Source organism: Mixophyes fleayi, chromosome 7, assembly GCF_038048845.1.
Source record: "Mixophyes fleayi isolate aMixFle1 chromosome 7, aMixFle1.hap1, whole genome shotgun sequence".
NCBI classification, from domain to species: domain Eukaryota; kingdom Metazoa; phylum Chordata; class Amphibia; order Anura; family Limnodynastidae; genus Mixophyes; species Mixophyes fleayi.
The window spans coordinates 131,919,881-132,064,059 of NC_134408.1; the positions used below are offsets into that span (position 1 = coordinate 131,919,881).

At 40.0% G+C, this 144,179-nt stretch overlaps 1 protein-coding gene across 4 annotated transcripts; it reads right to left on the bottom strand.

Moving 5' to 3' along the window:
* Positions 1-37,628: 37,628 nt before the first annotated feature.
* On the bottom strand, positions 37,629-103,617 carry TANK (TRAF family member associated NFKB activator). 4 transcript variants are annotated; one of them, XM_075180768.1, is made up of 11 exons: positions 76,660-76,739; positions 62,989-63,399; positions 61,244-61,344; positions 60,999-61,149; positions 57,790-57,898; positions 55,601-55,737; positions 53,619-53,771; positions 52,757-52,821; positions 48,875-48,996; positions 45,985-46,559; positions 37,629-39,975 (listed from the first exon to the last, which is right to left on the bottom strand). In XM_075180768.1, exons 4-11 carry the CDS (start codon positions 61,095-61,097, stop codon positions 39,799-39,801), a joined length of 1,437 nt encoding a protein of 478 aa, XP_075036869.1. In that variant the 5' UTR covers positions 61,098-61,149; positions 61,244-61,344; positions 62,989-63,399; positions 76,660-76,739; the 3' UTR covers positions 37,629-39,798. The 4 variants fall into 4 exon arrangements, with proteins under 4 accessions (XP_075036869.1, XP_075036868.1, XP_075036870.1 ...); XM_075180767.1 differs by lacking the exons at positions 62,989-63,399; positions 76,660-76,739 and adding an exon at positions 103,504-103,617; XM_075180769.1 differs by lacking the exon at positions 62,989-63,399 and having other exon boundaries at positions 45,985-46,556; positions 76,660-76,778.
* Positions 103,618-144,179: the final 40,562 nt, after the last annotated feature.

The following is a 144,179-nucleotide window of genomic DNA, read 5'->3' on the forward strand; positions in this document are numbered from 1 at the left end:
GTTGAATATTTTGCATCTCTTAGGCAACTCTTTCTGTGCCATCCGTACACCCAGTTTATCATGCCAATAAAATAAATTAAAGTCATTCAGAAGTAACTATGCTTATTTAAAAATGTAGTAATAGGCTAATGATATTTTTTTAATGTACAAAAAAATAAATAATTAGCAGTGCTCCGTGGCCAGTGAAAGCAAATCAAATCACAAAAACAGTTTCAAATTGTCTTTTATTTATTTTTCACATTTAATTAAGTAAAAATGTAAATTAATAACAACTAAGTGAACAAATAACAAATAACTTTTTATACCTGTAAATATTATTTCTAATGGCTCGTATATACAGACACTTTCACGTCATTGTGATTTGTTTGGTCTGAGCTGCTTTCACCGTTTGGTTTAAGCTTAATGGGACATTCGTCTACAGTATAAATGAGCATTTACTCTGGACAGAACATAGATGCAAAGCAATAGGACATGCTGAATGCACATCCATCCAGCACTGTGAATGCTTTGGAACACTGTCAACACTATTCTCATAGGGCTCAATGAAACCTATATGCATTGCCCATTGAGCTGCTCAGACCAAACTCACCACATCGGTAGGTAAAGTACCTAAGTGCTTGAGCTCTAAGTAACTTTTTCATTTGAACCATTAATAAAATTGCCTAATATTACATATAGTACTGTGCGATTCACTCTTCTCAAGTCCTGGCAACAGAGAACCCAGAGGCTTATCTGAAAATGGAGCGTTAAAGGTGCAGTACCAAGGAGGACCCTGCACATGTTGTAATTACATGTATAGAATCTAGGGTGATTCCAGTAGAATCCCATAGGCCATCTAACATGAACCCATTGAAGTACCATACAGTCTATGGTGAATCTAATTAAGTACTATATATTGTCTATGGTGAACCCAACAAAGTGTAGTAAAGTATCCAAAATTAACCCAAATATATATATATATATATATATATATATATATATATATATAAAAATTAATTAATGCAGAACCACCTCATAGTTCAATACATAAAATCAGATTTAATCAAGCATTTTTTTTTTTAATTAATGATATGGCTTATCTGGTGTAATCCACTGTGAGTGCTGCTAGTCCTCATCTGCGTTCATCACAAGGGCTTGCGTTAAAGTCTTTGGGTATGCTGGTGCTTGTAATACTACAAGTGCCAGCATACCCATGGCTGCCAGGGCATGCTGGCACTAGAAGAACCACAAGTGCCAGCATGCCCTGGCATTCTACATTGTGTAACAATTTAGTTCGATAGCGGCTGAATCCCTTGTTCGTAGCAGAGTGGCTTTGCTCTGACCAATCTAAGCAAAAAAATTATGTTTGGTCGACCGCTCTGTTTGCCTTCATGAAAATAATACTGTACAGTCTAGATATATTTTCACAAGACATTGAAGTAATAGATCTCAGTGATGCTAGCACTTTGTATCTAGGCGATGATTATGATTATCATTTTGTATTACGCCACTATATTGCAGCGTTTTCCAGAGAATAGTAAATCAGTCACATCAGTCCACTCCCCACTGGAGCTTGCAATCTAAATTTCCCAAAACACAAACACACACATTAGGGTCCATTTCCACACAAACACTGGGAGAACATGCAAGCTCCACACAGATAGTGTCCTAGTTAGAATTGAACCAATGGCCCTGGTTAAGCACCATACATGCTGCCATACCGCCCAAATAAATCAGTTTAGCGGAAAGTAGCAGGATTTCAAACAAGATGGATTTGGAGAACGAAAATATTTTAAAATTAATTTTAAAAGATTTTTAAATCAACATAAAAAAATTGATGAATATATTCCATTAAAATAGTGTATTGTTAAGAGGATTAATATTATTACACATAAATACAGATTGTTCTCTGATTTGCAATCAACTTAGGAAGTAACAAACAAGTAATAAAGGTATCACAGAATGTGTTAAATAGATGGAAACAAATAACACATTTACTGCTCATGTACACTTTCATAGCCACAGTAGTCAGATCACATCTCTTGGTGAGCCCTATTTACACTGTAAAAATTAATTAATCTAAAATGTAAAAATGTAAAGAAAAAATAATCTGCACATTTCATCAAAGGCAACAGACTGAAAGATCAGTTTACATTATTACCATCCCCAGAAAAATGACATTTGTTAAACCATTAACAACTGAAAGTAGAGAACACATGACTGATACACACATAGCCTGACATTGATATTAATGGAAGGAGATGATTTATGACAACAGTAGATAGCGCGATATGGCGAGTTTCTTTGCAGTACATCAAGGCCAATGTTTTTCCTATGAACACTATAAAGCAAAGGTAGGTTTCTAGTTCAAAATGTAATACACTTGTCTCTATTTTGTCTGCATTTTTAGTGATATTAGGACATTTTAATCTTCAACTTATCAATACACACATATTACGGGTCTGATTCATGTCCGAACACAACTTGCATGCAACTTGCGTTTTAAAAAAAAGCACGGAACTTGTGCGTAGTTCCGACCGTATCCCAAGGTACATTTGAATCTGGATATACCTAAATGTTACTTGCCATATGTAGATACACACAACAGACTGCAGTATATGCACAAGTGTCAATATAAGGTGACGTCAGAATGCATTAAAAAAAATATTAGATTATAAAATAAATTAACAACTCTTAACAATATAATTAATAATACAGAAGTGGATGTTGCTCAATCAATTTAAAGGTTTACAGCAAGTGCTTGAAAGGTGCAGTTACACAGAAAGGAACAAACACAGAGAAAAATCTTATCTGTGTGGAGTTTGTATGTTCTCCCCGTGTTTGCGTGGGTTTCCACTGGGTGCTCCGGTGGCTGCTGTTAAATTGACCCTAGTCTTTGTGTGTGTCTGTGTGTGTTAGGGAATTTAGAGTGTAAGCTCCAATGGGGCAGGGACTGATGTGAGTGAGTTCTCTGTACAGAGCTGCAGAATTAGTGGCGCTATATAAATAACTGATGATGATGATGATGTGCTTTCCCATATAAAGTGCATTGGGAAGGTAAAAATTTGCCCCATGGAAAGTTTCCACCAGCTCTGAAAAAGCAAAAAAACAAGTCCTTTTATGGGAGGTATAAAGGGGCTAATTTAAAATTGGACATATACAATTTGTTTTACATGTAATTAATACATAATTAGATGTGATGCCTTGATCACTTGCAGGTGCTGGGGAGCTAGTGCAACGATCCGCAGGGATGACACAATGCAGCCACTTCTAATTGGCTGCTGGCATATAGACCCCTCCAGCTTACAGTACTTATGTCATTAGCTTATCAGCTAGATTACTATTGTCTTGGCCATCTATTCAAATTACTTAATAGACTACTAGAACTCTGGTCACAGTCAGTCAGCAGTGTGCGTTTGAAGCGAACAGTGGCGTAATCTTTTATATATCTTTTTTCACTCCTATTGTATTACAGAGCCTGAAGAATTTCCCATTGGATTATGATGGATCTAGAACAAAAAAAGGAAATGTTATTTTATAATAAAGTGGTGTGCATTGCAGTCTTTTTCTCCGGTTGTACTTGTAAATATCAAAACTGCACTTTAAGGGGTATATTTACTAAACTGCGGGTTTGAAAAAGTGGAGATGTTGCCTATAGCAACCAATCAGATCCTAGTTATCATTTATTCAGTACATTGTACAAAATGACAGCTAGAATCTGATTGGTTGCTATAGGCAACATCTCCACTTTAGCAAACCTGCAGTTTAGTAAATATACCCCTAAATATCTAAAATATAAAATTTGTATTCAAGAAACATATTTTTAGAAAAGGCTCTAAACCAAAACTAGAGTGCTGAGACTATGCCTAGGCCCTCTCTACAGCGCAGAAAGTATAAAAGATGACTGGGAATTGTGCTTCATAATGCCATACCTTTTTCTCTGGGACAAACACTTATAGACTAATTGAGCAGATATGTGTTTGTGAAATGAATACCTAATTCTGTCAATGTTATGTTTGTTTGTATATATGGCACTAACTGTAATCAACAATTTTTAATATCATATTAATTTATATTTCTATGGCGCCACAAAAGTCTGTAGCACCGGCCAGTCAGTACTGATCAGGTTGTTGAAGAAGGTGTAGACCTGAGACGAAGGGTAGAGGGGACCCTGCTCATGAGAGTCTAGATGGAGACACAATAGGAGCTAGTGTCAGGTTTGACATAGGAATGTAGCTAGTAAAATGTGGAGAGGGAGTAGTATCAGGTGAGGGTAGTAAAGGATATAGTGTTGAAGTAGGTTTTGAGAGAGTGCTCGAAAGAGTGAAGGTTGGGGGAGGGTAGGGGTCTTTTCCTTCTCCTTCTTCTTCTTCTTCTCATTAGAGCAAAATATTTAATTAGGTGGACCAAGATAATTACAATGAGACAAATGGGTGCAGAGAGTGCAATTTTAGGGACGTTCCTTGTTTTTACGAAGCCCGCTCTGAAAAACTTTGGGGTAGATTTACTAAAGCTTCTAAAAAGGAAAAGTAGAGTTGTTGCCCATAGCAACCAATTAGATTGTGACTATCGTGTTCCAGAATGCACTAGATAAATGATAGATAGAATCTGATTGGTTGCTATGGGCAACACCTCCATGATTCCTTTTAGAAGCTTTAGTAAATCTACCCCTAGAACTTATCACTTGTTCTGAGCTGGTGGAGGTTGGGTCTAGCGCTACACTATTAATGGGACAAATTTTGCACCTTCCAGCTGCCACATTTCTAGGTGCACTTTTCTAAATGTAAACCAAACTTTAAAACACACAAAAGTACCATATGTAGAACTAATGGCAGTCAAAACATTCCCTGTTGTATAAGGTTTTTTTTTTATATAACTTTATTTATAAAGTACAAACACACAGTGTATACATACAATGTAAAAAGCCAAAGTAGACCAAAATAGGTGACAGTATATACATCTGGAGGGGGCCTTTTGCACATACTTGCCCACTCTCCTGGAACATCTGGGAAACTTCAGAATTTTAGGAAGTCTTCCCATACTTCCCAGTGAGAAGGCCACACTTCTGTATCCCACGACCTTCCCTAATGAAGAATCGTAACTGTGCGATGATGTGAGTGCCACTTGCCACTTGGATGTCTCGGCGGGGTAGTCAAAAAAGTCAGCAAGTATGCTTTTGCACAGTCAGAGTTTTCAGTTTCCCTGCGAGTCTACGTCCACTTCTAGTGTGCGAGGCTTGACCTGAGACTAGAGTATAGGCATGCACCTTGTACTGTGCTTAGCAGTCCATCCACACGTACTGGTGCAAAACCAATCAAACACTGCTTGTCCTCCATCCTTGTCGCAAATAAGGACCACTGATTTTTTTCTTCCCTCCTTTTATTTATTTATTTTGATATGTCTGTATTTATTTATTTTTATACAATCAGCTTGTGTTGGAAATATTTTTTATTTTATTAAATACTTCAGAACAATGTTTCTTTGTTGGAGTTTTGCAAAAAAAACAGATTGCAAGCTCCTGTTGCAAGATAATGTTTACTATTGAGGTTTTTAAGATGGCACATCCCCTTTAATTATAAACATGTATACTGTCAGGACAGACAGACATTTTGATGAAGCAAGCTGTGAATTCAGCCCCCAGCCACCACACTAACGCAATGCATGGTCTCTTGGCTACCCAAACTTGTGCCCATCTGTCACAATGAGTCTGAGATTGTTCACAAGTTGGTTGGACTTTCAGAAATACCAAGCAGTGATACAATATGTCAACGGCATAATACTCTTCTGTATAATGTCTCTCATTTGTGACAGTTATGAACATCGTGACCACATGCTTCTGTACACTTGCTCACACTTGTTAGCACCTGAGCGTTTCAGAGAGAGAGAGAAAAAAAAGGGAATAGAAATGATAAGGAAATAGAATAGACGTTTCCGTTAATTCTGGCAGCAACAAAGGCAAATCACATTCAGGGAAAGCTGTGGCAATCTCATAGTGAGTAAAAAATGTAATGGCAATCGGCACAAAGTTATAACGTGTGATGATGTGAAATAGATTGAAATATCTCTGCAAGAGCTCAGACTCCATTCCACAGAAACGCTATTTATTTTCTTACAAACAATATTTAAATAGAGAAGAAATATAAGCTACATTGGCTCATCTTTGTTCATAGTTTATATATTTAACCATCTCCTTATCCAATCTACAAGTCTTGGAGGAGATAAATGTATGCATGTATGTATAAAATAATGTTTAAAAGGAAACCGCACACATTTTATAATTCAAATCCCCTATTGATAATATCATAATTTGCCAACTACTTTTATCAAATCTTTCTGGCGATAAATAATCCCATATTAAAGTTGTTTGTAACCAATTTACTTGTGAGCTAGAGATTTCAACTGATGTATCAATGCAATTTGAAATTACAGTATTCTAAGCTCTCACAACCCCATTGCTTCTATACTGCAAAAGTCAAACAAAATGACTGTTCATATTTACAATGAGGCAACAATGTTTCAGCTTTGTGGAGTTGGCCATTATGTCTAGAGATGGATAAGCCCACAAAACAATAGACCAGATCTTGGACAAGAAAGTGTTTCAATTTCAAATGTCAGTCATTCTGGCCAATGGTGAAATTTATTCTGCCAATATTCCAGCAGATCATTAAATTGCTATTCATTTTTCCAATGATGCAACAATGTTTCAGCTTCTGGAAACCACTTAAATGTTAATTATAATTGCTAGAAAGCAGTTGTAAAAGTAAGCTATTCACCCAATCCCCCTTCTCAGTGTCAAATTTCGATCTGGTCACTGTTGATTAGGGTGTCTCATTATAAAAAAAAAAAAACCTTCTGCATCATTCCCATCTAAATAGATTTTTTTTAAATTGTTGATTGATTTTCTCTTTCCCTGAATTTCACTATTATATTCATTACCGCAGATATAAAATTGTGGGCACATTTCCCCACATTTATTTTTAATGCTGTATGAATAACTGGAGAGTTTGTGCTAGCCACTTTTGGCAATTCACAATTGACTCCCTTTCAGATGTGGTAAAAATATATGCCTATTTTTTGCTTGTAGCGTTTTAACAATTACACCAGTCGATGGTATATTGAATTCCTATTACACCTAGGAAGATAATAGCACTAATGACAAGCACAGAAAGCAGTTGCATTTTGCACCAATAACTGCATTTTAACAAATATACTGGCTCAGATCACAGTGAATTGCCCGTGTATTTATGCGTGTAGATTGCTAATGGCGATAATGACAAATACTGAAAAGAAGTGTGATTTGTGAGCATTAGTGCATTTACACAAAGTTGTTGGTTGGCTCAGATCACAAAGTATATTTGTATTTATGGCCATAGATTAATAAGTACACCAGATTTCGCCACCAAACCCTTAAATATGCTCAGGCTTTCTTGTGGAATGCCAATAGGTTGTGATAGCCAGAGAATGCACACTAGGCATCTACTCTGGGGACAGAGGACAAGTTTTGCCAGACAGGCTGGTATCAGGGCTACAAGAAATCAAGCAAACTCAAAGGTTAACTTTTATCAATTTTAGTTACATAGATTATGAACATACTAATGGTGTTTTTATTAAATACTTACTTTTAATTTACTTATCAAAATATACAGTTTATTAAGTAATACAGAAGTTAAAATATGAAATAATAGGTTATCTTTTTCTCCAAATCAGAGTCATTGTGATTTGTTCTTAGATATAAGTTTATTAGAACTTTGATTCTTATAGGTATATTTTTTAAAACAATCATCATCAACATTTATTTATAAAGCACCAGCAAATTCCGTAGTGCTTTACAATTTGTAACAAACATTAATAAGACAATACTGGGTAACACATACAGAAAGAGAGGTAAGAGAACCCTGCTCGCAAGTATACAATCTATAAGAAATAAATCAGATGTCTCTTTAAATAACCAGCAAATGATTTGGCAAAATCATTGCAAGGTTTGGCCTTTAAATGCAGATCAACATTTTATCCTACTGAATCTAGGGGCAACCATAGTGAGACATTTTCAAAACTAATAACAAATTATTTATAAATAATGTCCAAAAATATCTGTAAATATAAAAACAACTTATGTTATCAGGAAAGATATGTCCTGAGAAAGCTGGTGAAAAACAATAATAAGTTAGGAATCCACTTCCTAACGTTCCTCTTGTATTTTCTTTCAAAAATACAAAACAGCTAACGGAACCCCCCACCCCAGGATGTCCAATAATCTTCAAGATAGACTTGTTGAGATACTGCAACAGATTCAGACTTAAAGTTGCATGAGTGATTACACCAGAGGGACTGCAGGTGGCGCTGTTCCTAAATGTGCTATTGTGTTGTTATACAGTATTATTGTAATGTACTCTACTGTACATGGAATCTTCTAACTTGATTTTACATGCAAAATATGTTCTGTCTATATGCTGATATAACTGCACCGTTTAATATAAAGTTATTATTCTCAGTGTGTGCCTATGGACAATGTATCAAAGAAGCACAATTTGAAATAAGGCTCAGCGGCTTTCTACAAATATTTTAAAATATTTTGAAAGTCTTTAGTGGTGTAAAGATTTTAAATGGTTCACAGTTGGTCATTTCATACAAGCATTCTGCATGATATGGTTGTAGAAACAGTAGAGCACTATTTATTAAAGGATAATACTATGATTGCTCTCGGGAAAGATATTATAGACATTGACATTGAAAAGTATGCTGAAATTGATAAAACAACCATCAAACAATTGGTTAGGGAAAAGTGTTTTTTTTTCATGCAAACATTGGAAAATATGTAGGATCTGTCATAAGGATGATACTCCATCATTTTTATAATAAAAAAGAAAAAGGGACTCATGAATTTGTACATCCTTTGTAATATAGCTAATTCAATGTGGCTGTGGAAAGAGATATTTTGGTAAACTAGAAAGCAAATAATGCAGAAACATACTAGGTTTTCATGTTTAATACTTTTTCACCTTTTGGTCTATATAAAGGATGTAAGATTGTTCCCAGTTTGAATTAAAATATATACTGTATGCAGATCTTTTGAGGAAATATAGGAATTTATTTTAGCAATTTTAGTATTTTCTTCATTATTTTCAAGAATCTTTCAGTATTTGTTAAAATTTACTTTATATTGGCTTGCAGATCTTAGAATTGTTATGACGAATTAGATTAGAATTAAAATCTAAAAAAAACCTTAAGTATTTATTGATCCATTTATTATCAATTTCCATTATTATATTTAATGGCTTGGTACAGATGATTGATAAGTCTTTTATTTTTAATATCATTTGAACTATACTTTAGGAATGTATATTCCCTTTTATATATCTGTAATGGCTTAATACATTGTTTATTATAGACTCTCTGCCAATAGATTTTATTAAATGAATATATATACTGCATTTATGTGTTCAAAATGGCTGTTAAATACTTTACTGTGGGATGCTCACACTTTCTGTGATTTAATTATTCATTTACATATTCAGGTTTATTGATTATTAACTTGGTTGTATTTTTTTTTCTTGATTTTTTTTAATTCAAACTGAGTAACTTTATTAGTACATTTTGCTTCGTCCGGTCAATGCACATTCCACTGGATGAAACATGTGGGATGAGGTATCAAGGGCAGGCCGGGTTGGGGGGCAGGGGACCTTGGGCTGGGTCACTGGGCCACCTGCATTTTTTTTCCTTTAAAATGTTCCTTATAGGCTGCTCAGTCGAGTCTTGCCCAGCCCCCCCCCCCCCCCCCTGGCTAGTATTTGGTGATTTGTGGTATCCAGTTTGCATATGCGCAGACAGCTATAGACAACATCCAGGCTTGTTCTTTGCACTTCTTGGTCTGGTCGGAGATGTCTCATCATGGAGCTTTAGCAGATAATTCATACTAATGAAGTTTATGTGTATTCCTTATGTTATTGCAGGATGTCTGATAAAGACTGATGCTTTTATTTTGCTGATAGTCTAGCTATAAGATATCTGCTGTTGACTGAATATAATAATTGTAATATTATCATATTATTCTTTGCCAAAAAAGCGCAGTGCTATCAACTTATTATAATAAAATATGAACATACTTTGCGACTTAGATGCACAATATATTGTTGGTCAGTAGTTGCAGTGAGCCTGAAAATCATTGGACCGGTATGTTACAATAAGAAAAGAAAGCACAGATACAGACACAGAAGAAACATATGGCAGAGGTTCTTGACCCAAGAAGCTCACAGTCTGTTTAGGTTTATTGAAAAACAAACAGAAATAGTAGGTGACAATTAATAGCCTCATTTCCAGTTACGGGCAAGTTGAGCTAAATCTGTCCTTGGTTGGGTTAACCTCATCTGTTTAGTGGTGGCAGTAATATTTATAAAGTGTAATCACAAGTTTGTTGTTGTTTGTGTTTTATTTCTTTGTGATGTTTTATTTATTTTTTTAGGGGGCATATACAATGCCCACTGCTAAAGACACAGGATCACCAATTCCTGCCCCAATTTAAAATGGGAGAATAAACTAGCTACATTCTGATTCCTAAACATGTTTTTGTTTACTTTCAAAATTGTCCACCAAATTTACACCTGGACAATGCTGCAGTGCATGGGGCGCAAATGCAATTTTTGTTTTGGCATGTAAGGAAAATACTCCCTTCGCTTGCATAAGTCACAAATACTCCCAATTGTAAATCTATCCACACATTTTAAATTTGCCCCCTCTGCAGCGCAACAGGATTTTTCCAAGGTACAAAATTGCGCCTTTAAGTTTTACTTACTCTAAGAGGTTCTATTGCCCTTGCTAGGATGCTTTTTATGTCATCTTAAAGTGAGGCACCGTCATCTTGATTTGCAATTAAATGTACAGGAAATAACGTATTTGTTACTGTAATTTAAAAGAATATTTCAATATTTCATCATGGAATTCTGTGATCAGTATGTGACAAGAAGATCACAGATGAGGTTTAGTGATTTGTATACTAACAAGTAGAAAGAAAACAGAGTTCCTTGCAATTATCCAGAGAAATGTTAATTCAATACGTCCTCATATCACTTAATAATCATTTAGATATCATAGTGTATGCTGTTTCTCCATCTGTTACAATCAGCGGGTATTGAGGCACACTTCAACCTTGTATGTGGTGAGGTGCTACATGTCATTAGGACCACTGAACAGAGCCTCAATTTAGATCCTCCTCAAAATATAGGTTTCCCTTGTAACATGGATCAGATAATTTGCCAATATCCAAATTCATTGTCATTATCACAGCCATTATTAGCGACATTGTTTATCACATTTTATAGTAAATTTGCCTCCATACCAAAACATATATAATAACCAGAGCAACACCCCTCCCAAAAACAATAAGGGGCATAGGCAAACTGAGGGGGGGTGGGTTTCCTAGTGCCTGGAAACCCATCCCCAAGCCTGGGGCACTGTATAATTGAGGTGGCTGGACCCTGCTCCCGCTTCACACAGATCTGCTTGAAAAGGGAGAGCTGCGTGCACCTAACAGTAGTGCATGCAGCATTTCCCATGTATATTATGGAAGAGTTGGAGAGCAGCCAAGCACTGTCTAAAATTATAGCCACGCCACCATGCAAGCTGGTCACGCCCACTGGCGGCGTGGTGTGGAAACCCCCTTCTACAAATCGTGCGTTTGTACCTGATGGGGTAGTCCAGAAGGATATAGAAGACAAGACTCAGTAATCCACCATGTGCATCCCTAAAGAGGGCCACAGTACCATAAAAAACTACCAGAGCATTTGCCAGGATCATTGTCCAAAGAGGAAAGAGGGTTTGCAGGTTGTTATTGGTACAACAGACAGGTGCATTAGTGCAACATAACACACTGTGCATCTGTGAATAACAATCAATGTCTTCATTGGCAATATGTTGTCACACTTACATAGCACATGGAAAAAATTACTTTATTTAAACATAAAACCTAAACCGTTACACAAGTGCCTCTACATTCATTTTGAAATGTTTTTAGCCCATTTAATTGCATATGATTGAAACATTTTGCCACATTTAGGAATTCTCCAGATTCTGGCATGTTCAGATATCCTGAAACTTTTTGGGGAAAATAAGTCTCCTAAAGTTCTCTGACTGGAGATAAGCCATACTTGCCTACTTTCTCATAGCTCATTCCGGGAGAGGGGCGTGACTGGAGGGCGGTAGGGGGCTGGGCGCAGCCAAAAGCGTCATTTTGGCCCCGCCTCCCGCAACGGAAATGGCGGTTTCTCGAGGGGGGCGGGGCCAAAATGACGCAATTCACCGCTAATCGCGTCATTTTGGGGTGCCAGTAGGGGGATGCAGGAGATTTGCCAGCTCTCCCAGGAGTCTGTGAGACCGATCCGAATTTCGGGAGTCTCCTGGACATTTCGGGAGAGTTGGCAAGTATGAGATAATCCAATGTGACAAGTGAAGTCCAAAAAATTGTAATTTACATATTATTCTCATAAATTGTCCAAATAGCAAATTCAAAGTACATTAATACGTTTTTTTAACTTCCAAAACATTTTTATAGGACCCTCTTTCTGCAGGAACCAAAAATAAAACATTTTACGAATTTATTCACTGAAAACGTAGCTAATTTATTTGACAAAAACATCCCGGGACATGCCGCTTGTAATAATTTATAGGTTTATTTTATCTTTCACCCTCAGGGACGAACATGGCAACTAAAACAAATGCTTCATCTGAAAGGTGCATGCTTACGTACGTCTGCACAGCCTTTCTGTACAGCACTTGCATGTCAAAGCCTCTCATCCGCCTTTCCAAGTGCTGGGGGCTGCAAGCAGGGCCGCCATCAGGGGGGTACGGCCAGTACAGCTGTAAGGGGCCCGGACAGACACCTCTGTTTGTTCAGACCCCCTGGACTGTCCGGCCCCTTAGTCTGACTGACCACTTTCCTTTCCTTTGCGATGTGTGCAGCTGCCAGGTCATTACTGCACGCCACGCTCCCAATCTATAAGTAACCGGGAGCCGCAGCATCACTTCAAGAACAAGAAAAGGTAATTGGGCATTTATGATGATAGGGGAGGGGTGGAGCAGAGCATTTACTGTGATACTGAGGTGGGGGGGAGTGGAGCATTTACTGAGATAGGGAGGGGAGAGCGAAAAATGTACTGTGATGGGGAGGTGGGGGGGAGTGGAGCATTTACTGTGATGGTGAGGGGGGAAGCGGAGCATTTACTGTGATGGGGAGGTGGGGGGAAGCGGAGCATTTACTGTGATGGTGAGGGGGGAAGCGGAGTATTTGCTGTGATGGTGAGGGGGGAAGTGGAGCATTTACTGTGATGGGATGGTGAGGTGCGGAGCATTTATTAGGATGGTGAAGAGGGGAAGCGGAGAATTTACTGTGATTGGCGGGAGCGGAATATTTGCTGTGATGGGATGATAAGGGGGAGGAAGTGGAGCATTTATTGTGTTGGGGAGGGGGGGGGGCATTTACTGTGATGATGGAGCGGGGGGGAGACATGTACTGTGATGGGATAATAAGGGGGGGAAGCAGAGCATTTACTGTGATGAGGGAGTGGGTGAATGTACTGTGCATGGGGGGTGCAAGTACAGCGAAGAGGGACGGGGAGGGGGGGACTGCCAGATTAACTTGTACTGGTCCCCACAGATTCTGCAGGCAGCCCTGGCAGCAAGTGCCAGATACATGAAACTAAATACAGATGCAGGATGTGCCCATGAACAGTTTGTCGATTTTGCACCAATGCAGATGTTTTCATTGCTAATGTGCAAGTCTTATCCAGGTCCAGAGTATGTCTATTAACCTGCTCTCTCCACTGACTTCCTACAGATTTTGGGACGCCTGTGCACTCTCTCCAGCTCCCACCACTAATACCTCCGTTATGTTTCCCTATGTGATTGCCGACACATGAGAGACGTTGCCTTTAATTGCTGTATTTTGTGTTTTCTCCACCATCTACTGTAAACAAATGCTGTGTACAATATCAGCATATTATTATTGTTATAAATGCATTTGGCTCCCCCACATTCTCAGCAATCCTTTAGGCTCATCCATATGATGCATTTGTTGTGTGATCCATTATACAATGTGGCTATTTTCTCTGATTACAGTTATGTGCTGTGACAGGCGGTAATTATAACAGATGGCTTTATTACAATAGGGCACTTTTGACATCAAATTCCTCGCATGATTCTCCTTCATCGTGTTCATCCACGTAAGCCAGCTCGCAAGGGCTGTATGAAAATCACACCTACTGTTTTAATTACCAAAATGATTGTATTTTTCACAGAAGAGCTGTTTTTCCAAGTTACATATTTATTCTTCTTCAAACAATTGGAGACTTTACATTAGTATTACTTTACAATATAACCATCATGGGCTATTAAACATATTGCAAGTGGAATTTAAAAAAAAAAGGAAGCCTGCTTGTGTATATCAGTTCAGAACAATAAAAAGGCAACTCCTTTGGCATCAACTTTGTTCATTCCTTAAAGTGAACCCTACACAGGAGGCAGCCATTTTGTAAGCTGAAGCAAAATTCATGAAAATGAAGCCTATCCATTCACTAGGCCCTCATGCTGCCACTGTTGAAGTACAAAATGGACATATCCGATGAGGAAAGTCATTAAATAACAGACCCCAGATGACTGACACTTTTGAGTCAGGTTCCATGGTTGTTTTATGTCTTCACTCATAATAATAAGTACATTCATGACAATGTACAATATATAGTATAACATACAGTAGGCACTTGGAAATTGGTGTTCACGCCTTTCATTTCATGTAGCTACATGTGGACTTATAGTTTGATATGTGTTTTATTTTATATGAATTTTAGGTATAGGCATTGAAGTGTGTTACCATATTTATAATTAATGTCATGATCATGGATGTTAGTTTCTTCTATGGTTGTAACGCCCTCATGTGGTATGAGGGTGGGACTAGTTGTCGAGCCCTGGGTGCAGCTTCGGTGGATCCCAGGGGTTAAATGGGCCCCCCTAGCCTTGCGGCGAATGGGATCTGAAGACCCTTGCCCCCTAAGGGACTTTTTGGCCCTTTCTTTTTAAAGGAAGAGCCAAGTTTCGCATCCCTTAGTGCACTTTTTTATTGGTTTTGCACCTTTTTTGGGCACTTTTGGATTTTTTGATAGCACGTTCCCAGGCTTTCAATACAAAAAAAAAAAAGTGGTGTAGGAGTAGAAGAAATGAAGTACAATAGATAGTTACTGATGGAGCACATCAAACATGACGCCATCTACATGGACCTGAGCCCATTACAACGCTTATCAGTATATGTTCACAATACATAATTATAATGTAATGCTGTATTTTTAGTTTAATACATATTAACTTAAAAGGCACAGAAAATAGGGGTAATGAAAATTGAATTTTATATGCAAAATAAGACAAATGATATTGTGCAGTTGGTCAATATTAAGGGAAAACCATTCCTAGGAACAAAACTTTTAGACCTTTCCTTGCACTTTTTAATTCTAGAATGTGATTGCTTATGTATGAAAGAGGCCTAATGAGCCCACTAATTGTCAGTGGCTTCATTAGGCTAATGACTTTCTCTTACGTTACAAAATGATTTATTCCAGCTGTGGTTGTCCTTAGAAATATGATATTATTTGGGTAGGTGGATAACATTCGTTTGTAGAAATGCTTCTGTAAACTGATTTAATAGTTATCTATATTTTTGTGGTGTGTGTCTAAAATCTGCATAAACTATATATTTTACATTTTGTTTGCCACATTTAAGTCTTATATTAAATGTAAGACTAAGCTGACTGTCTTTATTACATCCCTTAACCCTAAAATGCTTATTATAGCCTAACATCTTATTTATAAAGGGGACAAAATGCCAGTCTGGATAAAATAAAATAAAATAAAATATAAAATAAATCATAAAATACCATAAACAAGTAGTTCCCAAACTTTTTAGTTTGCGGCACCCTTAGAATCTCCATATTTTTTTCAAGGCACCCCTCCAAAATAATTACCGAACAGTCCCGTTTTAAAAGTAGTTGGGTCAAAATAATGTAATAAGTTTTTAGGTCAGGACAGAAATACTTAGTAAGTTGTTTGCAAAAATAATACATAAAGACAAAGGGAAAAGCATATTTTTATATATTTTTTTCAATTATATTTCTGTCAAAGAATATTTAACAGCTAATATTAAGAGGAACAAGATCAAACAAAATAAAACAATGTAAATAAATCATCACACTGTGCCCCTTGACCTTTACACTGTGCCCCTTCATCCACACACTCTGTGTCCCTTCATCCACACACTCTGTGCCCTCCTTCATCCACACACTCTGTGTCCCTTCATCCACACACTCTGTGCCCCTTCATCCACACACTCTGTGCCCTTTCATCCACACTCTCTGTGCCCCTTTCATCCACACACTCTGTGCCCCTTTCATCCACACACTCTGTGCCCCTTTCATCCACACACTCTGTGCCCCTTTCATCCACACACTCTGTGCCCCTTTCATCCACACACTCTGTGCCCCTTTCATCCACACACTCTGTGCCCCTTCATCCACACACTGTGTGCCTCTTCATCCTCACATTGTGCCCCTTCATCTACACACTGTGTGCCTCTTCATCCTTACTCTGTGCTTCTTCATGCTTACTCTGTCCCCTCCTTCATTCTTTTGCCCCTCCATTGCTGTTTCCTAGCACCATTCCCCCTCTGTTTCTTTACTTGCCATGCTTGGCCTTCTTTCTTCTATTTAACCTGTCTACTCTTCTGTCTTCTTACCAATCCGGCGGCTCCTGTTGTTTGCAAAAATAATACATAAAGACAAAGGGAAAAGCATATTTTTATATATTTTTTTCAATTATATTTCTGTCAAAGAATAATTTACAGCTAATATTAAGAGGAACAAGATCAAACAAAATAAAACAATGTAAATAAATCATCACACTGTGCCCCTTGACCTTTACACTGTGCCCCTTCATCCACACACTCTGTGTCCCTTCATCCACACACTCTGTGCCCTCCTTCATCCACACACTCTGTGCCCCTTCATCCACACACTCTGTGCCCCTTCATCCACACACTCTGTGCCCTTTCATCCACACTCTCTGTGCCCCTTCATCCACACACTCTGTGCCCCTTTCATCCACACACTCTGTGCCCCTTCATCCACACACTCTGTGCCCCTTTCATCCACACACTCTGTGCCCCTTTCATCCACACACTCTGTGCCCCTTTCATCCACACACTCTGTGCCCCTTTCATCCACACACTGTGCCCCTTCATCTACACACTGTGTGCCCCTTCATCCACACTCTCTGTGCCCCTTTCATCCACACTCTCTGTGCCCCTTCACCCACACTCTCTGTGCTCTCCTTCATCCACACACTTTGTGCCCCTTCATCCACACACTCTGTGCCCCTTTATCCACACTCTCTGTGCCCCTTCATCCACACACTCTGTGCCCCTTTCATCCACACACTCTGTGTCCCTTTCATCCACACACTCTGTGCCCCTTTCATCCACACACTCTGTGACTCTTCATCCTCACACTGTGCCCCTTCATCTAAACACTGTGCGCCCCTTCATCCACACACTCTGTGCCCCTTTCATCCACACTCTCTGTGCCCCTTTCATCCACACTCTCTGTGCCCCTTCATCCACACACTCTGTGCCCCTTTCATCCACACACTCTGTGTCCCTTTCATCCTCACACTCTGTGCCCCTTCATCCACACACTGTGTGCCTCTTCATCCTCACACTGTGCCCCTTCATCTACACACTGTGTGCCCCTTCATCCACACACTCTGTGCCCCTTTCATCCACACTCTCTGTGCCCCTTCACCCACACTCTCTGTGCTCTCCTTCATCCACACACTTTGTGCCCCTTCATCCACACACTCTGTGCCCCTTTATCCACACTCTCTGTGCCCCTTCATCCACACACTCTGTGCCCCTTTCATCCACACACTCTGTGTCCCTTTCATCCACACACTCTGTGCCCCTTTCATCCACACACTGTGTGCCCCTTCATCCACACACTGTGTGCCCCTTTCATCCACACACTCTGTGTCCCTTTCATCCTCACACTCTGTGCCCCTTCATCCACACACTGTGTGCCTCTTCATCCTCACACTGTGCCCCTTCATCTACACACTGTGTGCCCCTTCATCCACACACTCTGTGCCCCTTTCATCCACACTCTCTGTGCCCCTTCACCCACACTCTCTGTGCTCTCCTTCATCCACACACTTTGTGCCCCTTCATCCACACACTCTGTGCCCCTTTATCCACACTCTCTGTGCCCCTTCATCCACACACTCTGTGCCCCTTTCATCCACACACTCTGTGTCCCTTTCATCCACACACTCTGTGCCCCTTTCATCCACACACTCTGTGACTCTTCATCCTCACACTGTGCCCCTTCATCTACACACTGTGCGCCCCTTCATCCACACACTCTGTGCCCCTTTCATCCACACTCTCTGTGCCCCTTTCATCCACACTCTCTGTGCCCCTTCATCCACACACTCTGTGCCCCTTTCATCCACACACTCTGTGCCCCTTTCATCCTCACACTCTGTGCCCCTTCATCCACACACTGTGTGCCTCTTCATCCTCACTTTGTGCCCCTTCATCCACACACTCTGTGCCCCTTTATCCACACTCTCTGTGCCCCTTCATCCACACTCTCTGTGCCCCTTCACCCACACTCTCTGTGCTCTCCTTCATCCACACACTTTGTGCCCCTTCATCCACACACTCTGTGCCCCTTTATCCACACTCTCTGTGCCCCTTCATCCACACACTCTGTGCCCCTTTCATCCACACACTCTGTGTCCCTTTCATCCACACACTCTGTGCCCCTTTCATCCACACACTCTGTGCCCCTTTCATCCACACACTCTGTGTCCCTTTCATCCACACACTCTGTGCCCCTTTCATCCACACACTCTGTGACTCTTCATCCTCACACTGTGCCCCTTCATCTAAACACTGTGCGCCCCTTCATCCACACACTCTGTGCCCCTTTCATCCACACACTCTGTGTCCCTTTCATCCTCACACTCTGTGCCCCTTCATCCACACACTGTGTGCCTCTTCATCCTCACACTGTGCCCCTTCATCTACACACTGTGTGCCCCTTCATCCACACACTCTGTGCCCCTTTCATCCACACTCTCTGTGCCCCTTCACCCACACTCTCTGTGCTCTCCTTCATCCACACACTTTGTGCCCCTTCATCCACACACTCTGTGCCCCTTTATCCACACTCTCTGTGCCCCTTCATCCACACACTCTGTGCCCCTTTCATCCACACACTCTGTGTCCCTTTCATCCACACACTCTGTGCCCCTTTCATCCACATACTCTGTGTCCCTTTCATCCACACACTCTGTGCCCCTTTCATCCACACACTCTGTGACTCTTCATCCTCACACTGTGCCCCTTCATCTAAACACTGTGCGCCCCTTCATCCACACACTCTGTGCCCCTTTCATCCACACTCTCTGTGCCCCTTTCATCCACACTCTCTGTGCCCCTTCATCCACACACTCTGTGCCCCTTTCATCCACACACTCTGTGTCCCTTTCATCCTCACACTCTGTGCCCCTTCATCCACACACTGTGTGCCTCTTCATCCTCACACTGTGCCCCTTCATCTACACACTGTGTGCCCCTTCATCCACACACTCTGTGCCCCTTTCATCCACACTCTCTGTGCCCCTTCACCCACACTCTCTGTGCTCTCCTTCATCCACACACTTTGTGCCCCTTCATCCACACACTCTGTGCCCCTTTATCCACACTCTCTGTGCCCCTTCATCCACACACTCTGTGCCCCTTTCATCCACACACTCTGTGTCCCTTTCATCCACACACTCTGTGCCCCTTTCATCCACACACTGTGTGCCCCTTCATCCACACACTGTGTGCCCCTTTCATCCACACACTCTGTGTCCCTTTCATCCTCACACTCTGTGCCCCTTCATCCACACACTGTGTGCCTCTTCATCCTCACACTGTGCCCCTTCATCTACACACTGTGTGCCCCTTCATCCACACACTCTGTGCCCCTTTCATCCACACTCTCTGTGCCCCTTCACCCACACTCTCTGTGCTCTCCTTCATCCACACACTTTGTGCCCCTTCATCCACACACTCTGTGCCCCTTTATCCACACTCTCTGTGCCCCTTCATCCACACACTCTGTGCCCCTTTCATCCACACACTCTGTGTCCCTTTCATCCACACACTCTGTGCCCCTTTCATCCACACACTCTGTGACTCTTCATCCTCACACTGTGCCCCTTCATCTACACACTGTGCGCCCCTTCATCCACACACTCTGTGCCCCTTTCATCCACACTCTCTGTGCCCCTTTCATCCACACTCTCTGTGCCCCTTCATCCACACACTCTGTGCCCTTTTCATCCACACACTCTGTGCCCCTTTCATCCTCACACTCTGTGCCCCTTCATCCACACACTGTGTGCCTCTTCATCCTCACTTTGTGCCCCTTCATCCACACACTCTGTGCCCCTTTATCCACACTCTCTGTGCCCCTTCATCCACACTCTCTGTGCCCCTTCACCCACACTCTCTGTGCTCTCCTTCATCCACACACTTTGTGCCCCTTCATCCACACACTCTGTGCCCCTTTATCCACACTCTCTGTGCCCCTTCATCCACACACTCTGTGCCCCTTTCATCCACACACTCTGTGTCCCTTTCATCCACACACTCTGTGCCCCTTTCATCCACACACTCTGTGACTCTTCATCCTCACACTGTGCCCCTTCATCTAAACACTGTGCGCCCCTTCATCCACACACTCTGTGCCCCTTTCATCCACACTCTCTGTGCCCCTTTCATCCACACTCTCTGTGCCCCTTTCATCCTCACACTCTGTGCCCCTTCATCCACACACTGTGTGCCTCTTCATCCTCACACTGTGCCCCTTCATCTACACACTGTGTGCCCCTTCATCCACACACTCTGTGCCCCTTTCATCCACACTCTCTGTGCCCCTTCACCCACACTCTCTGTGCTCTCCTTCATCCACACACTTTGTGCCCCTTCATCCACACACTCTGTGCCCCTTTATCCACACTCTCTGTGCCCCTTCATCCACACACTCTGTGCCCCTTTCATCCACACACTCTGTGTCCCTTTCATCCACACACTCTGTGCCCCTTTCATCCACACACTCTGTGACTCTTCATCCTCACACTGTGCCCCTTCATCTACACACTGTGCGCCCCTTCATCCACACACTCTGTGCCCCTTTCATCCACACTCTCTGTGCCCCTTTCATCCACACTCTCTGTGCCCCTTCATCCACACACTCTGTGCCCCTTTCATCCACACACTCTGTGCCCCTTTCATCCTCACACTCTGTGCCCCTTCATCCACACACTGTGTGCCTCTTCATCCTCACATTGTGCCCCTTCATCTACACACTGTGTGCCTCTTCATCCTTACTCTGTGCTTCTTCATGCTTACTCTGTCCCCTCCTTCATTCTTTTGCCCCTCCATTGCTGTTTCCTAGCACCATTCCCCCTCTGTTTCTTTACTTGCCATGCTTGGCCTTTTTTCTTCTATTTAACCTGTCTACTCTTCTGTCTTCTTACCAATCCGGCGGCTCCTGGGACCCAGTATTCTCCTCTCTCCTGCTGCTCCTCACTGAATATGTCGGACGTGATGACGTCACGCCCGACATTCAGTGAGAAGCGAGGAGGGAGAAGGATGCTGGGTCCCGGGCGCTGCCGGATTGCTATGTTGTTTGTTTTTTTTTCCCCTGGCCACGGCACCCGTGACAGCACCGCGGCATCCCTGGAAACCGCGGCACACATTTTGGGAACCGCTGCCATAAACTATATCATAAAATATACAAATATCCATGTTCCAAATTCTGACAAATGTAACCACATTTTTAAGGAGACTAAACATTTGTATGTTTGATGTGCATACCTCTGTGCTCATTCTGTTGTCAGGTTAAGTCAGGCGCGGGCTGGGAGAGGGAAGCCCGGGGGGCACGCAGGCGGCCGCATCACATGACAGGGGCCGCCTGTGCGCTGACGCGGCCGCATCTGATGTCATCAGATGCGGCCGCCGGGGAAAGTGTTAGATATTGCATCCGGGGGGGTGGCCTACCCCCCGGCCCTAATAGCAGTCTGTCTGAGCGGCCTGGGGGGGGCGCTGCCCCCTTCCCCCCCGGGCCAGCCCGCCCCTGGGTTAAGTTATGGCTGGTAACACACTACTTTACTTTTATTGGTAGAGTTTGTGACATTTTATCCTTTTCATGACAATATACTTTGTCAGTTTCACCTAGCGTATGTAAGGCTCATCAAAATTAGATTGCAATCTCTGTTGACAAAACAAGCCTTCAAAGTTTTGGTCATATTCTAGATTGCTCAGAATTCTGATATAAATTAAAATCCAATTTTCTTGTGCAATTCAACGGAGCCCAATTTAATAGGAAGTTTACAGATGCAAATAAGACAAAGCTTCCCATGTGTCAAATAATAAATATTTTGTGACAACATATTGAATCACAGACCGGAATGTTCAGAGCATGTTAGGGTTGAACACCGTATTACTGAGCACTTTACAGAACATCACTGGGTACCAGATATCACAGAGCAGTGCAAAGTGTTATTTGCAACACAATATTTTAAACGTTCTGCCATTGTAATGAACTATTTAAAAAACAAAAAAGAATCTCTGTTATCTTTCTTAACCCAGTTTCAAAGTGTAATAACTAAAGCTGTGAGAAGGACTGGACACACAACAGTTTGTTGCATCATAAAAATGCTACGTGTCATTAAAGCATAAAAAAAGCAGTAACTTTGCACCTGGGCAAAACCATGTTGCATTGGGGGGGGGGGGGAGGTAAATTTAAAATGTGAGGACAGATTTATACTTGGGATAGGGCATGTCCTAGATCAACTTTAAATTTCAGTGTAAAAATTAAGCTAACAAGTATTTGTGTGGTACATAAAAAGTCAGCCAGTATTTAACTTGCAAAAATAATAACCTAATTTGCACCCCTTGCAATGTAACATGGTTTTGTCCGGGAACTTAATTCTTTTTTTTGCCTTGCTCTCCTTAATGAATCAGACCCTACCTGTCAAGAACGATTTTTTTCCCATCAATTTATTTACTGCTCCTAAAAAGGAAAATGGAAAAACAAAACAAGACTAAAGATGAGAAATAAAAGAAGGGAAAAAAAAATAAATCTAAATGATTCTGGTCCAGAGCAGTATATAATATCACAACCCAACTTATATTAATGGGGTGATTATTGCTCTGTAAATTGCAGGGCTCCCTTGTTGTCAGCACTGGGCATATTTGTTCAATATTCAGACTTCTTGTGCAGCTAGATGTATTAGTGGTAACGCTGCAGCTGCATTGCTCCCTGTATGAGTAGGGCAGTGCTTATTAGCATGCAGCTCACTGCACGGTGTGTACCTCCCTCTCACCGCTACAATCTGTCACAGCTCAGCCAGAGGACGCCGCTGCCTCAAATCAGACGGATAATTAGCTGCCCCGTACGGATGCCGCACTCTTCTCACCCCTGATTGCTATCACCTCCTTGCTCCTGGCAGTTTTGACACCTCATAATCAGCCTGCTGCTTTTCTCTTTTCTTTCCCTGTTTCTTTCTATTTTTTTTCCCCCCTTCTCATATTCTAGTCGTATTTTGCTTCTTCTAAGTATTTTTTTAAAATCTCTTCTTGCCTTTCAGTAAATATAATTACACGTGGAGAGATTCTATTTCTTGAATGTAGTTATAAAAAGTACATTCTGGAGCACGTAGCCTGTCCCATCGAGCACATCTTTAACCCTCTGTTTTCCAAGGAAATATACCTTTGCCTTAAATATACGTGTTTGTATATATATGGAGAGAGAGAGAGAGAGAGAGAGAGAGAGAGAGAGAGAGAGAGAGAGAGAGAGAGAGAGAGAGAGAGAGAGAGAGAGAGAGAGAGAGAGAACGAGTGTACGAGTGTACGAGTGTACTGTGCGGCTGCTCATTACAATACAGAAGAACATATAATTCATCTTGTATAAATCAGCTACCAATAACATTCCATTCATAAGTATACAGTATATGCTAAAGTGTTTTAGAACTGTAACCATTTGACATAAAGTTGTGGGGGAAGATTTTTTTCCTATGTAATATCCTTTCTCTACATTTACTGAAGCATACCTACAGTCACACCAGTATATAGTATAGTGGTATTTATTTTTAGGGTTAATATCATATAGTAGGGGCACTCCTAAGGGGTATTATTTAATATATCATTCAAAATATTTCAGTATTTCTCAAGATTAGGAACAGATGGTAAATATGTTTGTATTGGACCCAAATAAAAGGAACAAAAATTAATTTTATTTTTTTTTTTCAACAAAACTGTCTTATTAGGTTTTGGAAAGGCAGAGGAATATCCTACGGAGACACCATAGATAAATAGGTACATATTTGTGGAACAGTAAAATATTTGCGAGAGGCGAGTTGACACAAAGTATACCTCTGTTCCCGTCTATGGGGAAACATACGACAAGATTAAAATTTTAAACTTTAATTAATTCATTAAAATCATACTGATTTAAAAAGTGATTTTTTTTAAAAAAAATGTGACATTGTCATCTATTTTAAAACATTTCACAGGGCGTCAGGTAGTGATCCAGGTCTTATTTCTGTTTAGGCCAATCAGGGGGATAGTGCACACAGAAACACAATTCATCTTATAGTGTGTTTATGGTCTCTTTCAATCGTTTTCTCAGATTTATGTACTAATATCTTCACCAAATTGTACTGTCAAAATTAGACTAAATATGGATCAGTTGTAATAAGTCTGCGGCACGTATCATCCTTTATATTAGCTCAAAGAGCGTAACATTTATTGCAGATAAATATCTTAGAGCAGTGGTCAGGGAACAGGGGTAAATTACCCTAAATGGGGTAAAAATTAAATCCCTGGGGGTAATGCTGCCAATTCAAATGCTGTCAGTTGGATTGTAGGCCCCTTTAAATGTGAATTTGCTGTTGTACCAGAAGAGCCTCAAGGGTTGGCAGAGGCACTTCTTGAGCTTCGATGCAATAATGAAGCACGTATTGCATTTGAAAACAAAGCAGATCTGTCATATTTATAGATGTCAACAGCTGCAAAGGCATTCAAAATTGCACAAGGAGGCAGTCAAAAAGTTGCCTCCTTTTGCAACAACCTACCTTTGCAAACAAGGATTTTCCACTCTAACGAACATAAAAACAAAGCAGAGAAATCGATTGGACGCTGAAGACTGTATCCAAATTGCTCTGACATCAAAATGCCCCAATATTGATGCTCTCTTATCAAAAATAAAGCAACATCATTTCTCCAAAACCTGAAGTTTTGAAGTTGAAGCTTTCAAAGAAATTTTGAATAGATTCAATAACATTTTGAATCCCAATAATTAATAATATATGATTTCCTTCCTTTCAAATCAAGGGGGTAACTTTGGCGTATCTAAATATATTTGAGGGTTAAAGGTAAAAAAGTTCCCTTTCCCCTGTCTTAGAGCAACAGCGTTCTGATGACATATGAAACAACATCTGTTTATAAAAGATAATTATTTAAGAGGTCTCTAAATGTAGCAGTTTCCAATAAAATTCATTGAGGGTAAGAATGGATTAATAGGTAGTTTGCAAACATTCTGTGTTACCTATACCTTGTTGCACTTCAGTATTTGGTGTTTGGTTAAAATTAGAACATACATAATCTTTTATGTCAGAACATTATTTTGTGGGCTTTTAAACATTGAAATTAGGATGAAAAAACTCCTTCCGCAGTCCACCTAAAATATGTACCCCAGCCTACAAAACCCACTAAATGCACCTAACTGAGAATTGGGCATCCTTGGTAAATTTCTATACCACCGATCAAGGGAAACAAGAGTTACCCATTACTAACAGAGCTTAGTTCCCTTCCTGCTCTAAACTTATTGGTGCTCACAGAAGGAAAGACGCTAAACACTATGCGCCTACCATTGACAAACAGTGGTCAGTGTCTAACCTGTCTGCAGCAATTGGTTCAGAGCAGGACGAAATGTGGCTCTAGCAATTTGCAGAGCATTCGGTGTACAGAGCAGGAATAGAGCACTGGAGCAATGGGAGCTGATGGGAGAGAGAAGAGTCCGCACATGGAGCTGGGGTTGGTAAGTACTGGGGCTTGACTTACTAAAATGCAGTTTAATAAAACCGCTGATATTCTGCGATTCTTCCAGGCGGTTTCAAAACTGCCAGATTTACTAGAGGTCTCCATACTAAAATAATAAGTGTTGTCTTCATCATAAATAATTATTTCCCTCAGTAGCAAAACATTATTTTCCCCTTAATATAATTATATATTCATAATGTCCCCATAATATTATGATACATCAATCTTGCTCCCTTAATATAGCGAAAAAAAATAATATTTGCCCCCTTAAGTTAATTATAAATTAATTTTGTCCCCATAATAAAAAATCAATCATTGCTCCCATAATTCAGTCAATGGTGCCTCCACTTATGCTGTGAATGACAAGTTAGCTCAATCAGAAGCAGGTCTAAAAAAATCTGCATTTTCTGACTTTTCTGGTTGTTTAGGTGTTTTGAAGCCGCCCCATAAAGCTGGCGGTTTAACTTTCGAGCCTCAACCGACCCGATAATAAATGCTGCGGTTTGAAACACTAAACCCGCCGGAAATTTGTGCAAATCTACCCACTTGTCTTTTTTATACTTGGCCACAGATGTGGCTCAATTGTTTCCAGTTGGCACCAAAAATGGCTCAGTATATTATTGATGAATGCAGGCATGGCTCAGTATATTATTGTTGGCACCAGATATAGCTTCAATGTTTCTAGTTGGCTCTATATATGTCTCAGCATATTGTTATTGACGCAAGTTATGTCTTCTTTTTTTGGCACCTAAAACTCAAAGCATAAAAAGAATCTTCTGGTTAATGTATAGTAATCTATACTCCGCATCCTCTGCTTCTTGCATCGTCTGCTTCTATATCCTGGTCACCATGATTGTCTTGCACGGTTTCAAAATCAGACAGGTTTTGTCACATTGATATAATAAATAAAACCTGCTTTTAAATTTATGTTTTTACATAGCAGGACATAGTTAGCAATCATTTCATCCTCACCAAGTCCTCAAATTTGATAGATCTAACGTGACAAATAACCCACACCAGACTTTTGACTGTCATTTTATATTCAATTAAAAAGTAAGCCCAAATGAAGAAGCCATGTCTGAAGAATTAGACACAATTCCACAATTCATCAAATACTATGTAAGAATCTGATAACCTCGCACAGAAAAAGAATTTAATGCTCCTCAAGGTTGTTCCACAAGCTACTGATTGATAGGGCGTCTTACTTGTTCATCTATTGCTTCATGTTGGCATATTTTTTTGTTGAAAAAATAATGACAAGTAAAATCTGTTAAAAGTACAGATTTGAGAGTGAGTGCACTTTATTTTTTACATGACTATAGGTCACCAGATTCTGAAAACATAGATTGCTTTGTGCACCACTCACAAATGTTTGTTACTCATTACATTTTTTTTATTTCCTAAATAAGTTGGATGAGGATGCGTCAGCATTACTTCTCTTTGCTTCGTTGCCACTGGCACAAGCATTGCTTCTTTCTAGTGATGTGGGAGTTGTCTCAGTGCATTTTCATTTCTTGTACCTGCCAGATGTAGGCTTATCGCTTTGGTGGTAAATTTGTATCCTCATTTGGCTAATTTTGAGCATGGGACGAGAATAAATGTACATCCTCATCATCCCTCTGAGAATGAGTATCACGTGTACTAGTGTCTCATCGTGCTTATCCTTCCACTGCTGTGAGTAGTCACTGGAAGTGTAATGTTAAATGTACTTTGTTTTCACCACTGTCAGGACCTGACATATCGTCCTCATAGCTGTAACTAAATAAAGAAAGCCCTCTATCACAATTTGGTAGAGGATTATACAGATTCACAGGTTTCCTACATAGGCCAGTCCATAATTTTATGTGCTTGACTCATACCTACAAAACCACCGCTTTGATGTGAGGGAAGTCTGTCACTTGTTTTGCATCACTCTCTGTAAAACATCTAAATTATTGGATCAATTTAGGCAAATCTGGACTGATTCATGAATTAGTTGGTGAATCACTGGAATTTGGACACATTTCAGAACCAGACAAATGTATTATTTCCACGTTTCTCTAAAGAACCCCTTTAAAAAGCACTGAAGGTACCCACACCATAAATGGCATTGCAACAAAAATTCACACACAGGCTAGAAGATAGCCATTTTCCTGTACAGTGAGGCTTATGTTCTTTCACCAACAAAGCACTATCAACTGATGTAAGTTTAACGGAGTTGAGGATACATTGTGTGGGTTAGTAGTGTTATATTCTGCTCTATAACAAAGCTACGGAATGTTCAGGGTAAAAGTGTAACTAGTAGTTAGGAGAGGGCTTAGTGTACCAATGTCCTTATAGGCCATACTTGCCAACTCTCCCTGAATGTCAGGGAGACTCCCTGAAATAGGGGTGATCTCCCTCACTCCCTGAAGAGTCTGGCATTCTCCCTGATGCTGAGCCAGCACAAGACGTGGTTGGCTTCGCCATCTGTGGCATGATGACACAGTTCAGAAATTGTGTCCTATGTCCATGTATTGATGCCTATGGAGGTGGCCTTTTTCATGGAGACCAAGATTTAATCAAAGACTGACAGGTAAGACAGCATAACTTCAGTAATGGAGACAGAAATGTAAAAGACACTTCAGTGTCTAGAGATTCATTAGCTCCTTTTCTTTAATGCATAGTTGCCTACTCTCCCGGAATGTCCGGGAGACTCCCACATTTCTGGGAGACCTCCCAGGAGAGCAGGGCAACCTCCCGGGTCTCGCCCCCGCAATAGATAAGTGGTAGGGGCGGGGCTTAATTACACAAATATTGTCATCTTAGCCCCACCCCCTGTTGCAATTGGCCAAAATGATGTCAATCGTTTAGGGAGCGGTGCCAAAATTATGTGATTCTTCAAGCCCCGCCCCCGCACGCTCACCTCCCCCGGAATCTCCCTGAAGCCAACAAGGAAAAGTTGGCAAGTATGTTATAGGCTCCAAATGTGTAAATCTAGGATCAACATGCAAGAGGTATGTTTTGCAACTTGGGCAATAAGCAGATGTATTTAGTAATAATGGTACAGATAGCAAACGTGTTGTAGCACATAGCAACTTAACATTTACTTTTAACTAGCAGGGGCACTCAGGGGCACGTTCCTATAACCACCACATTTGTAGTATTCAGTAGGGTTCCAGTACTTATTTCTAGTGGGGACCTCTGCTGGTCAGCTGAGGTAATAATTATGTGCTGGAGTTCAATGCCACTAAGTAAGATAAGATATAAATAAAATAAGATTCCTGACTGTACAAGCGTGCGGCTAGCTATCCTGCTGAACAGTGGTCATCACCGGGTTGGAACCCCAACCAAAGCACTGCTAAGGGGAAGGTTGGTTTCAATAAAACTAAATTCATATGAAAAACCCCTTTCCATATGTTTGTTTACGCCTCTCTGCTAATGGAGTGGATTATATCTAATATATATAAGCCTAGCGGCGTGTGTTAGTGTGTGTGTGTGTGTGTGTGTGTGTGTGGAAAAAACTATTTTCTCAGAAAGGGCTCATCCAATTGACCTGAAATTTGGTATTCTGACACTAGTTGACAAGAAAATTATAATAGTGAAGTCAGTTAACTTCCATCATCCCCCCTTCCCCCCGTGGGAGGGGTAGTAAAGGCTAAATTTACCAGTTGAGGGCTCAAACTCTTGATCGTGTGGGTATTTATTTACCAGAGCCTGTGTTTGGTCATGGACAATTGTATGTCGCATTTTCACGAGTACGGAGAAGCAGTGATGTGAAAGTGCAGGTTATGAATACTGCTCTTCAAGGAAGACTGATTGAGCACAGCGATAAGGTGTTTAGCAGAAACGTTGTGTATCGAGAGGTTTTAGAACAGTAAGATGATGGAGATTAAGGATGTGGCGATGAAGATGAAGGATGAGGTGATGGAGAAGAATGATGAGGTGGTGACATGTGGACAAAACCACGTTAAAAAAGGGCGCTTACGTCGGGAAGTAACGCTCTTCCCCTGAGGAGGCCTGGCCTAGCCCCAAATGCATGACAGGAACCTTTTTAACACCTTGAGTAGCTTGATTTGACTAGAATGCATGAGTATCATGCACGGGTTAACTTGTATTAAATATAAAGCTATTTACAAACTGGGTATTTTTTTACAATAAAGTTACACTATGCAGTGATAAGTAGCATATAAAATAAATTATAAATAAGGTTAGCCATTACTTCCAGAAATACTTTTTTTTTTACTAGTGCTGTAAATCTACAAGTCCCAGCATTACCTCCCAATATGTGATGTGTCAGCAAACAGCCACGCCTCCTCTGAAAGCAGGCGTGATCATGTCACCTTAGGGGCAGTCCCCTAAAATAGGGACTGTCCTGCCAAAGTTGGGACAGTTGGGAGCTATGCCTGAGAGCTTCTGAATAACTGAGCATGCTGGGTGCAACCAGACTTCCTGCTTCAGAGTATCACATGGAGAACTGTATCTTCAATGTGAAGTCTGTAACTAACCACCATTAGCAAGACTTCCCAGCTTTTCCTTGGCTTGGAAAATCCACTGAAATCCACAGTAATGGATAAAATTGAAGATCAGAAACATACCTGTCAACATGCAAGTCCCTGGTAGCAGGACGGGGGGGTGTGCATGGCAATGTCACAATGGGGTGTGGTCATGTCACAATGGGGTGTGGTCATGTCACGATGGGGGCATAGCCATGTCACAATGGGGTGTGGTCATGTCACAATGGGGTGTGGTCATGTCACAATGGGGGCATGGACATGTCACGATGGGGGCATGGCCATGTCACAATGGGGTATGGTCATGTCACAATGGGGTGTGGTCATGTCACGATGGGGCATTGCCATGTCTCAATGGGGTGTGGTCATGTCACGATGGAGGCATCGCCATGTCACAATGAGGTGTGGTCACATGACGATGGGGGCATGGCCATGTCACAATGGGTTGTGGTCATGTCACGATGGGACATGGCCATGTCACAGTGGGGTGTGGTCACGTCACGATGGGGGCATGGCCATGTCACAATGGGGTGTGGTCACATGACGATGGGGGCATGGCCATGTCACAATGGGGTGTGTTCACATCACAATGGGGTGTGGTCATGTCACGATGGGACATGGCCATGTCACAATGGGGTGTGGTCACATCACGATGTGGCAATGGCCATGTCACAATGGGGTGTGGTCATGTCATGATGGGACATGGCCATGTCACGATGGGGTGTGGTCATGTCACGATGGGGGCATGGCCATGTCACAATGGGGCATGGTCATATCATGTTGGGGGCCTGGCTACGGCCCAAGAGGGCTGCCCAGTAGATATCTCTCTTTCCTCCAACATTCTCATTCGTGAGACAAACATGTCCCTGGGTGGGACAGTGGAACGGAGCCCTAAATTCGGGGCTGTCTCGCTGAAATCACTGAAAAAGGAAGATATGCAGAAGCATAGTCATGTACTAATCCGATGTGTATGAGTAGAGGCAAAGGCGCAGTTTGGCACCTCAGCAAAAAACACTGGTCTGCTAAACAAATCCTTATTTCAAATATGCAATTGTATAAAGGAGATTGACACTACTCTACATATATATCAAATTAATATTCTCTTTCTTATACACAGTTTGAATATATAAGTACTTCTTATCTCCCTAAAAGAACTGTAGAAAACAATATATGTTCTGCACTATAAATCTGTAATTGTTACATAATTACAACAGTTATAAGAGATATAGATGCACAAAATACAGTAATAATAATAATAGACTAATACACTAAAATGCAGAACAAAATGGAGAGTCTTGGAATCTGTCACGGCGCTGTTTTCCTCTCTAATATAACAAGCAGTGACAGTATAATTATCTACAAGCAGCTGTCTGTGATTCCAGAGAGAGAATGGGGGTGCCACAGGCTGTGCGTGGCATTACATCTAGACACTGACAAAATAATAAGCAGCGCAAGGTGTGGGATTGCTGTCACTTCCAGCATTTTATATCTTGCGTTCCTTGTCTGAAGATCCAGAACAGGAGGGAAGAAGGTTCTGCAAAACATGTAAGAAACCACCTTCATTAACTTTGTGGGGACCAGAGAGAGTCCGTAGTATGTTAAAGGTACAAATTCAACTAAAAAATTGCTCTTTTTAAAAAACAAGATATAATTTGAGTTCTACACGTTGTTATTCGAGCATGATTACTCCTGTCTCATAGGTCATGAGTCCAACTGCAGCCTGCACAGATCTGCTGTTTTACAGGGCGTTCACAGTAAAATAAATTGGTATTGCGCCAACATCCCCATGGCTGCCAGAGAAGGCTGGAACTCGTTTTTGTTAATCCAATTGGACTACTTTAGGACTGAAGAAAGAAGATTCCCTAAATAGGTATGAGTACATTGGAATATTTATTTTAATTAAAATACTATAACTGTTTACTATTACGCTCTCTTGTAGAAGTAGATGGTTGCCTGGGAATGATTGTGCTTGTAGCTCTACTAGCTCGAGCAATCCCAGCAGAGATGGTAGACAGGGCTGTAGTTCCACAAAAGTACTTAATACTTTCTTGAATGTCAGGAACAGACTCAGTGCTATTCAGCACTTTATAGATTTGCCCTGGAGTACTCACCATGCTGGGGCTGATTTCAAGATACAGCTGCATCAAGTTACACCTAGGGGTAAATGTATCAAGCTGCGAATTTCTGCGGGGTCAAAAAGTGGAGATGTTTCCTATAGCAACCAATCAGATTCTAATTATTTATTTATAACATTCTACAAAATGACAGCTAGAATCTGATTGGTTGCTAAAGGCAACATCTCTGCTTTTCAAACCCACAGCTTGATACATTTACTCCCTAGTGTGTGTTTTGAGTTATATCTTAAGCTAATGCAGCCCTAGGTTTAAGTTTGGGCTGCAAAATTGTGGACTACTCTGAAACAAGCATTCTAATATTTATATTATTAGCCACTTGAGGCGCCGTTCCTTTGGAATGTATGGCTGACTACTCAGGTGACCCCATCTGATTAACCCATATGGGAAAAAACACTCGTATAATAACAACAAAATATGCAAGTAATTAAAATTCTCTATCCAGAATGCCAATATATTTTGATAGATATCTAAAGAAAAATAAATGGAAATTATTGTACATGTTTAATAAACAGTGAGGAACCTCTAGAACAGAAATTGCAAACCAGTGTCTGAGATGAGATTCTGGGATGTTTAGTTCCATACCTGGTGAGCCGCAGGTTGCCTAAGCTTGCTCTAGACTGAGGACAAATAATGGAGGTATTGTTTGTACAAGTCTCTGTTTTACAAGACTGTGGTAGGATGCTCTTGGGGCATAGAGTGTTAATAGCATTTGCCAATTGTAAAGCTCTATGGAATCTGCTGGCACTATATAAATAAATGATGATGATGAAGTCTGGGCTTGAGTCGGGACTCCAAAACTTTTGTTGAAATTGGCTTCACATCCTCCACCAACAACCATGTTGTGATTCTAATAAGATACAGAGTCGCAGGACTTTGCACTTGGCCCTGATTACTGTACATAGTGTTGGTGCCAATACATAGACAAAAATATGAGTCGTCCAGGGAAGGATGGGGTCCTCTGTGGACAAATAGACTAAGAAAACATTTTTTTGCCCATGTACTTCATGAAGGTGGGCCGGTGAGCTTCATATGCCAGCTCCGACTTCTAGTGCCAGTTCAGCCCTGGTAACCTGTCACCCTGCTACAAACAAATAGCTGCATTATAACTCATTGGATGATAGAGTTGCCTATAAACTAGGTAGCCCAATCCAGAATACTTGAGTGAACAGAGAAAGATATATCACCAAGACCTGACTGCTGTATACGGTTTGTGTAGGGCCACAGTGGTTCTATATACATAGATTTTATATTTGAACCATTCATTACAGGTCACTATTCTACATTATAAAGCTTAAATATTTTCTTCCAAGACTTGATAGTGGTGGGATGCCCATTGACAGAGTACCACTCAGGACCCAAAACAGTCTTAGCCTATCATAACTCACAGAAATGCTCAAAACATCAGGTTAGGAAACCTGAGATATTGGAACCTCCAGTTATTGTTCGATTTCCAGTATCAACATATGACGTTGAAATCAATCTGCAGGTTCAGCGACAACTTGAGGGCTCAAGTTATCACACCTATTATATGTAATCAGGTTCTAAGACACAGTAGCCTATCAGTAATACCAGGTAGAAAGACCCGGTATTGCATCCACCGGTAATAGCTTTTAGTTATGAGGAATACATTTTCTTAGGCAATATAATGCTTATCTTACGGAGCCGTTGAGATTGACCAAGCAGAAGCAGTTTCCTAATGTGGGAATGGGGGGCAAGCAGAAAGTCACAGTTAGGTATGAGCAGGGTCTCCCAACAGCACAGTGGTTATGTAGCGCTCCTATCACATTGGTTTGGAGAAACTAGAGTACAGCACTCTTATATATCAAACAAGGATTATACATCCAACTTGTTTTCCTCTGGATCATGGGCTCTTGCTGACATCACTGCACACATATGTTCTGAACATTAGAAGAATTATCATAAGTTCCTGAGAGTTATTCCCCAAAATAATAATGTGTGTATAAGGTTAGGAATCATCCGCCCCTCGCAAATCTGCAGCGTCGCTTTGTAGGCAAGTCTCTGTATATTGATGTCGGTTTTTTGGGCTAATTGGTGTTTCTTTGTAGGTATCGCTGTTGTCAGGGTTGTGGTAATCGACCGAAGGTTATTCTATGTGCATTGACAAGGCTACTTTCATGCCCTTTGCTAAAATATTTAACAAAATATGGATCACACAATTTTCGTTATCAGTTTGTGTAAAACAATTATTAACTTTTAGAAGAGGACAAGAAAAAGACATTCAATTATTCTTGTAATCAAAATGATAAATATAAAAAAAAAAATATCGCTACTTGTATATATTTTATCTTCAATAGTATTTGTTGTTGTTTTTTTTTGTATCTATCATTTCCTTTGTATATTTTAATTATTTGTTAGAAACGTCAATAGGTCAGTCCATGGTATGTGTTCACCAGGTAAACTTATTATTAATACCTAGATTAAGATTTATCTTAATAAAGATTAAATATACACAAACCAGCCAAGGTATTTTTTTAAAAAGAATCTTTAAAGACATAAGGGGCTTGGAATACCAGGAAAGGGGTGGGTCATAATATGGGCGTGGCTAGGGCAGATAAGGGTGGCTTTTGGTCAAATCAGGACATGGTCTTTTTTTTTTTGCAATTTTCCAATCCAGTATGTACAAGGGATATTTACACAATAGAGATCACCTGGTAAGCACTTAGTATGATTAAGAGTGCACTATATAAAGGTTGAGAACCCCTGCTTTTGACCACAAATACTGTACACACATCACTGTCACACGGATTCCAGATTTTTAACAGAGTTGCGACCTCTGTATTTTGTGACATCAGCTAGGGACTTATTAGTATTAATTATGCTTTATTTACATATAAAGCTTTTTGTTGAGAACATTTTAATTATTCTCATCAGTCTCTGCCCCAGTGGTGCAGCCTAAATTCACACACACCAGGGTCAATTAACCAATGAGCGCCCGGAGGAAACCCACATGAATGCGGGGAGAACATACAAACTACACATACAGAGCGGCAGCGCGTTAATGACTGCGCCACCCAATCACGATTCTGACAAAGGACTAATGTGAGTAAAGGTCATGATAACAAGGCTGACACAACATGTTGGCTGGTTGAGTTGCCATTATCATCTGTCTCCAAAAATAGGTTCACTAAACCTGTCCAAAACAATACAATTATTTTTTTTTTTGTCCTGAGGCAGACACATAGGTATATTTATCTTTAGCAGTGCTAGAGATTAATTAGCAAGTCTACAAAATTAGCACTGGAATGAAATACATGTCTAGTTGATATCATTGTCAATAGAAAACCCGAGCAAGTATATGAACTTGGGCTTTAGAAAACATCACACACATACAATGCAGTCAAATTAGCTTGTCAAGTCACAAACAGACATTATATCTTGGTTTTTGTTTTTAACAGGTCTTAGGTACCTAAGCTTGTGTTCAATTAGTATCACATAAAGATACATTACTCTGTGTTGTACAATGGCAGTTACCACAACTATGCAATTGGTGCATCAATAAACATAGTTTTTGTGTTATTACTATGTAGATCAGTGATGCACAACAGGCGGCCCTCCGAGCTGTTACCTGTGGCCCCTGGCCCCTTCCTGCTTTATTCAGATTTTTTTGTTATAGCTTGTAACACTTGTTTAAACTGCTTGTTAATATGTTATTACAGTTAGATGTCTCTTGTCTGGTTTCCGCTTATTACCGAAATTAAGGATAACATGCGGCCCTTTTGAAGGTTAGAGGGCCACACCACGAGGGCCCCTGAAGGTTCCCCGTCAAGTTGCCAGTCACTGGTGCAGATACTTGGTTTACACACAGTCCTCAGAGAACACTCCTTTCAAATTAGTGTTACATTAAGGTTTATTTTGCCCACTTTTCATTCATGCTCTATACTTACTATTTATGTTTAGTTAGGTAATTGAGCAACAACTTCTCACATTAATACACCTTAGTATGGAACAAGGCTAAGAAATCCAGGGGGAAAAATATTGTAAAGGCCATAATACATATTTGGGTTAGGAAATTATTATTTGATGTATATTAGGTGGAGTTCATCTATTATTCATTTTAAGGAAGATGTAGAGATAAATGAAACCGATCAAGTCAGCCTCACATCCATCCCAAATTTTAGTTCCATAAGGAACCCGAGGGTTTCAGAATTTGGAAAAGTGACAGTGTATACGGATTGTCCATTTCCTAAATTGTGGAAGCAGCATTAAGTAATGGACACACATAGTTAAACACTAGTAGGTAAAATTCAAATTATTCACCCTCATCTACAAAACCCTCAACACTATCCCATTATAGATCTAGGGCTAGATTTACTAAACTGTGGATTTGATAAAGTGGAGATGTTGCCTATAGCAACCAATCAGATTCTAGCTGTCATTTTGTAGAATGTACTAAATAAATGATAACTAGAATCTGATTGGTTGCTATAGACAACATCTCCACTTTTTCAAACCTGCAGTTTAGTAAATATACCCCCTAATCTCTCCTAAACCTGCCTCCAACCAGTGTCTCACCTCCTGTGCCACTACCCAGCTATGGAATTCCCTACTATACTTGATCAGACTTTCCCCCAGCATTCAACTCAAACCAATTTCTGAACACTCACCTCTTTACTAGAGCCTAGTCTACTCCCACCGATACACCATCACTGCTGTCCCAACCTCCATTCTGAGCAACACTCACTCCTTGTCTCAGCTCTGCCTTTTGTCCATTAGACTGTAAGCTCTTCTGTGCAAACCCTCCCTACCCTGTGTTATCATGTCCGCATTTATTTTGTCTACCTTGCGTATCCCTGTTTTATGTATGCTATTTCCCCCACTGATCAGCACTCTACAGGATAAAGTAAAATAAGTTGCTTTTATTTGGATAGACACACATTTACAACATTTAAAATATGTTAAAAGCCTCAGTTGTTTAACACAAACTCAGATATTGCAATCCTATGTACGGACACAGTATTCCTTTACCGTTCTGTCTTACAAAGTCTAAGGCTGTGCACAGAATTTATTAAAATTTCATTGCTTCCACAACCCATGTCTACATGTTACATGTCCTACACGTATGTTTGTTTTGTTTGCTTGTTTGATGGGATATATTAATGACATATACATAGGATAGGGTTTACGCAGCAAAATCAGCATAGATACACTTTATACTCGACAGACAGGCTCCATTACAGTTGTAAACTTGAGATTGCTTCTGTGTACTTGCATTTCCATCGCGTTCCTCGTTATACATGCAGTGTAATTAGTGGTGTTAGCTCTTAAGCAGGGGCAGTAAAAGGTGGTTCGGGCGGCATCACTCTTCTCACTAGAACATCTCACAATAAACAAAGTCTCTAGGTAGAAGGAGGAAGACATAAGCTGTAATAGAACAAATGTGATCTAAGGGTTTGGAATGTAGCACCAGGTTGTTAGGGAGACGTTGAAGATCCCTAGGGATCTGCTGCTATAGGTACATCCACCAGAGACCAGACGCTCCGGCCTCTGCCAACAATGCAGCTTTTTCATCTAGAAATCTTATTGCGATCATCTCCAGTGGACGCTGCAGCTTATTCTCCAATTTCCTTTGTTGCACATCATCCAAAATACAAAAACATCCTGACAGTTTTCTGTTGCAGGCAAAGAAATGGATATTGCAGAAACAATTGCAGCTCTTTCCGATTGTACACAGACTCTTAGAAATAGTATTCGATTTCAACACATTCCTATTTATCTTTGATAGCGTAATCATTTAATTACTCAAGTGCGACTGTACCATTTTCTTCAAACGGCATAAATATATAGAATTTGTTTTTACTCCAACAGACGTGCTTATCACCATACACAACATTTCCAAAGTCATAATTATGTATATATAAGAGAAAATAAAAACATAAATAATTTTATTAACAATGTCTACAATAGTACTGGTGGGAAAAAAAAAAGATATGTAGTTTAAAGTAAAATAATTCGATATTTTCTTTTACGAGACCTAGAATCCCATTTTAATGCATCCTTTAACATAACTTGCATAATTGCAGAAATTATAAATATGAAAACTTCGACGTTTTGAGGTGTATTATTATAAAGGTAAACAAACATACAGCTTTATACAACTATAGAATAACATACATATATAAACTGTGTAAATACATATCACTGTTGTATGAATAGAGTAAAAAAACAAAACAACACATTTTTGTTTAGACGATATTTTGCAGTATAATTTTCATTTCATCCCCTCTTAATTACCACATTTTATTAATGTTCTAGCACGTATTCAAAATAAAAGACACACACCTGCAAGCATGGATGCTCCTAACGTTCAGTGGATTCAAGTGCTAAAAAAATTAGGATTGTTGTTAGCTCGATGCTTAAGAGGTTTATGTTTAGGAAAATTTTAATAACTGTTTTTTGTTTTTTTTTTCTCTTAGGAGGGGAGAGAGAGCATTTTGTATTTGTAAATGTGCTTTAGGGGAAATATTACATGTAAAAACACATAAATTCTTAGTTGCTAGAGATTAACCTAAGCTACAAAAATTAAATCTTTATAATAGACATACAGGCATTTTCTGTATAATGGAAGAACGTTACAACATTTAAAGACATAACTCAATACATCTATATCACTATATTTTTTTTAATAAAAATAATCTTGAAAGACACATAAGTGTTAATAATGCCAGCACAGTGACCGTTCTTTGCTAGCTTTTATATTCAAGCTATATCATAACAATTAGAAATTAAAATATTACAATGTACAGTATATGCAGATAAAACACTTCAACTGTAACACAAATTATGCATAATGCGGTAAATTCAGGGGGTGATTTTCACGGAGGTCGTGCCGGGTGGACAATCCAGTACCAGTTTATAAAAATGTTCAACAGACCACTTAAAAAAAAAAAAAAAGGGGTCTTATATGTCATTATTTACAATTTCCTAAGAAGTTATACAGAATGATTATTATATGATGCTGTATGGCTGTAAAAGCATGAACATAATGATTTTTCTGGAAAATAATGATTTAAAGTTTTTCATAAAAGTGCGTGTTAAGATGTCTAAGAAATTCTTCTCCGGATCGAGTCGATGGCGGGAAAATAGCCTGGCAGAATTCACATACGTCCGAAGAGTTCTGATCCCACTTGTCTCCACTTGGAACGGATAGGTCGTCGCCCTGATGGGGCAATGGTTGCCAAACAGGCTACGAGAGAAGAAAGATCATTTATGTTGTGGGAAAGAATGTTCAGGACTAACCATTCATTCCTCTACAATTTCTAGCCAGAAGAATATTTTAAAAAAAATAAAAAGTATACATACATAAATATATATGTATATATATATATATATATATATATATATATATATATATATATATATATATATATATATATATATATTTATTATATATATATATATCTATCCATCCCATGGGTTATAAAAATGCCCACACAATCTCGATAGCCAATAGATCCTTTTCTACCTATTCTAGAAAACCAGAATCCACTTGGCAATTAAAGTGTAACTATCCTCACAAAAAAAACACAACTGAAATTCCTAAAAAACCAACAACAAAAAAACACGTTAAGTCAGGAAGTGGATTGACAGTGTATAAAGACAGAACGTTTTTGGCTATTTTTTAAACATTTTTTGTAAGCTTTCCCTAAAGTACAGAGTCAGGTTCATCTATTGTTGAACACAACTAGAAAAATGCTGAATGTGTTGTCTCTCTCGTTTGCACAGCAAAGCCACGGGCATTAGGCAGGACATGAAAGCAGAACAGGTAGGGGATAGATTGAAAAAGAAAAAATTGAGAAAATGAATATTTTAGTATTTAGTAGATGGGCATTTTGTTCAATCAGAAGATATTTATTTCTGCACTTTAAATTTGCTAAAGTGAGGTTGGCCCGGAAGAGAATATTCCTAAATTACGAGTGATTTGTTTGAAAATTAGCACGGGCTATTTTTGGTTTATTTCACATGGATTATTTTATAGACTGGGGAAAATATATGTAATCTCCCATGCAACGGTGGTGTAATTATATTGGTTCTACATTGTTGTTTCTGTAGGTTTAGTATGTAGGATACCGGTCAATATTGTTTTCATTATTAAGATTAAAAGAAAAACCCAGCTTGTTAAAGGAACAATCCAACTAAAGGGTTAAATGTGCACAATGCATCCCAATAGGTCATATTTGGCACAATACAACCCCTATCCTTTGTTTAATCGTTAGATACATTCTGCTAGAGAGTAGCAAACATCTATCTTTCCTAGTCCATCACAAGTGGGCCGGATGTGTACCCACGGCCCCCCACTGCCGTGTAACAAACGTCTGTGAAGAGAGACTATGGTGGGGCTGGGCTTAGTGGATCTGGTTCATTAAGGAAAGTAAAGCAGGAAAAATGAGTAACTTTGCACCTGGGCAAAACCATGTTGAAGGGGGAGGTAAATATAAAATGTGATGGAAGATTTATAGTTGGGGTAGGGCATGTCCTAGATCAACTTTAAATTTCAATGTACAAATAAAGTTATCAAGCATTTGTGTGATACATGAAAGAACAACCACTATTTAACTTATGTGCAAAATAATAAACTAATTTGCACCCCTTGCATTGTAACATGACTTAGTCCAGGAGAAAACGTACTCATTTTTTTGCCTTACTTTCTTTAATGAATAAGGCCCAGTACGTCTAGACCACAAAGATGGAAAAGCTGCAGGAAAGGTAAGAGTGGCTGGGTGCACTCTGATAAACATTGTATCGAGCAAAACATTATTTGTTGGATAGAGCCAAAATAGACCAAAAAAGACCACAAGGGTGGATTATCCTAATTTTATGAATGAAATGGTGATTTAAAAAAAACAAAAAACAAAACAATAATATGACAGATCTTGTCTTGATTGGGTATTAACTGAGAACTGGAACTGGTTCAAATCATTTAGAACAGGTTCTATAAAAAAAAAAAAAAAAGTTTAACAAACAAATATATTCCAAACTACCTTTTTGGTCTAGAACAGTGATGCGCAAACTACGGCCGGCGGGCCAGATCCGGCCCACTTAGAGGTTCTATCCGGCCCGCCAATATTTAAAAAAATGTCATTAAAATATGCATAAAATTATTAAAATATAATTATTTGTTTTTATATTTAAATAAAAAAAATAGATACGAGGAACTCCTAGAAATTCAGTCACAGCTTCATTCATCACATTAGTTTTATAAAAATTTGTATTATATATTTCGATATTTGAGTTTTTTTAATAAATTATATTGGCCCGCCTAAAGTTTTTCTTTTTTATTTGGCCTGCTCCTGAAAAAGTTTGAACATTACCATTTAAGTAATTTGAAAGGGAATGAAATTACTATAACTCGGCATCTGGGAACACTCCAAGCCCAAGGTATGCCTAAAATCAGCAGTATCCTGACCCTATCTTTGTAACAGATAGTAGTGGAACCATAAAACCACAGTTCACTGCTGTATGTGACTCTCTAGTAGGTAAAGTGACACAGGACCACTGTTGTACTGATCACTATGGGAGTAACAAAAGGAGGCTTGGGGGAGGTCATCTGGTTTTTAATAAAAGGGGTATCAGAATGTTGGGCAACAGCCCCTCTCTCGCTTCTAATAGTTGGCTTTCGGAACGTTCAGGATACGGTGATACCAGACAATAGGTCACATATCGGTGACGTTTGTGATGAGACAGAAGCTCCCCATCTGTGTTATGGAGTGATGTACTGGCAGGTGAGAAGGAAGGGGGGAGACTGTAACCCTTAAAACACGCATGGTTGCACCACAATCGCCCTCACATCCAGTAATGTTTCCTCTAAGTCCTCAGTTTCTAGCAAGTTTCTTCTACATGATTACAAGAAAAAAAAAAATGAAAGTCTTTGCAATAGTAATGCATTTCTATGCTTTTCCCAAAAGGTACATATAAACATGTAACAGTTGATGATCATTTTCATCACTGCTATGAAAAGTATCACAGTCTACAAGAGCTGCTAAGTATCACTATCAGCTAAATAAACGCCACGGCTTAGTTTTTATAAATAACTGTGTTTTGCAACAGAGCTTCCCTTCCATGGGTTGGAGCGCAGACATATGGACCATATGGGATCTCTTGAGTATATCTTGAGATGTCCATGTTAATATGTCAACCTCAAGAGTGGAGGAAAGTTGGGTACAGCTGTCTGTATTGGATGTTTTAAGGAACAGATTAAAGCATATTGAGATCGGGGAAGGGAATTGGCAATATGTTAATGTGATGACTACACGTTGAAGCGTTCCGCGGACCTCCGTTCTCGGCAGCGACAACAATTGTGTTTTCAGTTGTCAGAAAACTTTTATATTTTAGCTGCTTTAAATCGACAGAGTTGCTTTCCCATAATTCCTGGAGCCTTGCAAACACAGAAGCTATTCCTGTTCACAATTCACTGATGATTCAGAGGATAACATTTAAACTGCAGAAAAGAGTGTATAAAACAAAAATGGGGCTTATTTAATAAAATCTTTAAAGTAGAACAGATATTTGCGTCTTATTAGTCCCATCAGATTGGCTGCTCTGGGTTACAGTACATCATTGCACCTAGTTATAAAATACGCAGTTACTGTAACTGTTGCTTCTTAAAAAGAGGACACCTATATTGGGGAGGGGATCACAGGTAAATGTACTGGTCATTGATGACCTTCTCAAACGTACAAGTGAGGGCATAGGGACAAACAGGTGGGACACCAGTCCACCGTGTTTTGGCAGAAAACCCCCCCAACTAATTATAAAATTAATAAAGTCATTATAATTACGGAGCTGTAAGGGGAACAAATGAAACCAGAGTAGAAACCGTTGGACAGATATAGTTTCACAGCACTGAAATGGTTTGTTTGAGCATAATAAGTTCATCTGCAAAGTGGTAAAGATAATTAATCATAATTAAAACCGGATTATAATTCTTTAAGTGTGTTATTCAAATAAAAAAAAAGTACTAATTTGACTGCATTGAATACTGTGAATTCTAAATCTAAAAATAAGCCTATAGAAAAATATTATTTATTTTGCTTATCAGCCATGAGCCCAGCTGCGGGGAAACGCAATAAAAAGTTATGGGGGAAAAAAATTCAAATAGAAAAAAAAAATATAATAACAGATTCTTTCACAAACGATTCTGAAACTCACAAACGAAAGTCATCTCAAGATCCCCCCCTTCACCCTGGTGCGAAAGTCAATTATCTAACCTTCTGCCCTGTGCCTTTTGACAGCTCAACACCAATTCACATGCATTTTTTTTTCTATTTTTTATTTTTTTTTAAGCTGGCTACTTTCCTATCAACTTGTAATTGCATACCAGCTGTTTCTTGTGTTATGGTATGGGACAAATACACAATGTACACTGCCACCTAGTGGAAAAACAGATTAAAGCAGGACAAAGCCCCACAATTCTAAACAATCAGAAGTTATGGAACAAAGGCAAAAAAGTTAGAGACAAGAAAATGTAAGATTTTTTTTAAAAAGTCACATTTTCTATAAAAGTTAAAATTGCAACAGTAGGCGACAACTGGTGATATAATGCCCCTTAATATGGTATTAATTTACAGCATCGATTTGCAAAATTCTGTCACTTATAGTATGTTTATTTGCAAATATAATATAATATATTTTTAATTAGACCGGTCCAGTTTTGAAAGATCTGTCCCTGGAAACAGAATGAGGTTCTCACTAACGTTTCTTATTCTCTGGTCTTAGTATTTAGGAGCTACAATTGTTATTCCTCTACTTTATGTATCAAATATTCCCCACACTTCATAGATTGCAAGCTTATTTGAACAGGTCCATCTTTACCTTCTGTATCGTGTCATTGTATGTAATTTGTTTATGTCATGATCTGCTCAATGTTAAAACACAACACAATCATGTTGTTTTTGATTTGCATTTTTCAAACGTGTTCAATCCTTTTTTTTTTTCCTAAACAACTAAACCTTTTTTGAAAAAAGTAATAAATTATGTTGGAGAATAATGCAATTACAAATGCGTCTTACCAGTATCCTTACTGTGTTTACAATGTGCTCTTTTTTAGATTAATATAAGTTTTCAAATGCATTGACCAGCTTTAGATATTTCTTTTGTAAAAACATGCAGCTCAATGCAAGTTAAAATCACGTACAAAACCCACATATGTAGAGTCTCATTTGTCCCAATTTTTTTTATATTTGCAGAAGTGACCTTTGTGGACTACTCCTCTCTGCCTGCATTGTGTATACATACACGCTATCTTACCAAAAAGACAGGATGCAAAAACAAAAATTATAATCACATTTACTTTCCTGCCGAGCAATTAATGAAAAAAATATGCAAGGTCAGCGTCCCTTTAAGAAGGAGACTGCATATTATATATACACACACACACACACATACACATATATATATATATATATATATATATATATATATATATATATATATATATATATATATATATATATATATATTTTACAGGGGCAGCATATTCTAAGAAGTCTTTTGCCAGAGAACTAAATTAGTGTTGTCTACCTTGTCGCTTGATCGGATAATGACAAAAGTGACAATATGTTTCTTTTACACTAACACAGATGTTTGTGATGATTTAGAGGGACGTCATTTCAGTTGCTGCATCACGTGCCAGAACAGCTCAGTGCACCGATGCCAAAGACCTTGCCATAATGATCTAACAAATTAGTCATTAATAATAAATGTGTCATTCCGGGAAATAAAAGAAAGCTTCATCGAATATACATCCCGTTTTATTACAATATTTCCTTTGTTCCGAGGTGCTGATCTTCCGCCTACTGTTTACTGATCTGATAGACACCCATATTATACTGTATATGTTGTGATATTTTGATTTACCTCTATATTAATTGCAAACACCTTTGGTCTGTCCAGGTCAATGCATCCTGGATGTTCTCTGGCGATCTATACAAGCAGTTTTTTGGCACAGCACATTTAGCTGGCACAGCTTGCAATCTAATTGGAGGTGGTTTGGGTGTAGTTATATAAATAAATGTGTTCAAAGTGACAAGCATTTTAAACCTCCACTCTGACACCAAAATACCGATAGCCAAGGTACGCAGGTTATGTAAGCACATATTAAAAAGACCGTTAATTTATGGTAATTACCAGGAACACTACAAAACATATTTTGCACTCAAACATATCTGGCCCATTGAAAATATATAAGATTGGTTACCCGCTGAGGTCCACGCACTGTCCTCTCCGTTACGCCTGTGAATTCATCCACGTCAGGAATATCTGGAATGCAGAAAGTGTTTGTGCATGTCCCAACCGGACTTTTAGCTGGGATAAAGTGACCGCTATCCTCTGCTTCAGTCTCAAGAATGTCTCTATAGTTATTTTCTAGGCCAACAAGCTTACTATTATCCAAGTGGCATACTGCTTTTGGCGAGTGCGGAGAGTAGGGCGGACTGCACCTTGCTGCATTGAAATTCTTCAGGTGAGTTGGGACTTCGGTGTTAATTTTGGTACCATTCATATGCTCCCCTGAAGCAGGAACAAGAACCGGTAGGTTTTCTGTAGAGCTCTTTAAAAATTCAGACTCGCTGTTGCTGGGTGGGAACTTAACACTGAAGGTTGAAAGGGATTCCACGGAGGTGCTCAGTTCATCGTCTGGTCCCAAGCCACGCGGGGTAATCGGTGCAAACCTTGCTCTTACCGTCTTATCGTTTGATTTCTGCAGTGTCTGCACTTCCTCATTTTCTTCATCAGTGCACTGGACGGGCATGGAAAACTGGAAAGGAATATCTGCTAATAACAAAGACAATAAAAATAATTATATATTTAAGTTACCAGGTAACTGTAATATTCTAACACACTAAGCCTGGCCTAACTGCGGCTCACCAGTTGCTGTGAAACTACAAGCTCCAGCATGCTTTGCCAGTAGACAACCAGCCGATAGGGCATGCTAGGGCATGCTGGGACTTGTAGTTTAATCTGTGTAGTTTAATCTGTTAGTATATCAATGTACTGTGTACAATAGGCGATTATACCCATTGCAAACACAATCTAACTCAGCTAGCACTTTCTGCAAAATGAAAGCAAAGATCTGATTGGCTGCTGTGTGTAAGACCACCTTTCCTGCACAGAGTTACCTAAATTCTAGACATATCCCCCATTGGCTGGTATAAACACTTCCACAGACAGCTTTGGAAAAACTCAATTTGTACATGGACATCATGAACAGTAATTGTAACTTGGTTAACACAAAAAGTTGCCTCTTTTCCTTTTTTTAACCACTAAATTAAAAGCTTAATTTTATGCCGAATTATTCGTAATTTTATTTTTCCTGTAAGTCTCCTGTAATAGGTAAAGCAATGGGTGCTACAATTTCCCACATCCACGCATGTATATGGAGAATGTAATGATGTCTATGCTGACCTCTTCTTGCTCGGCACTTAACAGAAATAAAATGTACTTTTCTTTTTATACCCAATCATTATTATTTCACTGTATGACAGCAGCAGGAATAAAAGAAAGCTCACCCTACATTAATAGTTATTTAGTGAGTGTTTATCATTCCCATCTCTTCCAGGGCTGCATTTAAAAGGAAGCATTTAACGGATGTACCTATAGGTTTCCTACAGAACAGTCTCAATAAGGTTAGTCACACTGACTTCATCATTAGCTCAACCTGCTATTACTAAATGCATTTATTTTTACCAAAATATCATCCATTTTTAACACCCATTTCATCCCTAAACCCCCTAGAACGGGGTTTCTTAAAACAACTTTTAGCTAGGTCCCAAAATAAGTCTGGCAGTTAGCCTTGCAACACACAGTTCCTTTTTTCTCAATTGAAAATCTAAACAAGTCATTGCTATTAGCATATTAGGGATGGACCAAATGTCTGTGTTAAAGTTGTCCAATAGATAGATGAACATTCTCTCTGTAACTGGCAGTATCTCAGGTTTTGTTGGCTCCGATAATGGTTGACTGGATCAGACACGTTAGCCGTCCAATCAGCTTTACCGAAACATACTGCACATGAAGATGTGATTATTCCCGTCACCAACAGGGGGGAGTTCTCTGGTTTTGGACGTGGGCCTCTTCAGTTCTACTAGTCAGGGGGAAGGCGGACTGGTCTGTTTGATAAAAATGTTGGCTGGACATCTTTTTATTTTTAAGATGACCTTGGCAACTCAACCAAAACCCATTTTATTTAGTTGTGACCCACAAGTTACATAATCATGTAAATTCTACATTAGGGCCTGTGTTGAAGGGGATTGAATCCCCCACAAGTCACATCTCTTATCTCAATATCTATGGTGGTTGGCTATGGTAGAAGACCAGTGAGCCGATCACGCAGCGCTCAAGTCAAATCCTGCGACCTCTTTGGCAAGCTGCTCTTCCCATTGCTGCCACAGACCCCAATCATTGCAATGGGCAGCACGGTGGCTCAGTGGTTCGCACTTCTGCCTTACAGCACTGGGGTCATGGGTTCGATTCCTGACCATGGCCTTATCTGTGTGGAGTTTGTATGTTCTCCCCGTGTTTGCGTGGGTTTCCTCCGGGTGCTCCGGTTTCCTCCCACACTCCAAAAACATATTAGTAGGATAATTGGCTGCTATCAAATTGACCCTAGTCTTCCTGTCTGTCTGTGTGTGTATATTAGGGAATTTAGACTGTAAGCTCCGATGGGGCAGGGACTGATGTGAATGAGTTCTCTGTACAGCGCTGCGGAATTAGTGGCGCTATATAAATAAATGATGATGATGATGATGAATGCATCTGGCGATTTCTATGTCTTTTAAATGTGCAAATAGCACTAAGCCTGGGACCCTCTAGAATAAGACTCTGGTCCTCCCTCCTCTTACTCTATTAGGACAACTGGAACTTAACTTTATTGCGTTCAGGATACGTGACATTTTTTACCTAGCCATTAAAGCGAATAGGTGGATATACCCTCACCTACAGTCTACCACTAGAACCTATCTCTATTCACAATGCTAAATCCCACAGCTGTCCATCTAAATACAAGACTTTAGGCATGAAAGGGTTACAGTTACATCAGCAGAGCTGAAATGATGCTTTTCATTCACAGTAAAATATAAAACACATCATACGATTATCAGATGCAATTTCTTTCTTGAAGAACGTATTCAGTTGGCTGCTTTGTTCTCTTGTTAACTTGCAAATCCGATTGAATTCTTCTTTTAGGTCGGAGAAAATCCGTTCAACACCTTGCCTGCGTAGAGAAAATGTCATTGAGCAGCGTTCAGACGTGCAAATCTCTTTTCAGAAAGGAATTTGTAACCCATGACTGTTAGTGCTTTATACACGAGCGAAAACAAATCCCTACAAATACCCAAAAAGTAACCTCTTTACTGGAATAGTAGGACAAGCCCAAATAGCCCCCCACACATATAACATGGACACAGCAGTGTCTATTAGGACATCCTGCAAATTTATCTAGTAAAGCGACTCATCAATGACAAAACATGAAAACAAAAGCTAAAACCGAAAACATAAAATGACATATAAAGTAGTAGAAAGAACAACCTTTATAAAACTCACCAAGAAGGAAAAAAATAAAATAAAAAATAAATTTATATATATATATATATATATATATATATATATATATATATAAATGGTCTTTAAAATATCTCCTCAAGGCCAAAAATGAAAATATTTCTAGAGGACTGCGGTGATAAATAGGAGTTAATGTAGCAACGAGAGAGGCTTATAGAGGACAGAAGCCTAGATAACTCAGTTGGTAGAGCTGCAGCACATCTGGGTTCAAATTCAGCAATGTCCAGCATATTACACTCCTTATTGTACAGCATATGTTACTAGCAGTGTCCAGCATATTACACTCCTTATTGTACAGCATATGTTACTAGCAGTGTCCAGCATATTACACTCCTTATTGTACAGCATATGTTACTAGCAGTGTCCAGCATATTACACTCCTTATTGTACAGCATATGTTAACAAGTAGTGTCCAGCATATTACACTCCTTATTGTACAGCACATGTTACTAGCAGTGTCCAGCATATTACACTCCTTATTGTACAGCATATGTTATTAGCAGTGTCCAGCATATTACACTCCTTATTGTACAGCACATGTTAACAAGCAGTGTCCAGCATATTACACTCCCTTTTGAACAGCATATGTTACTAGCAGTGTCCAGCATATTACACTCCCTATTGAACAGCACATGTTACTAGCAGTGTCCAGCATATTACACTCCTTATTGTACAGCATATGTTACTAGCAGTGTCCAGCATATTACACTCCCTATTGAACAGCATATGTTACTAGCAGTGTCCAGCATATTACACTCCCTATTGAACAGCACATGTTACTAGCAGTGTCCAGCATATTACACTCCTTATTGTACAGCATATGTTACTAGCAGTGTCCAGCATATTACACTCCCTATTGAACAGCATATGTTACTAGCAGTGTCCAGCATATTACACTCCCTATTGAACAGCACATGTTACTAGCAGTGTCCAGCATATTACACTCCTTATTGTACAGCATATGTTAACCAGAAGTGTCCAGAATATTCCAGACCATCTACAAATACACACAAAATAAATAAATCAACAAATAAACAGGGGCATACTAGATTAACCTGTAGGTTCTATTCTGCCATCAAATTCTGTTTACACAAATAAGAATAATCAATCATAATAATCCCAATCTTAATAGCGTAATCAGTAAAAAAGACTGTGCTAATGATATTTATTGCAAGTGAAAAATAATAATGTAAGAAGGTAGCCAACTTAGTAGTGGATACTAATTATGGATGACAGGTTACTAATAAAATGCTAGCAGTGCTACGAACTGTTAGACAATGGAATAATGTGTTAATAAAAAAAATAAAAAAATGTAAAAAAGCAAAGAATTACACTTAACAACTGATACTAGTAAATGCTAATGAAAACCAATAATAATAATTAAAACAAAGTATTAATTCACATTAACAAAGAATAGTGTAGGATAATTAGTGTTACCAGTGGCTGGTTAGTGACAAACACATTACTTAGGAATGCTAATTATAGAGTATCAAAAAAAAAAAAAGACAGGGAAGTCTGAGAATACTGATAACATATGCAATCTAACTACAAAGGACCCAACTGGAGAGGGGCAACCCACCCCCCCACACTAGGAATGTTAATGACGGAGGGTGTTCGGTGATGGTGGCTAATTAAAGCTTTTTTTTTTCTTAGTCATTAAATTATAAAGTATTTAGTAGCATTTATATTTAATAATAATAAAAAAAATAACCACATAAATGTTTGTTTTGGTGTATTTTAATATGAGGCACAATGCACATCAAGGGGTAAATGTATCCAGCTGCGAGTTTCCGGCGGGTTTGAAAAGTTGAAATGTTGCCTATAGCAACCAATCAGATTCTAGTTCTCATTTATTTAGTACGTTCTACAAAATGACAGCTAGAATCTGATTGGTTGCCGTAGGCAACATCTCCACTTTTCAAACTCGCATCTTGATACGGTTAACCCCAAGTCTTATTAGAAAAAATAGTGTTATAAGAACAAATGTGCTTAACGCATATATGTTCGTTGACTTTAATGGAGGGTGTGTTAAGTACACCCTATTAGCACTGCATCATTGACAATTGCTTAAAAATAAATGTACTTTGGAGGGGAAAGAAGGGGGGGGGGGGGGGGGTAAATTGCATCTCTATAAACTGGATAATATTATTATTCAGCTTACCACAATCCAAAATAATACAACTCAATGCAATATAATACAAATGTTTATTGATTTTCGAAAAATAAAATATAAAAGAAAACACAGCTGAAACTAATCCTTTACCCCTTAAGTTATCCAGATGACACAGAAATGCATAACAATAAGCACAAAGTATAAACAATTGTAAATAGTCAAGTATGCAAGTATATATGCCACACTACATCCAGTACACATAGAGTGCTGCAAGTACAGCTAAAAATTACAAAGCCATTACATCTATTCAACTTGTAAAGACATTAATACAGAATAAATTAATATAGGTTACACACAGGGCTAGGCATCCCAGGAATCCAATAATCAAACTATTTATTTATTCACGGACTTGTATAATGATTTAATACCAAACTACTGGAGCACACTCTATATACCAGCGGGACCACATTTTGTGATACTTATTTACCGCATTCCGACGAGTGTTACATGTAACTGAAGGGACCTTTTTTTTGCAGTAACTGAAACAGTATGAAGTAGCTGAAATAACTTCCAGAATATAACAAATTTCAATGAAAGTACCAGACTTTGGAACAGCTGGTAAAGTTGCCCTATGTAAATATTCAGCAATTTAAATGTCTCCAATTCCACTTATTATGACTAAAGAAGAAAAAGTCTGCACCAATACAGCTAGATGAGCAGTGAATATCCCACTTTCATCTGCCGCGGTGATCATTTGTGATGTAAACTCGTATTAATTGGCAACTTGATGGAGGTTTTTTTTTTTTGGTTTTGTTTTTTTTTGTTAAACCCAAAAACGTCATCGATTTTTCAAATGCAGAAGCGTCCAGGTGGGATAAGGTATCGTAATAATGAATGGAAAGTGCATTAAATTTGTATTTTAAATTTAAAGAAAAACAAAAAACAGAACACACACCTACGCTAATCAATAAATCAGGAACTATCCTGTATTCACCCATAGACACTGGTACATCAGAAGCACAGCGATTGGAAGACACCAACACAAGTCACATGACCTTACTAAACCCCACCCACTATATAAATGTATTGTAATATATTTGTACAGTCACTGCTCTACAATATATAGGATAATATACCCAATAGTGTAAATGATAAGATAATTAGAAGACCACATGATTTCTATGACCATAATATATGATTATAAATACAGAAACAAGATTATACACATTGACAGGAGTTTATATATCTATTAATGTGTAGTATAATGTAAGATTAGCATTAGTATACAATATTACTGTACCTTGAGCTTTCATTAAGGTCAGATGCTGCTGCAGACGGTTCTTGAATGAGGTTTGCACATCTCATCTCATGAAAAAAAAACAACACATGTACAAATGTTAATATTATATTTTAATTACCGTTGTAACTTTTGCAGTAGTTGTAACTGGGTTATCTTAAGAATGGAACAACAGAACCTGGGTGTTGGACTTTACAGAAACTCAGTTATTATCACGTAAAGTTTTAATGTAAAACTTTTATAAATGTATTGACTTTATTACGATGACTCAATATAAATACAATTAAGTATTCAATGGCATATGTCTAAGAGAGTACACTGAACAATAAAAGCCAATAAAAGGGTAATATAGTTCTAAATACAAGTTGCAGTGTTCTATCATCTCCTAGTGGCCAATCTATGTATTGAAAGACAAACAGAGAAATAATGCTGACATATCTTATAGGGCATGAAATGTAAAGAAATATAGTATTGTTTACATAAAAATATTTTCATAAACTTTACAAAATCGGTCTAGGAGCAAAAAAAAAAGAAGAAAAAAATAAAATGCAACTAATTTGAATACCCTTGTGTTGGATTTAACCTGCACTTGCCCACTATGGCACTGTTGGCTTTTTTAGAGTTATAAAATAAGTGCTTGGTCATGTGACTGCAGTGGGATAGTCACATGACCTTTCTGCTCCTCTCTCTCTTCACACCAATGACAAGCAGATGGCTTGGAAAGTTCAGTAAAATATTCCAATGTAGAACTTACTACATTTTTAAATTTAATGATAATTTAAAGCCTACCGGTTCACGTACACACAGTGGAGGCAGCCATTTTGTGCACTGCTCCATTATCCATGAGCATTCAGCCTGCACTCACCTCCTTTTCATGGGCTGGTCTAGAATCCCTCCGCTCATTGGTGCCTTTCAACAGGTTTTTGAGATGTTGAATTTCTTCTTGTTGACTGTACTCCAAATGATCCCGTTTTTCTTCCATTTCTAAAAATCTGATCTTTTCCATTTGCAGCTGTTCCTGAGAGGAAACAAGTTACAATTTGTAAGCAAATATTAAAAGCCAGTGTACACACAGCCTATTATAATGATATTAATATTATTGTGGCTATCTCTTATAAGGTGTCACAAAGATTCAGCAGAGCTGTACAGAGAGCACACAGCAAAACACTACATCACATTATAGGAACAATATATAGACATAACAGTACAATACACAACACAGCTACGAATAGTCCAACAAGCAGCACTGAGGTGCTAGGCAGGGTATCGCATCTCACTATACCTTGTAGAAAGAAGCAGGAAATGTGGGGGACAAACCGGGCAGCAAATCAGCTGAGCCTGTGCCCAGGAGCAGGAAACAGGATCAGAGCCACTGATTGAGGTAAGGAGTCAGGGGCTGAATATAGGTGCAGGACATATAGGGCAGTGGTGTAGGTATTAAAAGAAATAGGACACGAGGCAAGAGGGCCCTGGTCACATGAGCTTACACTCTAGAGGGCTGGGGGCAGACAATCAGGGAAACAGAGGGGGTGAGACAGTATGAGTGAGTTAGGAAACAAGCTGGTAGGCTTTGATGTAGAGAGAAGTTCTGAGAGCCCCTCTCAAGCCTTGGAGAGCAGGGAATAACCTGATGGGAGAGGAAGGGAGTTCCAGATGGGGGGAGCAGCAGAAGAGAAGTCTTGGAGTTGGAAATGAGAAGAGGTAATGAGCGGGGAGGAGAAGCAGTGGTCCTCAGAGGGAATGTGGAGGGAGTGACTGCTTCATAGGGGAGTGTGAGGAGTTTATACTGAACCCTGTAGGGGAAGGAGAGCCAGTGTAGCAACCTGCAGACACAGGAGACAGACGCAGAGGGGCGGGTGAGAATAACCTGACGAGCAGCGGCATTCAGGATGGATTAAAGTTGGTAGAGACATTGCATATGTATATGTGCAATTCTAATTTCTTTGACGTAAGTTCTATTTACACTGTTGGAAGACAGACTACATGGGTGATAGTAGAACAGGAAGCTCACCTATCCGACATGTTTACGGTTTAGATTAAATGGTTTAGGATTCATTTGATTTTATCTTATACTCTTACAGAGATTATTAAGTTATTATAAAGCAATAACGTTTCCACAAGTAGCTCTATTCTCTTACATTTTTTTTTTTTACATTTTTAGTCCAATTGTACTATTACAGGAACGAAGAGGAGTTTAGGAGACTAATAGAGAGGTTAAAAAGGACTTTTGGGATGGCTTTATTTTAATTAAAAATTTCTTTTAAAATCTTTTTTTAGGGCCAGGGCATGCTGGCTCTTGCAGTTCTACACGCATTCAGTGGCCGCCAACTCTATCAACTTTATGAAAGTTCCCTCTAAACGACTGACAACGAGAGGTGTAATGCGGATCTTGATGAGGCTGCAAACTTAGGGCTAGATTTACTAAGCTGCGGGTTTGAAAAAGTGGGGATGTTGCCTATAGCAACCAATCAGAGTCTAGCTGTCATTTTGTAAAATGTACTAAATATATGTAAGCTATAATCTGATTGGTTGCTATAGGCAACATCCCCACTTTTTCAAACCCGCAGCTTAGTAAATCTAGCCCTTAGACTGGGTTTTGGTTTACACCTTTATTCAGGCAGTAAAATTTCGCCCTTCTCTAATTAAGGCCCACAATATTTTAGTTCTCTTCTATTTTCAGTAATAATAGTTCTGATGCAAAACAAATATGAAGTTATGATTATATCCATGTCAGCAAGGATGTATTAGTAATGTACTGCATGCAAGACCTAAATCAGGTCTCATAAGTAAGACGCCAGGTCTGTCTTCCAGTAGGTGGCCCTGGGTACATAGTGCTGCTAGTATTACCTTGCAATTCTTTTCTCGTTGCAGGCTGGCTTTCAGCTGTTCTTGGAGTTGTTCAATGGATAGATTAGAAGCACTCTCACTTTTGCAACCATCTGTATTCTCCAATTTTGGGGACATTGGTGGAAAAGGCGCACCTCCTAGAGAACACAGACAACCTTTAAACCAAAAACACGGTTTTTATACGAAATAAATAAATAAATAAATGAAACCTTCCACACATTTACCCAATGTTCAAATCTACTAAACTAAATAGTTTTCCTTGTAGCCCAGATAATGTTATTCTTTTCTAAACAGTGCAGCAAAACTGGATCCCCAAGACTGAATCCCTTTTCAGTGTTTTATCTCCACCTAGAATGTACATTGCAATATAAAGAGCTTGTGTTTGGGATTACTGGCCGGAAATCTATGTTCAAAATATCATCTACTATCTACTTCCGGAGCTTCCTGGCTCCTCCTCACCATGGTGACTGTCATGATTGACAGAAGCCATACCTGCATAATACAGCATCTGTCGACCTCACCATGGTGACCGTCATGATTGACAGAAGCCACACCTACATAATACAGCATCTGTCGACCTCACCATGGTGACCGTCATGATTGACAGAAGCCACACCTACATAATACAGCATCTGTCGGCCTCACCATGGTGACCGTCATGATTGACAGAAGCCACACCTGCATAATACAGCATTTGTAAGCCTCACCATGGTGACCGTCATGATTGACAGAAGCCACACCTGCATAATACAGCATCTGTCCACCTCACCATGGTGACCGTCATGATTGACAGAAGCCACACCTACATAATACAGCATCTGCCGGCCTCACCATGGTGACCGTCATGATTGACAGAAGCCACACCTGCATAATACAGCATCTGTCGGCCTCACCATGGTGACCGTCATGATTGACAGAAGCCACACCTGCATAATACAGCATCTGTCGGCCTCACCATGGTGAAGAGGAGCCAAGAAGCTGTGGAAAACCAGAGCATGGAAGGTAACTAATAATAGTTTCTACAACAGCTGCTCTCTCCCCCACACTTCATATAGTGGTTCTTCACCCAAAATTTATATTTTACCATTTTGATAGCTAAAGCGCTCATACGATTCCTACACTAATCCCATGGTCCCAACAAATACAACTTTACCTTAGGATCAACAGTGACTGAATGAGTAAAGAAAAGGATTTTTGCTCAGCTCGGGTACACGTTAGATACAGTTTCTAACCAATGACTTTAGGGGGAAAATGTATCAAGCTGAGAGTTTTCTGACGGGTTTGAAAAACCAATCAGATTCTAGCTATCATTTATTTAGTACACTCTGCAAAATGATAGCTAGAATCTGATTGGTTGCTATAGGCAACATCTCCACTTTTCAAACCCGCCGGAAAACTCTCAGCTTGACACATTTACCTCTAGGTAGTTATTTAATTTGAAAAATAGAACCTATGAGCCTTTTCCATTTACATAAAAAAAATTAATTATAAAGGGTAGATATATTCTTTAAAATTAGAAATTCAGTCTTTGTACTAATTTTCTGCAAAATTATCCCACCAAACTATTGAAAGTGCAGATTAATCCAAGCTCCATTTTTAAAGAAAACATGCCTTGAGTAAATGTGAAGATGCTCTACAATGCGCAAAAGACTCACTTTAAAAATTATCCAGACACTGCAGCCTGGATTAAACAGGGCCGAGCAATCCGCAGACTATAGGTGATCTGGGTAAGCGACTGGGAAGGTTGAAGGTCCCCTATCAGTCAGTATATAAAATAGCCTTGAACAGGTAACAGGATCTAATATTTGGAATGTTTGGAATTTAGAATTTTCTGGATTACAGTTTTTATGTAATTTGGAGAACCATAACCGCAAATATCCTAAAGTACATTTATAAGAATAATTTTAAAAATCTTCCATGTCCCTCCCACCTCGCCCTTCCTTGGAATTCCTCTCCTCATAAGATGATCAACCTCTGCCCATCACAACGACAACAGGAAAAGGCGCTTGGTGATCATGTCTGTGTGTATAACATTATCACTATGCAGTGATAGCAATTCTTTACTTTTGTTTTACTTTGTGGCTTTCAAAACTTATTTCTGCATAATGGGTTTCAATATTAAAGTTCCGGGACCTGTAGTATGTTGCTGCATAGCAGGCTTTAATACCGCAATGTTTGGAGAGTTTTACCTGTGCCAGCGAAGGACGACGAGAGACGTGATGTCAGCAGCGAGATGCAACTTTTCAGATTTACTATCTGTTGGTGCTGATCCAGTAACTGTTGTTCATAAAAATCGGTCTGAAAAACAGAGCATGAGATTTTACGATCAGGTGAAAGTAACGGCAAAGTCTAAACGTTTTATTAACTGTATGGGGCAGCTCAGAATCAGGACTGAAAAACCAACTATACTCTAGGTTCTAGATTTACTAAACTGTGGGTTTGAGAAAGTGGAGATGTTGCCTATAGCAACCAATCAGATTCTATCTGTCATTTGTTTAGTACATTCTACAAAATGACAACTAGAATCTGATTGGTTGCTATAGGCAACATCTCCACTTTTTCAAACCCGCAGTTTAGTAAATATACCCCAGGGGGTCTCTTATCACCATAGCAGGATAAGGAGCATGCCCTGGTGATGTCTGTATTATGGATACAAGAAACTCCCATTCACATACACAGAGATCATCCCATGGCAGGAGAACCTCTCTTTTAAACCAGGATACGCCATTGACCACTGATAGATAATATTACCATGGGAGTGTAGCACAGCTAAGATACACGATCAGTTCGCTTAGTGGCAGACAGAGAATTTCCCCATTCATCTAAAAGTACCGAGCTCTGTACACATCTTACGTTCAGTGTAACGGTGATTAGCCAGTTATTACACAACCATGTTCAACCTATATAGTTTACATTTTCTCCATGTTTATTGTTGGAATACAGAATACAAGTAGGGAACAATTTAAACCGGCCGTGTAACAATTCCAGCACAACACAACTAGTGTGACACGTGTGTTATACTATAAAGGGGAGATTCAATGGGATTTTTACAAGAACTTTCTGCTGATTTTTCCTCGCGCCCCACAGAGGTGCAAGGAAAAAGGAGTGTTTACCGTAGTAACGGTAAAAATGCTCAGTCGCGATGTTCTAAGGAACATTGCGACTAATTGAATCTCTCCCAAAGAATATAAAACAGTTCCATTTACCCTTAAGGGGAATCTACAGTTTAACAGCAGGGTATATTTTAAGTGTTGACTTATTCCTTACGGATAAATAGTGTCAATAGAAACAAGTGGTTGTTAGATAAAGACCTCTTGGATAATGTTGTCCGATATTCAGATATTCTTTATACGAACCTATGTTTATACTACAAGGTGTTTACATTCCTTCACTAAAATAAGACAAACTAAAAAAAACCTCCGAATACATATCTGAGCATCAAAAAGTGGACATAAATATGAAAAGCAAAGTCTTGAATGCTAGTGCAGCAATACTGACTATGAAAATCAGAAGTTGCTCACAGCTTGCTTCCATATTTCTGTCATAATTTGTGCCACATTGCAAGTCACCAACTCGGATCAATAAATGACTGTCCTGGTGCTAGCAATGTGTGTCACCGCAGGTTTTCTTAACTTTTTAAAATCTATCTCCTTATAACACAACAGAAAAAATTCAAATTGTAAATGAAGTCTATTATCATAAATTTCCATTTACGCTCAGGATATTGAACTCAATTTTTTAGAATGACAATAATGACATCCCCCAACAAAGAATGAGGTTGTAAAATAGTATAAAATATTAAATTTAAAGTATACCACATACATACAATGGAGGCAGCCATTCCACAAGAATCCAGCCTATCAATGCACTAGTAAGTAGTCACATGACTGAGGCATGTCAAGGCCAAACATTTATGAGGTGCTGGGTTCTAATACTTTGCTGGTCAGCATCCCCATGAATACGGGTTCAGTTCACAAACTGGCATGCTTCAACGTGTGTAGATGACGGGTGTAATGCTTATGCAATTATAAAAGGGACCATTTAAATGTAAAACAAACACTTTCATTGTGAGATTTATTTCTACTTTAAAGTTGGAAACCTTTCTTTAAATCCTCATCCAGGGAGGTTCCCCCGGAGGACCTTCAATACTTTCCTATAAATCATCACCATTTCATCACCATTTATTTATATAGCGGCACTGATTCTGCAGCGCTGTATAGAGAACTCATTCACAACCTCTACTGTATGACGTCATTTCATACAGGATCCAGCTCGTTTCTGTCACACATATAACCCGCTGCTCTAAAAGAATGAATCTACAAAGTGAACTTGTTTTCGTCACTGAAATCTGTATAAGAACCAGAGGATGAATTCTGTAATTAGTATCCTTAGCCTTCCTTGAATTGTTGGTTAGATACAACAGGTCCCTGTTAGTGGTAGGCCTGCATCCGAAGTTATCCTCGGAAGCCTAAACAGCTATTTGCACTGGTGACTGCGGACACTGGATAGACGGTGCCGCATTGGCGGACGGTCATTTGTTGAAGACTGCATACACCAAGGTCCCTGAAGATACAGGCCCAGCACTAACAGGCACAGAGGGTCTGATGCAGGGTTTGCTGCAATTGCCCCCAAATTGCAGGAGCATACTGTATTCACTAAAACTGCCGCAGTTCCAGGCATAGCTATAGCTGCACCAACAGCAAGTGCTCTCGGGTTATGCCAGGCAAACGTCACATACACTTACACTCAGATTTATAACCATTTGTTTATTTCCAAACTACAATTTCACTATTAGGCAAAAATAACAACTTCAAAATCCTCTAATACATAAGAAACAACTTCTTGTTTCACGTATCTGAAAAAAATTAAACTGCTTAAACATACACACCAAAGGAAAATATATACACATGCAAATAAAAAAGCACCCATCAGCTTTAAAGGAGCATTGGGAAACAGCCTACCACAAACGGTTCTCAGTTGATGGTGATCGTTATCATAATCCAGCATTTGCACCTGCCCAACTTTAGATAACTTGTGCAAACACACCCTTACTGTACTCGGCCCATGTTAGACCGCCCCTTTCTCCCCCATCCCGCCTCTCATGTGCAAGTGGGCGTAAGTGCCAGAATCATGCAAACCTGCACATGCGCGTACGTGTGCCCCCACTTTTCTGAGCATGCATAGAGCGATTTCATGCACGATACGCTATGAAACTGGCTTACGTTGTATCCTGCAGCAGCCCCAGAGATGACTGGAGATTCTACTTACAAAGTAGACCACTTGAGTCTATTATACACATTTAAGTAAAAATAAATAAAAATAGATAAATGGACTATCATTTAAAAAAAAAAAGAAAAAAAAAAAAAAAGAATCGGACAACATTCCCGTGATCATTTACCTTTTGCTGCAACTCCTTTTTGACGTTCTCCTTATCGATGCATGCCTGGCGAAACGCTTCGTACGCTCTATTAAGCTGATCTCCTGTGTTTTTATCCATATTTCCCAGACCTGTATCATCACTAAAGAGGGTGTGGATAATAACAGCAAACCTAAAAACAATCAAATACAAACCAGCTTGATCACATGACCGTGCATAGAACACAATGACATCACAACACCTCCAGCTCAAATTAAACAACTCACCTGAAAAGTAAATGAAATAAAAAAAGTTCCCAGGGACTCTATTGTGTATCTTCCTTACTCACGTCATCTTTAGGTTGTGTAATCATGTTTCCGTTTTCTATCTGTATGGAAAAAAAAAAATTGAAATTGTGAAACAATGATTTACTATGCAGTGAAATGCAATACGACGTACAATGTACTCAATAACAATATAAAAGTCAAATACATATTTGAGTCATGTTACAAATTTGTACTCTCTACAGAAAGTCTGTATTAAGCAATAGGCTTACAAAAACAAAATCATGTTCTTTTTTTTTTTTTAAAGAGGAAACATTACATTTAAAAGGATATGTAGATGTGATTGATCCTTGCTGCCTGGGTAGAGTTCTAGACACTTGTAAACCCCTATAAAATAACTATATAAATTCTAGAATTATAATTATCAGTTTTAAAATGTAGCTGTGGAAATATACAACGAGCTACAGCTGCAATCGGGACTGGCAAAATAATTAATATATATATATATTTACACACATATATATAAAAAACCTTTATTGAGGTGTTAAAAATGGGTTTGCAATCTGCAGGACTAAAATAATCTGACGAGTTTAACACCCGTAAGAACGTGTGTCCCATCATCATCAACATTTATTTATATAGCGCCAACAAATCCCGTAGTGCTGTACAAATGGGAACAATCACAGTAATAAAACAATACTGGGTAATACAGACAGAGGTAAGAGGACCCTGCTCGCAAGCTTACAATCTACGGGCCCTTCACCAGAGATTTAGCTATGAAAACATGAGACGGAGTTTTATGAACTCCAGTGCATTCTCCTCTTAACCCAATTACCAGACAACCTTCTTTCTATCTACTGAAAAGTCCAATTGTAAAGCGCTAGGGAGTTTCCGGTCGCTATATAAATAATAGGCTAATATAAGGTTAATAAATATGGACGGATGTGGTTCCACCATGAATGTTAGCCAGTAAATCCTCTCTATTCATCAACCATATGTACGTGTGGGCAGATTACATTTGTGAACATGTGTTACTGTCTTTGAAATTGCCTGGAAACGGTCCATACACATTGATGGGGATTATACATATGTCTACATGAAATACTTTTCACACTCTTTTTTGTTTGTTGTCGACTATTTAATATTTTTCTTTATCTGTCAATCTGAGGAAGTTATTCCCTGCCTGCCTCTATAAATGCAAACAAAGGATTAAACATGGCGGCGCTGTATATACCATATAGACCAACCAGAGCGGGTCTCTTCTTCAATTTTGGTTTTTTGCTGCTCTTTAAAAATCTACCTAGGGCCATTAAGACGAGAACATTTAAATCAATGCCTTCTAAAACAGATGTGGAATGTAAAGACAATAACAATAAGTGGGTAACCACAGAACATTATGGGAATGTGAGAGTACACCTGGCAGGTCCATTCTGAAATCATAGGTTATAATGATATATAGGGTAACTCTAGTCTACAATACAAATTGTATCTAACCCCCAAACCCCAGGTAGTTAAACATCAGGGGACCCTCTTCTGGAACCTTTGCAGTTGGCCCAATATTCACCCTCATGTGGAAGTTGCTTTTAACAGCTAGACCTTCATAAGGATTTCTGTAAATGTGAGGAGACGGTCACTACTGGTGTCTGTAAGAAATTATGTATTTGTCAAAGAGATTGTTAAGAGAGCAGTACAGGATCATTATATTGTAAATAGTCAAGTTAAAGCACCATATTTTTTACACAAATTACTTTTATTTGCTCTGCAGGCTGCTATTAATGAAATACAATTCTGGACGACCATTGTCAACCACAGTCACATGATGTGGTGATGAGAGGTTCTGGAATGCCCCTCTGAATTCCCTCTGCACTGTGACATCCTCCTTCTCTCCTGGTTGCCATCACATGACATACTGAGAGCTGGGAGCTTGTGTTTTTGCATCAATTGTGAATTAATTAGAGGGACCTGAAATTGTATGTAGCCATGGTGACGTCCCAAAGCAAGTTATCCCTGCTTGGGTTAGTCCAAGGGACCAAAGACCATGAATGTTTGCATGCCCCTGGATACGCGTCCGATGTTGCAAGTTTTCCTTTTACTTTCCCATCTATTTCTTGCAGAATTAGCGAGATGTGGATTTATCCCTTCTGTGCCTTCAGTAATTACTGCAGGAGTAAATTGAGAAGTAAAAATAAATTTCAGCCACCACGCACACAAGCCTCCCACATGTGTACACAGTATGGTTTAGAGATTGCAAGTAGTTAGAAGAAAGGAACAAATTTGGAATTAAAGTTACAATTTCCTTCAGAATGCACCTTTCATATGGACAGATCAAACATTCTATGGAGTCACTGAGAAAAAGAGGCTCAGAATTGTTGCTTCTCAATGGAAAGATTATTTTGATTGTCGTCATAAAGCTACATAAAGACAGGAACAGTGAAAACATAAGAGTCATCACATAAGGGAGACAAGAATAGTTTTAGGAAGGAATTACGATAAACTTAGAGGCTCAGGCAAAATCTCCTCCCTCTTTACAGTTGTATCTTATTGTCAATATTTCTGACTACATTACAACCTACAAGATCCTAGGCCTCTTAGATCTGGTATCACCTCCTTTTTAGAACCAAAATCCACTGATGGAACAATGGGCCCCTGTAACACAGGACACAATGGCTCAGGTACCTTATATTCCAGCAAGAGGAGCCTCCGTTCCCCTTCCTACTCTACTGGAAATCGAAGACTCAATGGAATATCTCATATACGGTATGCCAATTCTTCTAGTCCATTACAAAGAGGGCTCAAAGAGAGGCATCAGATGGACAACATAATCCCCCACAAAGACAGGTTCACCAAGAACAAGATGGCCCACAAACAGTCCATGACTCTACTGACCTAAGGTAGAAAATATGGACAAAAGTATTTGGACGCTTGACCATTACACTAGGGACTGTAATGACATTGTATTCAAATACATATACTTTAATATGGAGTTGGTCCCCCTTTTGCAGCGATAACAGTTTCCACTCCTCTTGGAAGGCTTTCCGCAAGATGCTGGAGTGTTTCTTTGGGAATTTGTGCCCATTCATTCTGAAGAGCATTTATGAGGTCAGGCACTGATGTTGGACGAGAAGGCCTGGCTCACAATCTCCATCCAGTTCATTCCAAAGGTGTTCGATGGAGTTGAGGTCAGGGCTCTGTGCAGGCCAGTCCAGTTCTTCCACACCAAACCATGTCTTTGTAGTACTTCCTTTGTGCACTGGGGCACAGTCATGCTGGAATAGAAAGGGGCCTTCCCCAAACTGTTGACAGAAAGTTGGAAGCATAGCATTGTCCAAAATGACTTGGTATGCTGAAGCATTGAGATTGCCCTTCACTGGAGATAAGGGGCCTAGCCCGAACCCTGAAAAACAGCCCCATACCATTATCCCTCCTCCACCAACCTTCACAGTTAGCATACTGCAGTCAGGCAGGTAACGTTCTCTTGGCATCCACCAAACCCAGACTCGCCCATCTGTCTGCCCATCTGACTCTACAGACCACGTTTCCACTGCTCCACAGTCCAGTGTCGGTGTGCTTTACACCATTCTATCCGATGCTTGGCATTGGTCTTGGTGTTGTGAGGCTTGCATGCCGCTGCTCGGCCATGGAAACCCATTCCATTAAGCTCCCGCCACACAGTGTGTGTGCTTACATTAATGCCAGTGGAAGTTCGCAACACTTCAGCTATGGAATCAGCAGAGAGTTGCTGTGGTTCCTAAACACTTCCACTTTCTAATAATATCACTTACAATTGACCGTGAAATTTCATCCCTGCTGGATATTCCACGAACAAGTCTTAATGCAAAGGTGGCATCCTATGACAGTACCACGCTTGAAGTCACCGAGCTCTTCAGAACGACCCATTTTGTATCACAAATGTTTGCAAATGGAGACTGCATGGCTAGGTGCTTGATTTTATACACCTCTGGCAATGGGTCTGATTGAAACACCTCAATTCAGGGCCAATCCATATGGAATGGTCAGTCCTGGGTGCATGACCTTTTCTTTAAAAAAAAAAAATAATATTATTTTGTGTGTGATGACCCCTGTAAGTTAGTAGTTAGAAACCACCATTAGTTTATTTTTATTTACATTCATATGCACATGGTAGTCATTTTTGTATCATGACGTATAACATTTTTCACTGTTGCTGAAGTTTGGGGTAAATGCAATATCTCAGCTCAAAAAAGTCATATAAAGCTGGGATACTGGGATAAAATCCATTATTTTCAGCACATTTCAAGCTACATTTTTTGTCATAACTATTTCCCTACCTCTTTTCCTTATGACTCAAATATAGGGCCCCAAGTTAATTGTAAGATTTTTAAAAAAAGTTAATTTTTTGGATTTTATTTCAGTGGGAAGGAATAAAATTTCGGAGCTGTAATTGTTTTAGGGTATAGCTATATACTCAAAGATTTGACAAACAAATTGTGACATTTTGCACAACAGTGAAAAATGTTATATATCATGATACAAAAATGGTGAATATAAATAAAGTAATGGTGGTTTCTAACTACTAACTTACAGGGATCATCACACACACAAAAACAATGATAAAGCAACCAATTCTGGACCATTTGACATGGACTGACCCTTCAATAATTAACAGGTGTGGCCAAATGCTTTTGTCCATATAGAGTTTGTATCGGACGTATCCTGCAGTGTCTTGACTGTCAGAGCAGAACGTATCTACACCTGTATTCAACAGACGTATCTTCAGATCTGCTCCTTGTTGAATATTCACTGCACAAACTGATAAAATGCATATGCATTATCACAAGCTACTAACCAAGGTTCCTCAGTAATCTTTATTGTATAAGGCCATTACTTCCTTTAAAGAATTAGGTAAGAGTTGTTAACAAAAGCTGTGATACCTGCTGTTCCTGAACCAGCAACTATACAATCCTGTACACCATCTACTTATTTCATGATGGTTGACCTGCATTCCCCTTTTATTTTTATACCTCTTCACCCCGACAGCCAACTCCTGTTTGTATTCACCATTTGTGATGCCAGTATACCTGGACCAGACTGCCCCAACTCTTCCCAAATATTTGTTCCAAGGATGTTATTCCAAGGTTTGGAATACTTTTGATCATCAACTCCCAAAACATCCATTGTAAGGGGTTACGGATAAACCTGAACGTACATCGCCCTTATTATTATTATCCTTTATTTGTTAGGCGCCACAAGGTATCCGCAGCGCCGCACACAGTACTAACAGTAGACTATACAGGGTGAAACCATACAGAACAATGAACAAAAAGTACCAATACTTCAGAAACTCCGGCCAGTCATATGCAGTAAAGACGGAGCGGAAGAACGGGTAAGGAGACAGGAGGGGAGGGGGCCCTGCTCATACAAGCTTACATCCTAAGGTAGGGTAAACAGACCAGGCACAAGAGGAGCCAGTTGAGGCAAGAGGAGAGAAGGGAGGACGAGCAAAGGGAGGAGATGGGGGTTAAGTAGATGGTTGGTAGGCTTTGAGGAAGAGGTGAGTTTTGAGTGCACGTTCGAAGGAGCACAGATCAGGAAGAAAGAAAAACATCTTGAAAAAAAATATGGCAAAAATTTGTGAAGCAACAGGTCTTAATTGGCTGATGCACTCATGACCATCACCAACAGCAAGACTGGATGTAGCCCACATGAAGTGTTAATGTACCTCTATCCAGCCTTGACGCCAACTGACTGACTTTAAAATTTTGCAAAACCTTAATTAAATGTATTAAGAGTTTCCATTCACAGGTCCAAGCTGCATTAGCCAGGCAACTGGGTGTGTTTGAGGGTCAACCGGAGGAAATTGTTCTGGGAACTCAGATGGACAGGTCTATATGAGGTAGTCCTGACCACTCTTACAGCTGCCAAGGTTTGAATACCCTGGTCCACACGTCATATTGTGAAAAGTACAACAGGAGTGCGAAGTATCATCCCAATTGTCAGGGATCTACCAGTACATTTTAAAAGGAGTAAAGAGGAAAGAATTGGGTGTTTTGTGCACTATGCACATTTTCACATGGTAACAGAGTCTCTATCCTACCTCCAGCCAAGCAGCCACCATTCTAGGAGTCAGGGAGCGTGAAGAGGAAGTCCATGTATCTTGTTAGATACCAGAGAAAACACTGAGCTGAGAGATGTCTGGAACAAATATTGGGTAAAGGGTTGGGGGCTCAAAGGGCAAGGCCCACGCTGCTCACCTAGTTGGAGGAGGAGTAGGTTTGGATAAAATTTTATTGGACATTTTAATTCTCTATTAGATTACATGAATCACTATGACAGTTACCTGCCTTGGACAAATCAATCTTTATCACTCTCCACAGGTATTTTCCCCTCTATCTTCAAGAACGCAATGAGCATACCCAAGAGAGCTACTTAACCCATCAGCCATTTAGTAACTGACCCCATCTGCCTCATAACTACTAGCGTATTTTGTTTACAATTGGCTGAGCATTTTGCTCCTCTCTTACTCTCTATTAGACCCCCCTTCAATCTGCCTTTCAAACTCCAATGTATTCAACTGAATAGCTCTCTAGTAGCTAATGACCTTCCTGCAGCACAATCAAATGGTGAATCTGTCCTCTCAACTCCTCTTGGATCTATAGTCTGCATTTGAAACCTTGGCATGAATGGCACTACCCTTTCGTGGTTTCCATCATACTTGACCAGTGGGTCTTTCAATGAAACCTCATCCCCTCAGCCCACTACTGTTCTCTATTTACACCAGCACTCTTTGTAAACAGAGATCTACATATTGGTTTCTATATCACTTGTATGCAGATGATACCTAGATTTTCTTCTCCACACCAACTCACACCCTCTGTATTAGCCTCAAACGGTCTTTCAGCCAACTGCTCACGGAGGTCTAATTTAAAGTTAAATATTGAAAAACTGAACTGATTACATTCTCTTCATCACCTTCCAAACTTCTGTCTGATAGTTCTATTCACTGTTAAAGAAATATCATTCTACCTCCTACCACAGTTAATTGTCTCTGTGTCACCTCAGACTCTGAACTCTCTTTATCATTCACATTCAGTCAATCTCTAAGTCATGCTTCTTTTGACTGATACAACATCTCTAAAATGCATCCTTTATACCCCATTCATACTGCACCAAAATCCCGGGTTTTTGCCGGGGCGAGCTCAAACGACCCGGGTCTTGGTGCAGTATGAATGGTACAAGTCAAAAATCCCGGGTCTAAAAACCCGGGTCTTCAACCCGGGATTTATCGAGGGGTAATTCCCGGGTCGGATCCGGGTTGCCTGCATTATGCACTATGGACCCGGGTTGCACAGAAAACAAGCTGATTAGCTGTCTGCCTGTCTCTGGAGGATGATGTCATCGGTGGGAGCCTGTGGAAGATTCAACAAGGAGTTTAGGAAAAATGGTGGATGGTGGAGTGCAGATCAAGCTGAAGCAGAATCGGAGTTTGTTGGAGAAAATTGCTTTTATTTCACTGAAAAAGTGTGTATTAACAGCCACCCACTTTTGCATCATCTTTATGTGTCAAAAAACCAGTCACCTTTCAATGACATCACCATTTTTCAGCCAATGAAAACTGCTCTGGTGATGACTCCCACAAATTGCCAGGGCACAGACTTGTGCAGTATGAATGGGGTCAACCCGGGAAATTCCCGTGTCCGAGGTGCAGTATAAATGGTGTTTCTGAGCTGGGACGCTCCGAGCCCCGGCAAAAACCCGGCTTGAAAAACCCGGGATATTGCCGGGGCGGCAGTATGAAAGCGGTATAACTCACACAAAATTCCACCAACCTCCTGATCCACACTTGACTATTGCAACCACCTAACGTAAGGCATGACATTGACAAGACTATTTCCCTCCTCAAAATAAACTCTGTCAATCCCTTTGTTGCTTTCCCATAAAGTATTGCCTAAAAGTCTCTCCATAATGTGAGTCCAACCTTTATTTCCATCCTCACCCATAAATACTCCCAAAGCTGTCCTCTGGGTCTCTACAGAAACCTTCTACAGGATTCCCATTTCACGACCTCATCCAATACAATTTACAGACACATAATGAAAACAAAAACAAAGCAGTATAAATGGGAATAAATACCTGCTACAAACAGCAACGAGTAATGTACAACTACTATAAATTATCTCATAACAATCCAGTTTCTGTTACACAGTTCGGTGACCGATTAGATTGATAAAAATAAGTAATAATTTATAGGTGTTTATTCAAAGCAAGGAAAAAGAAGTAAGCGCCATAATAAATGTTTAAAGAGCACCTCTCTTCTACACACAGTGGAGGCAGCCATTTTTTGAGCTAAACCAATGTTCATGAGGAACAATTAAGTAAACTTAGGACTACTAATATACATCTATTTGCATACACCTTCTGTTACAATACCGTTAGTTTCTCAAATTCACATTTTTAGATGACTGAAAAATTCACTCAGTGTAATGAAACGCGTAAGGTGAAGAAGAGACTTATGAATTCAGAATCGACGATGGACGTTTATCGACGAAAAGGCTTTTTAATGGCCACCCGGCACTGGATTCAAGAAGGAGTGGAGAGGTAGCAGATAGTGGCCACTTGCTATACATTATTTTGAGCTCTTATGTAAAACCATAATTAATTGACTGGTTTACCATGCGGGTTTGGACCTTTATCTTGGATTGGTTTGTCATTGCTCTTATTAAGAGCACACCATTAGCTCTTTGGACTAAAGAACTTTTTAATCCTGAAGATCCTTATGGAAGACTCCTTGTGATATTACTTTGAGACTTAAATTGTTCCTAATTGAAGGTCATTCTTAACAGTCCAACGTTGTATACAAATTTTCTATGACCTATACCTCTTAATTACTTTTTTGGCGTATTAAATGAAATGTTTATGCTGTTCTCATTTAGATATTAAGGAATGCTTTTTCAATGTATTGTTATTTTTATTTGTTAAGTGACAATACTGTAAGCATTTTATTTGAATAGTTTTATAACAAGCCAATTCTACGTGATCTTTTGTAAATTCTGCCTATTAATATAAAAACATTATTAGGAAAAATATTATAACGTTCACTGTTGTTTGTTTCATGAACATGTACAAGTAGGAGGCAATGTTGGGTGATAATGATCTATTCAGGAGAGATGTGCATCTTCCACTTAATGGCGCATTCCTTTCAGCTTCACTGCAGTGTATAGCCGAAGTTTAACAGATTTTCCCATCCTCACAACCATTACAGGGGGCAGCATGCTTCTGTGTTAGGGTATTTAGCGATATATTTACTAAACTGCGGTTGTGAAAAAGTGGAGATGTTGCCTATAGCAACCAATCAGATTCTAGTTATTCATTTCGTACATTCTACAGAGTGACAGCGAGAATCTTATTGGTTGCCATAGGCAACATCTCCACTTTTTCACACCCGCAATTTAGTAAATATACCCCTTAGACCAGGGGTAGGGAACCTGTGGCTCTCCAGGTGTTGTGAAACTACAAATCCCAGCATGCCTTGCCACCTATCTGCTGGTTATCTACTGGCAAAGCATGCTGGGACTTGTAGTTTCACAACACCTGGAGAGCCGCAGGTTGCCTACCCCTGCCTTAGACTCTAATCTCCAATGGGGCAAGGACTGATGTGAATGACAAATATACTCTGTAAAGCTTTACATAATATGGTGGCAATCCATAAATAAATAATAATAATAATTACGGATATTATAGCTTTGACTAGTAAAGACTATTTCCCTTCATGAATCACACGGCTGCTTAAGTATCTTCTCCTCCTCCTCCCCCTAAGGCATTAAGAATCAACTAGTACAAACTGCTGTGTTACAATGCAGACTTCCCATTGGTTCTGCGATTATACAAATCTGGGTTGCATGACGCTTTTGTGAATTGTGTAACATGAGAACAGACATCACTAGTCAGTCAAGTATGAAGTCCAGATAGTTTTGCTCACCAGCAGTCCTGAATAGGGCATCAAATTTGCATTTTTAGGAGTTGGATGAGGACAAAAAAAAAATCATATATGCTATATATAAAAATAACCACAAAGGAGATGTGTTTACGCTCTTTCATATCGGAAAATTTGAGGTGGGGCATTGACTCAAGTTGAATAATTTTGAAAATATTACCCAACCATATAAAAATATTGTTTTGGGGATGAAGAGGACAGGGAGATGTACTTTCCTGTGCAATCGTATAATTAATTACTTTATTCTGTAGTTTGCAAACTGTATCAAGAAGCATGATGCAAAGGAAGAGGGCAAGAAGCGTAGAGCAGTTTAGAGCCTATTCCATACTTGTCGACTTCTGGCAAGGTCTGTCCGGGAGAGGGGCGTGCCTAGAGGGTGGGGCGCGTCATTTTGGCCCCATCCCCCGTGACAAAAATGCCTTACCGCGAATTGCGGGATGCGGGAGACTTGCCAGCTCTCCTGGGAGTCCGTGAGACCGACCCGAATTTCGGGAGTCTCCCGGACATTCCGGGAGAGTTGGCAAGTATGGCCTATTCCGCAGGCCCTAGTCTTACCAAGTACTAACTGTTTTCTGTGTGTTAGGAGAGGTCCTGTCTGTTCTGCCAGTAATCCTATTGTATCCAGAGTAAACTGGGTCTAATAGCAGCTTGTCCTTATGCTAGGGTATGCCCAATTTGTAAATAATAAAAAACAACAAAACATTAAAGTTTTTTTGGTCAATAAAAAAAAAAAGAAAAGAAGCATAAACATAAATTTTTGCTCATTCCTTGCCCTCTTTATCCTCAAACAGACCAGATCACATACTGCTTGAGACACTGCTGAAAACTGCACGTGACTCACAGATTGACCTTCACCCAAAATGCCCCACAATAGAGCCAACCCATCAATATTGGTCTGTCTAATCCTTATTCCACCTCATCCTTTCTCCCAAACTAAGAACCTGTGCACCCAAGTTTGTTGTACCTGTGTACTGTAGTGGTGCCAAAAAGGAAAACAAAAATATACACCTTTGTTCTTGGGTTCTTATTTGTGATTCCTACACCTGAGAAAACTAATCGCAAAATGTGAAATTTGGTCTGGTCACAAAGGGGCAAGAACCCTGCAGTCATGAAGTGGTTAAGAAGAGAAATTACAAACCTGAAAAAGTTCACAGTTGCAGATCTAGAACAATATTTGTAATATTTACTTTGAAACTTTTCTCCCACATATAACTCATAATGATGCAAAACAGCAAACTATGCTTTTTAAATACAAACTTGATAAATATTTCCCTTGCACCTACTCTTGGATGCATATTAAGACTTTACTTTAAAGCTGCACTACCACCTACTCAATACATTTTACTAACCTTCTTCTACCCCTAGCCAGGGCTTCCCATGCTGAGTTTCTTTTCCTGGAGCTCCTGCTATTCTGCAACACAGAATCGCTAAAACCATTACAGTTTGCCCTCATACGATGGTGTGTGTGTGTGTGGATAGTGTGAGTAGGTGGACAAAAATCACAAGTCACAATCGCTCAACTGTGGCTTGCGATTGGTCTTCTCGATCCACCCTGCCACACATCCCACAACACCCCAGTTTTCATCCGGGAACTAAGAGCAGGAGGGACACCAGGTACAATGGCAGCCCTCAAGGCTAGCAGATGGTAGTGCAGCTTTAAGTCATTCAATCACATCACTAACTACACAGCTCAGTGTCACATTCCCCTTGTGCCAGTAGTAACTTAACATGACTCCAACGCAGCTTCACGTTAAAAATGCACCTATCATCATCACCGTATATTTACATAGCGCCACCAATTCTGCAGCGCTGTACAGAGAATATTTGTTATTCACATCAGTCCCCGTGCCTCATTGGAGCTTCCAGTCTAAATTCCCTATCACACACACAGACAGACCAGTGTTAATTTTTGTCAGTAACCAATTAACCTACCAGTATGTTTTTGGATGTTTTTGACATCACCGGTTCCTAGAGAATTGATAGGCTACAGTCTAATAAAGTCTACAACATGTCTGTCTCCACTGTGTAGGCAGATTTCTGTAGGCTGAACCAACCTTTAGAAGAATGTGCATTTTAAAGAGGAAATAAACAATATTATCTATACTGCATGTCAAAACTGCCCAGTCCAGTAACAAATCAGTTTTAAAACTACTAACTAAACGAATTGCTTAAAAAAAGAAAAAAAAACCCCATACAGCGCAGGACAGTTCTATTAATGTGAAACTTTCATCGTAGCACAGTAGAGCCCACTTTAAAAGAGAATCGACAACTCTCACTCAGAAAACACTGAGACTGTAGAACAGATGTAAGTCTGTAGATATTACTCATTTACCCCTTTCAATTGCATGAATCTGTGGCACTTACACTGATTTTATAGTCGTACTTTCAGCTTTTCTTTATTTCCATTCCAAGCCGTGAAAATTAAAGGAATAGAATTGTAAAATGAAAAGCTATAAATGAGGATCACTGATTATAAAGAGAGTATGGGGTATATTTTCTACACTGCAGGTTTAAAAAGTGGAGATGTGGCCTATAGCAACCAATCAGATTCTAGCTGTTATTTTGTAGAATGTACTCAATAAATGATAACTAGGGGCCTGATTCATTAAGGATCCTAACTTGAAAAACTTCTTATTTCAGTCTCCTGGACAAAACCATGTTACAATGCAAGGGGTGCAAATTAGTATTTTGTTTTGCACATAAGTTAAATACTGCCTGTTTTTTTTTATAGACACATACAGAGAGGGAAACAGACAGACAGAGAGGGAGAGACTAGGGTCAATTTTGATAGCAGCCAATTAACCTACCAGTATGTTTTTGGAGTGTGGGAGGAAACCCACGCAAATACGGGGAGAACATACAAACTCCACACAGATAAGGCCATGGTCGGGAATTGAACTCATGACCCCAGTGCTGTGAGGCAGAAGTGCTAACCACTAGGCCACTGTGCTGGATTGTCCTAAATTAGTAGAAAGCTGAACTCTGATGTGCTGTTTACACTCCTGCACAGTGCACCTCTGGAGATTTTTCTCATCTCTCCTGTATAGTTCGACTTTGCAGAGGCCTTTCCAAAAAGCAGAGAGGAAGTGTGCATCTTGAAGTGCACTGGGCACGCCATCCAAGCACACCAGTGTAAGATAAAAGTTTTGTCATGTGCCAGGCCCTGTGTATATGCAGATCAATTGTGTAAAGGCAGCGGTACAAAGGCAATAAATACTGACAGCAGCATATGTTAATACCCTGCACATATCGTCCATCCTTTACTATGAACACTCGTGTATAGGTGGTAAATAGGGATCATTAATCCCTATTTATATCATTAAGCTGATCTTTTCTTGTGTAGCAGAGAACAACCCTGCCCAGCACAGAATGGTATAATCCCAAGGAAACTGTGGCACTCTGACTCAACTTTCGCAACCAACTATTCCCTGACAGCTACATTGTCGCAAGCCACATTTCTGTCCTGGAAAGTCAAAATCAAAGATAACAAGTCCAGATCTCTCCAATGGAGACAATTCATTCCAGTTCAGTACAAATTGCAACACAAGAAACAGTAACGGATTTCAAGGAGATTATAGTGCACAGAATACAGCTCTAAGAGCTATAAATAAAGAACAAAGATGTAATCATTTAGATCCCTCCTGCTTCATTGTAGTATGGGGATTAGAACGCAGATTAAGTTTAGTATGTGACAGAATCTGTATTCCGTGGAATTCTAAAATATGGATTTATGGCATTTCTTGCTGGCTGATACATCAGCCTCACTTCGCTCTACTAGAGCTACACATCATCATCATTTATTTATAAAGCGCCACTAATTCCGCAGCGTTGTAGATAAGTGCCCATTACTCCATAAGGGGTCTACTAACTATTATCAGGCGAAATCAAAGATCTTCTAATTGCCGCTTATCGCATCAATAGAAAATCTTCTCTCTCCTCAATTTATCAATAAAATCTAGCTGGGGCAGCTCCCCGGTGATATTGACTAGCAGCGCTAAGAGGACTCTTAGGGGTACATTTATCAAGTTGCGGGTTTGAAATAGTGGAGATGTTGCCGATAGCAACCAACCAGATTCAAGCTGTTATTTTGTAGAATACACTAAACAAATAACTAGAATCTGATTGGTTGCTCTAGGCAACATCTCCACTTTTTCAAACCCATAGCTTGATAAATGTACCCCTAATGTTTCACCACCCAGTCTTCTGAGCACCTGTGAATGTGTGACACAGTTTAACTATTATATATATATTTGTATATTTACCTTAGGAAAAAATGCTTTATTAGAATAATAAAATATTTTTTCCTTTACTGATCCATGGTTATCACCATCTTGACTATACACCTAGGAGGACAGTGACATCACTATTGTCCATGTTATAGAGGTTCCCCATGCTTTGCCAGAGACCGACTGTAAGTTATAGCTGGCAACAGTCTTCACCAGCTCAGGAGCTTTGGTAAACAGGGAGAATACCTAAATCTGCCTTCCACTGTCACCCGAGTAAGTGTTTTTATCCAATATTTAACTAATATAGGGACTGTGCACAAAAGTGGTTTTCTGTGGTGGTAGATAGAAGCTTACAAATGGCACTGAAGAGATCACTATGAAGTAAACAACAACCTGGACACATGGGCTATTTCCTACAAAATGCTCAACAGAACCTTAAAGCTGTGATTAATGAACGTGATTTCATGGAGAGGCACATTGGACACTCACATCAGTACTTAGTGCAACTGAGGACCCTTACTAACTTAACTCTCGTTTGCCTCTTGTCCCCTGTTCACATAATGACACTGTACTGTCACATTCAACCCTGTCCACACTAACATAATCACATGAGTGGAATGGTCACAGCCTGCCACTCCTCTCCTGTGAATAATATACATATTATGTAATGGTCTATGTAACAAACCAAGAGTGGGCAGCCTGTGGCTCTCCAGCTTTTGTAGAACTAAAAGTACCAGCACATCCTGCTAGCCATGGGCTCCCCAATCAAATTGTGGCTCTTTAGTAAAACAATATATTACAGTACACTTTGCCATACTAGTGTGCTGGGACTTGTAGTTACACAGCAACTGGCAACATACCTATAAAGGACAAAGAAGACTCTAGGGGGTGGCTTTATAGACAGTAGTGGTGGCAGAGGTTGACATGTGTGTATTATTTATTTACAAGCCCACAAGAGATTTGTCTCCATAGTTTGTTAGCTTCATGTTTAAGCAATACAATAATAGCATACTCTTCTGAAAAATAATAATAATAAAAAGAATACACAAAGTATGAATGAGTTAGGAAAGTTGGTATAAGTCTACTATAAGACTGCTGTTGCTCTTAAGCCAATCGAACAGCACTTTTTAAACTCAGTGACTCCATATTCCCACAGTCACACACAGGAACTGTTACCCCCAAATAACCTTTTGTCCTTAACTTCTAAACCCCCCACTACTCACCAATTAGTCTTTGCAATAATACGGAAGCAATGTCCTGGCCGGAACGCAGTAGGAAGAGCAGACACACAGGACAGCAGCAGCTTAGCCCCGCCTCGTATGCAGATGAGGTTAGGTAACATTGTATCTGCTGCTGTGTGAAGAGGAAACCAAGCTGGACGGGACACGCCCTCTGACGTCACACCTCTTTGCACACGCTGTCACTCTGGATCTGGACTTACCCTGATGTCACAAACTTTTGCATGATCTGCTTTCTTTTCTATACCTATGTGCTGCCTGCACCCCTCTGTCTGCTGTATATAAGAAACACAACTGAAAGCAGGCACATACTTCACTCAGTATTGAATAGTTTAGCTCTGTGTGACTTGCAAAGCAATTAAACATATCATTGTATCAGGAAAAAAAGAAAAAAAACCAAAACCCTCTTTGAACAGCATAAGAATTAGAAGTGAGAACTGGTGACTAGATAATTTACAAAATGATTTGGTCACTGGTGATAGTGGGCTCCCCCGCTCACATTCATTGGGAACCACTGGGCAGAATTATATCTACTACACAGTTCTGGGTCGTATTTGAGTCTCTATATTATATAATTGCTAAAAGGTTATTGCAACCACTATTTCAGTATTATATGCAATGACTATTTGGGTATTAATATTTGCACGGTAATGGAACACGGTAAGGCTCATTTCTAAATGTGAAAAGCAAAGTGCAGTGTTGTGATGTCATGTGCTCACTTTTGTGCCAACTAGACCTGTTTTTAAGGGTAAGCCGTAGCTTAAAATCTTAGTGCCTGGGGCGAGAAGCAAAACTGCCGCCCCCCTAGAGGTCAATTTTAACCAAATGAGCCTAAAATATTCATAAATTGCGCCCCCCTTCAGTGTTGCACCCTGGACAGTGGCCTCTCTCACAGAGCCCTAGTTACGGCCCTGGGTAAGGGCATGGAAGTGTGGATGTAGAAGTTTGCACTCTCATGGGAGGGTTACAGCTTATTGGGGGCTTTCTTTGTTGAGTGTGGATTAGGTACATAAGTGTACCTACCTTTTGCACCCATATGTAAAAATGAGGTTTTGCTTTTACAGGACAATATTATTTAATTGAAATCAAGGGGCAGATAAGTCACATTTAAAGAGACATTCCCTGTTTTGCGGGAGGTCGCACAGACTTTATCTTCCATCTAAATGGGGCAAAGTTTGGGTTCTCGTTCTTCACTCTACAATGGGTTGCAAAACAAAGACAGTCCCAATGTCCTCTTATTCTTACGGCTCTCAGCATTTTAAAAGACACTAATGAAGGTTGTGGTTCCACAGGTTGTAAATGGGACTTTTTACTTTTTACACTAAGTGGTATATTTACTAAACTGCGTGTTTGAAAAAGTGGAGATGTTGCCTATAGCAACCACTCAGATTCTAGCTTTGATTTATTTATAGCATTCTACAGAATGACAGTTAGAATTAATTGGTTGCTATAGGCAACATCTCCACTTTTTCAAACCCCCAGTTTAGTAAATATACTAAAGGTGTATTTACTATGCGGAGATTCTGTTTTAAGAAAATGCCTTCAAAGCGCCTAGTGAATATACTCCTGTGATTGGGAACACGATAAGGCTAGTTTTTATATCATGTTTTTGGTCTATGCTTTTGGCGTTATACAGTAAATAAACCATATTAAATTAAAGGGCTCTGCATCTCTGCCTGGTGGACATATGTGGTACTGCATATTTTCGGGCATTTTGTATTTTGGGCAATTATTGTTGAATTCCTGCACCTATAATCCACCCTAAACATACTAGTGGTAAGTACACATTGGTATATTAATGCATAGGGCCTAACCAGAAAGATTACTATAGATGTGATAGTATCATTGTACCCTTTCCTTCGATTTTTTTTCGCATTATGACCCATTCGGACAGTTGTGTAGCCATTTGCTGCAAGTTGTGGGTCAGTTCTTTCCTGCTTGTGATGAGGAAACATGTTCTATAACAACTCCTTAAAAAACAAGTTAAACAACAGGCTAAAGGCTTGGACTATTCTGTTTGATTCCTGGTATTGGGATTACTGCCATACTGTACTCTGTGTGCTAAATGAGGAAGCTTCTGCAATAGATGAAATGTTCCGTCTCCACCGATTTCCCTTGTTAAAGGGAGGCCTGAAGAATAGAGAAGGAACGCAGGTCTGGTACCTAATATCTGTCTGCATAATTAGATCCTATGTAAATTGGATATCAAAGTAACTCTTACTAGATACACTTTACAATGGAAATATGGATGGTCCATTATTAATTAAAACTATTTAAATGAAAAGATTGCAAATAAATACAGAATTGTGTGGGGCAGGGAAGGGATGAAGTGCGTATAATTGGTTTGGAGGGATAACAGGCACAAAATTTGCATCAGGACCTGTGGATCTCTACTTCCAAAAGTAACAACTTAAAACTATTACTATTAACTCTTTAGTCTTAAATGATTGCGTCCATAAAGCTACGGTGCCATGTAAGGTTATTAATAAATTGCAAAACATCAGAGAAGTGTTGAGTGTTAAAAATCTCAGTGGCGCACGCAGGGGGGGTTTCTGAGTCTCCAGAAACCCCCCCTGCGCTAACTAAGTGGCCGCTATAGCTGCACTGTCCTATACAGCAGCTGCGGCGCTGTCAAAGAAGCGTCCGCGGCGGTGCTGTAGTGTATACAGCACCGCCGCGGACGCTTCTTAGACAGCGCCGCGGCTGCTGTATAGGACAGCGCTGAAGAAACGGAGCAGCAGCTCTCGCGGGGGGGTGTTTTTTTTGGGGGGTCGCGGGGGAACCCCCCCCCCCCCCAGCAGAATTTGTGCAGGATAATGGTTCCTTTGTATATAGGATCACCATCATATGATTTTTTATCTAGAGTTAAATTTGCAAAAGTTCCAGTTGTCTGAGCCACCATATTTTCCTGAAAATGTGGACAGTCTTCTCTTTCAGAGTAATGGCTAGAACATCTACAATTCAGAGTGACTCTCCTTAGAAAGTAGGGATGTTAGGCTTACGTGATTACACTGAGCTATAATTCTGTTTTTGTTCCCTATGTTGTTGATCAAGGCCTTCATAATACCTTGGCAGAGGTGTTTATTTTAGTCGCCTTTGGGTATGGCACAGCTGAGGCTCTGCTCTGTGCATTGGATACCCTTGTATCCACTAACCAGAATTGTGTTGTATCCAAAGGTGCTACAAGCAAACTATTCTACTTGGAAAATATAAAGTATTTAATAACAAAAACAGAAGGAAGTCAGAATATTCAAGTAATATATTAAGTAAAAGTAACATGAGGACATTCTAAAGTCATCTTAAGGTTGAAATCTGCTTTAAAGGCCTGAGACTGGTTGGCAGGTATGTTTACAGATTGTTGTGATATGCAATTTCTGTTAATATATGGCCTATCTATACAGAATTATGCCACCCATTTGTCAAATTATAATAATGTGGAATGGTAATTGTGCTAAGAAATCACTTTGTAACTACTGTGATCCTCAGAGTCACAGTCCAGCAGGAATGATAATATCCAGCCAGTCCTGGCTCTCTAACACCTCTGCTTACCCCAGGAACGGGCTCTTATACCTACCCATTTTTCGATGCTGGTGTTCTGTGCATAGCCTTAGGTTTGCCTTGACAAGCGGTGTCATTGCTAGATCCCTTCTGGGCTCTACTGTGGCTGATTTCATTGAATCAGACGATGGGTCTCAAAATACAATCATGGGCAAACATAGAGAATAATGGTCAGATAGTACCTGAGAAGCAGGGGAGGGGGCGCTCTGGTACCTCCCCAACTTAAATCTTGGATGTAAAATATTTATTTTTCAGCCTCGGGTCAACAGAAACCCTCCTCCTCATCAACTGATATCAGTTCACATAGTTACAGTTGCCAAGAAAGACAGAACAGTGTGAATGTTAGTGTAGTGTGATTGTTCATCACACCAAAGGCAAGGTTCTATCATATATCTACCCGAGGACCATCTGAGTGCAGATGCTGGACCCAGTGAGTTCAACTGTCAGTGCTGTTGCCATCTTCACCTGGTGATTTCTGCAGCCTCCTTGGTAGCAGCAACTGCTGCCAAAACTTCTGGGAACAATAAGAACAAGTATCCTGACTGAAGAGTGCCCATACAACACAAACACAAAAGCCTTCAGAAAAGGAAGTAGGTTCAGTTAAGATAAATGTTGAAGGATAGTCATGGATGTTTGCAGTTGACTGTCTTAACTTTGCTGCAATGACTAGTTCATCTTTCATGTACAATTGTTATTCTACTTCTATCCACACAGGGTCGTACTGGGCCACCGGGGCATCGGGCAAACCCCTGGTAGGCCCTGACCTTGATCGCTCCCCTCTTCATTGGTGGGGGGCAGCGGAAAACTTTTAAAAATATATATATATATACTTGCGTGACTGTGGTGCTCTCCGACTCCTCTCTGCTGCGTCTGCACTGAATGACGGGCGTGACGTCATCACGCCCGACGTTCAGTGAGAAGCGGCGCAGAGAGGAGGCAAGAAGACAGAAGAGAGAAGCCGATAGAAAAGGCAAGTGAAGAAACGGAAGCAAGAGGGTGGCATGGCAGAGTGAAGGGGGAGCATGGCAGTGTGAAGGGGAAGCATGGCTGTGCGAATTGGGAGCATGGCAGAGTGAAGGGGGAGCATCGCAGTGTGAAGGGGGATAATGGCAGAGTGAAGGGGGAGCACAGGCAGCATGGCAGAGAATGAAGGGGGAGCACAGGCAGCATGGCAGAGAATGAAGGGGGAGCACAGGCAGCATGGCAGAGAATGAAGGGGGAGCACAGGCAGCATGGCAGAGAGTGAAGGGGGAGCACACACAGCATTTCAGAGAGTGAAAGGGGGCCAGAGCAGCATGGCAGAGTGTGAAGGGGGCCAAAGCAGCATGACAGAGTGTGAAGGGGGCCAAAGCAGCATGGCAGAGTGTGAAGGGGGGCAAAGCAGCATGGCAGAGTGTGAAGGGGGGCAAAGCAGCATGGCACAGGGTGATGAAGGGTGGCCAAAGCAGCGTGACACAGGGTGATAAAGGGGGGGGCAAAAGCAGCATGGAGGGTGCAGTGTGATCATAAGGAGGCACAGTATGGTGATTAAGGGGCACAGTAATGTGTGTATGCTGGCACAACGCGCTTGTGGCAATGTAATATGTTTTTAATATGTTTGTGTGATAGGTGGTGGCTAAATAATGGGTGCTATTTTGTTTGTACGGTGAAGGTGGGGCAATTTAATTTTATAGTGGGGACTATTAATTTAAGATGGGGTGGTTTGGGGGCTAATAATTGAATGTGGGGCTGAGTTTGAAGAGCATGAGGTCTATTTATTAAATGTGAACATGAATTATTTAATGGCAGTGACGGTTGCGGGAAATAGGTATATTTATTATACGTAAATGCGATTAATTTATTGCAGGGGCTGTCTGGAGGGAGGGAAACAGATTTATTAAATGGGAATACTATCACTTTAATGTTGGAGCTGGAGGAAGGCCTAAGTATTAATTGTGGGTCCTATTTAACGCCAGGGCTGGTTGGAATTTTCTAAATGTACCCATTATTTTTTCCAAATAGGGCCCCCCAACATTCCAGGATCCAGACAAGCCGCAACTAAAGAAACCAGCAGTCACAGGTAGTAAAAGTGACAAGAACAGGTAGGACAGTCTATTAAATGTTCTGAGTCTAGTGCAGGCTTGGCTAACCGGTGGAACTGCAGGTGTTGTGAAACTACAAGTCCCACACACTGTGGGAAGTATATATTGTGTGTGAGTGGTGGCAGTATATATTTTGTGTGTGTGTGTATGGGCAGTATATAGTGTGTGTGTGTGTGTGTGTGTGTGTGTGTGTGTGGCCAGTATATATTATGTGTGTGTGGCCAGTATATATTGTGTGTGTGGCCAGTATATATTGTGTGTGTGTGGGCCGTATATATTGTGTGTGTGGGCAGTATATAAAGTATAGTATGTGAGTGGGGGGGGGGCAGTATATAAATATAGTGTGTGAGTGTGCGGGGGCCATTATATAAATATAGTGTGTGTGGGGGGGGCAGTATATAAATATAGTGTGTGAGTGTGGAGGGCCAGTATATAAATATAGTGTGTGTGGGGGCAGTATGTTAATATATATGAGGGAAGGGGGGTCTTAATATAGTGTGGGAGGTAGGCTATTTAATTATGGAGTGCATGTGGGGGGCTAATTATTTAATGAGTGCTATTTTATTTGTTGGGTGATAGTGGGGAAATTTAATTTATTGATGGGGCTATTTCATTTAATATTGGGTTCTATTAATTTAAGGTGAGGTGGTTTGGGGCTATTAATTGAATATGTGACTGATTTTGGGGAGGAGGGCTATTTATTAATTGTAATTGTAAATATTTAATTTATTGCTGGGGCTGTTTGGAGGAAGGGAAAAAAGATTATGAATTAAATGGGAATACTATTAATTTAATGTTGGGGCTGGTTGAAGGGAAATAGATCTATTTAGCAAATGTGAATATTAGTAATTATAAAACGTGGGTGCTATTGATTTAACACTGGGGCTAGTTGGAGTTTTCTAAATCTTATGTACCCATTTTTTTTTTCAAAATAGGGCCTCCAACATTCCAGGATCCAGACAACCAGCAAATGAGCTAAAGTAACCAGCAGCCACAAGTGGTGAAAGTGACAAGAACAGGTAGGCGAGAGTGAGAGTCTGCCAACTGTCCTGAATCTGGTGGTAAAGTCCCGAATTTGGGTGACTGTCTCGCTTAGGACAGTTGGGAGGTATGTCCCGCTTCACCGTGTACTGCTCATGAAGGCAGACCTGCGTGCAACTAATAATAGTGCACACAGTATTGCCTGTGTATTTGTCTAAAATGATAACCATGCTACATCATAGGGGGTTACCCTGTCTAAAGTGCCCAGGCCCCCCAGAGCCTTAATCCAGCTCTGGGCCTGGGCATAAAAATATATATATGGATTAAGCAACACTAAAATAGCCTCTTTTTATATAGATAAATATATATTGTACCAAAAACCACCCTTTAAGGATGGACCGCTACTTTTGGGCCAGTGCTGTGTGCTTGCCATCCCCTGGCTAAAGTCTGCCAACTTCCCCCCCTGATTATATAAGCAATACATGAAAGTCATCTAAAGTTGGAAAAGCTAAAACTACCACAAATTCTCTAGTGCAACATTAAATTCATTAGCTAAAGATGAGTAATTCATCAGATGTGTGACTGTATGATTCAGGGGTCTCAACCTAATGCCAGGAACAAGATATGGAATGTTCTCTAATACATATCGCTTTGTTAAAAACACAGAAGGAAATTAGAAAAATAATGCAGTAAGTAGAAGCTGTGGGAAGGCATTTTTATACTAACACAATAAAGTTGTCTAAAGGTGGAAAATCCCTTTACGGTAAAAATTCACAGAATTCCCTATGTACACTATGTTCATTGTTTTCTATTTACACACACCTATAAAGCCCAAACACATTCTCCTCTGGCCCACTCACATAACTTACATCATAGTAAGCAATCGTTACAATCTGGTCAATTATGGGCAGCACGGTGGCTTAGTGGTTAGCACTTCTCCCTCAAAGCACTGGGGTCATGAGTTCGATTCTCGACCATTATCTGTGTGGAGTTTGTATGTTCTCCCCATGTTTGCGTGGGCTTCCTCCGGGTTTCCTCCCACACTCCAAAAACATACTAGTAGGTTCATTGGCTGCTATTAAATTGCCCTTAGTCTCTCTCAGTCTGTGTGTGTGTGTGTGTGTGTGTGTACGTTAGGGGATTTAGATTGTAAGCTCCAATGGGGCAGGGACTGATGTGAGTTCTCTGCACAGCGCCGCAGAATTAGTGGCGCCATATAAATAAACAGATGATGATGGTCTAATGACTGTTCTTCCTTCACCACCACCAGTCACACTGGGTCTGAGTCATTAAGGAGAGCAAAGCCAAAAAAAAGAGTAAATGTGCACCTGGGCAAAACCATGTTGCATTGGAGGGGGAGGTAAATCTAAAATGTGATGGCAGAATTATAATTAGGGTTGGGCATGTCCTAGATCAACTTTAAATTTTAGTGTAAAAATAAAGCTATCAAGTATGTATGTGTTACATGAAAAAGCAGCTGGTATTTTCCTTGTGTGCAAAATAATAAACTAAGTTGCAGCCCTTGTATTGTAATATGGTTTGTCTAGAAGCAAATTTACAATTTTTTTTGCTTTGCTTTCCTTAATGACTCAGTATGTTCCTCCTACCTACATTATGTCCATCTCATTCTGGCCACCAATCTTCCCATCACAGTGTGCTAGGTAAACTTTCTCTTCCCTCAACATGCCACACTGGTACACAGTAATTATGCTATTGGCTCCTTCATACTATTAATCCTCCCACTTACACTTATTCTTTGGCTATATTAAATTTCCTCTCCATTCTGCTGCTTGCACATACTCCTTCTGATCAGCGTGTTCTCCTCTGGCCATATTAATCTGCGCTATGTTCTGCTGCTTACCTGTACTCCTTCTGATTAGCGTCTTCTCTTCTGGCCATATTAATCCATGCTGTGTTCTGCTGCCTGCCTGTACCCGTTCTGATCAGCGTGTTCTCCTCTGGCCATATTAATCTGCGCTATGTTCTGCTGCCTGCCTGTACTCCTTCTGATTAGCGTCTTCTCTTCTGGCCATATTAATCTCCACTATGTTCTGCTGCCTGCCTGTACTCATTCTGATTAGCGTCTTCTCTTCTGGCCATATTAATCTCCACAATGAAGTACTCATTCTGATTAGCATCTTCTCGTCTGGCCATATTAATCTCCACTATGTTCTGCTGCCTGCCTGTACTCATTCTGATTAGCGTCTTCTCTTCTGGCCATATTAATCTCCACAATGAAGTACTCATTCTGATTAGCATCTTCTCGTCTGGCCATATTAATCTCCACTATGTTCTGCTGCCTGCCTGTACTCATTCTAATTAGCATCTTCTCCTCTGGCCATATTAATCTCCACTATGTTCTGCTGCCTGCCTGTACTCATTCTGATTAGCGACTTCTCTTCTGGCCATATTAATTTCCAATATGTTCTGCTGCCTGCTTGTACTCATTCTGATTAGCGTCTTCTCTTCTGGCCATATTAATCTCCACTATGTTCTGCTGCCTGCCTGTACTCATTCTAATTAGCATCTTCTCCTCTGGCCATATTAATCTCCACTATGTTTTGCTGCCTGCCTGTACTCATTCTGATTAGCGACTTCTCTTCTGGCCATATTAATTTCCAATATGTTCTGCTGCCTGCCTGTACTCATTCTGATTAGCGTCTTCTCTTCTGGCCATATTAATCTCCACTATGTTCTACTGCCTGCCTGTACTCATTCTGATCAGCATCTTCTCCTCTGGCCATATTAATCTCCACTATGTTTTGCTGCCTGCTTGTACTTATTCTGATTAGCATCTTCTCTTCTGGCCATATTAATCTCCGCTATGTTCTGCTGCCTGCTTGTACTCATTCTGATTAGCGTCTTCTCTTCTGGCCATATTAATCTCTGCTATGTTCTGCTGCCTGCCTGTACTCATTCTGATTAGCGTCTTCTCTTCTGGCCATATTAATCTCCGCTATGTTCTGCGGCTTGCCTGTACTCATTCTGATTAGCGTCTTTGTCAGACGCCGTCCCCGCTGATTCCCTGTCAGACGGGGAACAGACGTCTGATCTCCCCGTCGGCTGCCGCAGGACTTCCGGATAGCGGGCGCATGCGCCCTGGTCTCAGTTCCGTTGCTAGGCAACGGGACGCTGCTTCTGTTCCCGCTGCCGCCTCCACTCTCCACCAATCAATTCAGTCTGGATTCTATTTAAACCTGCCTCTGGCGCCATTAGGGTGCCAGAGTAACAGGTTCACCACCAGTGTTCCTGGCTTCCCTATTCCTCCATACTCCTGAGTATTCTGATTCCTGATTACCTGTTGTGACCCCGGCTTGGTGACCATTCTACTCTTCTGTGTGACCCATTCTGTACTGTGACTTCGGCTTGGCGACTGTTCCTTTGGATTACCCTTTTGTACCTGATATTCCTGACTGCTGTGACCCGGAACCATCTGACCTCTCTACGCTACACTGGTAACTGGCTAATAGGACCGCGACCTGCGTGCTCTCTGCTGCGAAGTCCAAACCTCACCAGGGGTACGTTAGACTCCGCGCCTGTTTGACCAGTGGCACCAATACCGGTTAGTGTCATATTATCTTCAGCCTCATAGGCCTACAGCGTGACAGTCTTCTCTTCTGGTCATATTAATCTCCGCTATGTTCTGCTGCTTGCCTGTACTCATTCTGATTAGCGTCTTCTTTTCTGGCCATATTAATCTCTGCTATGTTCTGCTGCTTGCCTGTACTTGCCTGTACCTGCCATATTAAGTTCCCCTTCCACTCTGCTGCCTGCCCCTACTTCTTTGCTCTTCTGGTCATCCCCCATCCAGTGTGCTGCCTCTCATTTCTTTGTGCTCCTCCACCGTATACTCCTCCTCTGGCTGCACTGGTAGACAACTAACTATTCCGTCCAAAAGTCAACAATATTCTGCCAAAAATGTAATTATTAAGAGATATTCCCATTTGCTCTGCAAGTGGGGCTGACTATTAGCTTTGTGCATTTGAGCTGACAATAGGATATGTGCAGTATGGCTGGCAATGGACTATTCGCAATGTGGCTAGTAATGGGTTCTGTGTAATGTATCTGATAATAGGGACTGTGCAAATGGGTTTGGTGCAATATGGCTGATAATGAGTTATGTATATGGGGCCATACTTCAGACAAGGCTTCACATGTGGCCCCCGGCTCCTCCAAAGGGTTGCACATAAAAAATGTGCCAGTGCCAAGTATGCCAGCATGACCAGTGATGACCAGTAAAATGTACAGCAGCAGTAGTAGTGCCCAGTAATAAGCCACCAGTAGTAACAATGCCTGATAAAATGCCAGCAGCAGTAATGCTTAGTAATATGCCAGCCATAACTTTAATGCCCATTAATAAGCAACTAATAACAGTAATGTCAAACAACAAGTCACTATTAACAATTATTAATAGTATATAATTAGTACCTAATAAAATGCCACATTCAGTATCAAATCCCAATAAATTGCCAGAATAGTAGCAATGCTCATTTATAAAACATATACATAGGTAATAACTAATAATATGCCAGGAGTAGTGCAAGAAGTATACCAATACTAACAGTAATTTCCCATAATAAGCCATGAGTAGTAGTAATGACCAATAGAATGCTCAGAGCCATGATTACGGCAGTGAAGCATGTGCCCCCGTCCAGAGGAAGGCGCTGGGCCACTCTATTTGTCACAGTGAGGCCCCTCCTCACTCATATCACCACGGTTACCCTGTGTTTCAGAAAATAGTAGGCGTAGTCCATTTTATTTTCGGAGCTGCCACTGTGCTTCTGGTCCCTCCCCCGGGACCAGTCACCTTAGCGTAGATGCTGCAAATCTGAGGTTCGTTCCTCCCTCTACTTTCCCGTTTTCTCTCTCTCTACTTTCATTTCCTTCCCCCTCCCCCCTCACACTTCAGACAGACTTGAGCTGGTGGGTTTGTCCCTGAATAGATACATGCCAACATACCAATAGAACTGGAGAACAGGTAAGCGTTTTTTTAGGGGGGGGGGGGGTATAAACGTTTTATGGGGGCTGGTAAGGGTATTAATGTTATGTGGGGGCTGGTGGGCTTGGGTATTGATATTATGTGTTGGCTGTTAGAAGGGTATTAATGTAATGTGGGGTTTTGGGGACTATTAGTGCAATGTTGAGTGCGTATTAACTGTAGGGGCTAATAAATAAATGTTCATTGATATTAGGGCTGGTTTCATATATGCCTATTTATTAAATGGGAATGCTATTCATTTAATGCTGGAACTGGTGGTTGTGGGGTGTGTGTCTCTATTAAATGGATATGGTACTAAATTAATATCAGGCTGGTTGGAGCCAACAGGTCTATTTATTACATGGGAACAGTTGGGGGGAATGAGGCATATCTCTTAATTGCAAACACTATTAATTTAATGTTGGCTGGTTGGGGGAAATAGGCATATTTTTTTTCTTAAATCTTTTTATTTTCACACTTTGTTCAATAAACAACAATGCAGAACATTTCCGATTAATAAAACAGTATTGCATAATACTCGTTCAGCCATTTAACTGGTCAAGGCATATTTATTAAATGTGAATGATATAAATTTAATGCTGGGCTGGTTGAGGGGGAAAGGAGGCCTAATTATTAAATATAGGTGCTACTGATTTAATGTCAGCGCTGATTGAGAAGAAGGAGGCCTAGATTGTTCTCTCATTGATCAGCTTTCCAGATGGTGAATAGTAACTATCCCTTTTACAAATAGTCTCGACACTCCAGGATTCGGCCAAGCAGCAAATGAGCTTAATATATCAGCAGTATCACCATGTAGTCAACTCTGCAAGATCAGGTAGGCAGCTGGTTGAAGACCTGTGCTCTATACTAGAGGGATTATGGCTAAATAGCGGCCAGACAGTGTACCTCATATTGCACATACAATATATTCAATAGTTATTATCAATTAAGGTAGAGGTAAAGTGATAGTAGGCAAAACTTTTTCCACCATGCATAGATCCATCTTGGCCCACAATCCCCTAAATGGTCAGGTAGAGTGTTCCCAAACTGGGAAGGAGGTGTGCTCCTATCACTGCGGATCCAGGGGATGGGTGGTCGGGGCAATCACCCCCCCCCCCTCCCCCAGGGGGGCTTGCTGCTGGCGGCTGCACACTATCTGCAGGTCCGTTCGGCAGAGACAGGCAGACAGAGAGTCCTGCCCGGCTGCTCTGATTGTGTTTTAAACACAATCAAAGTGGCCGGCTGCATACTCTCCCTGCCTGTCTCTGCCGAACGGACCTGCACACAGTGTGCAGCCAAAGGCAGCCTTAGCTGTCAAAAATGGGGCTGGGTCTAAAGGGGGTGGGGACTAAAGGGGGTGGGGACTAACTCCCCTTCCCCAATCACCCCCCTGTAAAATAGTACTCTAGATTCGCCCCTGGCTCATATGTATGTGCTCTGTGGACTAGTGGGCTCAGTTTTGCATAATTAACTTCACTGCTCATTCAGTCAATAAATTAGCCTTTGTGCTAAAACCTTTACAATTTGTTTCTACTGGGAAATAACTGGCTCATGTTTGCTACTCTTAAACTATTTCAGTCTGCAAAGATTTGTCATGAATAAGTAAATAATTTTCGAAATACATCACATTTTACAGATCCTGAAACCAAAGTAACAACATTTTTACATGGCAAAAGTTATTTATAGCTGAATTGCAACACAAATAACGGTTATAACTTATTATTGTGCAGTCTTCCTCCTTTTACTTGTTTCTAATTGTAACAAGCAGAAAACTAGGTGTACCAAAAGAGAAACTAACACCTAGTGTTCGTGTTTAAATATCCTGTTTGTAAAGATTAGCATCTACGAAGGAGTTGGCCATGTTTATGCAGCAAGTCAATATATTTTCAATAATTATAATAGCTTTTATTTTAGGCTTACAGAAGCATTGATTTCAGAGGTTGGTTGGTCTGCAACTCCAATCACTCTACAGAAGTCAAATGTATGACAACACTAATTATATCAGTGTGCAATGAATCTGTGGCTAGACTAATAGAAGTTAAAGTGGGACTAAACTAAAAAAATGTTACAGTATGGAGTGAAATGCATTGCATTAATGGCTCTTGTTTGTCAGAACACTTAAGATAATACAACAAAACATTAATAAGACTTCTTAAATACTGCAATATACAAATATCTGTCCCTCCCCTGCACACAGTGAAGGCAGTCTATTTGTGGGTTGAACTAATATTTGGTCTAGCAATACACAGAATGCCTCACGTATCAGTGATGTCACTAGTCCCTAGCAAATTGATTGATTTCATTATCTTGAATGTACTGGTTCAGCCAGCAAAATGGTTAATTACCCCTCCTAGGGACAGAACCACTTAAAGGGGTAGATTTATAAAACCTTCTAAAAAAAAAAAAAATTAAAAGTGGAGGTGTTGCCCTTAGCAACCAATAAGATTATTGCTATCATTTTCTAGAATGCACTAGAGAAATGATAGCCAGAATCTGATTGGTTGCTAGGGTTTGATAAATTTAGCTTAAAGTGTCTTATTTAGACATTGGGCCACCATAGGTGCCAGAATAGTGTCGGTGCACCTTAGAATAGATTCTACAACTGTCAGGAACTCTATTGAAGGGATGTGACACAATTCTTAAATTAGACATTCCAACTGCTGATGTTTTATTGATGGTGGTTGACCACACTGTCTCAAGAATTTCCACAGAATATCCTGTGTTCTCTATTGGGTTGAGATATTGTGAATGAGGCAGCAATGCCATATGTGTTACATAATGTTCATACCCATAAAATCTTTCAGTGACCACACATCCTATGGATGAGGACATTGTCTTCCTGGAATATTTCACGCCCATCATGTAAGAAAATCTTCACCTTGATTGTGGTTACTCAGAATGATCTTATATTTCTTACAATTTATCTTACCATCCTAAACCATGCTAGAGCTGCTAAAATGCTCCACCATGGAAGACAAGCAATCACGACTGAATGTGTCTTCCAGCACGTGGCACATTTATATTCATCCTATTGTTAGAACATGTAGAATGTCTCATTTGACTGGTTTCCACTGCTCATTAGATCACTGTTTGTGTTTCTGCACAATATCAGGGTATATTCTTGGAATGCAACCCAAGAAAACTGCCTAGAAAATAGCATGACCCGTCCACCTGTAATGTCCACACAGATTATAATAATGCAGCTTGGAGGTTTCTGCAGGACATTTATCTCTGTGTCATCTTCTTGCTGTGTCCTCCATGTTGCGTATATTGCTTTCCACGTGGCCAGCTTAGACAATACAGTTCTATGTTGTGCTCAGGGCCTTATTAAGGGTCCAGGCCGCCCTAAGATACTACGCTTGTAGTGCCCCTTCACATTCCATGACAGTCTAAAGGTAAAAGCGATCTTGTCCTTAATTTAAAATTCGGCTTTCTTCACTCCGCCACACAGTTGCTGGGAAAGAGCTGCTTATTCCATTAGATGGCTTTCTAAGTGGACACTGTCCTCTACACTGGCATCATTTATTGTGCAGAATTGCTGTTGTTTACGGACCTCAGGAGTTACACATGCGCCAAGTTGATTACTGATTTTACCATGTACGATAAGCTTCATGTGTCAGCTGAAACCTTCACTCCCCCCACCCCCACCAATGCTGATGTTCACATGTTTTCACATGTTTTCGAAACTAAGCTACACTTGGCTTTTTAAACAACTCTTGGCAATCTTTGCCACTCATTTTGTTTCCATTAAAATCAGAACCGTATAGTGAAACAGACGTGAAAAAAGCGCTACTGAGGGTGAAGGGGGTGGGGGCTGTCACACATGTGCCTATCGCCATCCTTGTCTCTCCTACCCGCTTATCCTCTAGCACCCACCCGAGGATGCGCATTGTCTTACTCCTTCACCATGGGAATACGTCAACATTAAAACCTTACAACATTTTTCTTTCATGTTGTAAATGTTAAAATAAGTTTAGTTTATACCTCTCGGTCAAAATTTTGCGCCCCCCATAAGCCTTGTGCCCCAGGCTGCAGCCTAGTCAGCCTATTGGACATTGTGCTTCGGTATTTCCTGAGCTGTTTTCTGGAAGTGCTTTCAACTTGGAACTGAACTTGAGAAACTGATATTATGGACACTCTATTATTTACTTAAGTGTTTCCTTTATTTTGCTATTTATGTACACTGTGGGCCTGATTTATTGCTGGATGTAAGTCCAACGCCTAGCTGCAAAAATATGGACATGCAGAGTAAAACAAAGCATAAGATTAAGTCTATCTTGATTTGGCCATATACTTGCACAATATCTTGAGTTGCACATATCTGAAAATACATGCAACGCAAAATACAGACGTTAGGCCATAGTTTTGTGACCATACTTTTTATTTGTATGTCAGAGTTGCAAAATTGCTGTCAACTGTAAATTAAGCTCTGTGAGTAATTTACAAACGAGCAGCACAGGGCAAAGTCCTGTAAAAGCAATTTGTGATATCATACACACACATGTGCATGATATTTTATATCATTTTATATTTTATATCATTTTATATGCGCCTTATTTTATGATAATATGTATGGCATAATGGCGTCTTTTGTAAAAACATAATTGTTGCTTCATCAATTAGGTGGATCTGGGGGGAATTGAGAGTGTTTTATGGATATTAAGATAATAATCATTATGGGCCTCTGTAACAGTTGAACGTAAAAATGCACCATTTGCGTATGAAGAAAAGTGAATCTGTACACTTACATTTCCACATTGGTGTCTTTAGTTGCACACATCCGAGGATACATATGTAATACCCTGCAAATCACAGGTATATTACTGTATGCACTCATTCAGAAAACTACAGTTCTCCAGAGTGCCTCTGGAAAGTTAAATGCATATTGCACCTGCCATTATGGGATGGGCAAACTGCAATGAAAAAATTAGAAGGTTCCAAGAGATTCTTGGTTGGTAAAGGGGAAAAGCCAAAAATGGACTGGCTAGAGAGAGAAGTGATGTGTGTGGCTGCTGTGTGAACTAATGGAGGATCTTCCAACCAAGAGCCACTGATTGCTATGACTAAATTGTTGTCCTGAGGGATGTTTGCAGCCAGCCCAGAAATAAGCACCTTTGCAGTATAGGAAATGACCTAACTTGCCACTGCACATGAGATGCCAGCAGGACTCATATGAAGACAGATAAGTTTCTTTTGCTTTGTTATGTTAAAGTTATTTAATTTTGACATCAAACCGTGTTATTAAAATCTCTGGGACTGTAATATTGCTATAAAGAGGTGTTATAGCACTGTCTAAAGGAAGAGTTTGTTCCAGAAAAACCTGCTGTATTTAAAGTTATCTGCAAACTGGCTGGGACATAGAGAGCAATCATTTACCACAAGAGTTTGTCTATATTGCATGAGAAGTTTTATTCCATTGTGAAACTGCCTAAAATGGTTGCTGATGAGAGAATTACAAGTTGTTTAGCCCTACAGTTGCTTGGAGACAGCTCCTTATTCCATTAGACAGATTGCTAAGCGGACACTGTCCTTTACACTGGAAATCATTTATTGTGCAGAACTGCTGTTGTTTACGGACCTGAGGAGTCACACATGAATCAAGTTGATTACTGATTACTGCTTGTACAATAAGCTTCATGTGTCATCTGAAACATCGCTTAAACCTGGGAATTATAATTTACCCCCTTGGGTTTTGTATATCGTAAAGTGACCTTAGTCTACAGTCATTTCTTCTGAAGCATCTAACCTGAATCAGCTGGATTACTTCTTGTTGCATCTCTACTGATTTTTTGTGTGATAAGTATGATCTGTATAATTGCACTAAAAGTATTGTGATTGATTGGTCTATATTATCTGGTGCTGCACAATTTACAGTAATGGTCTAATTAACTTGTAGCAACCGATTGTCCCCTAAAGTATCTATCCAGTGAAATCCATTTCACTGAAGCACAGTGCCTAAATTTAAAGTGGGATATATTTATTCAGTGACCTATGTGTTGTATTGATTTATGTTTGCATATTGTTGAACCAAGATTCTTAAAATGTTATTTATTTTGTGACATGTTGGATAACATTGCATGTTGATGGTATCATGGTATTACTTCTCTACACTACCGCTACTTATCTGCTGCTTTGGTAAAGCTTTATGCCACAAGCAAAGAGAATAAACCCATGACTTTATGCAGTTTTAGCCCTGTGATCCTTGTTATATTCCAACACTACAGGGGGGGAACTTCGCCTCTCTACCATACCACCGGGCCTGTAGAATCCTTCCTTACACTACTTTTGGGGTGCCAACCATCCACCCCGTTACACATGCAGCCTTAACTCTAGCAAAGATGCAACAATCATCATAATCAAATCCAAATCTTGCACCCTGTTTATACAGCTGTCAATTTGATGTCCTGTAGCTAACGTATTTCAAGATCAGTGTAGCTCAAAATAAGATGCAACTCAAAGAGCAATGCTTCATTTGCTACTGCGCACCCATTCTGTGCTGCACTTGCACGTCATGCTACAAGGGAGCTTGTGTGTTTAGTTTGTGTGTTCTCCCCGTATTTGCGTGTGTTTCTGGCTTCCTCCCACACAGTCCAAAAACATGCTAATTAAGTTAAGTTGGCTTCAGTCGAAAAAAATGACCCTAGTGGGGGTGTGTGTATGTGAGTGTGAGTGTGGTAGTGAATGTACACTTCACTTTCTCAGGGACTGATGTGAATGATTCCACACAAAAGCAGCTAAGCTCGTCCAAGATAACTGCCACCCCCTGCAACAATGTTAAGTGCTTTGAGTCCTATTCAGAGAATGGGGCTATATAAACTATTATTATTATTATTGGGACAAGATATTGCATATTTAAAGGTGCCCTTGATTTTGGGGACAGGTGGAAGAGATTCTAACACCACTTTGCAGTTATTATTATGTACTAATTTTAACTTATTTATTTGGTCCATCTAGATCTTCAAGATAGTGCAAGGGTTTTTTCCGCACACGTAAACCATTGTATTTAAAGTTTCAAAATGAAAACTAATTAGGCAAAAAAAACGTGTTGTACATTTGTCTTTACTACATGATATATTCTTAGTAACATTTTAGCAACACCTTTTTTATTTATTTTTAATTACTTCACTTGAATAAATATTGACTTCACACAACTATTTATTTATATGCGGAAGGGACTAGATCTGCTGGTCAAGAAGGCACCGTCTATGGCAGCGTTGACTAACCTGTGACACTCCAGGTGTTGTGAAACTACAAGTCCCAGCATACCCTTCCAGCAATAAGCTGCTATATATTGGCAAGGCATGCTGGGACTTGTAGTTTCACAACACCTGGAGTGTCATAGGTTAGCCAACACTGGTCTATGGCAACGCCCAGTTCATTCCTAATAGAATGAGCTGGGCATTGCTGAATGTGGGCTAGGCACACTTGTATGCCTCGTATTGCACCCAGAGGCAAAAATGTAGATATTGCATTTAGGGCCTTATTTAATTATCATGATAAGTATTAAAAAGTAGCATACTTTTTTCTAGACAGTATACAGCATATTGTGTTGCAATACTTGATTGGTTTATTGAATAAAACTGCACATTATTTCACTCAGATCTAAAGGTTTTGAGAAATTACATTTTTTCAGAATATTAATGAGCTTTTGTAACTGAAAATACAATATAGACAGGAAAATTTTTGAAAACGAATGTACGGGAAATAGGTAGTTTGCCCATAGCAACCAAATAGATATTATAATTTATTTTCAAAGCTGCACTGACAAATGACAGTAAGAATCTCAGTAGTCGTTATGTATTAAATACATCTGTAGATTGCTCACATGCATCTATACAGGAGTGTGCAAACCAACTGTCATTCATGTTCTCTATTGACTTAAATGTATTTATTTTATATTGTTAAATAATTTTGTTAGATCTGATTTTTTGAGAATCTGAAAAGCTTTATTCTTTGCAGTAGATTGGGCATCGTGAATAATTAAAGGCAAAAAGATAAGATAATTGAGGAAGATACTTTTTGTGTCTTGTGATAACTATTAACTGTCAGTTATCCATTTACCACAGAAAGTATGTAGGATGATGACAATGTGCCTAAGGGGCGGAGGAGTGGTTTCTAGCTAATTAGTATATTGCAGTGTCAGAAAATAGTTTTAAAAGTCCTATATATAGAGAGTGGCTAAAACTTTCAAATTCAAATCAATTACACAGATAGACGACAGGCTCTTAAAGTCTTGGTAAGGTCTCGCCCCTTCAGTAAGTTCCTTACAAGTCATAGAAGAAGCCACATTCTGGGAACATAAATAAAGGAAACTACTAGTGCTATAGACTGGGCTACTTATTGAAATGCAAGGGGGGGGGGGGGAGGGGGGAGGCAATGAGTGTGACTGTGGGGTCTCCATGCAAAAGTGGCACCAGCCCCAGGCTATTCCAGGGTTGGCTTGTCGCACTCTAACAGGAAGAGCTGAAGTGTGGGGTGAAGTTTATTCCCTTGCATTGCGGCTCAACAAGAAAAAAGTAGAGTAGTTGTCTTATGTTTGTTTTTTGTTATTTTGGCCAGGGAATTGCGGGATGCGGGAGACTTGCCTGCTCTTCCAGGAGTCCAGGAGACCGACCCGGATTTCGGGAGTCTCCCGGACAAGTATGCTCTAGTTCCACAATAGTACTTAATACTTTTTAGACTTCACACTATTACCCAGGATCCCATTGCTCAAGGACATTTATGGGCCTTATAGCAAAACTTTGTGCCCAACTGTAAAAAACTCAAATATACAGAGGGAAAGTAGGCAACGGCAACGGGGCCCCCTCAACGGCGGCCCCATAGCTGTTGCGCCATTGGTAATTATGCCCTAGGGTACCAGAAAGAGCACCAATTTCCCTAGGGAAATGTGCATTCTCCGTGCTGCAGCCAGTTTCACATTATGAGAAGGTGGATGCCACACCGGTATAGCACTTGTGCTGGTCACTTTTTTAGGCATGGGGGTAAGCTTTTATAATTTATTTATTTATTTATGTTTAAATAAAGATACCGCTGTAATTATGAAGCTGACTTGCGGCACTATACATTTGTAGAAGCAGAATGGCGGCAGACAAGCGTAAGTTGTGTACACATAAGTATAACGCGCCCCCTGAAGATGCAGTCTAATTAGACTAGATAGATAGACTAATTAGAACACATACAGTCATACATTAATTGGTGACAATGCAGCCAAGCCCACGCTCATCCCAGTGACACAAGTATCTTGGTGGCAGCAGCTTTCTCTCAGTGGACCCGCAATCAAAAATAAAACAAACTGTACATAATTAAAAACACGTACACAATAGTAAAAAATATAAAAATACAAACTTAGCATTCTTGAAGAAAGCAAGGCAAAGGCAGCTGACTGTTCTGTCATTAAATTAAACAAATATCTTTGTTTATAAACTATATGTCCTCCTACAGTTTTTAGTGTTATTGAGTTCAGTTTTAGTTTTATAGTTTGCAGTCATGAGTGTAGACAGAGTTGGTTATTTTTGTTGCTTTGGAATATGAAAAAAAGATGTTGCCTGGATACATTTACATCCAATGCAGAGAGCACGTATCCCATGGCAACTAGAAATAAACAATTCATCAAAGGAACATTGAAAGATAAAACAACATATTTAGTAGGAGTTGCAAGACAGCATGTACGAGCTTAGAAAATTAAAGTCGTCCCAAAGGTAGTATGTCCAGGGTATGGCCCAAACCGAGTACTAAATGTTAATTATTACCTTACCACCTCACCTAAATTACACTTCCTTTAAATTTACATATGGTATGTTGTTTTTTTTATTTACAACGTGTAAACCTACTCGATTTCCATTGTCCTGATGTTTATTCTTTGTGAGTTTCCTGACAGTGTTAAGTTAGGGCTCCCATGTGTCCCAGTTTTCCCAGGACAGTCACATTTTTCCATCCCAAATCTTTAACGCACACTATTTATTTTCTCATAATTCAGACTCCTGACACACCCAGTTTAACAGGATAAGTGGGATTATGCTCTTCTGTTTCAACTTATTGGAGATCTAAAACAAGCATGGGGTGATTGAGAGCAAATTTTATGTCACATGTGTGTTCTGATTTTTCAATTTAAAATTATGGAGGCTCTAGTTAATACAAATATAGCCAAATCGAACTTAAAACCAAGTAACACAAAAACAGCCCTGCCCTCTCCGTACTGCATAATATTGTCACCATGATTGAAAGTCCCAGTGCAGACAGTTTGTACTGACTGGCTTATACGGGTATGATGGATTCCCCAGGCAACCAGGTAGTGCCATATAAAAACCGGACAGAAATTGAAACCATTAACTGTTTTTTGGAAACAAGGATTGGCAGGTAGTTTAATTAGTAAAAATAAATCTCTTAGCGTTTACAGTTAAAACGTTTTTGAAAGCTGGAGGTCTCCCATTAACCTTGCAATGAGGGAACAGTCTTGGGGCTAGATTGACTAAACTGCAGGTTTGAAAAAGTGGAGATGTTGCCTATAGCAACCAATCAGATTCTAGCTGTCAATTTGTAGAATGTACTAAATACATGATAACTAGAATCTGGTTGCTATAGGCAACATCTCCAGTTTTTCAAACCCACAGTTTAGTAAATCTAGCCCTTGGAGTTGTACATAACACACCGTTTCCTGAAATTACACAGAATCATCAGTTATGAATGCCTATTGCACCATCTAAGGACTATTGCAAAATATAAACACCCACACAGATGTTCTATTCAGCAAAAGATCTAAGCCAGTGATATACAAACTGATATATTGCAATGATTTAATGTGCAGGCCTCCAACCTTCAAATGGCTGCACATTACCCATAACTTCAAGAATGAAAAAAATAGTGAAGAGGAGAGAAGAGAAGAGGCTATCACGTCCACGTCACTCATCACAAAATACCCCTACATGCCTCCCACTTGCTCCAAAATTATACCACATGCCACTCAGACCTCCCACTTGCCCCAATATAGCCTCACAAAGACCTCAGATCCCACAATTATACCAAAACTCACTCACATGCCATTGACCTCCCCAATGCTCCTAAAATGCCACTTAGACCTCTTCACATGCCTCCACATACCCCTCAGACCTCCCCACATACTTCTAAAACTTTCCCACATGCTCCCCAAACCTCACTATATACCCCTCAGATATCTTCACATGCCCCCACATGTGGTGCCCCAAAACCCTGTTAAACAGCACAGAGGAAGTGCATAAACGCTTTTAAAATTCAGGGCTACAAGGGGTTACTAGAGGCTGAGGAAGACACAGTGGGAATGACAGTTGACAGTTGAACTGAAAGTACGTACCCAGGAGGATGTGCAGGAAGGAGGAGTGTGTGATATAGCAACAAGAAAGGGGAAGCTGACATGAGAGACTAATCTGCTGCTGGAATTGGTGATATTGCCAGCACACACGGCTGGAGACACACAGTGGGGCGTCCAACACAGTTTCCACGAGCTGCAGAACCTTTTCAAGGTAAAATCCTAGCCTGCAGTGTACTGCACACACCCCAGCGTCAGAGGGAAGAGTGAGGAGAGAACAGCGCCATCTTGTGACTGAATTGAGTAACAGTCCTGTGTTTTGTTATAATCTTTAACACTGCCTACAGTTTAACATCTACCTTTTAGAGAGAAAGTACAGAGACTTAATCGGGATTATTAACCCTTCTAGAAACTTCTACAGGATATTTAAACACTACAAAATTCCTGTGCACAGTTCAACCCAGGACTGAGTGTAAAATATGGTAACGTTACTAGGGATAATATTGGTGCACCAAATGTTTTAGATGAATGTTAATGTTAAGTGATTTACCTAAAAATTGATTTATTGATATTGAAGATGTTATAGCTATTGTGCCTTATACTCACCAGGTGTATATTATATGTTAAATGCTATTGTGCTCTATGTTGATCAAATGATTATTTTGCCATTACCATTGAGCTGAAGGGGTCAGTGGCGCGGTGGCTTACCAAAATTATCCTTACCACATTCTTAATAAACCCAAGTTGTTTGACCAATCCTTGTCCCTTTCATTGAAGTATTTATCTCCTGACCACCGGATATCCGAACAGAAAATAACTTGACTCGTGTCTGGAGGACAAGGTAAGGGAAGGAAATCCCATCCATTATGACCACCCCACACATACCCTTCAGACCTCCCCGCATGCTCTTTAAACCTCCCCACATGCCCCCAGATCTCACAACATGCATGTCAGACCTTCCCACATACCCTTAGACCTCTCCACATGCCCATCAGACCACCCCTTATGCCCAACAGTCCCAGCCCACATGCCTCCTACACCTCAGCCACATACCTCTCACACCTCTTCCACATCACTCATCCCATAATACCCCTACATGCCTCCCACTTGCTCCAAAATTACACCACATGCCACTCAGGCCTTTCACTTGCCCCAATATAGCCTCACAAAGACCTCAGATCCCACATGTATACTATTACTTACTTTTACAGCTGACGCATGCAGAGAATGGAGGGAGAGCACAGTGCACTCCCTCCTCCTCCTCTGACTATTCCTGCGTTGTGTAGAGGAGGTTATATAATGCAGAAGTCAGTTGCTCCTGTTCAGTCTTATTCTCTGCCTTATAACAGTGGGTCTCTGAGGGCCTTCCGAGGCGCCTGTTGCCATCCACTGATCTAATCAGACAGTTTCGCAAAATGTGAATGTATGAATACTGTATGGAATGGAACTCCATGAAATAGGAAAGTGAAGTGGAACTTGAAGATTGTATCATCGGAACTTTGTACCTCTGTGAAAAGCTGTTCCACTGTGATATTTAATTATGAAAACATTTTCATCTTCTTCACTCATCTCTACTAAAGGCATCTAAATGCAATCCAGTGCTACAGAGAAGCCAAGATTCCAGCATTTGGCCCCAATAAAAGTAGCCTTCACTTGCCGAGATGACATCAGTCTTAGTCCAGCGCGGTGACTGTGTTCTGCTACCCATTGAGTCTGAGCAGCATTGATTTACGCTGTATTCAAAGTACAGTAATACAGAGGCAGACCTGGTACCTGGCATTACATTGGCAGCTGTGACCTGAAGGTCACGGCTGGTAGGCTGGAAACCAAGTAGGTAAATGGGTTAATGGTTTGGGAGAACTAGAAGTAAAACACAATATTCTATGTAAAATAAATAGAATAAAGTTATAGAATATATATTTAATCATTTAATGGTTCACATGGACTTGCGTGTTGCGGTATTGTTTCAAACTGTGGGTAATATCGCTGTCTGTGCTGCTAGCGTTAACGTTGGCTCACTTGTGACACAGAGTCTTATGGCTTACCAGAGTGCAATGTGGCCCGCTGCAAGGGCCCCAGGATAACTGCACTACACAGTAGTTGAGCATTAATGATATAACAGGAAGAGACACAGACGTATTTAGAAACAAGCCAAGGGTCAGGTTCGCAGAACAGTTTCCAGGTCACACTGCAAGTTGAACATCAGGGACACAAGCAGACATGGTTGGCATCAGAAGGGCTACTTAACTGTTTTTATTTCTAGCAAGCAATTTCACAAAATTTACAAAAAACATTTATGTATGTATATATATATATAGATAGATATGCAGTATATGTCTGTATCTTAGCAGAAACTTTTAAATAGTAGGGTTATTAGTGAATCATTATTTAGCAACTTAAATGGAACTTGAACCTTTCCTGAAAGAGGAAACAAAGCAGAGGGTTTCATCACTTTAGATGTAAATCAGGTGAAAGAAATGATGCAATGAGGTTCAGTGACACACTCGTTATATAGCCATTATTGACTAGAATAGATATGAGATAATAAATGTCCTACTGTAGATTACACCCATAGTACAAGTCAGCTTGGTGTGCTGTCACTATGTAGAAAGCAAAAGTCTGTAGGCCATGTGCTTGAAAAAACAGTCAGTATTTAACTTTTGTGCAAAACAGAATACTAATTTGCACCCCTTGCATTGTAACATGGTTTTGTCCAGGAGACTGAAATAAGAAGTTTCTTAAGTTAAGATCCTTAATGAATCAGGCCCTAGAATCTGATTGGTTGTTATAGGCAACATTTCCACTTTTTCAAACCCACAGTTTAGTAAATATACCCCTTGGTTGGGAATCAAGCTCATGACCCCAGTGCTGTGAGGCAGACGTGCTAACCATTAAGCCACCGTGCTACGCATTACTGCTTAGCCTAATGGCCTGTTACATGGAGTTATCTCGTTACCCGAAATTTAATCTGCATTCACGTAACTAATCGTGTTTCCTCCATTGCAGGACATATCCTGTTTTTACATGCAATTTAAATTACCAGAGCAAAATACTTTTCGTGACAAACAGGAATTCACTAATCACACCACGTAACAGAAAATAACAGTTCAGCTTATTTATTTGTAATGACAATAAAATGAAGTGGAAAAGTACAGAAAGTTACACTGTTGTTGTTCGAGAGGAATACAAAAAGAAAGTAATGACAAAAATAACATAAGTAAAATTATATGACCAAACAGTATTAGAAATCCTATCTGCATATTTTCTATTGATTTACTCCAAATATGAGTAGAACACTACAATGTTTAGTCATTTCTACATCTGTAACCGCAGTGGATATTTCATACTGACATACTAAATATACAGAATTCTAAACTTGGAGGTCATTCGTCAAATGATTGCATTGTTAAGGTAAGACTTTAATAGACAGCAGACGGCTCCATGCCATTATCGCAGCTGCTGTATATTCACACAGTAGGAGCTATCATTTGTCCAATGAAAATAAAAATAAAATAAACTATATTTTTCCATGTAATTAAAATTAAAGTTTCTACATGGTCCTAAAAGTCTAATAAGCAAATAAAAAACATTATTATTATAGTAAAAATATTAGTTATTAGATATAAATAAATTAAATTAAACAGCAAGCAATATTTTAAAAATGTAAATATATAAAATTCATTGCAATTATATGAACTTAAAAAAGAAATATACATTTACTATAAAAAAAATAATGAAAGGTTTTGATCTACAAAATAGTAATGCTAACTATAATAACTATTATTATAACTATAGTAATGATAATAATCTGCTAATACTACACAATTAAGTTAACCGAGAAGGTCTGAAGCAAAACTGCACTTTTTAAGTTATCAATGTCCAACTAAAAACAATCAGTCAATTAATACAATTGAAAGAGAATACGTTTAGTATTAAACATTGACAGTTACCTTGGTGTTCTGTGCTACAAATGTCCCTTTTGAGAAAAATGATTCATGTACAAAATGAGAAGACCTGTGGAATTGATTCAGCAAGTCTAGATTCTAAGGTTTCAGAAAGCGTACTGGCCTCTTGCAGATGGTGATTGTTACTGATGTCTGGGAACTTCCAGGGGGAATCCCCATAACACAGCTTCCTTATTTGTTGTACATATCAACCAATTGCTTTCAGTATCTCTTAACCCAACATGCTATGCAAGAGTGGGCTATTCTTAGATATACACTTTTTTTTTTCTTAGAATACCTAATGTTTTGAAATATTTTAGGGCTCATTTACAACTGGGGAAATATGTAAAGAGTATCAAAACTAAGGGGCACTTTAGACACATCTCATTGATGTGTTTTCAATGTTTTTCTCGTTTATTTTTTCATGCTTTTACTACTGCAATCTATCGGGTAAGGAATAGTTTGTGCAGTAGTCTAGAGAGTATATTTACTAAACTGCGAGTTTGAAAAAGTGGAGGTGATGTCTATAGCAACCGATCAGATTCTAGGGGCTAGATTTACTAAGCTGCGGGTTTGAAAAAGTGGGGATGTTGCCTATAGCAACCAATCAGATTCTAGCTGTCATTTTGTAGTAGGTACTAAACAAATGAAAGCTAGAATATGATTGGTTGCTATAGGCAACATCCCCACTTTTTCAAACCCGTAGCTTAGTAAATCTAGCCCTAGGTGTCATTTTGTAGAATGTACTAAATAAATAATAACTAGGGGCCTGATTCATTAAGGATCTTAACTTGAGAAACTTCTTATTTCAGTCTCCTGGACAAAACCATGTTACAATGCAAGGGGTGCAAATTAGTATTTTGTTTTGCACATAAGTTAAATACTGACTGTTTTTTCATGTAGCACACAAATACTTGATAGCTTATTTGTACACTGAAATTTAAAGTTGATATTTGGGTGCTACTTGAAAAAACAGTCAGTATTTAACTTATGTGCAAAACAAAATACTAATTTGCAATCCTTGCATTGTAACATGGTTTTGTCCAGGAGACTGAAATAAGAAGATTCTCAAGCTAAGATCCTTAATGAATCAGGCCCAAAAGCTGATTCAATTATCCGCAATGTTTCTAAGGACATTGCGGATGCGCATTTTTACCGTCATTACGGTAAAAATTAAAGCAGATTTTTGCATCTATGGGGCGCGAGCAGAAATATCTGCGCAAGGTGTCTCGCGTCTGTTCCAGAGGCACATTGCACGGTTATTTACGGAATTAAATCTGCTGCTTAATGCAGTTTTAACAGTTTAGAATGCAATGGTTGTTGTCAATATTGACTCATATTTAACCTATTTTAATGTACTTTTCATGCATTTATTAACGTTTTAAAATCACAAAAAAGTGCATAGTTGGGGGGAGAGGCTTGGAATAAGCCTTTAGAGCTGGTCAGGTGTTTACTCAGCTCCTGTACCACACTGAAAAACTTTTGTAATTCAACAGTTATCTCTTGTTTTACAACCATCCACATTCTATAGCACCATTTTAGAATCAATCTACAGCTAACTATTAGAATTCCCCTGGCAAAATTTTCAGAACAGGAGAGGAAAGTCTAACTTTTACCATGAAGCCCCGGGGCTTTCCCAGGCCCTGGTGACCCAATATACCAGCCCTTCAGCAGAACCCAAAGGTTATCCTATTTGGAGTCCCACCATAACACTGGCCCTGAATATAGATGAGTAATCGGAGACTCTTACCAGCATCTCCGACTGTGCATAACATCTCCAGATTCCAACACTGGGCAGAGCAACAGCAGCCTCAGTACCAGCATTTGTGGCATTTCCGCTTTCATCAAATGTTGAGCGAGAAACAGCCCCACGTAGGTGGACAGACCCCTATACCCAACTGCTCAGCCTAAATGCCCCTCAGAACCTACTGCTGCTCTATAATAGGGCAATAGCTGCCATTCTGGCTGCCTGAGATTCTTAAGGCCCCCCAATCTTCCCTGTCTATTTACTCAGATAGAGATACATATTAAAAGGTCCATATACTACAAACTGAGCAAGGCCCTGCACCCAACATGAACCAATTCGACCAGCGCCTCAAAGGCCCGTACATGGCCATAGCTCCCAAAAACTACTGCTGACACAGTAAATGTGAACCCAATTCCCAAGTTTTATAGCGGCCACACTGTCCGTGGCAATGGGATAAGAGACTCTTGTTAAGGCTCCTTTCTATGAACCAATGCCTGCTGCCGCTCCCAGCGGGTCCCCCCGGGATTCACCTATCACATCAGCAAACCACCTTTCTGGAGGTTTGCCAACACTGACTAGGGTAAACACAGATCAATTCCATCCTGTGTCTGTCACCATGAACTCCTCAGCACCAGTTCTCTCTGGTCCTCACCCCATTAGCACTTGTTCACTTCTGCTGTCTCATCTCGTGGTCACACCTAGCCTCTTGGTTCCTATACACCACCTCTGTTTGAGACGACTTGGTGCTTATATTAAATTCAAGATCGCAGCACAATATTTTCAACTGAACTGAACCAGCAGTTTAATGCACTAAGAACCAAAGATCTTTATGATAGCTCCCCAGGTGGCAGCTGGTCTTAAAGTGAGAGACATTGAGTAATAAGCAATTCATGGTCACTTCAACCCTGGAACCCGAAAACAGCTGTGGACTGAAACACAACATTGCAAACAGTCACAGGTACAAGAGTGATGGTAAATGAGTTCCAAGGCTGTATCTCATTGGCTGGAGAAGGTAACAATTTAGGTAATCAGGGTTCACAGAAGTTAGGACTGAAGACACAGAAAACTGGACTTGTGAATCACAGGTATTGCTGGTGCAGGTAATAGAACTGCAGTAACTGGATTTACTTGTAGTGCAAGAAAAAAAATGTGCAGATAACCAGGCTGAAGTTGCAGGCTTGAACAAACTCCAAAAGTCCAAAACCAAGCCATGTTCATGGATTCTAGAAGTTCACATGGTCAGTATCAAGCCAAAGATGTGGTTCAGGCCTGGCCAACCTGTGGCTCTCCAGGTGTTGAGAAATTACAAATCCCAGCATGCCTTGCCAGCTATCAGCGAGCTATCTGCAGACAAAGCATGCTGGGACTTGTAGTTTCACAACATCTGGAGAGCCACAGGTCGGCCAGGCCTGGTGTAGTTACTGGGAAATCATTCAGAAACTGCAGCAACAGGCACAGAAGTTGCAGAGCAAGGAGCAAGCACAAGCTGACTACAAACACAGGCAAAAATTAATCACTTCACAGAACACTGATACAACAGGGTAACAATTAAGGAATACCAGAAGCAGCTGCAGAGTGATGAGCACTAACTTTGAGAAACTAAAAACTGCAGAAAACACACTGAACATGCTCTAGGATCAGGACTCTGAAAGCTTATTGTCAGAAATAGCCCTCTAGCCACTCTCTGATTTAATATTTTATCCATTTTTCACACAATTAAACAATATATCACCTCTATTTTGTCAGGGAACCTCTCCTGACTACCTTTACCAGTCACTTCCAAGCCATGGGTGCACTCTGCACACTCTTGACTTGGAAGCTTACTGTAAGGGAACACACAGGATTCCAGCCTAAGCAGGCCCGGTGCTCCCATTAGGCAGGGTTAGGCACTTGCCTAAGGCGCCGGGCTCTGGAGGGCGCCGATTTTTGTGGGGGGGGGCGCCGATTTTTTCAAAATGCCTAGGGCGCCATGGACCCTAGCACCAGCCCTGAGCCTAAGTCTCGCACTCACCTCTCTCTTAGGCTACAGATTTAGCTGGTCCCTTTCCCAACACAGTCACACTCTTCCACACTTCTTCGCATAAGGTCACCAGCTCAGTATAAGGCCCGTAGCAAACCCATGACTTAATTACACAATTGCGCACTCTCTCTGCTCTGGCAGCTAAAATAGTTAACACTTCACACACTGGTATCTAAAAGGTTAACCCAGCCAAGCAATCTATCTCTTGCAAACAGGCAGTGAATTTGTTTAGAGCAGGCCTGGCACTCCAGGTGTTGTGAAACTGTCCCAGAATACCCTGAAAGCTTTTGGCTGGCATCTACAGGCATAGCATGCTGGGGCTTGTAGTTTTGCAATATCTGGAGAGCCACAGGTTGGCCAGGCCTGGTTTAGAGCAATAAGGACAGTACTTATTAATTTTTCAATTTAATATACAAAAAGGACAATGCTTACTGGTTATGAAAAAAATAAATTAACAATTGACATACAAATAAAAAAAATGCATAATAGTTATAAAAACAAATGGGATGGAAGTTCAGGGCATAACTTACGTATAATGATCTGTATGTCTGGAGCAGACAGAAGAGATGGACGGTCCTTCAATTAGATTGATCTCCAAGAGCTGACAATTTCTTGTAACTGGTCTCAGCTTTTTAAAAACACTTTTACACCTTTCCCTACCTAGTATCTGTGATACTATTTACAACCACAATTTGCATGTTCCCTAATTTAATACCCAATTCTACTATGTGACCTAACTTTTCTGTGGAGTGTCACGCAGACCCAATTTTATTATTAATAGATCCACTATGAATTTACCAATTTATTGATACAAAATAGGCCTAGATCCAGTGTGTTAGTTGAGCTTATACTCATTTTCTCAACTTCTCTGGGTGACAGAATGCTTTATTTTAAGTATGGGCTGTCCTTCATCGTGCTATTGATGAATATGTGGTTGATCACTACTTTTATTTGTTTTTAAGTGGTATTTTGGAAATATATGAATAATATTTAAAATATATTTGCCTATACAAAATATAGCAATTCCTCACTTGCTCTCCTTGTGTAAGACCACGACTCCCTTCCATTTGTCCAATGTCTCTTTAGATGTCAAAAAAACTCTCCTATGTCAGGATGTAGCTCACCCCAGGGGCCTTTGAAGCTGCTCAGCTTCCCCTGAAAGTAGTGCTGTTATCTGTTAACATAGAGGTGGGTAGAGCCACCAATAAACACACACCAGACCCTATAACTTCACATTTTACACCTTAGTAGCTCATTTTATAAATGGATTCATTTGATATACCATATTTATACTGCAGTTATGATTAGGCCTTATTCCCCTCAGTTATGTTATTACTTAATCCTTGTAGCTGTAATTTCTCTAGGTTCACTATACTTATCTTTTCTGTTTCCACATGGAGGATCGTAACACTCTGATTGAGGCTGGAACTTAATTATGTCCAAGGCAAATAAATACTCCAGTGAAGAGCTCTCATTCAAAAAAGGCCTCTTCACGAAACAGGACCAGACAGGTCAGACTCCCTCAGATTATGGTAGATTTGGAATCTGAGCAGGATGAACCCCCACCCCCATGCTATTACAAAAAAACCCTCTCTACATTCCAATCAGGAGTACAGAAAGTAATACATACCCTTAAATCTGAAAAAAACACGATCGGGAAAAGAACTGACCAGCTGGAAAAGAAGATGATGCAGTTGAATCTTGTTAACAAGGATGTGACTGGTCACTTGTAGGATCAATATTACAGGGATAGTGTGATAGCATTGTATTGTGTGTATGTTGGTAGAAGTTAAAATTAGGTTTAAGTTTGGTGTGTTTATGTAGTGTGTCTGGTGGGGTCTGGTTGTTTGTCCTGTTCAATCTCTCTAGTACTGTTTTGGTGAAGTATCTTTTTAGGGTTTGCTGCAGTACTTGTGTCAATTCATGCATCAAAACTAGAAGTGTATGTTGTGGGTGTGAAGCTAAGACCTTTTTTTTTAAGTAGGTTGACTTATGGTGTGTTCAGGGTTTTGTTGCTTAGGTTGAATATGAATGGTTTGTGTTCATTGGCTTTTGATTCTTCATTGGTTTTTTCTTTAGTCCTGCCTCTGTTTCTTCCTCTACATCCTCTTATTCTCTTTACCTTTTTTGTATTGGTGCTATTTTGGGAGTATGGTGTGATAGTTTTCCTGTGTCTATTATGTAGTAGTAGTATGTCCTGGTCTAAAAAATTGGGCTCTGCCAATAGTGTGGGCAAGGGCGATGCTCTGGGTTGTATGTGTTGGTTAGGGATCTCTTGTTTCTCTGGATCTGTGGATTTAGGATTTGGAAGTAGTTTGTATGGTATTTGGGTGACTGTTCTTGTGTGATCTGTAGTTATATGTATGGATTTGTAGTTGAATTTTTTTTTTTGTTGTGTCTCTTTGTTGTGTTATTTTGTTATGGTGTTGGCTTGTGGATTCTTAATGGTAGCCGCCAGTTAGTCTGTGGTTGAAGTGATGACTATGGGGTTGATTTAAAAGTAGTGGACCATGTGGGATGTACTGGTTATTTGTTTGTCTTAGGCTTGTTCTTGTGGAATATGATTTCAATTTATGTAGGTAGGTTTGTGTTTGTTGGTGTGTCATGTGTGCATTGGGGATTTGGAATATTTGTGTGGCTGGTGTGGTTGGGGTGAAGGGTGTTCTTGTGTGGTGGTGTGTTTGAGGTATAAAAGAGTCTGTGGTATTTCTAGTGTGGTGTTGAGTGTCCATTATGATTTTCCAGTGTAGGCCTTCTTTTTAGTTTCTAATATGCTTTTTTCAACAGACGGGTTTATATCATATATGTCTTCTGAAAATAAAAAGTTTAAACAAAAAGATAAAAAAATAGACAGTTGTAAATGAGCTCTTAGAATTACATATACCTTTCAAACAGACAAGATGATTACTATATAGAAAAGAAGAAAGCTGTATTATATTAATAAGCTAAAACTGAAATTACATTCCCTTTAGTAATTCTTTTTCACAGATGCTTCTTCAGTCTATGATATTGTTATTTTCATAGACGAGTTATCACAATATAAAAAATAAGGTTTCCCTGTTTTCTTCAACCTGTTTTTTTCCAGTGAATCCAGCAATATAAGAGGTTCATATGGCTTCCTGTTTAAGAGGAAAATATACAATATATTATTGAGACTACCAACTACCTTTCTATAAATGTTCAGAACAACACAGTGGCTTGTATATTATACTGAGCCTCTATGATATACTTCTGATATAGGGTTTTTAAGTTGCTGGTCATTGGGGCTGTATACCTGTCACTCACCGGACCGTGAGTGCCTCTTCCCGGACATTTAGGAACCGTGGCCGTCCACCATCCTGAGGGTCTGCGCATGCGCAGCCCTTTTCTATACTTCAGTGTATACCCCTTTAACTTAATTGGCAGATCAGGCAACCTCCCTATATTAAGCACCTGTGGTCACTACCACGTTGCCTGATCTTGGAGTCTCATTCCTCATGAGTCTCTGAAGGTGTTCCTGTATTACTTGTGTATTCAGTGCTGCTGATTCCTGTGGTTTCCAAACCACTTCTACTACTGTGGTTCCATACCACTTCTACCATCAACTGTATCATCATGACTGTTTGCTGATTCCTATCCGCTGCCTCCGTGCACTACAGTCTTCTACACCACTTCAACGTTATTTTATATCAATGTGACTGTTTGCTCATTGCTATCCGCTGCCTCCGTGCACTCCAGCTTTTACCTCACTCACCTGCTTCTCATCAAGTCTGTTTGCTGATTTCTATCCGCTGCCTCTGTGCACTACAGGCCCCTGCTTGCAACTCGCCTGGGTTCAACATCGTGACTGCCAGCTGATTACTATCCGCTGCCTCCGTGCACTACACTCTCATCTCATCTTTGCTGTGACTTCCTCGAGACTGCCGCTTTTCATTACCATCTGCTACACTTCGTGATCTACAGTTCCTGCCCTGCGCTGCACTCCTGTTTCCCATCGCTGTTGGTTCCTGTGGTTGCTACTGGTTACCTCCGTGTGCCGCTGAGTCCTGCCGCTGTGGTCAGCGCTATCGTCCATCTCCTGCTGATCCACTCTCCACGCCTTCACGTGTTCCACTGGCCTCTACCCTCCTGTCAGCATTGGATTTGTATCTCTTCTACTACCCTCTGCTGGATCATCTCCATTCTCCTGGGTTTCCTATGAGTCCAGTTCCACGTGTTGCTGACTCCTGTGGATTCGTGTCTCTGTCGGTCTACTCACCTGTGCGCTGCACCTGTTAGACCGCTGCTTCTCCTATCCTGGGACTTCCTATCCAGTCGGTCTCCAGCCGCTCAGGTACCGCTGCAATCCCATCTGACTGCTACTGCTGAACCACGGTATGCATACTTTTCATTGACTGTGCTGTGTATTGCATATCTTGCTGGACTGTGTTTGGTTCTCTCTGGAGTCTGCTACCCGCTGAGTCTCTTGCCATCATTGACTGTGTTATCATTGTGCTGGACTACTTCAAGAGACTTTCTAGATTGCAGACCTGATCAGTCATTTACATATATATATACCTATATTGTGCATATTACTGTGGATCGTGTATAAGGTGCCTGTGTATATCCTGTGTTGCAGTCTTCCCCCGTGCACCTCCTCACATATATATTCAGTGGTACAACTTGCTGATGTCAGACCACTGATCCCTGTTTCCGGTATCACCTGTTCCATTATCCTCTCACATAGCAGTGGTACAACTTGCTACCGCAGACCACTGACTACCTGGATACCTCCACTTGGATTCCATTCCTTCACTCTGACAGCGGTACAACTTGCTATCCGCAGACCGCTGACTCTCATCACCTCCTCGTTTCTGTTGGACATTCCTCCTCACTATAGCAGTGGTACAACTTGCTACCGCAGACCACTGACTACCTTCACGTGTCCTTTGTCCATACAGTTCCTCGTGTATTACTACCTCCATATTGCCAGTGCTGCTAGTCATAGACTTTCCTGAGCATCTCATCATCTGCTATTTCCTGTTCCGTGATCACCCTGCTACCAGAGTACCATATTACCACCTATACTGCTCTGGTAAGCCTATCATCTGGTGATCCCTGGGTAAAGACTCCTAGTGCCCGTGACAGTAAGATCAGGCCATGACAGACCCAGATTCGGAACCAACAGCTATAGAGATGCTGCGGTATCTGGTTACCCGTATGGAACAACAAGATGTTCGTCAACAACAGTTGCTGCAATGTTATCAGACTTTAGTCGCCCAAGTAACTTCTGTGCCAAAGGTAGCAGCCACTGTTGATCCTTCTGTGTCGTCATCTTCTTCCCCTGTGCCATCCCAGGTGTCTACTGCTTCCACGCTACACCTGCCTACTCCGTCAAAATATGATGGAGACCCCAAAACCTGTAGGGGTTTTCTTACTCAATGCTCAGTTCATTTTGAGCTCCAACCTCAAAATTTTTCTACCCATCGTTCCAGAGTGGCCTATCTTATTTCATTGTTTTCTGGACAAGCTCTCGCATGGGCTTCCCCTCTGTGGGAAAGAAACGATCCATTGTTACAGGATAGTGCCGAGTTTATTTCCACGTTCCGAAGTGTATTCGATGAACCAGGTCGTGTTATTTCCGCTGCATCTAGCATTCTCCGTCTTCGCCAAGGATCTCGCACTGTGGCTCAGTACGTCATTCGATTTAGGATCTTAGCCTCTGAACTTCAGTGGAACACTGAAGCACTAGTTGCCGCCTTCTGGCAGGGGCTTTCCGATAAAATTAAAAACGCACTGACTTCACAAGAACTACCCTCCTCTTTAGAAGATTTGATCTCTCTTTGCCATCGGGTAGACCTGAGGTTTCGTGAAAGAGAACCTGAGAAAACAACTTCGGTTAAAACACCTCTTCTCTCAAATCCTCAATTTCACCCAGCTTCATCTCCGGGGATACCCATGGAGATAGGTCGCTCCAAATTAACTTTAGAGGAGAGGGACCGAAGAATAAAGAATAGACTTTGTATCTATTGTGCCGATTCTACGCATATGCTCAATTCTTGTCCCAGGAAATGCCGGGCTCTAACCAATACTGGGGAGATAAGGTTAGGGTTCCTGGAGTCCTCGCCATCTTCTACGAAATTAAAAGCCTGCACTTTTGATGTTACGATTTCCTCTGCTACTAAAACCTTTGAGTCACAGGCATTGATTGATTCCGGAGCAGCAGGAAATTTTATTTCCAAATCATTAGTAAATCAATGGTCCCTACCAGTGATTACTTTGAGAACACCGATTACTGTGACTGCTATGGATGGATCACGTCTCATCAATGGTCTCATCACCCAGAGTACGTCTCCAGTAAGGCTTCAGATTGGTGGGTTACACCATGAAGAGATTTCGTTTTTAATTCTTCCTGTTACGACAAGTCCGATTGTCCTAGGCCTTCCATGGCTTCAGTGTCATTCTCCCCAGATTGACTGGCGCACTTCTCAAGTTATATCTTGGGGAGCTGAATGTCATCATCGTTGCCTCTCTCAAGTGGTTTCATTCAAAAGACAGCATTCGTCTATTCCACCAGGGCCTCCTCCACAGGATCCTTCATCTACGGATCTGTGTGATAAGGTTCAGTCTGAACGCCGTCCTCCTCATCGGGCGTTCGTGACGTCATCGGACGTTGAAGATGGATCTCAGGAGTCATCTTCAAAAAGTCTAGTGCTGGTGGTTCACGGTCACCATCCGTCTTTTCCGGAATTTCCTGCCCTCCCGCCCACCCAAGTTCCTGCGGTGGAAACTGTTTGTCAGACCTTTAAAAATATCTGGTCTCAGGTCAGAACCTGTTTAAAGAAGACATCTGTCAAATATAAATCTTTCGCTGATAAGAAGAGGCGGGCTATTCCACCACTAAAAATTGGAGATCGTGTCTGGTTATCCACAAAAAATATTCGTTTGAAGGTTCCATCCATGAAATTCGCCCCTCGTTTTATTGGTCCATATAGGATCATTCAAGTTATCAATCCAGTATGTGTGAAACTCCTTCTTCCTAAGAGTCTTCGGATTTCTAATGCCTTCCATGTATCTTTGCTCAAACCTCTTATTATCAACCGTTTTTCAACTCCTCCCTCAGCTCCGCAGCCAGTTCAAGTCCATCAGGAGGAGGATTTTGAGATTACCGAGGTACTAGATGCAAAAATTTCGCGAGGAGTCCTCCACTTCCTCGTTCATTGGAAGGGCTTTGGTCCTGAGGAGCGCTCTTGGATCAAAGCTGAAGATCTTAATGCTCCTGCCCTTTTGAAGAAGTTTTACTCCAAAAATCCGGACAAGCCCGGTTCCAGGCGTTCTGTGCCCACCTTTAAAAGGGGGGGTACTGTCACTCACCGGACCGTGAGTGCCTCTTCCCGGACATTTAGGAACCGTGGCCGTCCACCATCCTGAGGGTCTGCGCATGCGCAGCCCTTTTCTATACTTCAGTGTATACCCCTTTAACTTAATTGGCAGATCAGGCAACCTCCCTATATTAAGCACCTGTGGTCACTACCACGTTGCCTGATCTTGGAGTCTCATTCCTCATGAGTCTCTGAAGGTGTTCCTGTATTACTTGTGTATTCAGTGCTGCTGATTCCTGTGGTTTCCAAACCACTTCTACTACTGTGGTTCCATACCACTTCTACCATCAACTGTATCATCATGACTGTTTGCTGATTCCTATCCGCTGCCTCCGTGCACTACAGTCTTCTACACCACTTCAACGTTATTTTATATCAATGTGACTGTTTGCTCATTGCTATCCGCTGCCTCCGTGCACTCCAGCTTTTACCTCACTCACCTGCTTCTCATCAAGTCTGTTTGCTGATTTCTATCCGCTGCCTCTGTGCACTACAGGCCCCTGCTTGCAACTCGCCTGGGTTCAACATCGTGACTGCCAGCTGATTACTATCCGCTGCCTCCGTGCACTACACTCTCATCTCATCTTTGCTGTGACTTCCTCGAGACTGCCGCTTTTCATTACCATCTGCTACACTTCGTGATCTACAGTTCCTGCCCTGCGCTGCACTCCTGTTTCCCATCGCTGTTGGTTCCTGTGGTTGCTACTGGTTACCTCCGTGTGCCGCTGAGTCCTGCCGCTGTGGTCAGCGCTATCGTCCATCTCCTGCTGATCCACTCTCCACGCCTTCACGTGTTCCACTGGCCTCTACCCTCCTGTCAGCATTGGATTTGTATCTCTTCTACTACCCTCTGCTGGATCATCTCCATTCTCCTGGGTTTCCTATGAGTCCAGTTCCACGTGTTGCTGACTCCTGTGGATTCGTGTCTCTGTCGGTCTACTCACCTGTGCGCTGCACCTGTTAGACCGCTGCTTCTCCTATCCTGGGACTTCCTATCCAGTCGGTCTCCAGCCGCTCAGGTACCGCTGCAATCCCATCTGACTGCTACTGCTGAACCACGGTATGCATACTTTTCATTGACTGTGCTGTGTATTGCATATCTTGCTGGACTGTGTTTGGTTCTCTCTGGAGTCTGCTACCCGCTGAGTCTCTTGCCATCATTGACTGTGTTATCATTGTGCTGGACTACTTCAAGAGACTTTCTAGATTGCAGACCTGATCAGTCATTTACATATATATATACCTATATTGTGCATATTACTGTGGATCGTGTATAAGGTGCCTGTGTATATCCTGTGTTGCAGTCTTCCCCCGTGCACCTCCTCACATATATATTCAGTGGTACAACTTGCTGATGTCAGACCACTGATCCCTGTTTCCGGTATCACCTGTTCCATTATCCTCTCACATAGCAGTGGTACAACTTGCTACCGCAGACCACTGACTACCTGGATACCTCCACTTGGATTCCATTCCTTCACTCTGACAGCGGTACAACTTGCTATCCGCAGACCGCTGACTCTCATCACCTCCTCGTTTCTGTTGGACATTCCTCCTCACTATAGCAGTGGTACAACTTGCTACCGCAGACCACTGACTACCTTCACGTGTCCTTTGTCCATACAGTTCCTCGTGTATTACTACCTCCATATTGCCAGTGCTGCTAGTCATAGACTTTCCTGAGCATCTCATCATCTGCTATTTCCTGTTCCGTGATCACCCTGCTACCAGAGTACCATATTACCACCTATACTGCTCTGGTAAGCCTATCATCTGGTGATCCCTGGGTAAAGACTCCTAGTGCCCGTGACAATACCATGCTAGACATTTAGGCTGTACAATATATAGGTCATTGGGAGCTGTATTAAATGTTGGTTATACAAGCTGTATACTGTAATAGTGATATGGATTATATAAAATGGTGATCCCTGGCACTGTATTCAACTCACCGACTATCCAAAATATATAACAACCCAGAGTCCAGACTACTATATGATCATATTGAAAGGATAATGTAGCCATCCATTATTCAACATATTACACAATGTCAGGGGGTATAATTGCTCCAGAGCGCCCCCTTCAGCCTCTATGATGTAGACAGTTACTACCATCAGGAGCTGAACTAGGAGCAGGTACTATCAACCAATGTTCTCACTGGATAATAATAATTAAATGGTGGCTGCTTCTCTGTGAATTAATGTTAATGCAGTGTTGGTATTTTTCTGCTCCCTCCACTAGGAAGGATGAAGCACCCCAAATTAGCATAGCTAAATAACTTCTCTTTGGGACTATTCCCAAAACTAGTCATGCTAATAGCAATAACCAAACATACAGAGTATACACATACCTACCTAATCCCAATGCTTTCCCATGTGATGCCTTGCTTTTCTCTCATTTTAAAGTGAAATGAGGATGCTGCCCTTTCTTCCAGCATGGAGCAGGGGCAAACGCAGGATTTGTCGAGGGGGGTTTCTACACCATGCCACCAGTGGATGTGACCAGCATGCATGGGGGCATAGCTATAATATTAGACAGTGCTTGGCTGTTCTCCAACTCTTCCTATCCCTATAATATATATTGGCAATGCTGCATGCACTACTGTTAGGTGCACACAGCTCTCCCTTTTCAAGCAGAACCGCATGAAGCAGCGGGGGCAGGGTCCAGCCACTTCAATTATACAGTGCCCCAGGCTTGGAGGGGGTTTGGAGGTGCCCCATATTTTATTTAAATCTGCATCCATTTCATTACACCAGACTATTACACCCTAAGGCCAACAGCACATTATATCATTCTGTGTCAATAACATTACACCAGCCTGCACCCAATATTTTAAACCAGCCTGTGGTTATCACATTACTCCACCCAATACTCTACACCAGAGACGGACTCATATTCATCCCTATTTGGCTTACTCCGACATCACAGCTCCGCTGCCAAGTGAGCGCAGTGGAGCTGCAGGAGAAAGCCGCCCAGGAGGCCGCACGAGTCCATCTCCATAGTTGACATTCGGCATTTCAATATAGGGCAAAAGAGAGCAATGGGGGTTTTAGTTAACGTTAGACCATACATTAGCTATAAAAAGGAATTTATCTTAGAAATAACATGTTATTTTTAAGTTTTGCTAGATGTTTTTTATTTTTAATATTTGTCTGTGAATGTTACAGTGCTTTTCAAACAGGGATAACTTGTATTTTATATATGACTATCTCTCTAGGTAATGCCAACTTTTTGAACACTTCAAAGATGAGTCTTGTGTGTACCAGAGTACACAAAGTTTCAGAGGTGATCATACATTGAAAGCATAAGATCAGCCTGATCAATGAATTTGTTATTTTGCATAACTAAAGTTAAAAAAACCCCCATAGCTTGGCATCAATTCAAACTTTACATTCCCCAGCTGCTGTACCATATTCATCTGCCTGAATGATTTTTCAAAGGCAAAACACACCTGTTCCTTTTGCATTTTACCCATTTACTGCTGGCAATGACAGCTTTTCCTCTGCAAGCTCCCTACATCATCAAAACACACTAAGACAAAGTGGAAAGAAAGAAAATAGATATATGATAGTGGATGAGAAATGTGACATTGGTGGGTTAATGCGCCAGGAGAATCGTATGTACTTATGAGAACACATAAAGATGAGATTGAGTCACCTATAGCTTTTCTCTACACCTTGTGCACAATGGAGGGTGTTCGTGCAAGGCCAGCACAAAAAGTTGTCATGTGTTTGCCACATTATTGGCAGCTTGTTGAAGTGTATACAATTTGTCTAGATAATGAGCAGATCAGGTTGGTCTGTAGCCAGTGACGAGACTACCGTAGTCCTTGGGGGTGCAGCTGTTACATTGCCTGGAGATTAATTGGGATCCAAAGTCGACGTGAATCAGCGTTAGTTCCGTCACTACCCGCACCCACTATCATGTTAGTGATGCATAGTGTAGAGGCTTCACTGCGCATGTGTAGGAGCACACACATGTTCAGAAGAGCAGAGTGGGGGTCACAGGAGGACAGATTGCATTGCTAGGCCCCCTCCAAGATTTGTTATGGGGATTGGCAATAGACTGTTCCTCCCCTGTCTGTAGCTTTGTCTTCCTTCCAGAAGAGGTGAGATGCAGTTCTGACCTTGCTTCTCAGCCATCTGCATCTGTTCCTGCATCCTTCCCCTCTACAGTGGCAGACAGGCCTTCCCTCCTATCGGGAGCACAGGAGTAAGCACTCAGGTAAACATATCATTTTGCTTTCTCCGACGGTATTGTGAGGTGCTGGGTGACAAATGATTGGAGAAGAGGGGGTACGAAGGAGAAAAGTTACTTTCTTTCCCTCCCCAGAACCCCATTAGCTCTTGCTGACAGACACTGCGCTCTTTACATAATGACTGCAGGAGGATGCACACAGTGATATATCTGAGTTCAATGAAAATAAAAACTCTTCCTAGATGACCTTGGGGCAGGTGAAATACACTTAAGAAAAACAGACAAATAAAATAATGAAGTTAGAAAAAGTTTTAGAAAAGTAAATACAAATCAATAGACCAAAGTTAGCTGTAGGTGAAAACCCCAAATCAGGTACAGCCTATATGTGCATGGAATCCGCCTGGGACCAATAATGAGTCTGTCTCTAAACCTGATATTTTTCAGACCCTCTGTTTCTAGTCCATTTTTCCAAACATTTCCCTTGTTATAAAGCATGTATACGACAAAGGATACTTTGTTTTGTTCTCTCTCCATCTGCTACATCTGAAGTATCACTCTTACCATGATCACGCATTTGCCTGCAAAACATGTTTACCTGACTCAGGATAGGTATTAAGTGGAATATGCTTTTTCCCTGTCATCAATCAAATATTGTCATATTATGTTCTTCATATGTACATAGTTAACATACATAGTCATTGCCTGGTATATTTACTCTAGAAGAACCATCTACATCCAGTGACTAGCAAATAACAAAGGTAAAGTTCTGTAACTTGTAGTTGTGAATGTTTGTATTTACAGAGTGTACCCAGGCCTGGCGCTCCCATTAGGCAAGGTTAGGCACTTGCCTAGGGCGCCGGGCTCTGGAGGGCGCCTGGAGGGCGCCACAGAATTGGAAATTAATTTTAAAACTGTGCGGCGACCGCTGACCATACCTGTCACGGCCGCCGCACAGCATTCAGATGCATGGGGAGGGGGGGAAGAGGCTATTGCTCACCACCGCCGCCTCTCTGCTCCGTCTCCTCACCTCCACTTACTAGTGTCAGTGAGTGGAGGGGAGGAGACGGAGCAGAGAGGCGGCGGTGGTGAGACAAGGTAAGGAAAGACGGGGTGAGGGGGGAGGAGGGAGGAGTGCATTGATTTTTGCGGGGGGGGGGGGACGGCGCTGATTTTTGCGGGGGGGGGGGGGCGTCGATTTTGTAAAAATGCCTAGGGCGCCATGGTCCCTAGCACCGGCCCTGAGTGTACCCAGTACTGTCTGAGACTTTTGCAGCTTCAGCTTTTCTTTGTCTAACACTGTCAGTATTTCCGTGTATGCAGTGGATTACAGAGATCTGTAATTCCCCAAGTAAATATGCACAACGTGCATTTGATTTAAAAGAACTGCAACTGCCTCAAACATTGTATTTGCTTAATTGTGCCTAGCAGTTGGGAATATATAGACCAAGATTTAGGTGATCCCTCTAAGCAGGCTACAAGGAATCTCAAGGGGTTTTGTCTGTTGATGCCCAGTGATGTCCTTCTCAGTCCCTAATGATGTCACACACATCACTAGCTACAAGGCCCCATCTCCACGTTACTGCTTTGTGTGAGTATTGTTTCAGTAAGATTGACAGCAGGAAGTAAATGTATTAACTTCTGATTTTTTCAAGTCCCCGCTATTCGCAAGTTTGCAGTGAAAATTTTAAGCGGCAATGCCTTCAAAGCCATTTCCGCTTTAAATTTTCACTGCAAACTCGCCGAATAGCGCCGACTTGAAAAAAATTGGAAGTTAATACATTTACTCCGAGGAGGAGATAAGGGGATTATGGAGTTTATTAGCACCCTCATAGAAACTAGGTAAAGTCCTAAAATAAGAATATCTGTATACATTTATCACTTATTTACATTGACCAATATAAATGGTGTACTAGTACTTTTGCATGGACAGGTCCAGATTGGTGGAATGGTCAGGTAGACCCGCGCCTTTGGGATGACACTCTTCTCATCTTGCTGATCATTGTTTTCATTTTTCTATTTTGTGTATTAGTAATTGATTATTTACATATAAACATTGACTTAACAGGGCATTATTGTCATCATGTATTTATTGAATACACAAGGGAGGCAGTAGGGTTGGTACCATGAAAGTCTATGGCATCACATGATAGAGGGTTTAGAGCAGAACACAAAAAGTGGCCTAGAATGCAAAACATGTGAATCTTAGCCTGTGTATTCACTGACCTGGTACTTTATTAGAAATTCACCTCTTCCTATTTCAAATTGGAAGCTCCTCCACTCCTCCTTATGTCACTGATCATCAATTAAGCAACCTAGTCTCCTGCTTAGGGCCCAGTAAGCCCTGAAAGGCCCAGTATACCATTAACCGATTTTATGTATTTTTTCTTTATGAGCAGAGAGAGCAGAAGTGGGTTCAGACCAGTATTTTGAATAGGGCCCCAAGAGGTTTTAATCATACTTGTCTACACTGAAAGACTCCTGGAAGTGTGGACCTCCCTCCCAGATTCCACCCACTTCACTATTGAGATGTGGCTTGATGACATGATCACTTGCCCACCAGGCTCTGCTCCGGCATCTCCCGGAGTGGAAGTTTAAAATGTTGTCAAGTATGGTTTTAACCCATCTCTGAATGGCTGTGAAGCACACACTTCTCTGCAGATTTTTTTTTAAATCCTGCAATTTTAAAATGAAGTACTAAGCTACACAAAAATAATCTCTACCATGTTGCTTTGAGTAAACTTATCTATCAATCTTTTGCAAATTCTATTAAAAAAGTAGACAAATATCCATCACCACCAACTTTTCATACTAATGATTTTTTTTTCTTGTTTTTTTAAACCATTCATAAAAAGAAAAGTCTTGAATTACTTCACTTGAAAACAGAACTATCGGCCCACAATTGCAACACTTCCCAGAAACGGAAACGTAGGAGATTCACTTTTCTCTATTTCTACAAGAAAAGAAAACAACTGACTTCAATACCGCCAGTAATTTTAAAAAAACAAAACAAAAACAAACTTTGCATTTAAAAAAAAAAGTTAAATTAAGAAAACAAGTGTCAACTTTGTTTAAAACTATCCAAAAATGTTGGTATATATTATCTGTGGTCATACTTCCTTATAATCACAATATCCAGCTGAAGATAATGAGAGTCAACAACCTTTTAATATGTAAATTCCTTCACCCAGCAGTGATTTAGAAGAATATACAGCACATAGCATATGGCACTTTCTATCACCTCAGCTGCTGTGTGCCTCTCTCTGCCAAGTGGAATCGTTACCGTTTCCTACTGCTAGGATCTTAAATATGACTGTTCCCCTTATTTTCCTTGATTCATTCATTGTCTGCCCCATGTACTACTAACTCAAGGACCACATTTACAGTTTGAATTGGGCACCCATTATAATATTATTATTAATTATAATAATAATAATAATTAATAATAATGACTTACATCTGCATTTTTGTATCTCAGTTTCCTATATACCTTACTTGGTTACTTAATTCATTGAATAAATGTTTTACTTTAGCTCTGAACCAGAAGACTCCCTCTTTCAAGTGTTGCGATTGTAGAAGCTCAGGGGTCTGAAGTCCTATTAGAAGCAACGGCACCAGATTGGTATTGTGTCACAGTGAACCTGGGGCAAACGATCCTTTTATCCCATTTATTATAATCGCTGCAATCTACTTAGCCGAATAGCAGTAGTCAAACATATTCTCAGCTTACCTGATGTTAGCTTTTCCTATGCGTGGTGTAAATGTTGAGAAGTGATTGAAACACACTCTCTTATCAACAATATGGTTTAAAGAATGGCGGCATGTTTATTAAAATAATATAATAATACTTTGTGGAAAAAAATAGTATGTACATTCTGGAGAACTTACTTTTATCTTCTCACCTTGTGGCAAAAAGAAAAGAGATGGGACAGGATTAGGTTTAACCAGAATAGATAGACACATGCAGTACATGAAAAAACAGTCAGTATTTAACTTATGTGCAAAACAGAAAACTAATTTGCACCCCTTGCATTGTAACATGGTTTTGCCCAGGAGACTTAAATAAGAAACTTATTAATTTAAGATCCTTAATGAATAAGGCCCTATATCTTTAACCTCTGGCAACTTGCAAGTATACACATTGTTTTCTTCCTTCCTACTTTGAGTTGTGACTTAAGCTGTTATTAATGATTGGCAGTTTGCCCACCATCATAAAATTACCATGGAAAAAACAGTCACATGACACGATGCAGAGAGGCTTTGAAACGCCCATCTTATCAGCATACATGGCCCCGCCCCCTTCCTTTGCCAGCACGTGACCACTGAGCAGCTCTGTGATAGGCTGCATTCTCCTGTCTGTAAGCAGAACTAAGTAACTCAATGTTGCAATGGGAGTGACACAAATTTTGCAGTGACAGCAATATCAAATATATTAAAATTTTCCCTAGAGATCAAAGACAACACTGAGTTTTAGGAGGGCTCCACTAAAAATAATCAGCTTCAACTTCATGCTTAAGAGGTACACAACTTGCTGTTAAAAAAAAGTCTATGTGGGATTGCACCTTTTAAAAGCTTGCAAATTGTATCCGTTAAGCTCTAAAACCCCCTTTTAAACCAATTGCCAACACATTGAACACCTCTTATATATGTTTTCCACAAATTGTATTGCAAAAATAAAGTGCACTTCAAAGTGAGATAAATAATAAGCTAATTGGAGTTTTCAAACTAAAATGTAAATGTTTTTCAGAGCTGAATAAATGTATTAAAATTGTAATTTTTTTCCTGCAAATCTGTCTGATCTTCTTAAAATATGGGCACTTAAAATGATTGTACATTTTGGGTAGATATAAAAATTATTATTCCCATAGCGCACCAGTAATGTCCTGTTGATCAACAACTCAGTCAATCTGTAGCAGTTTGCGTTTCTTTTGATGTAATTTATCTTCAGTAATTAACATGCTTTTTTTAGTAGAGCATATGGCAGACTTACTCACAAACATACTATGAAAAAAAAAACCTTCAGCTGATGTTGATATCCATAGCGGAATTGAAATGTATCCAGGTTTCTGCAGTTAAATCTTGGACTGCTAGTGACAGGGACAAGGTAGCAACCACTGTCGACACTGTAGGGTTAATTTATGTAAAAATGAAGTTAGTGTCGCCATTATTTTATGCAGTATATTATAATTTCACACATTGTGGTTATTGGAATGTTAAACATCCTTTGTATTCCATGATTAATACATGGACTATGCAAATGCTTTATACCGTGTAATATATTTCTGACACCACAATGTTCCTGTACCAGTCTCACAGGAGTCTCATATCACTACTCTTTGCTGTTGGGGAACTCCACTCCTTTCACTGTTTAACTTTCAGTTTGTGGCTTCCTGCTTGTCTCCATTATCATCCTCACATCATGACACTGCTACAGTCTTCACTTACATAATCACAAAATATAACGACACGAATGGACAGGTCACTCGGCGCACTCATCTCCTGAAATACTCTGTGATCATGCTGATGATTGGCTACAGTTTTTTTTTACCCATGCCCACTTTAAAACATACTTTTCAACTGTCCTCAGGGGGCAAACGCAGGATTTGTAGAGAAACATTTCCGGCATGCCGCTAGAGTGCGCGAAAGGGGCATGGCTATAATTTGAAACAACGCGAGGCAACCCAAAATGTTCCCATCCCCTTCAAATACACGGGCAATTGCTGCCAACTGTCTTGATTCTGGTGGGGCAGTCTCAGTTATGTGTGGCTGTCTTGCTCAGTCGGGACTTTGTTCCTAGTGCAAGGATAGTTGAGGTGTATGTCCTGCTTCACACTGTTCCGGTTATTAAGGGCAAGCTGCATACACCTAACTGTAGTGGATTGAGCTTGCTCTTTGAGTGCAGTACAGTGTGAAGCGGGACATGCCAGCTATCGTTATGACTAAGCGGGACAGTCACACGAAATTGGGGGCTGTCACACCAGAATCAGGACAGCTAACAGACTGTGCTGCTCTCTAATACCTGTTTGTCAGGCATCTACTAGCTCTTGCTGTCTGTGTCTTAAGCTTCGTTGCTGCTTTTCTGGATCTTGGAATGTCGGGGCCCTGCTGAGCCACTCTGTCTGTCTCTACATTGGTTGCCTGTATTTCAACGAATCCAATATAATATTATTCTACTAACATACAAAGCCATCAACAAAATTGCACCAACATACATCTCCTCACTTGTCTCAAAATATATCCCAACTCGACACCTCCGTTCTGCACAAGATCTGCGTCTCTCTTCCACTCTCATCACATCCTTCCGTTCCCGGTTACAGGACTTTTTTCGGGCTGCACCTACTTTGTGGAATTCCCTCCACGCACAGGTAAGACTTTCCTCTAGTCTTCAATCCTTCAAGCATTCTCTGAAAATTCACCTCTTCAGACAAGTTTATGATATTCCTCAACCACCATCTTAATCTCCCTAGATTAGCCTATTACCAACCACTACACTGCTAACACAAGATAACAACCCTCTGACCAACATTGCAACACAAACAGCCCACTCAGTACTTTTAGCCTTTGCATTCTAGCTGGTCCATTGTGCAATATGATGTAACACATGCCCTTGTGTATCAAACTCCCCATTGTCCTATAGATTGTAAACTTGCGAGCAGGGTTCTCTTACCTCTCTGTCTCTATGTATTACCCAGTATTGGTTTTATTAATGTTTGCTCCCAATTGTAAAGCGCTACGGAATTTGCTGGCACTATATAAATAAATGTTGATGATGATGATGAAATATGGAAAGTCTAGCAGTGAATGAATGAATGAGGCCTCCCTCCCCAAAGCAACCCTGAGGTTAATTTAATAGCCCCCGCATTTAATAATTAGGCCACCCTACCTGCAATCAGCCCTACATTAAATTAATAGCATTCACATTTGATAAATAGACCTGTCTCCACCTACCAGCCCCGACATTAAATTAGTACCACTTATATTTAACAATTAAACCTATTTTCCCCCCAAATAACCCCAACGTTAAATAATAAGTGCAAACTAAAGAAAGCATTGTCTGGTGCTCTGAAACAAACAATATATGTAAATTGATTATGATTTAGCATATACATAAGTAGGAGAAGTTTGTGCACAATATACCTATATTGGGATAAGCTCACCTGCCAACAGCAAGGCATCTCCTGTAAGTGAGTCGCTAGCTAGTGCAGCAACAAGTGTACTCAGGGGTGGCATATTTACTGCGGGTTTGAAAAAGTGGAGATGTTGTCTATAGCAACCAATCAGATTCTAGCTGTCATTTTGTAGAATGTACTAAGCAAATGACAGCTAGAATCTGATTGGTTGCTATTGGCAACATCTCCACTTTTTCAAACTCGCAGTTTAGTAAATATACCCCAGGATGGCAAATTTATAATTTTCCTGTGTCTCCATTTTCACAGTACACAGCATGATAGGTTTTGTTTTCTGCCAAAAAGGACCCTAGTGTGTGTGACAGGGAATTTAGACTGTAAGCTCCACTGGTGCAGGGACTGATGGGAATGATTACATATTCTCTGTACAGCGCTGCGTAATATGAATGTGCTATATCAATAAATTATAGTACTAAAGTGCATTTAGTGTACAACATTAGACGTGACTTATTCAATTGAACTATGCAATTCTAGTATTGCAGCAGATTTGCGCTGGTGATACCGTACAATAAATAACGTTCTTAGTAACGAATGTGTTAATAGCAAGTATTAAAAAACCCTCAGCACTATGCAGTCACTTCAGCTGTATCCAGCACATGATATGAAGCGTACAGAGAAAGCATAAGAGGAAATTATTGTTGGGGATTATAATATAACAGGTGTTGGTGGAAATGAGGCAGTTGGTAAATGTAGGGGAAATGATGTGTAAACAGATGGTTATGTCAGGGTAGGAAAAAAAAAAGACTGTGCCCAATTAGACAAAGTTATGCGGGAAATGAAGTGTTCGTGACAAATATACAGTAACGATTGTGATGTGTTGTACACACTGCTTGGTCTGAATCAGTTTAACAGAACAGGAGTAAGCAAGAAACCTTTTAAAATCGACAATGCGTGTAGTTTATTAAAATAGATCTAAAACCAAATCACCATGTTAATAGTAAAAATTACTGAAGTCAACTCACTTTTGCCAAATGTTAATTCTGCTCAGTTTTGAATTTTCTGTCTAGTTTTACTTGACTTCCCCTACACTAATGTCGCAGTCCGTTATAGATGGACCAACTTCCACAGTCACTGACCAAACTGAAGATACAGAGAATCAAACTTTTCTTGCTGGAATGTTGAGAGCATCTATCTCTCTGCGTATGTTCTGACTAATCACACAACATAGTATCTGTAACTATAGAGACTAATTCTGTTATGTGACAGCTGCAATAGTCAGTGCATTAATCAGTATTTGATAACTGCTATGTGATTTTGTGTTGGTTCCAGTAGGACACTTTCTACGGTTGGTTGATCAAATTGTAAATACAAACCTTTTGCTGGCTGACTTTTAGCTTTAATAAATTATGTGTTTTTCTAACCAATTAAAATGTTATTGACAATCTCCACTGTTCATTATAGCGAGCACCTGATCTAAGCCAGTATTACTGGGAATCACTAAGTAAACACTAGCATGAAGATATATGCGCTAATATGTCTCACACCTGATTTAGACAAATGGAAAAACCAAAGTATCTCTTCTTCACACTGCTTGTCCCCTGGTTTCACTTCAGATTTGCCTCATGCTCTTTTGTATGCATACGGCTAATCTGGCTGCAGCATTCAGAGGAGAGAGAGCTTAATGTCAGATCGGCAGAAGGAAGCCCAGAAACCTTTGATAAAGCTGTAAAAAGCTCCCATGACTGTCAATACGTTATTCAAAATGATGTCCCGATGTGCAGGCCAGCAATCTAGCTCCCCTGTTTTAAAGATCATCATCATCAGCTATTTATATAGCGCCACTAATTCCTCAGAGCTGCAAAGAGAACTCACCCACATCAGTCCCTGCCCCATTGAAGCCTACAGTCTAAATTCCCTAATATACACACACAGACACAGAGACTAGGGTCAATTTTTGATAGCAACCAATTAACCTACTAGTATGTTTTTTGGAGTGTAGCAGGAAGCACTTGAAGGAAACCCACGCAAATAGGGGAAGAAAATACAAACTCCACACAGATAAGGACATCATTGGGAATCAAACTTATGACCCCAGTGCTGTGAAGCAGAAGTGCTAACCACTGAGCCACCGTGCTGCCCAGTTGTGCTGAGGTGAAGTTTGTATAATCATGAGTCAAGAGAAAGACGATGCAATGGACTGCTGCGGAAAAACGTTTCATTGATAAGTGCACCGCAGAAATGCTTTATTGGGATGGGTCTAAGATGTACATGGAATTTGACGGTGGAGGTTATGGACCAATGAAGCGTGAGAATCAGGGCAGGAATACAGTGACTCATAATTCTTTCAGCTCCACCCTGCAACAAACATATGGGCCAATAGTGCCAGCTCTACATCACCACAGATGTCTATCTGTAAGGCATCAAGACAGCGGACACAGCGCTGCAAGCGATGATAAGATAAGTATCATTAGTCAGACTAGGTGGAGGACGCCATGTTGGAGCCCACACACACAGAACCCTCTACTACAGCTAAGCACATTAGTATATCCATTACCGTTTTGATGTGTAGTACGATGTTACACTGTCTCATCCCAATACCGGTTGGCCTCTCTCCAGCACATGACATCAGTATAGGCCACTCTTCGACCCATATCACCACAGTAGGTACACTGCCACTAAGAATTTAAATCTACTTGCACCACTGGTTTCCACCATTGCTTTCCTACCTGTTTCCATTCATGAAGCCTCCAAACCTGAAGGTGCCCTATTTAACTTCTAGAGCGAGCCATGTCCCTAAGATAAAAAATGCACTTACAGTAATCTTTTATGTGCACTGATCTGTAATTAAAGCTGTGCGATATATTCCCCTGCCTAGGGCACCAATCTGAGAGGAAGTCACTAACGCAGAATTGTTGCAGTTGGGGATGTCTCTTATTACATCACAGGATGCCCTGGGTGCTCCATAACTCCGCGTCTCAGTGACAGAATGAAACACTCAGCTAAGTGGGCAGGTTCTGCAGACTCAGACTGGTCATTATGTTACCAGAGGAGCCTTTCTTGGGCTCTAAGTTGAAGTGCCTTGAGTCCAGTAGAATATCAGGACAACAATGAGTATTGTATTTTACCTTCATGGTTCACATCAGAAAATTTCCATTTGGGGTTTTGTGGTCATTTAAAGGGTTCAATATTCATAGATTCATTTGCAGCAGTGTAAGTTGTAGGTGGTCGCCACATTTGCACCTACCGCAGGCTTTCTCTAGACCACATCTGTCTCTCTGCTCCATCCAACAAGCTCTGTGGGTTAAAGGGTGATAAGAGACCTTTGCACAGGTAATTTTGAAAACCAGCTCAGTAGTTAGTGATACAAGTGTAACAAGCAGCTCAAATCACAATCGTTTCAATAATTTGTGCCTGACCATCTCTTGATATATTTCACTCTTTTACTGAACTCCTCCAACAAGCACTTAGTAGTTGTAAATTAATCATTGACAGCCACTCACAGCTTTCGTACAACAGCTGACGCTCCATGCCTTGGACATAGTCACTGTCACTCTCCACCTCTATCTCCTCCACTTCAGCTGCTCCCCCGATCTCTTGCCCTTTTGAATCACACAGGTTGCAAGTACCTGACTTTATCAGATTGACTAGATTCACAGTCTTATGCTAGGTACACACTGAAGAATTTTCCGACCAGCGTGTTTTCTCAGACGATTGTACCTACGACTGAAAGTCCGATTAGTCTGACGATTCATCCATACACACTGACACGATTTACCTTCAGATCTGTGCTCTTCATTTGTTCTTTCATGTCTAGGCTTCAGAGAATGACAGCACAATATTCATTCATTCATTCATTCTTGTCACATTGTCACACTGATTATAACCACCTTGTTTAAGCGTCTTCGGCGCTTAAATTTAAAGCGGCGCTGCCTTGTAAAGGGAAGTTTCCCTTTACAGGGCAGCGCCGCTTTAAATTTAAGCGTCGAAGACGACGAACTCGTGGGAGTTGAAGAAACCGGAGGTTAATACATTTAACCCCAGGAGTGATACTCTCTCATCTGAACCTATAGAGCTCAGTCCACTAAATTGTGCTTAACCGAAGGAGCATTACACCATGGATAAAAACATACTGAGATTTTCTTCACTGTCCTTCACAAACTGTATAACTTTTTACTACTATGTGGCACTGAATGACAGTGCTCCATAAAATATATATTTTATTTTTGCTTTAAACTCCTGGACATCTGTTATTGAAATAAAATTCAATAACTTACCTATTTTAACTGGTGTTTTCAACAGATGTCACTTGGCAGCTCTTAAAAAGACAGATGGGGAATGCTGAACACTGGTGTAAAGGTTCTTCAAAGCTACATTATAATCCTTCTGCCTTTTAAATAAGAATGCAGATGTATCTGTACAGTTCTGTCTAAAAATCTCAAACGAAAACTTTGCAAAAAAAAAAAAAAGCTTGATTCTATCACAAGGTGTCACATTGGGCCAATGGTTAGGCTCAGGGCCGACCCAGATGAGTATTCGGATTTATAAGTGATTTATGTATGTGGAAATAAATGTTACTGATCAAGTCTAAATGAGACAAAAAAGTAAATCATCATTTATATAGTGCCACTAATTCCGCAGCGCTGTACAGAAAACTCACATCAGTCCCTGCCCCATTGGAGCGTACAGTCTAAATTCCCTAATATACACACACAGACAGAGAGACTAGGGTCAACTTAAAAGCAGCCAATTAACCTACTAGTATGTTTTTGTAGTGTGGGAGGAAACCGGAGCACCCAGAGGAACCCCACGCAAACACAGGGAGAACATACAAACTCCACACAGATAAATGGCTGACTAGTTGTGCTGGGAATTTGTATATTTGTACCTTATTAGTATATAACACTCAATATGTATATGTGTGTGTTTATTGGTTAAGGCTGGTTACCCACGCCAGAGACACCGCATGTCAAATGTGATCACATTTGAAATGTGGTGGTAACAGGGTGAACATGAGTAAATAGAGAATACTTGCCTACTCTCCCATAATGTCCAGGAGAATCCCAAATTTCGGGTAGCTCTCCTAAACCCTCGGTAGGACAGACCTTTCTCCCAGATCCCCCGCACTTCCCAGAGAAGTGGACGGAATGAGAGCCTCAAAGATGCTATTTGTGTATAGTTGGTAACCCTTAACAATTGGCCTCCAGGAGTCTTGGTGTAGAGGAGGGTGTGAGGGTGCGGGGCTCCGTGAATTGCATCATTTTGGCCCCGCCCCCTGTGACGTAATGACGCGTCATTTAACACTGGAGCGGGCAAAAATTATGCGATTCCTGGAGAATCACATCATGGAGGCTTAGTGAAGTGGGCAGATGCAAGAGAATTGTCAGTTCTCCCAGTAGTCCAGGAGACCTAACTGGAATTCGGGAGTCTCCAGGGCATTCCCGGATAGTTGGCAAGTATGTATTTGTGTCATTTTGGCTCAGTTCCTTGCAGTGTGATTATGCAGTTGCAACAATTGACCATAGTCTGTGTGTGTGTCTGTCTGTCTCTATCTGTGCGTGCGTGTGTGTGTTAGGGAATTTAGACTGTAAGCCCCAATTGGGCAGGGACTGATGTGAGTGAGTTCTCTGTAAAGCGCTGCGGAATTAGTGGTGCTATATAAATAAATGGTAATAAAAAATAATAATAAATATGGTGACCCCTGAACTGGCCACTTGACCTCCATTTTGTGGTCTGCTGAAGTGGAGAGTTTCAAAGTGGGCAAGTATGAAATAAAGTAGAAAGTGTTCACAAGACCTCAATACACTGTTGCCACTTTTGGCCACTTTTGGCCACAGATGCTAACTCAAGTGGGTACAGTGTAATTACAGCCAATAGGTTTCACTCCCATAACCATTTTAATGGCAATAAAAAAACTTGGCTTTCTGTGGAAATAGCTTGTAATTCTAATATGTTGAGAGATTTTATCTTCTTCTCTAAAAATAGTGACTGTTGTAATTAATTTTATTTAAATAAAAATTAATTTATTTTAGTGAAATCACTGATTTAATCAGCTACTTTCTGTTTCCAGTCAAAACTGTGATCTGAACAAAGCTGTCCAATTTCATTTGATTACTTAATTTCCTTTCATCAAATTAAAGACAATATTTGAAAGGTTTGTGCAATATAGAATAATACCACTAGATGGCACATTCCACTTTTGAATCAAATGGGTTCAGAGCTATAAGAATGACCTTAGTCTAGTATTCCTTTAAATTAGCAATGACAATAATGATTAATTATTAACTAACAGTTAGAAAAATACAGTAAAAGTAAATAAGGGTGCCTTTTTACACTCATTGCTTAAGTTAATTAGTTAGGGAATGTAGTGGCTGAGGGATATTGGAATTCCTTAGAAAAGGCTAATTGGAACATTGATGTTCTATAATTAATATAATGTTAGAATAGCACAGTCAATTCTGTGTTAAGCCTACTCTCATTAAATAGAGATAATTATGCACTCACTTAACTGGTAAGGTGACATCAGGACTAGGTCCGTCAACTGAACAACTTAGTTTAAAATTGACAAGTCCTTATATAAATACACTGCAAAAAATGTAACTTGATCTGGATCAACACTCAACAGGGTCCTGTACTTAGTACAGTTTCTTGATGCCCAGATGTTAATTCTTCTTTCCAGTTTTAATTGGTTTTAGGCCTTTCCTTCCTGTATATCACTGGCCTAAGCATTCTTTTCATGTCTCAGTTGTTTACAGCAGACTGATTATTAATGATTTATGACTTTATGGGGTAAATTTAAAGTGGATATGTTGCCTATAGCAACCAATCAGATTGTAGCTATCATTTATTTAGTACGTTCTACAATATGATAGCTAGAGTCTGATAGGTTGTTATAGGTAACATCACTTTGCAAACCCGCCGGAAACTTGCAGCTTGATAAATTTACTCCTATGACTACTAACTGGAGAAAAAAACGCAGTCCTAGAATGTCTATCCTTTAATTATATGACTCACAGCTAAGGGTGTTTGAACAATGGCAAGGTAAGCATCGTCAAATACAAACTGCAGTGGACTGGGTGTATTGCAATGGACAGTGCCCTGTGGCAAGGGGTTAAGTGGAGAATCCATCCTAATTTGTGAAATTGTGTGATTAATTCAATATAAAGTGAAAAGCATTCTGCTCCACAGCAAACTGTTCACTGAAATAAAGTCTTCTCCATCTGTATGATACACATCTTCAAGTTTCAAACGTGTGGTACTGCGGGGCTCATGACAGAGGGTTGGTATGTATAAAACCACAACATGCATTATTCCTACAACTGCTCCTGCTCACAGATCAATATATTTACTAAACTGCGTGTCTTAAAAAGTGGAGATGTTGCCTATAGCAACCAATCAGATTCCAGCTGTCATTTTGTAGAATGTACTAAATAAATGACAGCTAGAATCTGATCGGTTGCTATAGGCAACATCTCCACTTTTTCAAACCCGCAGTTTAGTAAATATACCCCCAGGGTGTTATTTCCAGTCTACCAGGATCCTTGTTTCTCCTTCATCAGAGATACACAGTTATTGAATCACTGTACTGTGCATATTCTATGTTATTATTATATTATTATGTTATTATTATATTATGTGAAAGCTGACTGTCAATGTAGCACAAACTATGCTATATTTAGTAGAGCATTTGGAGCTGGTTTAGTAACGATAACAAAACAAAGATAACAAACATTACATCCTTTACTAAAGGTATAGGGTAGAACCTGTATATCTCTAGTTTGAATACAAACAAGAGGCTTTGGTTTGTCCCTGGCAATGATAAAGAGGTAGTTGTCAGTGTGCTGTCTGTGCTGTAGATTCATGTAACTCTCCTTGTAATCCATCAGGTCGCAGGTGTTTGAAGGACACTTTCAGAATGAATCTCTGCCTTCTTTCATCCCGGCTGGTTTCACATCGTGTGTTATTTAAGATTACGGTGTATAACATAAAATGTAACATCTGGAGGACGGGTAGGAAGTTTTAATAGAGGATCATTTAAAATACAGAGGGGGATGCAATTTAAAAACAATTATATGGGACGTATATAAAGTGTAAAATAGAGATCGAATAGTCAGAGTTGGCTAAATATCCTGAAACAAGAAATTCCCCCAAATTACAGAATGAATTATGTAAAGGTCTGTAAATATGTTGAGTATGTAAAATGAGTCGAGGATGAGAGAAGAGTTGTAGTAAAAAAAATATAAACATTGTATTATATGTATTGGTAAATGCAAACTACAAATTATTTGAAAACAACAATCTGTGTAATCGAGTAGAGAATATTTTGGTAACATTTGGGGAATCCTAACAAAATAGCTTTATGAAATTTAATAATATTTCATATTATTGTATTCTTTCTTAAATACATATAGTGAAATATGCTTAAAACACTAGAAACACAACACAGATATTCAAGTACAGTAAATCTGTCCATCCCAAATGAATTAAAGGAAATTTCCAGCTAAAATTTGTCACGTCTTACAGTATTTTTGTTACTTTTTGCACAATTTTAACTATTTTTTCTTACTCACATCAGTGTGTTAGCACTTTGAACTTTTAGCCAATTAGAGCAGTGGAATGTTCACAGACAAAGACCAACCTCTAATCAATCCAACCAATAAGATAGGGCTAGTACAATATGAATCGGCATTGTGACCGTCACAATCTTAAATAACTGCCGACTGCAATATAATCAGCAAGAAAATATAAGTGTAACACACCTCTAGATTAAAACCACCAAACTGGAAGTGATTTATAACATCATGGCCAGACGTTTTCTTTTCATTTATTCATTTTTGAATTTCTTAAAATAAAAACCTATTGACCTTTCTATGTCAGCGGTAATGACACCTGAATTAATTAGAAAAATATGAGACAAATAAGGAGCATCGATGGCTGTCCTCACACCACAATGATAGCCTGTGATACGCAGCTTGCAGCAATTTATATGGTGTGTCTAGTGTTTTGTTGCAATATACTTGTTTTTACTTTGTCTTGTCTGATACATTATTATGTCTCGCCCTTAGCGGTTATCAGTTTATATTCTGCCTCTTTGTAAGATAGTAAGATGCAAGTTTTATCTTTAATTATATATTTATACATTGTCAAGGAACAAGACTATACAAGGACACGCCATTTGCTATACTTAACAGTGATGTTCACTTTAAAAAAATGAAGGGTGTGAGTAGGAGTTTATTTGGACAAAAATGTCATCATTAATTACTTTTAGACAAAATATGTTAAATACCTGTATACCTAGGCATGAAATATAGCTATACAACTAGGCTAAAACTAGAGCTGTACAACTAGGCTAAAACTAGAGCTGTACAACTAGGCTAAAACTAGAGCTGTACAACTAGGCTAAAAATATAGCTATACAACTAGGCTAAAAATATAGCTGTACAACTAGGCTAAAAATATAGCTGTACAACTAGGCTAAAACTAGAGCTGTACAACTAGGCTAAAACTAGAGCTGTACAACTAGGCTAAAACTAGAGCTGTACAACTAGGCTAAAAATATAGCTGTACAACTAGGCTAAAAATATAGCTGTACAACTAGGCTAAACATATAGCTATACAACAAGGCTAAAAATATAGCTATACAACTAGGCTAAAAATATAGCTGTACAACTAGGCTAAAAATATAGCTGTACAACTAGGCTAAAACTAGAGCTGTACAACTAGGCTAAACATATAGCTATACAACTAGGCTAAAAATATAGCTATACAACTAGGCTAAAACTAGAGCTGTACAACTAGGCTAAAAATATAGCTGTACAACTAGGCTAAAACTAGAACTGTACAACTAGGCTAAACATATAGCTATACAACTAGGCTAAAAATATAGCTATACAACTAGGCTAAAACTAGAGCTGTAAAACTAGGCTAAACATATAGCTATACAACTAGGCTAAAAAATATAGCTGTACAGCTAGGCTAAACATATAGCTGTACAACTAGGCTAAAAATATAGCCAGTGTATGAGGTGGCATTTTAGAAGTGGCGGTATGAATAATGTAATGGTAATGAAAGTGAATGTAATTTGATATTTTTACAATACAGTATGAGAAGTGGTGGTATGGGGTATGGCATACCACCGTATACACACCAACTTCAACCACTGAACATAGCTGTATACATAGGCAGGCTGGGTTGGGGCGGCAGGGGGGGGGGCATCTGTACCCCGAGCCAGTCCCATAGTGGGCTGGATAACTGGGCCACCTGCAATTATTTTACCTTTAAAATGTTCCTAATAGGCTGCTGAGTCGAGTCTTGCCCCGCAAGCTAAAATTTGCCAGCCCTCCCCTGGCTGTCTTACCAGTGGTTTAAGTCAGGGTGTATATGGAGAAGTAGTGGTATGGCATACCACCGTATATACCCCACTTCGAACACTGAACATGGCTGTATGCAGGGGCAGGCTTGGTTGGGGGGGCAGTCTCCTAGTCTATAATTAGTTATCTACAGTGCTCCTTCTTTATTATGTCAGTGTAAAGCACATACCTAAACTGGTATTACAGTGAGTTGACATTATGACATGGGTAATGTATAATGGAATCCATACATTTAATGCTCTTTTGTGGTGTGAATATACCTGGTGGAGGAATCATCCTCTAATTAATTTGTGCAGACTGCAAACCCCCCAGTGCCAGACAGATATCCACCCCCACATGCCTGCTATATACAGTATTTCACAGACTTACCCCCATTGCCAGTCATTTATACTCAAATACCCCCATTTGTGAGACATATTTTACACAGAAATAAACCTCATTGACAGCCATAGACTGCATAGATATAAGCCCCATTGTTAGTCATATATTTGAGATAACTCCACCATTATCCACATATTGCATAGTATTCCATCAAACTAATGCCATATTTTTCATAGAAAAATCCTTAGATGACCCTAGAGCCCACACACAGCAGATATGTTGAGAGAATTTGGGTGGATAACCCACTCACAAGTGGCCGTTCAGTGCTATCTATGAATGCTATGGCTATCGTTAATGATTATCATTATTTGTGTTATGTTAATAAAGATTATTGATGACTCTCCTGTGGCCATTTTGGCAGAGATATTAGTGGAAGGTTGGTGCAGTCATTTTATGGCAATCATGGTCTCTGTTACCGTGGTAACTAAAGGGATGTTTTAATTGCATTTACTGGATGTTGCCCATTCTTCTGGATATATTAATTTATTCTAGAAAATTATTTATATATATATTTTGGGTTATAATGGACTTTTTTTTCCTAGCCTTTTGAAATTTAATTTTACGGACATTAGAAAAACTGACAAAAGTCATCAAAATACACTTTTACAAAACATCTTTAGGTATTTTTACCCTGGGTAATGAAAACAAACAACACTATGTGGCAACGATCTGTCATTTTGTATATAATGCTTACTATAAGAACTAATATTGGTTAATATACTAGTGAATGTCAGTAGTAAGATATAAATATCTAGAGACTAAATAAATTACTCCAATAGTTCTATCCACCAGAACCTGTGCGTTCAAAGTAAAAAGCCAATGACCTCTCTGTGTTGGAGGTAATTAGCAGAATGAACCTTACATTCATTAATGACCTTTTAGCTGTTACTCTATGACACCTACACCAATTATGACAAAATATGACTTCCACAAGCCTTAATGACTGTCATGTACAACATCACATCAAAACACATGTCGGTTGTACACAGATTACAACAAATCCTGTAGTATGTCTGGTGTTTTGTTATTATATACTGTACATGTTTATACTCTATCAGACACTGATGGTCTTTTAACAACTCTCCTTCCCTATGATTCCTACCTCTAAATTCTAAATGCTCACAAGTTTTTTTTTGTTTAGTAATGTCGTCGCTGCACCTATGTATATTAATTAATATAATGCCATTGTTTCTTTTTTTTAGATTCTTCTGCTAATTTAGTCAGATTGATGCTGGCACTAAATTAAAAATAGGTGCTCCAAGTAAACAAATATATGTGAAAAGATGGCAATGTATGTATTCAACATTCCTGTGTCGCATCTACTAGATCTGACGATTAATGTAGGTTGGGGGATGGAGATATTCTATATGTTATGTGGATTTTTGTCAGCAGAGGTGTTGTCGTGATAACCGGGATAGAGGACTATCGATGGACCAGTTACTGATAGTAGCCTCCTCACCGAAACCCTATTAGAGACTAGGGGGTATATTTACTTAAAGCCAGGTTTCAAAAAGTGGAGATGTTACCTATAGCAACCAAGTCTCTGTACTGCACTGCAGAACTAGTGGCGCTATATAAATAAACGATGATGATGATGATGATAAGATAGAGACTGATCAATGGAAGAAGGAAATGCTGTAAATTTTTTTGAGACACTTCCTGGTTTTTTTTTTTTAATCTTTGTCATGTGATCATGCAACACATACAAGGAAACCAATCAAGTTTCCAATTCACAAATTCCTAATTAATTAATTAATCTCATTCTAATTTACTGAACTAGCTTTATCTATTGTCTTGCTGACATACACAGTATGGGAATAGCCCTAGAGGTTCCATGAGTATAACTGCAGCTGGCATTTGGCTTATTTTATTGATCACTCTGAAAGTATGTTATACAACGCCCTTCCACCTTTCATTGTCAGAGCTGGATTGATAAAATGAACGAAACTGAAGCAGGTTTCTCACAAAATAAATGTTTTAAAGAAAACGTGCAAACGTTGAAGCCCATAATAATAAGCAAATTTGGTTGATTAATTGCTGGACATGGCCAATATTTCTATCAGTTGTTGTAGAAAATGTAAAATGCTGAGAGTGGTGTAATAAACATTAGTGATCCTCACCTCAAAAGCCCATTATAATAAAATTATTATTCAGAGCAGCTTATTAGGACATAGTTAAAACACATCACTAAGCATTACAGAAAGAATGCTATAATATTAAATGTAGCAAAGGCATTTGCCTTGAACCTGCTACTTTAGGAAGGTTTTTTAATTTAATTAATTGCTTTTAAGTTTTTGCGGTGTGGCTGGGGGGATTAGACAGACGTGGGAGGTACCCAGCCGAAGAGATAGTCACATGGGGCCTGATTCATTAAGGATCTTAACTTGAGAAACTTCTTATTTCAGTCTCCTGGACAAAACCATGTTACAATGCAAGGGGTGCAAATTAGTATTCTGTTTTGCACATAAGTTAAATACTGATTGTTTTTTCATGTAGCACACAAATACTTGATAGCTTATTTGTACACTGAAATTTAAAGTTGATATTTGTGTGCTACATGAAAAAACAGTCAGTATTTAATTTATGTGAAAAACAGAATACTAATTTGCACCCCTTGCATTGTAACATGGTTTTGTCCAGGAGACTGAAATAAGAAGTTTCTCAAGTTAAGATCCTTAATGAATCAGGCCCATGGTTATCTCACATTCTACCGCTTTATGCCAGGTACACCGCACTGCTGTCCAATCCTCCAACCACATCGCAGAAAATCTTGTGATCTGTTTGGTGTCTATAGTTTTATATTTGTTTTTTTAATTATGAGTATTTTTTTTTAAGAATCTGAATGATAGGAATCCCAGATAGTTTTCAAGCACTCAGTCTTGGAATAGGCACATCATAATTATTTAATTTTTGGTACTGGTACAAGTTTGGGTTATTCAGCTTGCATATAGTTAAAAATAAGCAATATTTTATAGCCCTCTAATAGGGTAGACAACATCCCACAATAATTATTACTCAATGGTCACTTCATGTTGGATGTCACCCTGTCAAAGGCCTGCCCTTCACATCTGCATGTACTAAATGCTGTCATTTGTAGCAATATATTTTTAGTTTCACGTTAGGAGATGTCTGGATAATGATTAGCATTGTTTGAAATGAATGCGTGTTCATCTAAACATATCCTCCTTCAGAACGCTTCCATCCTCCTCTCTTAATAACGCTTGTATAGAGTCTTGCATATCATTCAGAGCTGCTAATGACAATCATTCAGTCTCTCATTTACATGAATTCAGAAAAAGCTGAACAGTATCCAAGTCTTTCCATTCATATCTCACTCTATAAATCTATTTGTTCAGCTTCATCCCATGTTGCTGCCAAGTTGAATCAGGCTTTGCCAGCTCCCTTCTGGTTGCAGACTGAATTTTGGTCATACATTAGAGGAAGGGGGGTTAACTTTAATATAAAGAATATTCCAAGCAGCATTTATTAAACCAAATAAGGAAAATGAAACCGACACATTTTTAGAATGTTCATTTTGCTGGCAAGAGTGTCGATGCGGTGATTGGCATTTTATGTTCTAATTGACAGTAGTGACAAACCGGCTTAATAGTAGATTTCTCTATGGGATATTCCAATTTTCTATTTTGTAAATATTATTGTAGAGTGGAAAGCCACACCATAACAAATCTGTATGTTTTATTTTGGTATTTATTTATTATTTAGCAGATGTGCTTTGTTATTGAACTGCCTATCAAACACGGACATGTGCATTCGTGGGCGACTTGACATTTGCGGTGATGAGTTGCCTTTTCTTGTGCTGCATTCACTGGAAGGTGAACACAGCGTCAGTGCTTATCATGACAGTGATCAAATAATCACTATGACAAGCACTGTAACTATATACGTGGTAGTTTTATATGGGTTGGGCAACTTCAGATGATGTTAAATGTACTACTGCAACATTTACAAAATACATACTTCTTTATTTTTGGCTTTTCAAGCCCGTATTTATATCAGCAGAGAAAGTTGGTTATTTTTCCTGCCCTTGGATATGACATGGCTCTTCTATGCTCTCTGCATTGGATACAGTTGTATCTAGGGAGCAGCTATACGTCCTATTCCAGGGCAATGAAAATGAACAGCTCTATGCAGTGGTTCCCTATCTACAAACACAAGATTTAGTTGCGTTGAGTATTTTAAATACCATCTCTGAACTCAGTCCTTTTCAATCAATTTAGCTAAGTTCCTTCCTCCATTAAGCTAAGAATAATATACCAACATAATCCAATTTATGTATAAAATAAATTAAACTATTATTCGCTTATGTCCCATTTTGCTTGAGTCAAATGAGACTTATATGGCAAGCAAAGAGTATAATGCACAGAAACCCGATTACACTCAATTCATGACAGTTCTGTTGTTTAGAAAGAGGAACTAGTAACCTCCTCCTCCGCCTGCATTAAAAAAAAATGATAACCCTTTGTCTGTAGTCTTAGTCCCATTTTTGTGGGGATCTGCCTATGTTTTCATAAACTTTGGCTTCAGCAAAATGGCCCCTCTGACTGCTAATGTGCGCCTGCTATACATCAACTGATGGGAAAATTATCTACATCCAGCAATTAATCAATACATTTCTTTATTTGGGGCTTCACCGTTTGCCCAGGGACGTAAATCTGTATCAAAGGGTTTATATTTTTTTTTAAAGCATTTATTTTGTGAGAAACCTGTTTCAGTTTCATTCATTTTATCAATCCAGCTCTGACAGGAACGGTGGAAGGGCGTTGTATGACATACTTTCAGAGTGAGCTATACAATAAGCTCAGTGACAGCTACAGACATACTCATGGAACCTGTTGGGTTATTACCTAGTGCAGAAAAAATCCCCATACTGTGTATGTCAGCAAGACAATAGATAGAGCTCAACTTAGTTTAGTAAAAACGAATGAATTAGGAATGTATAAATTGGAAACGTGATTGGTTTCCTTGTATGTGTTGCATGATCACATGACAGAAAAGGAAAAAAAAACTTCACTCATGTCAAGGAAGTCTCAAAATAAAAAAAATGATGTCATTGTATGGAACTTGCTTTCCACAAGCAGGAAGTGTCTCAAAAAAAACTACCACTTGTTTGGGGAAAGCGTCTTTGCATTGTCATGTTTGTACCATATGGGGCTGACATTACGATATTACAGCATGTCCTTCTGCCACTGGTAATTGGTTTTCTATATATATCACAGCTAGCAATGAATGCCCTCCAAAGTCTATAATCTTACCACAAATGAAATTGTATCAAATTTGCTCAAATTAATTTTGGTTATAGGCGAGTAAGGAAGCCAGATCTCTGACACTGCCCACAATATTAGCTTACGTCCATCTGCATATATTAAATTTGTCATACTGTCTGTCTTTGCAGTTAGTATCAACTGTGAACAATTGTATATATTATTATATCATCTGTTACAACTAGTTCTAAAATAAAACCAACAAATTGTATAAGTCTAAAAGCTTCTTGCGGTTTAACATTTATCACCAATGCCGTTGACACCTATTACAGATACCAGCACAAGTGCTCAATAATATTCAGCAGTTCAAGGAAGTGTTGACCTAGCCAGGTGCTCTCACCGCCTCAGTTGCCTCCAGGAGAGGAACTGTCAGTGGTGGAGTCCAGTGCAATCCCAGAGTGGTATCCAGTGGGCACGACTGCCCGTTTGGAAGTGAAGTGAGTCCCATCCATAGACAAGGCTGAAAGGGGCGAGGTAGGCCTCACACTGATCCCAGCGCGGAGATCCTTGGGCCGCATTGGTACTGGAAGAGAGGGGGGGGGGTCACAGGGGTCCAAAGGCAGGTCAGGGCTCCGGTGGTGGAACAGGGAGCCTCAAAACGACCAAATAGAGCAGTGCGGGAGACAGAGCTCACACTCCGCATGACCGCTCCATGCACCATCCAGGCCACGCCTCCAATTTAGATGATACTAGCCAATCATTCCACAATGTGTGGTCCTATCGTAACACTGTAAACTTTTAGACAACTGGTGACCTCCATTCCTGTGTGTTTGTAAGCCGATGTGTAAGGGAGGCGTAGTCAGATGTATATTGCAATGAAAATGCTGTGTGCAGTCACTGAATGGGGAAATAAGTGCAATCTGTCCACCCAAATGTGTGGTCAGATTGTTTGTAGATGGCCAGTGTCTGGACTGCAGTTTCCATTCATCTTTAGGCTCAATAAAGATCATTTACAAAAATGCAAAGGCATTGGTCTGCAGCACAAATTTCGGTGACATCATGGTCTTATTTTTTGAGAGTAGGACTAAATTTACCCCCCTTGCATGGCGTTTACATGGGAAATGTCATCTGCTGAGGGGTAGATTTAATAAGTTTTAATTGGAGGAGCTGAGTATATCAAAGTGTTTATAACTAATGCAAAACTGGGCAGTGTTTTAGGAAAGCACAGAAAGGTTGAACTTAATAAAGGATGGCCATGTACATTTCCAGTTGGTAGACACAGTTATAAATAATTATTTTCTAGGACAGCCAGGCTTTGTAAAGCAAACTGTTTTCAAGGGATAAACCTCTATAGATTAACATGTTTTTTTGTTCTCTGAATGCCTGCAAAGCTCGCTATTTAGGTATGTTTTATTGTTTGTTTAATTGTGAATTTAAGCTTGGAGAATCAATGTTATCACGTACAGCCACTACAGGCTCCCATCCATTTCACACGTTTTGATGAATAGGCAACAACTTGAGAGGCAGCTGAGCTGCATAATGTTATTCTTCTAATACTAGTGCCACTTGTAACTAAATAGCCTTGGTTACATTCAGGCAGCCCCAATTTATTCTCAATTGGCCATGGAATGAAAGTGTTTATATATTTTTAAAGTGTCAAGTGAGAGAGGAAAATGTTACAAATAAATCATAATATTGCTGTAATGGGAAGTGAGTCAGAAAATAAGAGTTACTTATATTACATTGTAGACTCCATCTGGGAATTAACTAAAGGTCCAGTATCAAACAAAAATGATACATTTTCCTTGATCATTTTAAAAAGCATCGTATATAAGATTAGCACCTGGAATCTGAAGCTATACGTGCTTCCTTATCCCTTCCATGTTAGCGCAGAGATTGGCACACACTGGTGTTATGCTAAGTAGCAAACAGGTGTCACCATGGGGTAAATGTATCAAGCTGATAGTTTTCCGGCGGGTAGGAAAAACCAATGAGATTCTAGGGCCTGATTCATTAAGGATCTTAACTTAAGAAACTTCTTATTTCAGTCTCCTGGACAAAACCATGTTACAATGCAAGGGGTGCAAATCAGTATTCTGTTTTGCACATAAGTTAAATACTGACTGTGTTTTCATGTAGCACACAAATACTTAATAGCTTATATATACATTGAAATTTAAAGTTGATATTTGTGTGCTACATGAAAAAAACAGTCAGTATTTAACTTCTGGGCACGCTCAGAAGGGAATTGTGTACGATATGCACAAAAAACAGAGATACGTTTCTT

What these genes read in the sequence shown, in the direction of transcription:
- TANK (XM_075180767.1), bottom strand. Translation starts at nt 61,097, where the DNA reads ATGGATAAAAACACAGGAGATCAGCTTAATAGAGCGTACGAAGCGTTT. An exon ending in AAAAGGAGTTGCAGCAAAAG is followed by an intron (nt 57,899 to 60,998) that starts GTAAATGATCAC and finishes TCTGTTTTTCAG; the next exon opens with ACCGATTTTTATGAACAACA. An exon ending in CAGTGCGTGGACCTCAGCGG is followed by an intron (nt 39,976 to 45,984) that starts GTAACCAATCTT and finishes CTTCTCTCGTAG; the next exon opens with CCTGTTTGGCAACCATTGCC.